This window comes from Aquarana catesbeiana, linkage group LG05 (assembly GCF_042186555.1).
Source record: "Aquarana catesbeiana isolate 2022-GZ linkage group LG05, ASM4218655v1, whole genome shotgun sequence".
Classification (NCBI taxonomy): domain Eukaryota; kingdom Metazoa; phylum Chordata; class Amphibia; order Anura; family Ranidae; genus Aquarana; species Aquarana catesbeiana.
The window spans coordinates 401565386-401709564 of NC_133328.1; positions in this window are offsets into that span (position 1 = coordinate 401565386).

Genomic DNA, 144179 nt, shown 5'->3' on the forward strand with positions numbered 1-144179 from the left:
CCCCCCCCACCAGCGACAGGCCGAAACTTGGTCAGACCCATGGGACTCCCCAGCAACTGGAATACAATCAAACAGGGAGGAGGGAATCACATACCCCAACGCCACTCCACCTGGCAGATCATCACCCAACCAGCGTTATGGTACCACAGGGGATCCACCTTTACATCCTCAGTGGCAAGCATATCTACAAGCCATACCCACAAAGGAAGATTTCAGACAACTCATTGAAGATGTGAAATCCACCTGCCGCACAGAAATCCAAGTACTCCAAACGGGGCTCAAACACCTGGCAGACAGGATGGAAATGGCTGAAGAAGAGATACAAGAAACCAAACTGGCGGTCCATAGGACACAACTCCAGGGAGCTGACCACAGAGAAATGTTGAGAGATATGCAAAGACACGTGGAAGACCTGGACAATCGAGGACGCCGCAACAACATAAGAGTGAGAGGCATCCCGGAGGCGGAGGGACCCGAGGACCTCCAAACAATCCTACAATCTGTCTTTAATAATTTAATTGGGGAGCCACCTAACAAACACATTGAAATGGACAGAGCTCACAGAGCGCTTCGCCCTAAAGGCGCCACCGCTAAACCGAGAGATATCATTTGTAGAGTCAGCTCCTACCCCATCAAGGAAGAAATCATGAAGCGGGCCCGCTTGGCTCGTAAAGTGACTTTTGATGATGTCCAGATACAACTGTACCCAGACCTCTCCTGGATCACCCTGCAAAAACGCAGACTTCTCCAGCCGCTACTACAGTTACTGCAGAAAGAGAACATCACCTATCGCTGGGGTTTCCCCTTCAGCCTCACGGCAAAACACCAGGGCAAATCCGCGGTAATGAGGTATCCAGAAGATCTGCGCACCTTTTGTAACATTCTTGAAATCCCGGCACCAAAGCTACCGGACTGGGACATTGTAGCAACCCCACCACCACCGCCTACAGTCTGGCAGAAAGTGCCTCCCTCCAACCGGTCCCGGGACTCTGACCCGCAACGCAAGCCCACCAAGCAAAAGAACCGCTGAGATGCAACCACTGTGACTCTTTATATCTGCAGGACCTAAGCTTTTAGGCTCAATATATACCCCCAGTTAGACTGCAGTTTACTTTAGTTTGTTTTAAGCAATTTCAGCTTAGGACCCCCAAGATTGACCTCCCATGCTGAAATTCACTTCATCACCTAGGGCTTAACTCAGATGAGCTCCGGAGAGATGGGTATAAACCCAGTTCACTACCACCCCCCCCCCCCCTGATAGATAGATAGATATCAGTGCAGGGTCATAGACTATGTGCTGTAGAATAATTGTTTTTGGCTGGCTACGGGCTCCCGGGTGCCCCTTCCCACTCATCCTTCTTGGGGTGGAGGGGCTCAGGGGAATCCGTCCAGACCTGGGCCCGTTGGCCTCTATAGGTTTATTAGGAATGTATGTTCTCCATGTTCCTTACTCACTAACAGTGTTTTTCTCTCTCTCTAACTATCCTCCTTCCTTTTCTTCCCAGCCATCATCAAGCCTACCCAGCAACCACCGTACAGAGTCTTGGTCTCCTCCCGGAGAGTGCCTGCCCAAGCCCCAGTCCGGACTGCAGATGCATCAACATCAGGTGAGCACCTACTCACACAACCCCACACACTACCATGGCTAAGATACTCTCATTAAATGTACATGGATTAAACTCCAATAAAAAAAGGCATCTGGCGCTGAGGGAATTCAGGCAGTCAGGGGCTGATATTATTATGGTCCAGGAGACCCACTATGATAGGGGGGCTCCTTCGCGTTCGCCTCCAGGCACTACTCTCAGATCTATATGGCTTCGGGCACCCATAAAAAGGCAGGAGTGGCCATACTTATTAAGAGGGGGGCCCCCTTCACCTGCGTGACCCAGCATTGCGACCCACATGGCCACTTCATAATTTTACAGGGACAATGGCAGTCACAGGACATTACCTTATGCACCTTGTATGCCCCGAATGTCAAACAGCACAGTTTTCTGTCCAAGGTGTATACCCGCCTCTTTAAAACAACACCTAAGGTTCTGATAATAGGAGGCGACTTCAACCTTACCCACTCATCTTACACAGATCGCCAGACGGTGGGCCCCCAAACAACCTTGCCCAGAGTACTCAGAGACTCGAGACTATTCAGGCAAATCTCCAGACGATATGCGCTCTTTGATGCGTGGAGGGCTCTCCGTCCAGGCGATCGACAATACACATTCTATTCAGCCCCTCATCGCACCCACTCCAGGATAGACTACTTTTTTGTTAATAATCACACTCTGCAGCTCACCCACACGGCTCAAATTCTCCCGATCTCATGGTCTGACCATGCCCCTATCTTGCTCACCATAGACCTTGGCACTGCCTTCCGTAGGCCTTATAATTGGAAGCTTAACACCTTCCTCCTCCAACACCAGCCCTCCCTGACGGAATTAAATTCCACTCTACAACTATATTTCAAAGAGAATAATAACCAGGAGGTCTCCGCTACCACGCTCTGGGAAGCCCATAAGGCAGTTCTCCGAGGTAAATGTATAACGCTCTCCACAGCGCTTAAAAAAGACGCCCTAACTGCAAAAGTGAAAGCGGAAAAAGAACTTAGAGTATTAGAACACAAGCTCCAAACTAACCCCACAATACCTTTACTTAAAAAAATAACTAACCTTCGTATGACTCTTAAGGACCTAGCCTTAGGTCAGGTAGAGAAAGCCTTGACCAGACTAAAACAATTATTTTATGACAAGGGTAATAAGGCCCACTCTCTCCTAGCCAACAAACTCCGTGAACGTACCCACATGCTATCCCCGAATCAGATTAAAAACAGGGGAGGTCAGATGTTATCCCACCCAGTGGACATCGCCCGAACTTTTGCAGAATTCTACAAAGACCTATACAACAGTCCCGACATACCCAGTAACCCTCCCTCTCCAGACCTGACTCAAAAGATGCGACAATATTTGGAGCAAAGTGGAATTCCACATCTCCAATCATCTGACCTGCTATCGCTTAATGCACGGATAACAGAAGAGGAAATAGAACTGACTGTCAAAAACCTACCATCCCATAAAGCCCCTGGCCCAGATGGCTTTCCTTATGAATATTATAAGGCATTTCTCCCTCAGCTGCTTCCCTATATGTGCAAGCTGTTTAATACCTTCCTCCATGAAACCCCCATCCCAGTAGACATGCAGCGATCCTTCATCACCTTAATTCCCAAACCAGACAAAGACCCGTCCCTCTGCGCCAATTACAGACCCATTGCACTCCTGAACTCAGACCTGAAAATTTTCACCAAACTTTTATCCAACCGCCTAAATATGATCCTTCCGTCTCTGATCCACAGGGATCAGGTGGGGTTCGTCCCACTGCGGCAAGCAAGTGATAACACCAGAAGGGTGATCGACCTGGTGGACGTGGCGGACAGGGAGGGCTCCGCCACTATACTACTGAGCCTTGACGCCGAAAAGGCTTTTGACCGTTTGGGGTGGCCCTTCCTGTTCGCCACACTGACCCACATGGGCTTCTATGGACCCTTTATGCGAGCGATCAGGCACCTTTACTCCAACCCAACCTCACAGGTCAGAACCCCCTTTGCACTCTCCACACCCTTCTCGGTGGCGAACGGCACCAGACAGGGGTGTCCGCTGTCGCCCCTATTATTTGCACTGTGCGTGGAACCTTTGGCCGCCTCTATCCGGAACAATCCGGACATACGGGGGATAATGGTCAGGGATAGGGAATTTAAAATCTCTCTATTTGCCGATGACATTATCCTTACACTAACCCATCCTCATCTCACCCTCCCGGTTCTACATAGGGAATTAGACAATTTTAGAGCTCTCTCAGGCTATAAAATCAATGCATTAAAATCGGAGGCCCTACCTTTACATATCCCTGAAGCTGAACTTGCACTCTTAAAAGCCAACTTCCATTACAACTGGAAAACGACAGCTCTAAAGTACCTAGGGACATACATCACCCCCAAATATGCCACCCTATACCAAGAAAACTTTCCTCCCCTCTTCCATTCTGTCAGAACATTACTGACACAGTGGAAAAAGCATCATATCTCCCTTTTGGGCCGTATAGCCTCTATTAAGATGACCATCCTCCCGAAGCTCCTATATCTTTTCCAAACCCTTCCTATCACAATACCACTTAAACACTTGAAAAAGCTCCAGTCGGAGCTACTCCAATTTGTCTGGAACTATAAAAGGCATAGAATACCGAAGACGGTAATGCTGGCGTCGCGCAGGGAGGGAGGACTAGCTTTCCCCGACATTACTAAATACTACCAGGCTGCGCAATTAAGAGCGATAGCCTCATGGTTCACTCAAAAATCATTTAATAAATGGACCGAAATCGAAAAGCTTTGGCTAGCTCCAATACACCCGAACAACCTTCTGTGGAGTGTGGAGGCGGAGGTGCCCCCCGGGCGGATGCTGGGCCCCATGTCATTGTTACGACGAACTTGGCGTGCACTGGCCCGACCTCACAAATTGTCCTCAGAGAGATCACCACTGACCTCTTTTATCTGCAATCCCAAAGTGCCAGATAGCCTCACACACCAGATGTCTCACCCTTGGTCCTCTAGAAATTTATTTCATTTTGGAAGTATAGTGGAACCTAGAACTCGTAAATTATTATCTTTTTCAGAATTACAAGCAAAATACGACCTACCAAAACAGGCATTCTACGGATATCTACAAATTAGGCACTACGCACTGACTATAACCCCGAACCTGCAGTTCTCCCCACCATCCCCCTTTGAATCTATAATACTAGAGGGGAATGCACAGAAAGGGGTCATTTCGGGAATTTATAAGATCTTAAATGCCATCTCCCTAGAGGAGCAGGGAAAACACTCATACATGCTTAAATGGGAGAAAATCCTTGAAGAAGAACTACCTCTAGCACAATGGCAGGCGATCTGGAATCAAACAGCAAAGAGTTCAATGTGCACCCTTTATAAGGAAAATGCATACAAAATTTTGTTTTTCTGGTATATGACTCCAGATGTACTCCATGCAATTTTCCCTGCTACCTCAGACCGGTGTTGGCGCTGTCAGGGAGCAAGGGGCACCCTCATACATATCTACTGGGAGTGCCCACTGATTGTCCCCTTTTGGGATAAAGTCCAGCATCTATTGTCCCACCTTTTGGAACTGCAGGTCCAAGCTTCTCCAAAGTTCTTTTTACTAGGACTATCACCACTCAGGCTCCGCACACCATATAAGAAACTAGTAAGGCATATACTCACAGCGGCCAGATGTCTAGTAGCTCTAAACTGGAAACGCTGTTCCCCACCCTCTCCTGAAGATCTTTACTCCAGAATTAAAGACGTTGAACTGATGGAGAGAATGACGGCTAGAATGCAGGACAGACTGGAGGCACACAATGGGGTGTGGGAGCTGTGGCACCTCCGGGAGGACCCACCATGACCAGGTACCAACCCTACTTAGATGGCTTACTTTATACTTTCCACCCTCTCTCCTTCTTTCCCTCTTCCTTCCCTTCTACTCGTTCCTCTACAACATAGTTATTACAGATTTGAATTCTCATAGGCATTGCCTTACTTTAATGTAATTGAATTAACATTCTCTACTCACAAAAGGAATGGCTAGCAGTTAAACAATGAGATATCTTTGAAACTTAATATGATCTCAAAACCCCTATATCATAAGTATATGTTTGATTGTGGATAAGATATGTTGAATAATATTTACAATTTTCCATGCTCCTTTATTCTGTATTGCAACCAAGAATGAAACAATAATAAAAACTGTTATTTGGAAAAAAAATTAGATCTGCAAAACACTCAACATGCCTCTTATCAAATTCCTTAGGGTGTCTATTTTCCAAAAAGGGGTCATTTGGAGGGGTTTTGTGCTATCTTGGCATTTCAGGGCTTTCAAAACTGTGATAGGTAGGGAGGAAGTGAAATTAGCAATTTACACCCTTAGAAAGCCTGAAGGTGGTGATTGGTTTTCGGGGTATTGTTTTTTTGGCCAGACTGCTAAAAAGTCTCACACATGTGTTATCCCCATATTTAGGAGAAGCAGCAGAATGTATTTTGGGGTGTAATTCCATGTATACCCATGGCATGTGTGAGCAATATATCATTTAAGTGACAACTTTGTGTAAAACAAATAAATAAAAAAAAAATGTCATTTTCCAGAAACTTGTGGCAAAAAATAAAATATTCTATGAACTCAACATGCCTCTCAGCAAATACCTTTGGGTGTCCACTTTCCAAAAAGGGGTCATTTGGGGGGTGTTTGAACTGCACTGGCATTTTATGCCCAATATTAGAAGCTTATACCACACATCATCCACTATTTTGAGGTCTAATTCCACATATACCCATGGCATGTGTGAGCAATATATCATTTAGGTGACAACTTTTGTGTAAAAAAATAAAAATAAATAAAAGATTTTTTTGTATCTTTCCAGAAACATGTGGCAAAAAATAAGAATATTCCATGGACTCAACATGCCTCTCAGCAAATAGTTTGGGGTATCAATCTTCCAATGGGGACACTAGAACTACTGACCCTAGTGACAGCCAGGAATTTTCTCACTTTGGAGGTATTTCCTGTTGTGACGGGACAGAGGGTGAAGGGAAAGTGTCACCTATCGGTGCCGCCTACCAGTGCCCATCAGTGCTGCCTATCAGTGCCCATCAGTGCCGCCTATCAGTGCCATCTATCAGTGCCGCCTATCAGTGCAGCCTCATCAGTGCCCACCCATGCCTCCTCATCAGTCCCCACCAGTGTGTCCTCATCAGTGCCCATCAGTGCAGCTTATCAGTGCCCATCAATGCCCATCAGTGCAGCCTATCAGTGCCCATCAGTGCAGCCTCATCAGCGCACATCAGTGAAGGAAAAAATTACCTGTTTGCAAAATTTTATAATAAACTATGAAAAAGTTTTTTTTTTTTTAAATTTTTGTTTATTTAGTAAATAAAAACCCCAGTGGTGGTTAAATACCAACAAAAGAAAGCTCTATTTGTGTGAAAAAAATGATAAAATGTTTTGGGAACAGTGTTGCATCACTGAGCAATTGTCATTCAAAGTGTGACCGTGCTGAAATCTAGGCAAGTAGGCAAGTAGTTAAATATCAAATGATCACCTGATTGGCAGGAACACCTGTAGGACTAGTAGGGTCTCTATGACTTACCTCATTTGCCAACAGGTCTAAGATTATTTTAATAGTATAAATCGGGTTACGTTGCCCTTTGGTGTCATATGCCAAAGGCCATATTTGTTATAGCAGCATAAATGACCAGCCTTGTCAGATATATAGTATTAGACCAATGCAAATATATATTTTCAACGTTTTTCTTTTTTGCTAGTTTTGCTTTTGTTTTTTTTCTTTAGTCATCCAAATGCAAGCCTATTACAATAAATTACAATCCTAATGGTATTGAATGAAATTAGCAAAGCAGTGAAAAATAGTCATTAGTCTCAGAAAGCACCAAAATGCATGATTTGCAGTTGAATATGAAAATAGTTTATGTTTGCTTGTATTATATTAACATAACAAGGGCCTAATTTATAAAAGGATTGTCAAGGTTAAATAACATTGTTGCTCACTTAAGCAATCTCTTGTGTTCATATGTAAATTGTATAACAAGGTCAGCGGTTAAGTGTCTTAATTATCCTCAATAAGTTTCATTTGAATATGAATCACTCACTAGGTTTATGTGTTGGAATTTCTGCGAGGAAACCACATCCTATAATTTCCCCCTAAAAAGTTTCTGAAAATATGATATAATAAGGAAGACATATTTCCTATTAAATGGGTTTCTTGTGAGTTTGACTTTGAATGAAACTTTTATTCTTGAGATGACTGTGATTGTTCATTCTGATACCAAAATTGTTATTGTCTTTCTTTTCCATTATTTCAAACTGGCATGGCCTAAATTACCTTACATTAAATCTACTGTTCAGACTGGCAAAATTGCTTGAGGTTAAATTGGTTAATAAATACACATGGATGCTTTCTCTACAGAACAGTCATTTCCGAAGTTGCCTGAAAGGAAAAAGAACCTTTGAGTTGGATATAACCCCACTGGTATGGGTCGTACCCATCACATCACCCTAGGAATGCAAAGTTCACCATTCACGTTCTGCTTGCTTCGTCATTTATTCCATGTTCCCAGTAAAACATTAAAGGAATTAATTGCTCATAATGATCTCACCATCTGTTAACAGAGGTTCATACCTACATGCTGGTGGCATGTGGTGGTCCTATTCAGCTATCAATAGGCAAAGCTGAAGGAACGCTTTCCCACATTGCCTTCCAATGCAGCCTGAAAAAGGGGAGGAGAGCTGGGTACTGGCCATCTGCTCCTTGTCTTTCTCTGTGAGACCTTCATGCAGTCCTGTTCAGCTCTGATCTGACTCCAATCTGATTGGAATGTGGCTGATCTGAGAGCCTCTCAAAGCTGTGAAAGTGAGTCAAAAGGAGATCCCTATTGTCCCTGTGGCTGAAAGAGAATGATCACTTTAAAATTCATAACTCCCAGGTGCCTGCTCTGCATTCATGGGAAGAAACTCTCTGAATCTCTCTTCATTAGAAAGAAGAACTTTGCCTAGAAAGGAGAGAAAAGGAAGTAGTTTGTGGGAATGTGCAAGGGTTTTTCAGGCTAAACAAATGAAAAATGTGGAATGTTCCCTGGCATTATAGGACAGTCATTAGAGCAGTGTGCAGCATTATTCTCCTCCTTCATCTGTATTCAGACTTGTGAAGTTTCTTTTCTTTTCTAAACTTTGCTCTACTTAACGACTTCACTGCACAGTGAAAGTATTTCCCTCCAATGTGGGATAAATGCCAGTGTATATACTTACTTAGATACTTAGTTAGCACTTAGAATTCAGCACACATACTGGCATACCACTGAAAAGGTAGCTGGATAGTTTAGTTAGACTACATATAAAATCATTAAAATAAATATATACACACAAAGATAGATAGATAGATAGATAGATAGATAGATAGATAGATAGATAGATAGATAGATAGATAGATAGATAGATAGATAGATAGATAGATAGATAGATAGACAGCTAGAATTATTTTCCAAAAAGACAAAGAAATGACATATATTGCACCTTAGGAGTCGTTAGAAGGGGTGGCTGCATTTGTTTTATTTTTGAAGGCATTTTTTTCCTTTTTTTCACTTGGTAATCATGCTACATTTCTTAACACACTCTTGATTTTAGGGTGATAACACTTACCACATTATATGTATACAGTAGTAGTCTTGTCAGCCTAGAAAAGTGTGATGCTTTTAATTTTTGCCAAAAAAATGTGATCTGTGATATTATGTTTAAAGTGTCACTGTGCTGTAGCAGCTCCTTCTTCAGATCCTTTGTGAGAAGGATAATTTGACAAAACCTTCTCCTGGGTACTCTGCAGTAACAGTAAGGGCTAGTTTACACTTGCTTAAAAACATGGCTTCAGGCAAGCTTTGTTAAAGCTCTCTGAACGTCAGTCAAAGCTCCTGTCACTAAATAAAATGGTTAGCTTACAGTCCTATTTACACCTGCTTTTGCTTGGTGTCTCGATTAGGCTTCAATGAGGCTTCGGTGGGGCTTCGATGAGGCTTTGGTGGAGCTTCGGTGAGGCTTCGTGGGGCTTCGATGAGGTTTCGGTGGGGCTTCAGTGGGACTTCAAGTGAGCTTTGCCATAGACTTCTATGGAGGCTTTGAAGACACTTTGAAGCACCAATGAAGCTACATGGGGTATAATTTTTGAAGCAAAGCTGAAGAAAAGCAAAGCAAAAGCAGGTGTAAACAGGACTATAAGCTAACCATTTTATTTATTGACAAGGGCTTTGACTAGCATTCAGATAGCTTTAACAAAGCCTGTCCGAAGCCATGTTTTGAAGCAAGTGTAAACTAGCCGTTAATGTGTGTTGAAGCCGAAGCAAGTGTAAATGAGCCCTAAGAGATTGTAATATACGGTTATAGTGCTTTGAATCTCCTAAAGAAGCCTACTTGGCGAAACATGTCGAGGGAAGAGCAAATGTGAACTGCATATTAAACCTCGCTTGGACATTCCTTGTTGGTTTTATCAACTCAACAGTATTTGTATGCTGTTTTTGTTTATGTCTATGTATAATAAAGAAGTTATTTTTACTATGCATGTGTTTTGGCACCTTTAAAGTCCCATTTTCCACAAATCAAAAATACTTACTTTGTAGAAGTGAAGAAAACAAAGTTTTGGCTTATCCTAAATAAACAAATAGTAACTGCTACCCCTCTCTATTCTAATTATACCCCTTGTACATTCCCTAATCAGTGATCCGGGGACCACTGTCTCTTTTCAGGTGGCAGGGCAAGGTAGCACTGTGCATGCATGGCTTATCCCCCTTGAGTTTTAGTTGAAAAGTCTTCTCCATGCAAGCCACAAAGGGAAAATGAGTATATGCATTGGTGCTAAGAATTCATATTCAAACCTTTAGACAAACAGTTCTTCATTAGGTACTCTAGAGAACACTATGAACAGTACCGTGATGCTTTGCCAGTTGAAAATAGAATCAGATTGTCACCACTCGAATGCACTCCTGGGGGGATAGATAGCATTGCAGAGGGGTGGACAAAACACAAAAATTAGCACCACATCCCTGAGACAGAGAAATATTGAAGTGTTTGTGGGATTTTTAAGGTGCATAAACTAGTAAGAGGTCCAAAGAGATACATTTAAAAGAAAACATTTTATTTTAACATCGGTTAAAAAATGTTTAAAAGCAATTTTACAGCAAGTACATGTAGTACAGTCCTTATGGATACAGCGAGATTAGTGTAGTTCCCAACATGTTTTGCCCTAAACCTGGGCTTCCACAGGGGATGCTGTCCACTTGGAAACAAAAGCCTTCTAATAGAAAATATTTAAAGAGATATATACACTAATATCAATATAAGGTATTTTAAGAAAACAAAAAAACAACAAAATCAATGAAGTATACAGGTAATTAGATAAATAAACATACATGTGCATATTCAGCTCTGAGATGTCCCTACTCACCCCAGGATCTAGTGATAGATTTATCAAACTGCAATCAATGGAGATTCAGGGATTCTACAAATGCCACAGCAAGCCAAGGACTACAGGTGACTAGGGATGGGCTGTCTGTTCGAGTCGAATATGAGTTCGACTCGAACATTGGCTGTTCGCCCGTTCGCCGAATAGTGAACAATTTGGGGTGTTTGCGGTAAATTTGAAAACCGCGGAACACCCTTTAAAAGTCTATGGGAGAAATCAAAAGTGCTAATTTTAAAGGCTAATATGCAAAATATTGTCAAAAAAAGTGTTTGGGGACCTGGGTCCTGCCCCAGGTGACTTGTATCAATGCAAAAAAAAGTTTTAAAAACTACCGCTTTTTTGGGAGCAGTGATTTTAATAATGCTTAAAGTGAAACAATAAAAGTGAAATATTTCTTTAAATTTCGTACCTGGGGGTGTCTATAGTATGCCTGTAAAGTAGCGCATGTTTCCTGTGTTTATAACAGTCTGAGAGCAAAATGACATTTCTAAAGGAAAAAAAAGTCATTTAAAAGTGCTAGTGTTGGCTATTAATGAATTGTCAGTCCTGACAATACACATAAAAGTCATTGAAAGTCATTGAAAAATAAAAAATAAAAATGCGTGGGGGTCCCCCAAAATTCCATTACGAGGCCCTTCAGGTCTGGTATGGATATTAAGGGGAGCTCTGCACCAAAATTAAAAAAAAAAACGGCGTGGGGTTCCCCCCAAAAATCCATACCAGACCTGAAGGGTCTGGTATGGATTTTAAGGGGAACTCCGTGGCAAAAGTAAAAAGAAGAAATGGCGTGGGGTTCCCCCAAAAATCCACACCAGACCCTTATCCGAGCACGCAACCTGGCAGGCCACAGGAAAAGAGGGGGGACAAGAAAGCCCCCCCTCCTGAACCGTACCAAGGCCACATGCCCTCAACATTGGGAGGGTGCTTTGGGGTAGCCCCCCAAAGCACCTTGTCCCTATGTTGATGGGGAGAAGGGCCTCATCCCCACAACCCTTGCCCGGTGGTTGTGGGGGTATGTGGGCGGGGGGCTTACTCCCAGATCCCGGTCCCCCCTGTGTGAAATGGTAATGGGGTACATTGCACTCCTACCATTTCACCCAAAAAAGTGACAAAAAAGGTAACCCCGCCCCCTCTGACGCAAGGGGAAATGTCCCCCAAAGCACCCTCCCAATGTTTAGGACATGTGGCCTGGTACAGTTCAGGAGTGGGGTGCTCTCTCGTCCCCCCCTCTTTTCCTGTGGCCTGCCAGGTTGCGTGCTCGGATAAGGGTCTGGTGTGGATTTTTGGGGGAATCCCACGCCATTTTTAAAAAAAATTTTGGCGCAGAGTTGCCCTTAAAATCCATACCAGACCTGAAGGGCCTGGTAATGGAATTTTGGGGGACCCCCACGCATTTTTTTTTTATATTTTTCAATGACTTTCAATGACTATTATGTGTATTGTCAAGACCGACAATTCATTAATAGCTGGCACTAGTGCTAGCACTTTTAAATTACTTTTTTTTCCTTTAGAAATGTCATTTTGCTCTCGGACTGTTATAAATACGGGAAACATGCGCTACTTTACAGGCATACTATAGACACCCCCCAGGTACGAAATTTAAAGGAATATTTCACTTTTATTGTTTCACTTTAAGCTTTATTAAAATCACTGTTCCCGAAAAAACGGCCATTTTTAAAACTTTTTTTTGCATTGATACATGTCCCCTGGGGCAGGACCCAGGTCCCCAAATACTTTTTATGACAATAACTTGCATATTAGCCTTTAAAATTAGAACTTTTGATTTTTCACGTTCGAGTCCCATAGATTCGCGTGTTCAAACAATTTTTTTGCCTGTTCGCATGTTCTGGATGCGAACCGAACAGGGGGGTTTTCGGCCCATTCCTACAGGTGACCATAGGAGGCATTTAAGGACCAACTAAATGGATAGTAAAAAATATTGGAAACCAAAATATATAGTAGATAAAGAAGAAATAGGACAAACATCTCCAAAAAAACATACAACATATGGTTTGCAGGAACGCGAAAAACAACCAGGGACACAGAATTTTTTTACAGAGCAGGATACTCATATATGGATCTAAGCAGTCAGATATAACAAAACTTAATTTGTATATGCTGGTAAAATAAACCAATATCCAAACATTTAAAACAGATGCTTCATACTGAAACAAGTTAGTCCCCATGTTGCTTATTAGGCAGCAGGGGATAGCAGTGAAAAAATGCTGCTGTATCATTAATGTGCAATATATAAAGAATCTCTATTTAAGAAGCTATCACCTGAAGTTCTGTAGTGTGTGAACATGTCCCTGTGGATCAGGCAGTTGTAATAGCTGAAACGAGCAGCCTTAAATACCCCCTCATCTGACCAGCAATCAGCGCAGCCTGATGCGGACGAAAGAAGAAGGAACTGCATCGCGCATGCGCCACTTGCGCCATTTCCCTTGTCCTCCAGAATGCCTCTGGGTCCCAATGCTCAAGTTTCAGGAGGGCAAGATGGACTCCCTTTAGTGACTGGAGGGGAAACGCTCACCCCAGACACAACAGCGGCTGAGCTTTTGGGGAACAGGGCTAAGGAGAGAACAGGCACAGTGGCACGATAGAAGTGGGCGCTCTCTTGGGGGAGGAAATTTCCCAGATGAGACACCCTGGGTGTCCGTATGGCCACCCAAAGGGTCCAAAGCAAGTGGGGGTGATTGCAGAACCCCTATATATGTACAGTCAACCAATGTAAAAAAACAAACCAATCAAAATATATTTCTCAAAATGACAGGGGAAACAACGAAACAGAAAGGGGGCGAGAGGGGAATTAAGGAGATGAGCATGCACATATATTTACATATTTTTACTGCAAGACAAAACATAATGAAAATATGAATATCAATATATTAGGTGCTTTATACCCAAAATCATGAAAGATCAATTATGACAATTTAAAACAAATATGATATTTATAACTTATATAACAAGTATTATGGTCAAAGGAAAATACATCAAATGTGTATCAAGATGGAGGTTTGTGGGGGCTAATAAATAAAATAGGGTGAATTGAAAGGGGGGATGACGGGGGGGGGGATTCTACAAGTTTTAAATTCATTCTCAGCCCCACAAAATATAAATTTATCTTCACTTTGTTTCTAAGCTGCTATATTCAGTTGCCTAGAGCAAATAAAAAATACTAGGCAGTTCTGGGTCACATGGTGTGGATAAAAAATCCGTTTTTCTCTGTGCCTGTGTGGTTTTCCTTTCACACTCCAAAGACATGGTGGTAGGTTAATGTCTAAATTGCCCCTAGTATGTGTATGTATGAATGTGAGTTAGGGACCTTAGATTGTAAGCTCCTAAAGGGGAGGGACTGATGTGAATGTACAATGTAAATGTAAAGTGCTGCATAAATTGTCAGTGCTATTTAAGTACCTGTAATCAATCATAATAACAAATACCCTTCCCTATGCTCTGACTGGAATGACTTGGAGCTTACACAAGACATTTTCTCTTTCTCTTTCTCTTCAACTGTCAAACTAGGTTGTGGGGGAGAAATGAAAAGCTATGTAAAAGCAGGGCTGGCATTTAAGTGAACCTGTTGTTTTGCCCTGCATAGACAGAACAAAAAGGTCAGTTTATGGGATTTATAAGATATCCACAACTATCTGTTAGATAAATGGAGATTTTATTTGTAATGTACTTTGATAACATATATGAAAATGTATGTTTTAATAGAAAGTCCTATTACAGTTGTATTTATCAGCTGTAAATCTTCAGCACATAATAATAGAAGATCCTCTTCAGTTCTCGTAAACCAGAAATACTTCTCCAATTTTAAATGCGTTCATTACACTTGAAAGCCTTGTCTTTTTAGACAGCCCCCCTTTCAAAAGATTGTGTACCACATTGTTGATGCAATACAAAGATATATGAACGCTAGCCTATTATCAATGTCTTGTCTAACCATCTGAACTCCTAGAATGAGTTACTTCATCTCACAAGGGGCCTCCAAAACAACAGTTTACTCAAACAGCTCATGGGGGGAACAGTTAACCTTCACATGACCTTGACGTTCTACTCATTCTACTTGACCTTTTTTGCAGCCTCTGACATTCTGGACAACCCTCTTCCTCTTTATACAAGAAAAGACTAGCACTCCATTCTCCTCTTGTGATAACTGTTAATGTTCCCCATGATTTTGTTTCAGAACATCTTCCTTTTTCTCCATACAGCTACTATCAGGAGCTAAGTGTTACTTTTAAGGGCTACCTCAGTGGTCTTTCTAGTCTTAGTAACAACAGAAGGCAAAGTATTATATCTTAATGCCAAATCCTTAACAATATATGAATAAAGCCGGCTTTAGAAAATGAACCTGTTAATCTTCAAGCAGGTTATAGCAAATACATAAATAGTTAATCAGTTAAAAAAATATTTCTTGTTGAAAAATATTTATGTTGTTCATTGACTCACAACTCCTAATTTTTTGGTCTAGAGCATAGCAAAGGAAACCCCCTGGGCAGTTGGTGTCAATTTCACTACACATGGGGAAAACAATTTATTTCTTATTCCCACAAGTACAATTGGATAATTTCTCTGAATGAAAACATTCCCATATTATCCTCTAGTGATTATACCTGTGGATATCATTAGTTGTAAGCAACTCATCATCTTCTAGCAATTTAGCCATTATTAGCTCATGTGGTTAGGTATTTCATAGGTTATCCACAAATACTAAAATGACCAGTTTTACAATAGATGTTACTTTTTCAATACTCAGCCAATTTCCCTTGTCCTTTCTACCGTATTTTGTATATAAAGTTCCTGTACCAAACCTTTAAAGCCCAGCTATGGGCAACTACATGGCATGGCCCCACTGCAAGGGTTAATTACTAATTTTGTGTTACTGTTACATTTAAATAGATAATTATATTATTTTAGATAAAAAAGAAGGTTTTTAAAACAAGAACAGATATGTTTACAATGTTATACATTATCACAATCTCTTTCATGTGTATATTTAAAGCATTTAAAATTACTTTAGTTTCCTTTTTAAAAAGCAATCCTATGTATGAAGATTTTCAGATGAAAACAACTTATTCATCATTTTTTAGTCTGATATTACATAATAACTTATTCAACTAAGTTAAAATAGATACACGTAAACATAGAAAGGGAAATAAAAAGATTATCTGCTGAATATGGTAAATTAAGACTCACAAAATTTGTGCAAGGTGCTAACTACTTTGGGGGAGGGGGCGAAAAAATACAGGTGCTGGGGAGATTGCCCTAAAATAAAATGCTACTGGAGTATGGTCTATCATTGTATCTATTCTGTGCTAGGTAAAGGTACATATAGGACATAGGTACAAATGACAATAGATATGAATCACTTCTCAATCTAAGATTGTAGTAACAATCAATTTAATATTTGCCTTTACAGCAGCTATAAAGACATTAGCAAAAGCATAGTTATTGGTAAAACCTACAGCAGCTCATGTTAAACAAAAAAATGAAATAGTGTCAAATAATAAAAGATTATTAAACATTCTCCCTAATACAAATAGTACAGATGTGGTCATTGTGGCACGCAAATGATATGCCAACCAACTGTGATGAGGCCAAGCCCATTCTTCCCCTTACCCATGCACTTATCCTACCGCATTCCTCTTTTATACTTTCCTGTTCCTTCTCTGTACTTATCTCTTGCACTTTTTGTTTTACTTTCCTTTACCTCTATACTGTGATATACTACTTTATGAATACATTCTAAACAATTTGACTGTTCAATGTAACATATGACATATGTAACATAAAGTTTTCAAAACACTTTATTGTACTTTATATTCGTAACAAAAATATTGAAAATTAAATGTTTCCTCTCAAAAAGAAAATGACTCATGACCCCACAGCCAGAATAGTCTGCTGGCTAGGAATATTTTGCAAGATTACTTTTATTAATATTATAATGGTTTTTAAAGAACAAAGTTGACATTTTATCAACATCATTGAGTTTGTAGAAAATGAATGCTCAGAAACTGTTAGCTGCACTATGGAATTTCCTCAACAATGACCATCTGTGCTATTGTATTATATGTAAAGGAAGTGAAGAAGAGCAAATAGAGTTGGAAGTAAGTAAAGCATCAAATCCTGGGAAAATGTAACAGGTGTTACATGCAGCGAGTGCAGCTTAAAGACCTTTGCTCAGTCTAACAGAACTCGGATCATAAATGGTTAAACTGGGGGCCAGGGCCCTTTTTACACAATTACATTTTGGTACAAAATGTGTTTAGTAGCATAACCACCAATACGAATCTATGCTTCAATTGTGTATGTTACAGTAAACAGAAAATAAATGTTTGCACTGGTTAAACTGTAAATGTTACATAAAAATGTATGATAGGAAAGGAAACCTACCATGTTTTAATTTTGCAGCCACAGAACCAAAGGTGGACATAAAAGTAAGATAATTTTAGTAATGATCACATTTATGGGTGTCGTACCATTTCATTAGAGCAAACAACCTCATGGCTGACGAAACTCAGGGAAACTAGGCTTTACTAACTAACTATTTTTTATTTCCCTTTAATAAGGCCAGTGTCTAAGTTACAGTATCTGCATATTAACCTTTTCAAAAATTAGAAATCAATCTTGAGTCTAACTTAAAAAAAAAAAAAATCCTGCTCTCCTTGAGCCAACACCACACTTAAAAAAATGGAAGTATACCTTTTTTTTTCTAAGATTGCTCTTGCCAGTCCAATGACATCACAAGTCTTTCCTTTCCTAGTGTGCAGGTGGGAGTAGGTGGTCCTTACTGCAGCACAGAGCATTGCCTAAACAATGAAATGCAAGTGATATTCTGTGCACATTACTAGGAGCTTAGCCTGCATGATAAGATTGTAAGCATGTAAGTGTGGGGGGCACATCAAACTTGGGCTTTAATATCCTTCCTAGTTTTCAGTGGCATAACACTATTCATAGCAGCTCACAGGGCTAATGGGGGGTCTGGTATAGGATGAAAGCCCCATTAGGAAAAATGTTATAAATAATAAGAAAAGAGCTTTAAAAAAATAAAAATGAAGGAACACTATAAATCGTTTAAACGTTATAAAGAATAAAAGAGAATATGTAAAAAGAAATTCAAAATTCAAAATGAACGACAGATTGCAAAAGATAGTAGGACAAAGCCCCAAAAATTCTTCAACTATACTAATAGTAAAAAGGTCAGGTCTGAGAATGTAGGCCCTTTACAAAATAATCTGGAGTGGGTGACCAGGAGGACAAAGAGAAGGCACATTTATTAATACCTTCTTCAGCTCTGTGTATACAAAGGAGCATGGGGGAGCTCATGTCCATAATGAAGATGGTATTGATACAGCCCGAAATGATCCACAATGGCTCAAAATTGATATGGTCTAGAAATATTTAGACCGAATAAAGGTGAATAAAGCACCTAGACCAGATGATATCCACCCACAGATCCTAAAAGAATTGAACTCTGTCATTTCAAAAACAATTGTTTCTACTTTTTTAGGGACTCTTTAATGACTGGAATAGTACCACTGGATTGGCATAAGGTCAATGTGGTGCCTATATTTAAAAATGGAACTAAGTCTTTACCAAGTAACTATAGACCTGTTAGTTTAAGTTAGTTAAATTTGTTTTCTATAGTTGGGAAGATACTAGAGAGTTTAATAAAAGACCACATAGATGAGATTTTGCTGGAAAAATATTTTATGCAACAGACAGCATGGATTCAAGAAAGACAGAAGTTGTCAGACAAATCTGATTTCTTTTTATGAGGAGGTAAGTAAAACCTTAGACAAAAGAGTGTCTGTGGACGTAGTATACTTGGATTTTGCAAAAGCGTTTGATGCAGTTCCCCACATACGGCTAATGTGTAAGGTCAAGTCCGCATGCTTGGAAAAATCAGTTTATAAATGGATAGAAACTTGGCTAAAAGACCAAATTCAGAGAGCAGTGGTTATTGATTCATACTTTGAATCTGGTCTAGGGTTGTTAGTGGTGTACCCCAAGGTTCAGTGTTGGGACCCATATATTTTAATATATTTATAAATGATATAAGGTCTGGGATTAAAGTACCATTTCAGTCTTTGCAGATGACACCAAGCTATGCAGTGGAATAACATCCTTACAGGACGTCTCCAACTTACAAGCCAATCTCAATGCACTGTTTAATTGGGCAACTAAGTGGCAAATAAGATTTAATGTTGATAAATGTAAAGTTATGCACTTGGGGGCCAAGAATGTGCATGCATCATACATACTAAGGGGAGTACAACTGGGAGAATTAATGGTGGAGAAGGATCTGGGTGTTCTGGTAGATCATAAGTTTAATAATAGCATGTCATGCCAAGCTGCGGTTTCCAAAGTGACCAAAATTTCTTCCTGTAATAAGAGAGGTATAGACTCCGGAGAGGGAGATATTATTGAATACCTGTACAAATCATTAGAAAGGCATCATCTGGAATGTGCAGTTCAGTTTTGGGCACTAGTTCACAAAAAGAATATCGGGGAAATGGGAACTGGAGGAAGCGCAGAGAAGGGCAACCAAACTGATAAGAGGCATGAAGGAGCTAAGCTATGAGTAAGGATTAGAGGAACTGAATTTATTCTCTTTTGAGAAGAGGAGATTAAGGGGGATATGATCACCATGTATAAATAAGCGGTCTATATAGTGAACTTGGTGTTGAGTTGTTCACTTTAAGGTCATCACGGAGGACAAGGGTGCACTCTTTATGATTAGAGTAAAAGAGATTTAATCTCCAAATACGAAAAGGCTTCCTCACAGTTATGCCCTGTACACACGGTCGGATTTTCCGATGGAAAATGTACAATCGGAGCGTGTTGTCGGAAATTCCGACCGTGTGTGGGCTCCATCGGACATTTTCCATCGGATTTTCCGACACACAAAGTTTGAGAGCAGGCTATTAAATTTTCTGACAACAAAATCCGATTGCGTCAATTCCGACCGTGTGTGGACAATTCCGACACAGAAAGTGCCACGCATGCTCAGAAGAAATTCCGAGACGGAACAGCTCGGTCTGATAAAATTAGCGTTCGGAATGGATATAGCACTTTTGTCAGGCTGCAGTGTTTAAAATTGTTTAATGCAGCGCACTCTGTTCTTCTTTATAATGCTAGAAGAATGAAGTAGTTTTGCTGCTGATATTCACACAGATTTCTCACAAACTTCTTTCTTTATTATTTATCATGATTTCATCAATATATTTTGCTTTGTTATGTCTGTCAAAAAAGATATTTTTTTTGGGGGGGGGGGGGTTGTATTTTTTTCAAGCCTGATCGTGTTTTTTTTTTTTTTTACATCCTGAATATTTTTGGGTGTGTTTTGTGTGTCAAGTTACCACAACACCATTATTATCTTGTATTATTTAATCTCAAGGAGGTTGTTTGGTGTTGGTGTCTCTTGTTAATTTCACATTGTAGTTTTGAAATGTACCTGCCTCCTCATAAACAAACTGTCCTTTTTGAATGAAAACACACATAGGTGAGTATAATTGAAACCAAAATTCCTTTATTAAGGGATCAGAACCAAACAAAGAGGGAGGCAACGCTGGATAAACATCATAAATTGGCGAAGCCTTTGGCCCCCAGGGCAGACATCAATTCTTTGACAGCAAAATTGGTGGCCTGAGGAGTCCATATATAAGGGAGTGTAGTCTGGTCCAGAAGTCCCAGAGATCATGAAAGCAGCAGATGACATGTATTGTCCCCAGGCTGTGGTCATACAAGAGCCTGCATCTTTTGCCAGACCAGACTGAACCCAGGCCATCACTCTCTGGTCTTCCTTCCACGCTTCCTTCCCGCCTGTGGCTCTGGTGTTGGAGGCGTAGGACCTGGAGGAGGAGGAGGACCTGGAGGAGGAGGACCATGGGTGAGCTGACAAATGTGGGTTTCACATGTGAGTTGGCCCCTCAACCCCTTATTTAGAGCTTCCAAAATTAAAAACTCACATAAGAGTCGTTGGCCCTCCTCCATCTGCATAATTTTGCAGGCAGTTAGCTCTGCAAAATCATCTTCCACACTGTGGGGTGTTCTGAGGGCCTCAGTAGCCTTCCAAAATAGGCCTATTGCAGCCTCCTCCAGGTTACTCCTCTTCCTGCCACTTTTTCTTTGAAGGCGGAGGGTAGGGACCTGGGTATCAGGCAGCCTGCTTGGCCCGGCCACCTCCTGGCTGAGGCTTCCCTGTGTATGAAAAAGGGACATGGTTTTAGTTTTTGGTTCATCAATCACAATCAGAAATTAGTACTCCAAACTAACATCTATTTAACATCATTGATTGGACAACCATAAATATTTTGAAGAATGATATACCTGGCTCAAGCTGGGCTCCTCCACATGTTGCTGCCTGGAAGGCCCAGGTTGGACATCAGAAGCCTCAGGTGAGGGGGAAGGAAGCGTGGAAGGAAGAGTGGAGAGTGCTGGCCTGGGTTCAGTCTGACCTGCCAGAAAATGCAGCCTGTCATAGTACCACAGCATGGGGACATAAATGTCATCTGCAGCTCCTGATCTCTGGGAATCCTGGACCTTCTTGTGCTCCCTTAGATAAGTGCTCCTCATGCCACCAATTAGGATCTTCAAATAGGTGATGTCTGCTGTGGGGATCACCGGCTTCAGCAAATTATCCAGCGCTGCCTTCCTCTTTGTTTGGTTCTTATATTCGGGGTGGTTTATCTGCCACAGACAGGGCAGCTCCCTGAACATATCAATGAAGATTGGCATACAGTCCTGATCATTGACTAGATCCATTTTCACTGCAAGACACAACACCAGACAAACCCTAATGTTAGCCTAAAGTCTTATAAACTTGTCTAAATACAGGCCTCAATCTAGAAGCAGTATAGGCCCAAATTTAAATCTTACCTTCGTTATCATGATCGGCGCCTCCGATACTCCTTCCTCCGCTCACAGATCGTACATACTACGCACGCGTGTTACGCTTTATATACTCTGTGCATGCGTGAAACTCCGCCCGCCCCTGACGTTCTTTCTAGTCTATTCCCCGCCCCTTCTTGTGCGGTGCAGTGGGGGAAGAGCACATGGCGGAGACAGAGCAGGTGTCTGATAATTACACCAACGAGGAGGAGGAGGAGAAAAGCCCGGAGCCTGAAACGTCCCGATCCCAGAAGAAACGATTTAAGGCCTCAAATATGTCCTTTGGGGAGATGTTGGAGATGGTGGACATCCTGAAGAGGGCCGACTATGACGGGAAGTATGGACCTTACCCCAACCCCAATGTCAGAAAGGCCAAGATAATGGCGAAAGTGGTCAAAAGTCTGCAGAAGTATTTCGGGGTACGACGATCCAAGGATCAACTCAGGAAGCGGTGGTCAACCTCAAATTAAGGGAGCATGAGCAGTACAGAAGGATCCAGAGAGTGCTGCAAAAAGTAAGTAGTTGTCCTGTGTTGCTATTCTTTATTTTTCTAACGTTCGTGCTGCTCCATGTGCTTTTCTTTACTGTTGTACAGTTTAAAATGGCAACTTTTATGTTCATGGCCACATTATTCGTTCGTATGAAACATTGTTCGTTCGGCATAGAAAACACCATGTTTTGGACATATGCATTTGAATACATTTTTGCTAGCCTACTTCTCGTCAAATAATTTTGGTGTCTAGATGGGTTGGTAACTAGAATGAAATACAAATTAGATTCTGTGTAAGGAGAGGACACTCAGCAGCTGTTTACACATCTGGACACTGGAGCACTAGTGTGGGACACGAGAACACCCTTTTTATTAGGGGGCCCACACAGGTGCTCCAGTGTATACTATAGGGATGTCTCCATCTGTGAAGCTTGTACAAAAAAGGTAAGTATTCAAACTTGACAAAGTGACCCAAATATTTCTTCATCTTGGAACTCTGCCATAACAGACAATTGTACCCCACTTCCAAGCAATGTTTCATGTTCCTATTTCTGTCATCAAATATCTGTGTGCTAAGTATACCTATATTTTTTTTTTATATAGGGGAGAAAAGACTCGGAGGACACCCCTCATCCGAGGAGACCACAGACCCCCCACCTCATGAAGAAGTGGAAACCCAACAAAGTCAACATGAGGACAAGGGAGACGTGGTAGAAATAGTCACCACAACAGGTGAGTGTCTGCGACCACAGGCTCAGGTAAGAGATGGATGCCGGCATATTTATAATACATGGTTTGTTTTTGTTTCTATATTTTTAGGTGATCGTGATTATTGGGATGCAGGACATTTCACCAGTGAGAGTGCCCAGATCCTGATCGGGGAGATCATGGGGTGTAATAGGGACTTGGAAAACATCCAGGAAAACATCAATGATGTTAAAAACAAAATGAAGAACATCATTGATGTTTTAGGGAGAGTTTAAAACACCTCCAAATCCCTTCCTTTTTTTTGTTTTTTGAATAGAAATTTTTTTCGGCTTTTTGGACATATTCGAGAAAAGCCAAATTTTGAAGATGCACACAGTGTGTCAACATGTGCTATCTGCGATCACGGGAGATCAATGTATGCGTTTTGTGGGTGCAAGCCCTTCCTCAATAATAAAGTAGCTGTGAGGAAGGGGTTGCACCCCCAAAACACGTCCCTTGATCCCCTGTGATGGCAGATAGCACATATTGACATTCGGCAATTTGTGTGCATCTTCAAAATTTGGCTTTTCCAGGGGTAACTTCACCCCATCTGAACGCAATATCAAACACAGTTTATAAATACTCATGTCTGATATTGCCTTCAATTTCTACAAAAGTTGAACTTTGTAAGTTCCATATTTGTGTCTTTCTTGTTTGTTTGAAACATGCCTGTTTTACCTTAAATGGACATTTCTACTTTTATTAATGTGACCCAAAAATTGTTATACAACAAACATGTTGGTTTGTTTTAAAAACCATTTATAAATTCACATGTGATTGTGCTGATATTAAAAAGATTGATACTCAAGAATGTGTGGATGATTGTTTCAATGCTCCTAAAATTTAGTTGTGGTAAAATTGGTGTTTTCAGTGACAATGGGGGTTATTTCCTAAGGGCAAATCCGCTTTGCACTACAAGTGCACTTTCAGTGCAGTCTCAAGTGCACTTGTAGAGAAAAGTGTATTTTCCTTTAGTAAATAACACCCAACAGTGCTTTTTAAGGTTACACAATCATGCCATTTTCAGGACTCCCCACATTTCTGTCAGGGTCAGCTACAAGAAACACAAGCAGTACATGTCACCAAAGATTTTAATAGTTAAAATTTTTTGTTTATTTGAAAAATGTATCAGACATTGTCTGGCATATTGATGCCCCCCACCCGCAAAGTAATCAAGGTATCTAAGACGGACCTCGCGGGCACTCAGGGGGGCAAGCCAGGACGGCCAGCCTCAAGCGCCGTCAGGGTTGGTTCATTTACTTGAATTTCGGCCTCAGGCCCAACTGAGGCAGCATAGTTGGCAGAATTTCGCCTTAAAAAGTTGTGGAGAACACAGCACGCCAGGATGATATGATTCAGTTTATACTCCGCCATGTGTATGGGTGTAAGAAATAGGCGGAAATGGCTGGCCATGATTCCAAACGTGTTCTCCACCACTCTTCTGGCTTTGGCCAGCCGGTAATTAAAAACCCTCTGGTCCGGGGTGAGGGTCCTCATAGGGAATGGCCACATAAGATGGTCCCCCAGCGCAAACGCTTCATCCGCAACGAAGACGAATGGGAGTCCTTCCACATTGTCTTCTGGAGGTGGCAAGTCCAAGCTGCCATTCTGGAGAAACCTGCAGAACTCCGTCTGGGCGATGACTTCACCATCGGACATCCGGCCATTCTTCCCCACGTCCACATACAGGAAATTATAAGTAGCCGACACCACCGCCAACATCACAATACTATTGAACCCCTTGTTGTAATAGTATGACCCTGAGTTGGGTGGTGGGACGATGCTGGGCAAAGTGGGAGGCCACAGTCTCCCATTCCTGTGGCGTGGAAGGAAACTATGGAGTCAAGCAAGAGAAAGAAATTAATCATTTTGCACAGAAACATTGCAAGCAGATTAGACACAAACATTCTTGGCCAACATCAGTATAGACAAAGGTATGAGGTCCACCTATCAGATTCCCCCCCCCATGGGCCATTTGTAAAATTTTATGGGGGGGAGATGTTTTGGACAGGTAACCATCTCCACTTCTTTGAGAGATGAATGCCTAAATAATGTGTATTACTTTGGCCAGCCCCTCCTTACTATACACTATTGGGGGGAGGCAGGGTTCCAAATGATTTTGGGACACCAAAAAAAAGCCTCTGGCACTCTGCCTGAATTTCAAACACACATCACAATTTTCAAAATTTTAGAGGGTTTTTAGGGTAAAGCACTACTATGGAGCTGACAAAATACATTGTTAAGTGACTACACGAGGTGGATATAGGGCCAGGAGAGCATGCTGGGGAGGTAAGTGAAGGCAAATATGTATGAAGGACAAAAAATAAAACTTAAAATTCCAGCATGCATGAGGACAAAGGGTACATTCATAGCATATTACAATCATGGTAATTAGGAAATGAGGAAAGAAATACAATATATTAACAAACATTAAATACAATAAAATTAGAGATTAAAGGATACAAATCTTACCTTAATATACTCCTTCTGCAGGACCTGGATGATGGCAGAACAGGTCTCCGGCATAATGATCCCTAGAGCCTGGGGGGAGATGCCTGTCGAGAACTTCAAGTCCTGCAGGCTTCTCCCTGTCGCCAAGTACCGCAGGGTGGCGACGAGCCTCTGCTCCGGAGTGATGGCTTACCTCATGCAGGTATCCTGCCTGCTCATATAAGGGGTCAGCAAAGCCAACAAACGGTGAAATACGGGGTCCATCATCTGGAGAAAGTTCCTGAAATCATCAGGATTATTCCCACAGATCTCACGGAGCAAAGGCATATGACAGAACTGGTCATGCTGGAGCAACCAATTCTTGGTCTATGAACTAAGGAGAAGTGATTGTATTGGCTAAGGAGGAGGAGGGAGGAGATGCAAGGCTGGAGGAGACACACTGGAAGAGGAGAAGCGGAGGAAGCCCAAGCGACCGACCCACCATCTGCCACTGTGACTCCAGGGATGGCTCACCCACAGCGGCTCAGCCATCCAGCATCCAGCACTTCCCGCCTCGGACAGGAGGAGGGGAGATCGGAGTCATCCCGGGCAGGACATCTGGTTTATCACCCAAATTAGTGAGCACCAGCCACCACTGGTTATAACCCCTATCAGTTTTATTTCTTTTTTTGCCATCTGTAAGAAATTTCTCTTCTCATAGCCAAAACAGGAAGTGAGAGAAAATCACTCCAATGTGAGGGAATCCCTGGGTGTCAACCGGGTTACTAGAACTAGCATCCCTGTTGGAAGATTTCCACTTTATTACTGTTCTGGTGCCAACCCAAGGAGAGTTAAGCTCCCTAACAGGGTCACAGACACCAATAAAAACTGTCAGGTGTCCTAATACCACTCCACTCTGTCAAAAAAAGAAGTTTTACCCTTTCACATAGTAGGTCATACCAAGAGATAACAGCAAGACAAGCAAGTGCTCCAGGTTACAAAGAAAATAACTGACACATTGCAGAGGTTATACCAAGAGAGCAACCGGCCAGGTAAGAAGTTTAGTGCAAAATAAAAAAAAGCTTACACCTTTCAAGCACAGTTCACAAAGTGAGTCATACTTAGAGAGAGCAGCAAAAAGGGATTCCAGAACTGAAAGAAAACAACACCTCATCAACTGAGTTTATTAAGTGGATAATACCAAAAGATAGTACCAAGTCAGATCTCAAATGTACAAAGAAAATTAAGTATACATTTCCTGAGAATTTCACATACAGAGTAGCTAGTCAGGATTTCAGAGCACAAAGAAAAAAAAATGAAACTTTTCCAGAGAACTTCACAGTTTATACCAAGTTTATACCAGTTTATACCAAGTTTATAGTTTATACCAAGAAAGAATATCAAGTCAGGACCAAACAAAGAAAAGAAGTGTCAGCTTTCCAAAGTGAGTCAACCAAAGAATGCTGAATTGTTTTGCAAATGCCAGCAGTATAACTTCTGTTAGGGATAGAAGGAAGGTTTAGAAGCATCCTTCATCCTTTCCCACTGTTTTTTTATTATCATCATCCTTGCCCCATTGATGTGATTTCCAGATCCTAAAAGGCACCGCTCCATTACCAAATTCTTCATCACCTTAAAAACCATCAGGCACTGAGTGAGATAACTGATCAGAAGCAGAGCTTGTAGATTTTGGTGTTCCTTTCTCACTCTCCTATTGCCTAATCATACTAGTTAGTCCAAGAGTGATGCCTCCTAATGGGGCCTACAAAGGCAAGTAAGACAACTAGTATACATTTTCAGTCACCAAGTAATGCTTCATGTACAGTTGGCTGTGATGTACAGGGGCCGCGGTAAAACGCAAACTGTGGCAAAACTTTGTCACCATTTTACTGCATTTTGCAGTTTCACAGGGCCAGCAGTCAAAGTGTTCCTATCCTCAACACGATTCTTCCACATTCAGGAGAGGGAGGTTGAGTGAGGTTTAACCTCTCCTAACCACAGCAGCTCCTAAACAATGCTAAAAGCCTATGTGTACATGGACACATAGGCTTTTATGGAGTTGAGTTTAGGAGCTTTGGCAAAAAAACACCAAAAGCTCCTAAACTCAAGTTTAGAAGGTGTAGTTTACATGAAGCCTAAGGGTACATAGGCCTGCTAGTAGCTGCAGTGACACCTTCAATTTTTTAAATAGAAAGTGAGGAGAGATCAGTAAACCAAAAGAATCCCTCTCCCACCCTACATTGTAAGCCTGAAATTAATTCCTCACTGAATAGTCTAACCTCACCCACCCTACTGTACTTCTCCTCACAGTATGTAACATTGCAGTCTGTTCAAGCATGCTAAGTTTTCAAAAGTGTCCAACCACTTCAACCATCTTAAATGGCTGTTGCAAATGGAGAGAAAATTGTTTACTGGGTCAGGGGAGATGCAGAGCATGATGTCCTGGCAATATCACAACAAACACACATGTCAGTAAACTGGCATGGATCACAATGGAGGAGACCACTTTTTATAAAGCCAGCAAACAAAGCAAAAGCCACAAACTCTGACTTACACCGATAAAATCACTAAACCTTGCCAATTATAAAAATGTTTTATAATTGCAAGAGCCAGAGATATAATATAAAACTGAGAAAATTTCCATCTGCGTAGAACACATCAAAGTAAATTAAAAAGCCGTTAGAATATATATGATCATAAGTACAGTGTGTAGCTTCAATTGTAAATGTTGTTCCTAACATATCCCATGGTAGTACATCTCATGAAAGATCTTGACCACCAGCAGGATGTGTGAACATTCTTTTCACCTCTTATCTTCCTTCTTAAGCATTGAATTTTCAGACATTTAAAATTTTCCTCAGTGTTGTTTAGATTTCTTTCACATGTTCTGTCAAAACCTGTTCTTTATTCTAGTTTTCCTTTATAAATCCTCTTTCCTCCTTTCTGCATACAGTGTCCATGCCATTCTATTATTTTGTATGTATAGTACAATAACTGATTCTGCAGATACTTTGCTATTTCATATTTTGTTTTTCTCCATAGCGTATTCTCACATGTTCCATAGATTTTTGCCAATTCCTATATGAGAAGTATTTTCTCATCCTCTTATGCTTAACACCATGTTTCAGATCCTTATGTTACAGCTGGTCTAATTATAGCTTTATAAAGTTTATAAAGTTTATTTTTCACAGTTTTGGACAGTATGTTCAATTTTAATACTTATTTCTCTGTAAAGTAGAGTAACATCTAATTCCTGATTTAGTTTTACATTTTATTTCACTATCTTTGTTTTCTTTGGCAAAAATAGAATGTATATTTCAATTAATTAGCTTTCTGAAATCCTGTTTACTATTTGAATTGTCTATATTTTGCTTTCCTTCAAAGCGAATTTAAATAATCATATACTTAGTTCTCTCATCATTGATTTTAAGCTACACTGTTAGCTCACCCATGCATGTCAAGCGACAGTGTTTCTACAAAGAGCTACATACCATGCCTTTATACTCTCCTTACCAGCACTCTTCCATTGCTCTTTCCTTTTGCACAGCCACCCACAGTCATGCATAAAACCTGGAACCTACAGGTACAGAGGAGAATGTGACCTCCTCCCCTGTGACATTGCTCAGGTCTAGCATCCCTTAGCTAAGCTCAAGCACTGTCACATGATTGGAGAACTGATGTCATTGCTCTCCAGGCTAGCAGTCATTCGAGTGTTGGCTGCAGATGAGAAAAGTGCAGCGTGGGCTCGCTGATGAATTTAACATAGGGGGAAAGGTGCCAGTGTCTCTTTAGACCCTATCCTTTTTACTTCTATTCTAATTCAATGAAATGACATCTTAAGAAGTACTTTATTTTGCTACAAGCTCTTTATCAGCTATATGTGCTAGACATTGTGAGGCAATATTATTAATTGTACAACCATTGTAATTCTAAGATTTTCGCTCCAGAGAGTTAATTCATGATATGACAAGCCCCTATCTATGGCCACTATTCACAGTAACTCCCCTTGATTCTTGTCATTTTACTTTATTTCCTATATCTATGCCATCTTCACTTATTAAGGAAGGGATTCAAAATGCCCATAGTGCTTTATATAATGCTTTGCTTCTTTTCTTTTCTTTGCACACTAAAATATTTCGTTTCGGAATTTTGTTTTCATCCGAAAAATAAATTTATTTAGTTACTCCCGAAATTCTTTTTTATTTATTTCGTTTTTCGTTAAAAATTACATTTGTCCGAAAATCCAAATTAATTAAGGTCAAATCTGTCATTGAAGGCTTATGGTGTCTGTCGAATATTCAAAGAAGATTCGACGGAGCAGCTAAACTGTACAACGCCACAATCGTACATTTCCGGTCGAATTTTCCACCTACAAGCTAGCTGTAGTAGAATTCTAATGTTGTATGACTAGTAATAATTATATTTATTAATTATTTTACTAGTCAACAAACATTAGAATTTTTCTATAGCCTATGGGTGGATGCATTTGACTGGAAATGTACGATTGCACCGTCGTACAGTTTAGCTGCTCAGTCAAATCTTCTTAGAACTTTCGACAGACACCATAAGCCAAAGATTCGACGTTTGTATGTTTTTCGTTGCTTTGTCGAATCTTCGTCGTTCATGTTGAATGGTCTACTCTACCCCAACAGTCAGCCAACTTTCACATTTGTTTCTCAATCTCCAAGTGCAATGGCGGGAGCGGCATCCGACGTTGTGTCAGATATTGATATGGCATTATAATATAGAATCTATAATAATAAATCCCCCCCCCCACAACACAGGCAGCCTCTGAGGCTATCACAACACTAGCAACACTAGTACATAGTAGGTGAGGTTGAAAAAAGACACAAGTCCATCAAGTCCAACCTATGTGTGTGATTATGTGTCAGTATTACATTACATATCCCTGTATATTGCGGTCATTCAGGTGATTATCTAATAGTTTCTTGAAGCTATCAATGCTCCCCGCTGAGACCACCGCCTGTGGAAGGGAATTCCACATCCTTGCCGCTCTTACAGTAAAGAACCCTCTACGTAGTTTAAGGTTAAACCTCTTTTCCTCTAATTGCAATGAGTGGCCACGAGTCTTATTAAACTCTCTTCTGCGAAAAAGTTTTATCCCTATTGTGGGGTCAGCAGTACAGTATTTGTAAATTGAAATCATATCCCCTCTCAAGCGTCTCTTCTCCAGAGAGAATAAGTTCAGTGCTCGCAACCTTTCCTCATAACTAAGATCCTCCAGACCCTTTATTAGCTTTGTTGCCCTTCTTTGTACTCGCTCCATTTCCAGTACGTCCCTCCTGAGGACTGGTGCCCAGAACTGGACAGCATACTCCAGGTGCGGGCGGACCAGAGTCTTGTAGAGCGGGAGAATTATCGTTTTATCTCTGCAGTTGATCCCCCTTTTAATGCATGCCAATATTCTGTTTGCTTTATTAGCAGCAGCTTGGCATTGCATGCCGTTGCTGAGCCTATCATCCACTAGGACCCCCAAGTCCTTTTCCATCCTAGATTCCCCCAGAGGTTCTCCCCTCAGTGTATAGATTGCATTCATATTTTTGACACCCAAATGCATTATTTTACATTTTTCTACATTGAACCTCATTTGCCATGTATTCGCCCACCCCATTAATTTGTTCAGGTCTTTTTGCAAGATTTCCACATCCTGCGGAGAAGTTATTGCCCTGCTTAGCTTAGTATCGTCTGCAAATACAGAGATGGAACTGTTTATCCCATCCTCCAGGTCATTTATGAACAAATTAAATAGGATTGGTCCCAGCACAGAACCCTGGGGGACCCCACTACCCACCCCTGACCATTCTGAGTACTCCCCATTTATCACCACCCTCTGAACACGCCCTTGTAGCCAGTTTTCAATCCATGTACTCACCCTATGGTCCATGCCAACGCACCTTATTTTGTACAGTAAACGTTTATGGGGAACTGTGTCAAATGCTTTTGCAAAATCCAGATACACCACGTCTACGGGCCTTCCTTTATCTAGATGGCAACTCACCTCCTCATAGAAGGTTAATAGATTGGTTTGGCAAGAACGATTCTTCATGAATCCATGCTGATTACTGCTAATGATATCATTCTTATTACTAAAATCTTGTATATAGTCCCTTATCATCCCCTCCAAGAGTTTACATACTATTGATGTTAGGCTAACTGGTCTGTAATTCCCAGGGATGTTTTTTGGGCCCTTTTTAAATATTGGTGCTACATTGGCTTTTCTCCAATCACCTGGCACCATTCCAGTCAATAGACTGTCTGTAAAAATTAGGAACAACGGTCTGGCAATCACCTGACTGAGTTCCCTAAGTACCCTCGGATGCAAGCCATCTGGTCCCGGTGATTTATTAATGTTAAGTTTCTCAAGTCTAATTTTAATTCCGTCCTCTGTTAACCATGTAGGTGCTTCCTGTGTTGTGTCATGAGGATAAACACTGCAGTTTTGGTTACTGAAGCCCCCGATTCACTCGTGAATACTGAGGAGAAGAATAAATTCAATACCTCTGCCATCTCCCCATCCTTTGTAACCAGATGTCCTTCCTCATTCTTTATGGGGCCAATATGGTCTGTCCTCCCTTTTTTACTGTTTACATACTTAAAGAATTTCTTGGGATTTTTTTTGCTCTCCTCCGCTATGTGTCTTTCATGTTCTATCTTAGCCATCCTAATTGCACCCTTACATTTCTTATTGCATTCTTTATAAATTCTGAATGCTGTGGATGATCCCTCAACCTTGTATTTTTTGAAGGCCTTCTCCTTTGCTTTTATATGCATTTTTACATTGGAGTTAAGCCATCCAGGATGTTTGTTCGCTCTTTTAAATTTATTACCCAATGGGATACATTGGCTAATGCCCTTATTTAATATGCTCTTAAAGCAAACCCATCTCTCCTCTGTATTCTTTGTTCCTAATATTTTATCCCAATTTATGCCTTTTAGCAAGGTTTGTAGTTTAGGGAAGTTGGCTCTTTTGAAATTCAGTGTCTTTGTGTTCCCTTCATGTCTCCTATTTGTGTGATTTATACTGAAACTAATTGACCTGTGATCGCTGTTACCTAAATTGCCCCGTATTTCCACATCTGTTATCAGGTCTGTATTGTTGGTAATCAGTAGATCTAGTAATGTTTTATTTCTAGTTGGTGCGTCTACCATCTGACCCATAAAATTGTCCTGCAAGACATTAAGGAACTGGCGAGCCTTAAATGAATGTGCGGTTCCCTCCGCCCAGTCTATGTCTGGATAATTAAAATCCCCCATTATGATAACACTTCCCATCCTTGCTGCTAATCCAATTTGTGATAGGAGATCCGTCTCCACTTCCTCCCTCAGGTTAGGGGGCCTATAGCATACTCCCAGTATTATTTTCCCCTTAGCTTCATCCCTTTGGAGCTCTACCCATAAAGATTCCACCTCCTCCCTAGCCCCCTCAGTGATGTCATCTCTCACATTCACTTGTACATTATTCTTGATATATAGGCATACCCCTCCCCCTTTTTTACCCTCTCTATCCTTGCGGTATAGGGTATACCCTTGAATGTTTGCCAGCCAATCATGAGAGCTGTTGAACCAGGTCTCTGAAATTCCCACAAAATCCAAATCCTCCTTGTACAACAGTATCTCTAGTTCACCCATCTTGTCCGCCAGGCTCCTGGCATTGGTGAACATGCCACATAGTTTAGACCGGTCGCATATTGTCCTCGTATTGGGTGTTTCAAGATTGCAACTTGGACTTGCTACTATACTCACCTTGTGTTTTTGTGCTTTGGTTAACCTACCACTAATGCCCCCAATACTACCCTCTGGAATATCTTCCGCGCTGGCTATCACTGTCTCTGGACCCTCCCTCCCATCGCCTAGTTTAAAAACCCCTCTAACTTTTTGGCCATCTTCATTCCCAGCAGATCTGCACCCTCCTCATTTAGGTGCAGTCCGTCCCTTCTATAGTACCGGTTACCGACTGAGAAGTCGGCCCAGTCCTCCAGGAACCCAAACCCCTCCTTACTACACCAGCTCTTCAGCCACTTGTTTACTTCCCTAATCTCCCTCTGCCTCTCTGGTGTGGCTCGATGTACCGGTAGTATTCCTGAGAACACTACCTTGGAGGTCCTTTTCCTCAATTTAGCTCCTAAGTCCCTAAAATCGTTCTTTAGGACACTCCATCTGCCTCTGACTTTGTCATTGGTGCCAACGTGCACCATGACAGCCGGGTCTTCCCCAGCCCCTGCCAGTAATCTGTCCACAAGATCCGTGATGTGCCGAACCCGAGCGCCCGGTAGACAACATACTGTTCGGCGCTTCAGGTCTTGGTTACAGATTGCCCTCTCTGTCCTTCTAAGAATTGAGTCCCCTACCACCAGAATCTGTCTTTCCTTTCCCTTTGCTGCCCCCCCACTCTCACTGGAGGAGTTCTTCCCCTGGCAGCTAGGAGAGTCCCTCAACTCCAGCAGTGCTGGTCCCTGACTGGTTACACCAATGTCACTCAATGGAGCGTACTTATTGGGATGCTCCAGTCCTGGATCGGCCTCCCTGGCACTTCCCCCTCTACCCCTCCTGACTGTCACCCATCTACTCTTTGCTAGTGCCTGCACCTCTTTGTCTCCACCCGCCTCTGTGCTGGCCCCTGCCGACACCTGCCGTGTACGTTCCTGGCTCACCTTAAGTATGGAGGGACTTCTCAGTGCTGACAGTTGCTTCCCCAGATTCAGAACCTGGGCTTCCAGGGAAACAATGTGCTTACATTTTGCACAGCAGTATTCGCCCTCGATCGGATGATCAAGGAACGCATACATGCGGCAAGATGTACAAAGAGTCGCCTCTCCACACCCGCCGGGCATCGTACCTATTAAATTTAGTGAGGATTTGGGGATTTTACCCTGTCCAAATTACCTAACAACTAGCTTCCTGGCACTAATACTCAAGACAATACACAGGTACACAATACACAAGTACTAACGATCCACACACACTACTCAGACAACACTCAGATACTCACACTACACAGGTACTATGACCCCTGTTATAACCTCCTGTTTTAAACTCTTGTTTATAACTCCCACTTAAAAAAGCTCCACTTACACCAAGCTCCACAGCTTCAAACAGAGCACGCTCAACTGAGTCCTACAACAAGTTAAATAGTCACCTGGGAGCAATTAACCACACCCTTAATTGATAGACTGATGAAACAAAAAAAAAAAAAAAAAAAAAAAAAAAAAAAGAAAAGCTATTTAAAAAGTGACAGCAAAAGGCAAGATAAAAACTAAAAGGAAAAGTCCCCAAAATGCAACCCAGCAAACACCAACAGACAGCAGCAATACACACACCAACAGACAGCAGCAATACACACACCAACAGACAGCAGCAATACACACACCAACAGACAGCAGCAATACACACACCAACAGACAGCAGCAATACACACACCAGCAATACACACACCAGCAGACAGCAGCAATACACACACCAACAGACAGCAAGACTTGTATACTCTAACTCTTGTTTATAACTCCCACTTAAAAAAGCTCCACTTACACCAAGCTCCACAGCTTCAAACAGAGCACCAAGTATCACTATCAAGTTTACAACACTAACACAATAGCAGCAGATTAATATGAAAAAGTTAAGTTGAACTGTAGCTTACTTCACTATTATTCTGCTGCTGTGCTTATGCTTAATTGATAAATAATTCAGGTTCTCTGACAAACAGACCAGCTAAGATTGACTGTCTTCTGAAATGATTCAGTGTGTGTGTCTCTCTCTGCTAGCAAATCATAAGTGAAAGTAAGTTGGCTGTACGTGTGTACTTAGTTCTAGCTATTTTACTGCCCCTCTTTGGTTACAATCGGCCAATAACATTCATCATCATCATTATTTTTATTTTACTTCCCCCACCCAATTCCAGCAGCGATCTTTTCTCTCTATGTCGAATCTTTTCTCTCTATGTAGAATAATCTTGGACTAATAGAGTTAAGGTTAGGCACATTCAACCACAGGTTCGATAGACATAGATTGTTATTGTCAGTGTCATGTCGAATCTCCTATCTATATCGAACTGTTGTCGCAACAAAAACGAAAATAAAGCATTTGTTTATGTCGGATCTTTCGGTTTTTGTATTCTGCGCTTTCGTTATCGTTTGTTAAAACGATAACAAAAATACCTGAAATTCGGACGAAAATGCATTCGGACGAAAACGAATGCACATGTCTATTCTTTTCTACAACTATAGAAACCCATGCAACTGCTATAATGCCCAGGAGCTGGAGGGGCCCCATTCACATCTGAAAATATGAATAAATAAATACTTTAGAACTCTTAGCTATTTTCATCAGTTTACCCTCTCCACCCATCTTGACCAGCTTAGCTTGAGTTCACCAGAGAAGGAGGCTGCTCTTCTTTGGTACCCAGAACATGCACAGCATACCAGTGGCTTGTGGGAAAACCTGCCAGCCCCCAAGAACTCAAACATGTCTTATTCAGAATGCCTAGCAGCTACAGTATGTTATATGTACAGTGACCACCCTTATTAAGGAGTACAATGGGAGTTAAGCAGGGGTGCATTATATGTTGCCTGCCTCTGTTAAGGGTGTGCGACACAGGCCACCTGCCACCGGAGTAAGGGTAACTCAACAAAATTTTACTATGGTGCCCTGTGATTCCTAAGTCTGTTTGTTATCAGTAAAAAGATGGTGTATGTATTCACCTTATTTTTGCAGCATCGGGCCCACAATTTCTTTTTATATGTGATAGCATTATTGCCATTGTTCAATCTTCTGGCATTTGTTAATCTATCTATGGTTCAGATATTAGCTTCTACTACTTATTTTATTTACTATTGCTTTATCAGTCAATTAGTCTATGCGCACTCTTTTTTTTTTCTCTCACATGTTTTAGGCATTGCATTGAACATTTTTTCTCCCTGCTTTCTACATTTCTCCCTTTTCTATCTTCCTTCCTTTAGACACGCTCAAAAACAAAGCTTTTATTTGCAGATTCTATTACGGTTTACTTTTTGTCATAGCTTTTTTGATATTTTCACCTGCATCCAGCTGATTAATATTACATATTTCTTAAATAAATGTAAAAAATGGAAGCACTACTATGTTGTGCCACTGTCACGTATCTGGTTGAGGCCGTGTTGATGAGGGCTGCCCTTACACCTCTTGTTCTGTTTCCCTTGGGAATGATGACAGAGTATAATAGGACACAGAGTGGCACGGGTGCCTGTAGGTGATCTGGTAGCAGAGCTGAGCAGGCAAGCTGGCATCAGGCAGAGCCAGGAACCAGGAGTGGAGTCAGAGCCAGGCCAGTATCAAGCGAGTAGAGAAGGTACCAGTACTGTAGGCAGGAAGCAAGATTGGGTCACAAGTCAGAGTCAGTAAGGAACAAGCAGGGTCAACAAGCCAGGTCAGGATACGGATGAATACAGAATCAGATCACAAGCAGTTGCACACATGCATATGTACATGTGCATGCACACATGCTTGTGTAAATACATGCAGACTCCTAAGTCTATGGACTGTTCTGCATGCATACGCATTCCTTAAAGCACAGACATTCTTTTGAGCATGGGCTTGAGCACAGTTTTCCTTACAGTCACAAACCAAGTATTACATACCAAATATATTTGCATTACCACTTCACTGCTTCAGTGTCCTGCTTCTCCTTTCATTGTCTAGATGCAGTTTTGGGATAAGGACTTGTAAGTATTAATAAACTATTGCAAAAATCAATTTGGTCTTCTGATCCGTCAAACAGGGCTGTGTATGTGGCAGAACTCATGACTGGATGGGCAGCATACAAGTCCTTTGGCAGGTAAAATAGCACTTATATACAGTATGTATTTCATCTGTGTGGTTTGCAGTTTGCCAGGAGTTCATATTTAAGCATTGGCTTGCTCTTTGGTTGATATATATAATCTATCCAATTATTTTGTTTAAGTCCCATAACAATCAAACAATCATTTTTTGTTATAGAGCTAAGTTACAGAGCTGCCCAATGCCTAGTCCCCAACTTGGAGGACCAGGGTACTTCTTTCTTATCTGTGCCACTGAAACCTTCACATCTGGGGGGGTCTCTCTATAGATAACTATGCTTTCACCATTATTGCTCTCAAGGTCATTTGACCATGCCCATCATTATTCAACATAAATACATAGAAATATTTAGTACTTGCACATAATTATAGCTGGGGAAAAAAACAATCTTAGGACAAAAATCAAAGGGATGACGTTGTTAAATTTTTGTTAAATCTAAAGTAAATGCAATGAGTGTTTATAAGAAAAAGCATCCATTACTACTGTCAGTTACAAAAAAAGCTGCATTTATTTAAACATTTAGGTAATCTGAGCGCAGTAAAATTAATTACATTTGCCTAAATTCTTTTGCATAATAATTTATATGAGCTATTTAGGCTTATGATGTGTTATTGATAATAATCAATGTGAAAAGCAAAGAAATACATTTACGTAAGAGGCATCTAGTAATTAACCTTTCAAAAAAAAAACATCAAGAGATCCACACACTAACAATAATTCCCAAATAGACTACTGGGAATATTGTAAAATAATATAAATGGACTCAAATATGCAACATAGCAGTATAGGTATAGTTCTAAAATGCAAGAGAGAATTTTAGAACGTACTTTGTGTTTGTAAAAAGTGATCTACAGGTCACCAAAGATCATAAATAGTGAAGTATTTTTTAAAGCAAAACTAAACCCTTCTATCATTTGCAGCCAAGGAAGCTGTCATTTTGGCTTCTTTTTGATCTTCAGCTCCCATGATGTTGCACATGTGATCCGTTATGACACCAATCATTCGATGGCTTGACAGGTTGGTTGAGGGCATAACTAATGTGAGTTACATTCCCGACACATACCGGGAATATAACCGTTTTTTTAAACTGTTAAATTGATGGAATTCCAAAACACTTTTTTGATTGGTCAAGGCCGAATAGCAGTAAACTGAAGTCGTATCAAATTGTTACAGATCTCAGAGAAGTAGTGCTGAAGTACTGCTGAAGTAGTATTAAATCATGATTGAAGTCTGACTTTAAATCGCACCCGGTGTGACCGCAGGCTAAAGGCCTGGTTTGTGTGCAGGCATCAGGAGGCAGTGTGATGCGTGTTTTATTATATCACACAGGTCCCTTTTTTGTTGTGCGCTCACGTGCAATGACATGCTGGGCCATCCAGAGAGGTGCGATATTATGCAAACATGTTACATAATATTGCACAAGTCTGGAACGCAGTGAAACACTGTGTTCTGCTGTGAACATGACACACAAAAAGATTGTGTTTTCTGTGTCAGTGCAGTTACCTGCATTAATCCATGAGGAAAAAACTACACATAGTTTAAACAGGTCCTAAAATATGAAACAAAAGTGATAAGGTTTTGGAAAAACAGAAGTACATAGTGGTACACTTGAACTAGTGAACATACAAAAAGTAGGATAAAATTTGTAAAATAAGTAATTATGTACCCCAGCGTTATTTCATCTTATGAGGAAAACATTTTTTTCAGATTCTCATTTTGCAGAATTATAAATGTACTGAATCTCACAAAATTTGTAAAAATCCACTAAAAGTACTAGAGTCCAAAAATGCACTGGGTATATGCATGGATGTTTTCAAATAGTTTAGACTTTGATACTGCTAAAAGAGCTATCAGACATACAGTCTATATATAAATATATACATATATACAGTATATCGCAAAAGTGAGTACACCCCTCACATTTTTGTGACAACACTGAAGAAATGACACTTTGCTACAATGTAAAGTAGTGAGTGTACAGCTTGTATAACAGTGTCAATTTGTTGTCCCCTCAAAATAACTCAACACACAGCCATTAATGTCTAAACCGCTGGCAACAAAAGTGAGTACACCCCTAATTGAAAATGTCCAAATTGGGCCCAAAGTGTCAATATTTTGTGTGGCCACCATTATTTTCCAGCGCTGCCTTAACTCTCTTGGGCATGGAGTTCACCAGAGCTTCACAGATTGCCACTGGAGTCCTCTTCCACTCCTCCACGACAGCATCACAGAGCAGGTGGATGTTAGAGACCTTGCACTCCTCCGCCTTCCATATGAGGATGCCCCACAGATGCTCAATAGGGTTTGGGTCTAGAGACATGCTTGACCAGTCCATCATGTTTACCCTCAACTTCTTTAGCAAGGCAGTGGTGGTCTTGGAGGTGTGTTTGGGGTCATTATCATGTTGGAATACTGCCCTGCAGCCCAGTCTCTGAAGGGAGGGGATCATGCTCTGTTTCAGTATGTCACAGTACATGTTGGCATTCAATGAACTGTAGCTCCTCAGTGCCGGCAGCACTCATGCAGCCCCAGACCATGACACTCCCACCACCATGCTTGACTGTAGGCAAGACACACTTGTCTTTGTACTCCTCACCTGGTTGCTGCCACACACGCTTGACACCATCTGAACCAAATAAGTTTATCTTGGTCTTATCAGACCACAGGACATGGTTCCAGTAATCCATGTCCTTAGTCTGCAGCAATCTGTTTGCGAGCTTTCTTGTGCATCATCTTTAGAAGCGGCTTACATCTGAGATGACAGACATGCAGACCAATTTCATGCAGTGTGCGGCGTATGGTCTGAGCACTGACAAGCTGACCCCTCACTTCTTCAACCTCTGCAGCAATGCTGGTAGCACTCATATGTCTATTTCCCAAAGACAACCTCTGCATATGACGCTGAGCACATGCACTCAACTCCTTTGGTTGACCATGGCAAGGCCTGTTCTGAGTGGAACCTGTCCTGTTAAACCGCTGTATGGTCTTGGCCACCATGCTGCAGCTCAGTTTCAGGGTCTTGGCAATCTTCTTATAGCCTGGGCCATCTTTGTGTAACACCAAATTTAACACACCTGCTCCCCATTCACACCTGAGACCTTGTAACACCAACGAGCCACATGTAATCGGGGAGAGAAATTGGCTAATTGGGACCAATTTGGACATTTTTACTTAGGGGTGTACTCACCTTTGTTGCCAGCGGTTTACACATTAATGGCTGTGTGCTGAGTTATTTTGAGGGGACAGCAAATTTACACTGTTATACAAGCTGTACACTTACTACTTTACATTGTAGCAAAGTGTAATTTCTTCAGTGTAGTTACATGAAAAGATAATAGATAATAATATATTTATATATATATATATATATATATATATATATATATATATATATATATATATATATATATATATATTATATATATATATATATATATATATATATATATATATATATATATATATATATATATATATATATATATATATATATATATATATATATATATATATATATATATATATATTATTATTATATATATATATATATATATATATATATATATATATATATATATATATATATATATATATAATATATTTTAAAAGATAATAAAATATTTACAAAAATGTGAGGGGTGTATTCACTTTTGTGAGATACTGTATACGGTGAGCAAAGTTATAAACGCAACACTTTTGTGTTTGCCCCTATTTATCATGAGCTGATCGCAAAGATCTATGACTTTTTCTATGTACACAAAAGGCCCATTTCTCTCAAATATTGTTCACATATCTGTCTAAATCTGTGTTAGTGAGTACTTCTCCTTTGCCGAGATAATCCATCCACCTCACAGTTGTGGCATATCAAGATGCTGATTAGACAGCATGATTGTTGCACAGGTGTGCCTTAGGTTGGCCACAATAAAAGGCCACTCTAAAATGTGCAGTTTTATCACACAGCACAATGCTACAGATGTCGCAAGTTTTGAGGGAGCGTGCAATTGGCATGCTGACTGCAGGAATGTCCACCAGAGCTGTTGCCCCTGAATTGAATGTTAATTTCTCTACCATAAGCCATCTCCAAAGGCATTTCAGAGAATTTGGCAGTACATCCAACCAGCCTCACAATCGCAGACCACATGTAACCACACCAGCCCAGGACCTCCACATCCAGCATCTTCATCTCCAAGATTGTCTGAGACCAACGACCTGGACAACTGCTGCAACAATCGGTTTGCATAACCAAAGAATTTCTGCACAAACTGTTAGAAACCGTCTCAGGGAAGCTCATCTGCATACTCATCGTCCTCATCGGGGTCTCGTCCTGACTGCTGTTCGTCATCGTAACTGACTTGAGTGGGCAAATGCTCACATTCTATGGCATCTGGCACTTTGGAGAGGTGTTCTCTTCACGGATAAATCCTAGTTTTCACTGTACAGGGCAGATGGCAGACAGTGTGTATGGCATCACGTGGGTTGAGCAGTTTGCTGATGTCAACGTTGTGGATCGAGTGGCCCATGGTGGCGGTGGGGTTATGGTATGGGCAGACGTATGCTATGGACAATGAACACAGGTGTATTTTATTAATGACATTTTGAATGCACAGAGATACTGCGATGAGATCCTGAGGCCCATTGTTGTGCCATTCATCCAGGACCATCACCTCATGTTGCACCATGATAATGCACGGCCCCATGTTGCAAGGATCTGTACACAATTCCTGAAAGCTAAAAACATCCCAGTTCTTGCATGGTCAGCATACTCACCGGACATGTCACCCATTGAGCATGTTTGGGATGCTCTGGATCAGCCTATACAACAGTGTGTTCCAGTTCCTGCCAATATCCAGCTACTTCACACAGCCATTGAAGAGGAATGGACCAACATTCCACAGGCCACAATCAACAACCTGATCAACTCTATGCAAGGAGATGTGCTGCACTGCGTGAGGCAAATGGTGGTCACACCAGATACTGGTTTTCGGACCCCCCCAATACAGTAAAACTGCACATTTTAGAGTGACCTTTTATTATGGCCAGCCTAAGGCACACCTGTGCAATAATCATGCTGTCTTATCAGCATCTGGATACGCCACACCTGTGAGGTGGATGGATTATCTCAGCAAAAGGGAAGTGCTCACTAACACAGAATTATGCCCCGTACACACGGTCGGATTTTCCAATGGAAAATGTACGATCGGAGCGTGTTGTCAGAAATTCCGACCGTGTGTGGGCTCCATCGGACATTTTCCATCGGATTTTCTAACACACAAAGTTTGAGAGCAGGCTATAAAATTTTCCGACAACAAAATCCGATCGCGTCAATTCCGACCGTGTGTGGCCTGTTCCGACGCACAAAGTGCCACGCATGCTCAGAAGAAATTCCGATACGGAACAGCTCGGTCTAGTAAAATTAGCGTTCGCAATGGATACAGCACTTTCGTCACACTGCAATGTTAAAAATGGCTTAATACAGCGCACTCTCTTCTTCTTTATAATGTGACAAGAATTAAGTAGTTTTGCTGCTCATATTCACACACACTTCTCACAAACTTATTTTTTATTTTCTTCTTGGGATTCTCTGAATATATTGTTATTTGTCACATCTGACACAAATTTGTTTTTTTTTATTTTTTTTATTTAAAGCCATTTTTCTTTTAGATTTTATGTTTGTATTTTTTCAAAGGCTGATCTTTGTTTAATGTTATTTTTAGTCCAGACTATTTTTGTGTGTGTTTTTTGTGTCAAGTTACCACAACACCATTGATATCTTTTATTATTTAATCTCAAGGAGATTGTTTGTTGTTGGTGTCCCTTGTTAATTTCACATTGTATTTTTGAAATGTACCTGAATCCTCACAAACTGTCCTTTTTGAAGGAAAACACACATAGGAGAGTATAATTCAAACCAAAATTCTTTTATTAAGGGCTCAGAACCAAACAAAGAGGGAGGCAACGCTGGATAAACAGGAGAAATTAGCGAAGCCTGGGACCCCCAGGGCAGACATCAATTCTTGAACATCAAAATTGGTGGCCTGAGGAGTCCATATGTAAGGGAGGGCAGTCTGGTCCAGAAGTCCCAGAGATCCGGATAGCAGCAGATGACATCTGTGTCCCCAGGCTGTGGTACCACAAGAGGCTGCATCTTTTGGCCGACCAGACTGGATCCAGGGTCCTCACTTTCTGGTCTTCCTTCCACGCTTCCTTCCTGGCTGTGGCTCTGCTGTTGGAGATGTGGCAGGAGGAGGAGTAGGACCTGGAGGAGGAGGAGGACTAGGAGGACCTGGAGGAGAAGAAGGAGGAGGACCTGCAGGAGGAGGAGGAGGACCATGTGTGAGTTCACAAAGATCAGATGTAATTTGGGCCCTCATCCCCATATTAAGAGCCTCCAATATTAACGACTCACACATGAGTTGTTGTCCCTCCTCCATCCTCTGCATTTTAGAGGCAATGATGGCAGCAAAGTCATCCTCCACGGTGTGTGGTGCTCCCAGGGCCTCTGTAGCCCTCCAAAAGAGGCCTATGGCAGCACTCCTCCTCCTGCCACTTTCCCTTTCCAGGTGTAGGGGAGGGACCTGCAGATCAGGCAGCCGGCTCGGCCCGGCCACCTCCTGGCTGAGACTTCCCTGTGTATGAAAAAGGGACATGGTTTTAGTTTTTGCATCATCAATCATAATCATAAATTAGTACTCCAAACTAACATCTAGTTAACATCATTGATTGGACAACCAGCAATATTTAGAGGAATGCTATACCTGGCTCAATCTGGGCTCCTCCACATGTTGCTGCCTAGAAGGCCCAGGTTGGGCGTCAGAAGCCTCAGCTGGGGGGGAAGGAAGCGTGGAAGGAAGACTGGAGAGTGATGAGCTGGGTTCAGTCTGGCCTGCCAGAAAATGCAGCCTGTCATAGTACCACATCCTGGGGACATAGATGTCATCTGCTGCTCTGGATCTCTGCGAATCCTGGACTTTCTGGTGCTCCCTTACATATGTGCTCCTCAGGCCACCAATTAGGATCTTCAAATATGTGATGTCTGCCGTGGGGATCACCTGCGTCACAATTTCCAACAATTGATCCAGCGCTGCCTTCCTCTTTGTTTGGTTCCTGTAATGTGGGTGGTTGATCTCCCACAACAGGGTAGCTCCCTGAACATGTCAATGAATATTGCCATGAAGTCATTATCTTGTAAGATATCCATTTTCACTGCAAGACACAACACAAGACAAACCCTAATGTCAGGCCAAACTCTACTAATCTTGTTATAATATAGGCCTCAATGTAGAAGCAGTATAGGCACAAGTATGTCTCTTTCCTTCGTTCTTACGATCGGCGCCTCCAATGCTCCTTCCTCCGCTCACAGATCGTACGTAATACGCATGTGTGGTACGCTTTATACACACTGCGTATGCGTGTAACTCCGCCCGCCCCTGACATTCTTTCTAGTCTATTCCCCGCCCCTTTTCGTTCTGCGCAGTGGGGGAAGAGCACATGGCATATACACAGCAGGTGCGTGCTAATTACAGGAACGAGGAGGAGGAAAGCCTGGATCCGGACACGTCCCGATCCAGAAGGAGAAGATTTAAGGCCACAAATATGTCCTTTGGGGAGATGTTGGAGATGGTGGACATCCTGAAGAAAGTATGGACCTTACCACAACCCCAATATCAGAAAGGCCAAGATCATTGCGAAAGTGGTCAAAAGTCTGCACCGGAATTTCGGGGTACGACGATCGAAAGATCAGCTCAGGAAGCGGTGGTCGGACCTGAAATTAAGAGAGCCTGAGCAGTACAGAAAGATCCGGAGAGTGCTGCAAAATAGTAAGTAGTTGTGCTGTGTTCCTATTCTTTTTGTCTTTATTACGTTCGTGCTACTCCATATGCTTTTCTTAATTGTTGTACAGTTTAAAATGGCAATTTTAATGTTCATGGGACCATTATTCGTTCGTATCAAACATTTTTATTTCGGACTCTAAAACACCATTGTTTAGGCCATATGCATTTTCCTACATTTTTTAGGGCCTACTTGTATGAAAAATATTTGGTTGTGTAGCTGGCTTTGTTACTAGAATGAAATGCAAACTAGATTCTGTGTAAGGAGAGGACACTCAGCAGCTGTTTTCACATCTGGACACTGGAGCACTAGTGTGGGACACAAGAACACAATTTTTATTAGGGGGGGCACACAGGTGCTCCAGTGTATACTATAGGGGGGTCTCCATCTGTAAAGCTTGTACAAAACAGGTAAAGTATTGCAGGTTGACAAAGGACAATAAAAAAGCTACATCTTGGAACTCTGCTAAAATTGACAATTGTACCCCACTTCCAAGCAATGTTTCCTATTTATAGTTCTGCCATCAAATATCTGTGTGCTAATTAGACCATTTTTGTTTTACATAGGGGAGAAAAGACTCGGAGGACACCCCTCATCCGAGGAGACCAGAGACCCCCCACCTCTGGAAGAAGTGGAAATACCCCAAACACAAGCTGAGCAGGAGGAGGAAGAAGATGTGGTGGAAATTGGCACCACAACAGGTGAGTGTCTGCGACCACAGACTCAGAGAGTGATGGATGCTGGCAGATTTTTGATACCTGTTTTTGTTTGGTTACTCTCTTTTTAGGTGATCGTGATGTTATGGATCGAGATCCTTTCACATCAGAAAGTGCCCAGATCCTGATCGGGGAGGATCATGGGGTGTAATTTTGAATTGGAAAACCTCAAGAAAAAAATCAGTGATGTTATTCAAAAAAATAATAACATCATTGATATTTTGGGGCGAATTTAAAACCCCACAAAATCACTTTCTTTTTTTGTGTGCTACAATCTTTAAAATTTTTGAGCGATGTTTCGAAAATCCAAATTTGGAGGATGCACACAGTGTGCCAACATGCGCTATCTGCCATCACGGGAGATCAATGGACACGTTTTGGGGGTGCAACCCCTTCCTCAATAATAAAGTAGCGGTGAGGAAGGGGTTGCTCCCACAAAACACGTCCCTTGATCCCCCGTGATGGCAGCTAGCACATGTTGACGTTCGTAAATTGGTGTGCATCTTCCAAATTTGGCTTTTCAAGGGGTGACTTCACCCCATCTGAACGCAATATCAAACACAGTTACTAAATACTCATGTCTGATATTGCCTTTAAGTTTTACCATATGTGAACTTTGTAAGTTCAAGATTTTTGTCTTTCTTGTTGGTTTTACACAGGCCTGTTTTATCGTAAATGGACATTTCTATTTTTGATAATGCCACCCCAAAAATTGTTATACAACAAACATGTTGGTTTGTTTTAAAAAACCTTTTCTAAATGCACATGTGATTGTGCAGGTATTAAAAAATTTGTTCATCAAGAATGTGTGGATTATTGTCTCAACGCTACAACACTTTTGTGGTGATGTAATTGCTGTTTTCTGAGAAAATGGTGGTTATTTCCTAAGGGCAAATCCTCTTTGCACTACAAGTGCAGTTTCAGTGCAGTTTCAAGTGCACTTGTAGTATAAAAAGTGTCTACGCCTTTAGTAAATAACACCCAACAGTGCTTTGTATATGGTTACATAATCACGCCATTTTCAGGACTCCCCACATTGCTGTCAGGGTCAGCTAAAACAAACACAAGCAGTAAATGTCACCAAAGATTAGCTTTTTTTTTATTTGATAAATGCTTCACAAATTGTCTGGCATATTGATGGCCCCCCCTACCCGCAAAGAACTCAAGGTATCTTAACCGGACATCACAGGCACTCAGGGAGGGCAAGCCAGGACGGCCACTTTCAAGCGGCGTCAGGGTTGGATCATGTAGAATTCCGGCCTCAGGCCCAACTGAGCCAGCATAGTTGGCAGAATGTTTGCGTAAAAAGTTATGGAGAACACAGCACGCCAGGATTAGATGCTTACGTTTATACTCCGCCATATGGATGGGTGTCAGAAATGACTGGCCATGATTCCAAATGTGTTCTCCACCACTCTTCTGGCTCTGGCCAGCTGGTAATTAAAAACCCTCTGTTCCGGGGTGAGGGTCCTCATCGGGAATGGCCGCATAAGATGGTCCCCCAGCGCAAGTGCTTCATCCGCAATGAAGACGAATGGGAGTCCTTCCACATTGTCCTCTGGAGGTGGCAAGTCCCTCCAGAGGACAATGCTGTCCAAGCTGCCATTCTGGAGACGCCTGTAGAACTCCGTCTGGGCGATGACTCCACCATCGGACATCCGGCCATTCTTCCCCACGTCCACATACAAGAAGTCATAATTAGCCGACACCACCGCCAACATCACAATACTATTGAACCCCTTATAGTTGAAATAGTACGATCCCGAGTTGGGTGGTGGGACGATGTGGACGTGTTTCCCATCAATTGCCCCTCCGCAGTTATGTAAGTCCCACCGCTGGGCAAAGTGGGAGGCCACAGTCTGCCATTCCTGTGGCGTGGAAGGAAACTGTTGAGGAAAACAAAAAAATTACTATTTTTGCACATAAACATGGCAAGCAGATTAGGCACAAACATTCTTGGCCAACCTCCAGATAGCATTTATTAAGGGGAAATTAACACCAAAGTATAAGTAGAAGGTACACCTATCATATTCAACCTCCCCCCCTCTCATGGGTCATTTCTAACATTATAGGGGGGGTGGAATCGTGGACAGGTAACCCTCTTCACTTAATTGAGAGATGAATGCCTAGGGTATGACTTGGAACAGCCCCTCCTTAGTTACACTATTGGCAGCCCACTGGACAGGTAAGAAGTGTCATAATACAAAGATATAAATACACACTGTACACATTTGAGGACATTTGGACATTCTGATATTACCTATCAAGATAATAATAGAATACAAAAACTTTAAACAGTAGCATTGGAAAGTATACAGGCAGGCCCTTGCACTACATGCTTTGGGGAATTCATCCATAAATCTGACCAGTAAAGAGATGGGTATAGTGTGTATGGGTTTGGCAAAGTCAGCAGATAGATGATTGAGGATAGATAGAGAATTGGGATCAGCTGACTTAGCAGTTGGGGGGAGGGAGGGTTTAGAAAAATGATTTGGGGACACTACTAAAAAAAGCCTCTGGCACTCTGCCTGAATTTAAAGCACAGATCACATTTCTAAACATTTTAGGGGGTGTTTGGGGTAAAGCACTACTATGGAGCTGGTAAAATACATTGTTAAGTGACTCCATTAAGTGAATATAGGGGCAGGAGAGCATGTTGGGGAGGTAAGTGAAGGCAAATATGTATGAAGGACTAAAAAAATAATTACATAAAAATCCAGCATGAATGAGGACAAAGGGGACATTCACAGCATATTACAATCATGGTAATTACGGAATGAGGAAAGAAATACAATATATTATCAAACATTAAATACAATAAAATGTGATATTAAAGGATAAAAATCTTACCTTCATATACTCCTTCTGCAGGACCTGGATGATGGCAGAACAGGTCTCTGGGATGATGATCCCCAGAGCCTGGGGGGAGATGCCTGTCGAGAACTTGAGGTCCTGCAGGCTTCTCCCTGTCGCCAAGTACCGCAGGGTAGCGACCAGCCTCTGCTCCAGAGTGATGGCTTGCCTCATGCAGGTATCCTGTCTGCTGATATAGCGGGTCAGCGAAGCCAGCAGACGGTGAAATACGGGGTCCGTCATCCTGAGAAAGTTCCTGAAATCATCAGGATTATTCTCACGGATCTCACGGAGCAAAGGCATATGAGAGAACTGGTCACGCTGAAGCAACCAATTCTTGGCCCATGAACTTCTCCCCACCCTGTTCATGGACTAGACTTGTGTCAAGGTCAGGACCCCAACACCAAGCCCCCACACAGCACGAACTCTACGAGGAGTAGGTATACAAAACATGGCTAGAAAACGGTCGGCTGCTCAGAACGAAGTAACAGAATGCACTGAAGAACAGCAAGGCCTGTGAAGAGCGACCTGAAAAACAGTAACGAACGAACAAGAACACAATGACTAATTAAAGTCACGCGGAACTTGTTTGCACGCACTGAAGAGCAGATACAAACCCACAAGCACAAGCTGAACAGCAGAAAACGATCTGAAAGCCACGAATCTGAAAAAGCGCGAATCGTCTCTCACCAAACTTTTACTAACATGAGATTAGCAAAAGGAGCCCAAAGGGTGCCGCACTTGGTTCTGAACTGGCCTTTTCTAGTCTCGTCGTACGTGGTTGACGTCACCGCGTTGTTGGCGATCGGAAATTCCGACAACTTTGTGCGACCGTGTGTACGCAAAACAAGTTTGAGCCAACATCCGTCGGAAAAAATCCTTGGATTTTGTTGTCAGAATGTCCGAACAAAGTCCGACTGTGTGTACGGGGCATTAGACAGATTTGTGAACAATATTTGGGAGAAATAGGCCTTTTGTGTACATAGAAAAAGTCATAGATCTTTGCGTTCAACTCATGATAAATAGGGGCAAACGCAAGTGTTACGTTTATAATTTTGCTCAGTGTGTTGTGTATATACATATATATATATATGCTGTGAAAAAGTATTTGCCCCCTTTCTGATTTTTTTTTTTTTTGCATATTTGTCACACTTAAGTGACTCAGATCATCAAGCAAATTTTAGCATTACACAAAAAGTAAATGCAAAATGCAGTTTTTTTGAATGAAGGTTTCTTTTATGAAGGCAAAAAAGCTGTCCAAACCTGCCTGACTTTATGTTAAAAAGTAATTGCCCCCTAAACCTAATAACTGGTTGTGCCACCCTTGGCGGCAACAACTGCAATCAAGCATTCTTCACATTGCTGTGGAGCAATTTTGGCCCACTCTTCTTTGCAGAATTGTTTTAATTCAGCCACATTGAAGGGTTTTCCAGCATGAACGGCATGTGTAAGGTCCTGATACAGCATCCCAATTGGATTTAAGTCCGGGCTTTGACTAGGCCACTCCAAAACCTAAATTTTGCTTTGTTTGAACCATTTGGAGGTGGACTTGCTGTTGTGTTTCGTATCATTGTCCTGCTGCATAACCCAAGTGCACTTGAGCTTGAGGTCACGAACTGATGGCCGGACAATCTTCTTTAGGATTTTCTAGTAGAGCTCAGAATTCATGGTTCCATCAATTATGGTAAGTCGTCCAGGTTCTGAAGCTGCAAAGCAGCCCCATACCATCACGCTACCACCACCATGTCTGACTGTTGGTATGATGTTCTTGTTATGAAATGCTGTATTCGTTTTATGACAGATGTAACGGGACGCACACCTTCCAAAAAGTTAATTTTTTTTCTTATCAGTCCACAGAATATTTGCCTAAAAGTCTTGGGGATAATCAAGATGTTTTTTGGTAAATGTGAGATGAGCCTTGTGTTCTTTTTGGTCAGTAGTGGCTTTGGCCTTGTAACTCTTCCATGGATGCCATTTTTGCCCAGTCTCTTTCTTATTGTTGTATAATGAACACTGATCTTACCTGGGGCAAGTGAGGCCTGCAGTTCTTTAGATGTTGTTCTGGATTCTTTTATGACCTCCTGGATGAGTCGTCTTGGAGTAATTTTTGTAGGCCAGACACTTCTGGGAAGGTTCAACACTGTTCCAAGTTGTCTCTATTTGTGGATAATGGCTCTCCCTATGGTTCACTAGAGTTCCAAAGCCTTAGAAATGGCTTTGAAACCCTTCCTAGTCCGATACATGTACATTACTTTGTTTCTAATCTGTTCTTGAATTTTTTTAAGTTGTGGCATAAATTGTGGCATGATGTGTGGCTTTTTGTGATCTGTTAGCGTGCTTCACTTTGTCAGACAGCTTCTATTTATGTGATTTCTTGATTCAACAGATCTGGCCGTAATCAGGCCTGGGTGTGGTAAGTGAAATTTAACTCAAGTTAATCACAGTTCATTCATAATTCAGCATGGGAGGGGGCAATTACTTTTTCACATAGGGTCAGGCAGGTTTGAACAGCTTTTTTCCCTTAATAAATGAAATAATAATTTAAAAACTGCATCTTGGATTTACTCGAGTTACCTTTGTGTAATATTAAAATTTCTTTTATGATCTGAATTATTTAAGTGTGAGAAATATGCAAAAAAAATCAGAAATCAGGAAGGGGGCAAGTACGTTTTTTTCACAGCATTGATTGTATATATATATATATATATATATATATATATATATGTGTGTTATTATTATTTTATTTTTATTTTTTTTTCTATTTGCAGCTCTTTACATTTGTACATTCCCATCAGTCCCTGTTTCCCAACTAGTTTGCAATCTAAAGTATATGAAACTACAGAAAATGTGAGGAATTGACTGATTATTTGAAGGAAATCTAGTGTTAAAGTTGGTATCACACTCTTTTTCGAAGTGCTATTTTGTTCCAGATATGCTTTGTTGCTTTTTATGCCCAGGGATATACATATCCCTTTTTGGCATTCATTGTTTAGAAACCAAGGCTCTGTGCCAAAATTGTTATTCCACAAAATTGCCCTTTATGTAAATTGCTAATTAATATGTTGTCTCTTATTAGTGATCACTAGCATAATTAACACAGTAACTGATAATAACATTTCCATAATAACATGTGATTCATGTGTGAGTAATGCAGCAGTTCCCAAAGAAGATTAACTGTATGCTAGCCATTTATAAATTCATTGTAACATAGTGATCATTTAGGTCTTTTGGAATTCATGCTTCTGAATGCATTTTCTCTTAAAGTGATTGTAAAGCTTGGTAAAGCTTTGTTTTTTTTTTTAAATAACAAACATGTCATACTTACCTCCAATGTTCAGTTCATTTTGCACAGAGTGGCCTCAATCCTCGACTTCTGGGGTCCCCCGGAAGCGCTGATAGCTCCTCCCCACATCGTATAACCCCCTAGGAGAAGCATTCTCCTGGGGGGGTTACCTTGTGGGCGTGCTCCCGAGTCCAGCAATTACGTCCATAGATGCAGAATGCCGGACTCGGCCCTGCCCACCGGGTGCCTGCGTCATTGGATTTGATTGACAGCAGCAGGAGCCAATGACTGCGCTGCTATCAATCTATCCAATCAAGAGCCAAGACAACGGGCAGAGGGGAAGCGTGCATCTCCAGCATGGGAATTACGGGACTCAAGTGAGTAAAACAGGGGGAGGGGCGGTCAGTGACAGAAGTTTTTTCACGAAAAAACACAAGGGTTTACAACCACTTTAAGATCAGGGTGAGTTATGTTAAACAGCTAAAGAATCCCCTTTACCTTAAATGTGCCAAAAACAAGCAAAAGTAGACTTTCCCTTTTAAATAAGATGCCAATTTACATTTTGCTGTTCTAAATAACATCAAATTAGTTATTACATTTAGTTATTGCACATTTGAAAGATACATTTGCACTGTCAATGTAAAATTATTTATTTCTATAAAATTGCAACAGGACTAAATTGCAACAGCACAGAACATACTTAGCAATAACCATAGTAACTTACAATATGTCGCCAGCTGTTATCTTTGAAAGGGGTACCTAACAGATCTACCCTATAATTATTATAGGAACGCACCATTTGTCCACTAAACTCAGGTGGTCACATTTGCCTCAAACGAACTGTAAATTTTTAAAACCTCAGAATCTTCAGTCAGAATTCATTGGGATCTTGTAAAATTAAAAAAAGAGATTATTTAGAGGTTTGACTATAGAAACATAAAATATATTGCAAATGTTTGAGTAACTTGACATTTATATTTTTTATAGACATTGCTTCAATTATTTTAGGAAATTACACAAATTTAAAACACTAACCTTAATATATTTTGACATGTTATTTAATAAACCCATTTCAACTAAATATCATTTTAGAGCTAACTATAACCTTACCTTATAAAAGGAGCACAGAATAATCACACTGAACACAGATAGGCTTCAGTGTAAAGGGACTTTCAGATGCACATCTAAATCTACCCTAAATGTTCACTCAGTTTGGGGAATAATGCAAAACTATTCTCACTTTGAACACAATGTCACATTTAAGGATTTTTTTCACAATGAGATTTCATAGGATAGCATCATTGAAGAGATTACAACTATTTGCTAAGTTGGCTGAACAGTACGTTTTCAAACTGAACATTATATTCTATTAATAAAGTTGCACAGTGTATTCTAGCTAGCACATGGTTCCTTGGGTTGTTATACTAAAGGATTTAGAACTGCTCACTTAGCAAAGTGAATGTTCACTTTCAAAGTGGAAAAGCATGCGTAGCCTGCACAGAGCTGCACAGATAAGTTGGAAAACTGATTACAATCCAGGTCTTCTCATCCAACATTGGCACCTGACCTTCCAGATGCTCTTTTGGGTTAATGCATAAAAGTTCTTACAGAAACAAAAAAATCTTATGCAAAGCCTTTCCAGAAGTGTGGGGGTTGTTTTAGCGCAGGGGGGTTGTTGGGTAGCAACTCCATAATTTAAAATGAGGTCCTTCACGCTACTAATTAAGTGAATATATGATATAAAGTAATGTGAAGTCAGTGAAATCGCTGCAAGATCTAAAGTGTACACTTAAACACAAAAAAGGGTAAAAAAAAAGGGTTTACTTTTTTACCAATGATTTTGATTATTTCACCTCAATATTAATGTGTTAGATGTCTGCGCAGATCATTTTATTATCAGCAACTCCATAATAATGCCACGGTATTGGTATGGGATGTCCAACAAGCTCATATTGGTGTGATAATCAAACAGTTTATCACATATTGTATATTCACTTTGACCATCTAATTATGTGCAGGCATAATCCTGTTTTTCCTTTGAATTTTTCAATATTCAAAGTAAACAAAGCTTTCCTTATTTACTAAGCTAAGTGAGCATTGGCTTTGCTCAGTAAATTTCGTAAATAAACACAATTTTCCATAATACTTACAAAAATTATTTTTAGGTGCCCCTGTTTTCTATCTGACCTCCATGATTCAAAGATTAGGCACTGGGGTTGTTTTAAAATTGTAATGATCACACTTGTACACCACAAATGACATTTTGAAAAAAAGTACTGCTAATGATATTTGAAGTTTGGGAACATTGCTCAACTAGATCAAATACAGAAATTCTCTTCATTGCACAATGAAGAGATCAGAATACCAGATTCTCCACACACCAGACCAAATTATATTCATATGTTCAATTATAAAAATAATTAAAAGTTTAGATAACTAACAGGGAAAAATTCATATACTTTGTGATAAGCATTTGGATTCCTTGGTGCTTTATCTTCTTCTGCTCCAGGCAGTTTTTATAAGCTTGGTTAAATTCCAATATTTCTTTCGGTTATCAAGAGTTGATCAAAAAATGTTTTAGCTGATACATTTGTCCAGTTACATTTAAAACTACAATTTGTCATTATGAGGTTGAGTTACTAAAGGAATAGAGACTGTTAGCAAAGTGAATCTTTCATGCAGTTTTGTAAATAAGGTGAATGTGTGTTAATTTTGAATACCCAATCATGTGCGAGGGAATAAAAAAAAAAATTGTGTGCACATGATTGGGTGATAAAACTAAAGCTTTACTCTATTCACAAACTAAGTGAACATTTAAGTTGTAAGGTGATCATTTACTAGGTAAACAGTCATTATTCCATGAATAAATTAAGTGATTTCAGTTAAAATAGGTTTACTGAAAAATTACCTATGTCAATCTCGACAAAATTTTGGAGAAGCGAAAACTTTTAGTTTTATTCACTAAAAAAATCAGGGACATCATTCATCATGAATCAAATCAGGCCACATGCCCTCAACATTGGGGCACCCCCCCTCCTCATAGCATGGCATCTCCCCATGTTGATGTGGACAAACGCCTCATCCCCACATTCCTGGCCCGGTGGATGTGAGCATCTTCAGAGGGGAATTATTGGAATTTGGAAGCCCTTTTTAACATGAGTGTCCCCCAGATATCCTACCCTCCCTCTATGTGAATGATTGAGGGATACATAGTATCCCCCACACACATCATGACAAAGTCCCTTAAAAAAAAAAAATGTATCCTAATGTAAATCAGTCAATCACAACATCCAGTGAAGTAGATTTAGTGTCATTCACAATGAACAATACCCCAGAACACAAACCTGTGCTACCACAATCCTCTCCTGTCACACTCCTGCTGCAAAGGACAGGTCTCCTACCAGCTGCTGACTGTCAACAATCCAGTTCGGTCATTGACCACTAGTGATGGGCCGAACACTCCCCAATTTGGTTCTCACCAGAGCTCCCGAACATTGAAAATGTTCTGACCCAAACAGCGAACCCTATTAAAATCCATCGGACCCGAAAAATCAAAAGTCCTCGTTTTGAAGGCATATATACAAGTTATAAAAAAAATGGGACCCACCTCCCCTAGTTGTGGACAAAATGGTGCTAGCCCAATAGCATATATAAAAAAAGACAAAATACTCCCAGGGGCCTTTGCGAAGCTTACAAGTAATAAATGTACTTGTTTTGTATAAAAATATTTTTTTTTTGGAATTGATATAAAAAATCATCATCAAATAAAAACAGCAATGTCAAAAGAAGGTAAGGGGGGAAGGGGAATACATGAAAAAAGAGGGACAACAACAAGAACTCTGGTGTACACAAAATCCCACCTGTCCCACAGGGTGATCTATAGTTTCGGGAAGGGGAGGACTAATGTAAAATCTCAGTCGGGTCATTGACGCCTACTTACAACCTCATGTTACATCTCTTTCATTATACGTAAAGCACACAATCCATTTCTTACAGATAATCAATTAACTCACAATTTCAGATGACTGCCTTTTGGCCTCAGTGGATGTAGAAGCTCTATACAGCTCCATCTCCCACTCACAAGGAGTGGCAGACTTATGGCGAGTACTCTCTCAAAGACATTTGGATGATAGGCCTCTTAATGAGTTTTTTATACGGATTGGAGTTTATCTTACAACACAATTTTTTTCAATTTAACTGCTCCTACTACCTCCAGGTGCAGGGTGTAGTGATGGGGACTTGTTGTGCCCCATCCTACACCAATCTGTACCTGGGGGAGTGGGAGCAGGCTCTCCTCTCAGAAGAGGGGTTCACACAATATACATGGCACAGATACATTGATTACGTGTTTCTGGTCTGGGAGGGGCCCAAGGAAAGCCTTTTGGACGTCATGGATAGCATCAATGATATCTTTAATCTAAGATTTACAATGATGTGCGATCCTAAACGGATCGCATTCATGGATGTGATGACTGAGAAAAACCCACAGGGCAAATTAGAAAACACTCTCTACCGCAAGGAGACTGCGGGCAACACAGTATTGCATGCCTCCAGCTTCCACCCTATATCTTTGAAAAATGTGATACCCTTCAGTCAGTATCTAAGGCTGAGACCCAATTGTTCTAATGATATCTTATTTCAAGAAGAGGCTAGAAAATTACAGTTAAGACTACTAAATAGAGGATACAGCAAAACATGCTAATGTAAAGCATTCAATAAGGCACAACAAAAATCACAAAAACAAATTAAGTGCAATGACGCGAAAAGAGAACCATGAACCCTCTAGGATTTTTTTGAGATGTTCTAATCCACACTCCCAAATTAAGAAAATTTTATGTAAACACTGGTCGATACTTACAGATGACACTACCGTTACACAATTTGTCAGCCCTACTCCTTCAATCACCTTTAAGAGAGCTAGCTCCATTAAGAATAAAGTTGTCCAGAGTGAGTACGCGGATACATCTAAATGCACACACTGCTCAGTTAAGAGTACATTTGCGTGCGGCCACTGTTCCTGTTGCCCCTTGATTAATAATGATAAAAGATTTGTTCTACCAAAGGGAGAAAAATTTAGTCCAAAACATTTTGTTAATGGCCAAACAAAAGGGATTGTATATTTGCTATCGTGCGATTGCAGTTCATTTTATGTGGGCAATACTAAACAGGAACTATGGCGAAGAATTCAAAAACACATGTACAGCATGCAAATCGGTAACTTTTATCTTCCTGTAGGAAGACACGTAGTGGATGAACATGGATATAGAGTTCCCAAAGTTAATGTCACAGCCCTTGATCGGGTACATATTCCCATTCGGGGAGGTGACTGGAACTAAACGTTATTACAACTTGAACAGAAATTGATTTTTCGTCTGCAAGCGACTTTCCCTCTTGGCTTAAATTAATCTCCTATTGTCCCTTCCTGAAAGGTTTTTCCTCAGGGAAAACGCATTAATACTCTAAATTCGATGTAACAACTACCAAAAGAAAATTGAGGATATATACCTATGCTTCTGTGTAAACAAACAATATATTTGGAAACAGTAAATTAGTGCTAATTAAGAAACTACATATGCATCCATCTGAAACCATATTGGTATGCATACTTTTTCAAAACTAAATGACAAACATAATTTACTTCATAGAATACACTGAAAAGCTGTTTCCCAATACAAAGACTTTCATGTGTAGATTTAGATTTATATATACACACACGTTTTATTTTATTCCTGCATGCAATAACCCTTTTCCCTTTTTCTCCCTTTTTCCCCCTCTTTTTTGTCCCCACACAGGCTTCTCGGGTGGTTTCCTGTTTTGGTGATGTGGTTGGGTTTTTTTACTCTTCTGTCTCTTGGCGCGGAAGGGGGAGGGAGGACCAGAGGCGGCTCTAGACTTTGTGAGGCCTTAGGCAAAACTTAGACATGAGGCCCCACTCACTCCCATAATGGGAAAAAAAAATTCAAGGGATGAAAATGAACTGTATTAGGAGGGTACAGTATAGGGGAGTGGACAGTACAGGGAGTAGGTAAGTGGGCATAATAAAGATATATTTTCCTCAAGCAGAGCTGCACAGGGAAGCTGCTCTCACAGATCCTACCTAAAAGAAAAAAAAAGAGAAAGAAAGAGAAAGAGAAAAAAAGATGGAAGGAACGAAAGAAAGATACTGAAAGAAAGATGCAAGGAATGAAAGAAAGAGAAAGAAAGATGGATGAAAGGAAAGAGAAAGAGAAAGAAGGAAAGAAAGAAAGAAGGAAAGAAAGAAAGAAAGAAAGAAAGAAAGAAAGAAAGAAAGAAAGAAAGAAAGAAAGAAAGAAAGAAAGAAAGAAAGAAAGAAAGAAAGAAAGAAAGAAAGAAAGAAAGAAAGAAAGAAAGAAAGAAAGATGGGAGGAATGAAAGAAAGAGAAAGAAAGATGGAAGGAATGAAAGAAAGAGAAAAAAGATGGATGGAAGGAAAGAGAAAGAAAGATGGATGGAAGGAAAGAGAAAGAGAAAGAAAGAAAGAAAGAAAGAAAGAAAGAAAGAAAGAAAGAAAGAAAGAAAGAAAGAAAGAAAGAAAGAAAGAAAGAAAGAAAGAAAGAAAGAAAGAAAGAAAGAAAGAAAGAAAGAAAGAAAGAAAGATGGAAGGAAGGAAGGAAGGATGGAAGGAAGGAAAGAAAGAGAAAGAAAGATGGAAGGAATGAAAGAAAGAGAAAGAAAGATGGATGGAAGGAAAGAGAAAGAGAAAGAAAGAAAGAGAGAAAGAAAGAGAGAAAGAAAGATGGATGGAAGGAAAGAGAAAGAGAAAGAAAGAAAGAGAGAAAGAAAGAGAGAATGAAAGAAAGAAAGAAAGAAAGAAAGAAAGAAAGAAAGAAAGAAAGAAAGAAAGAAAGAAAGAAAGAAAGAAAGAAAGAAAGAAAGAAAGAAAGAAAGAAAGAAAGAAAGAAAGAAAGATGGAAGGAAGGAAAGAAAGATGGAAGGAAGGAAAGAAAGATAGATAGATATAAGGAAAGAAAGATGGAAGGAAAGAAAAAAAGAAAGATAGATAGATAGATAGATAGATAGATAGATAGATAGATAGATAGATATAAGGAAAGAAAGATGGAAGGAAGGAAAGAAAGATAGATAGATATAAGGAAAGAAAGATGGAAGGAAAGAAAAAAAGAAAGATAGATAGATAGATAGATAGATAGATAGATAGATAGATAGATAGATAAAAAGGGGGATGGGTGGAGAAGGAAGGAAGGAAGGAAGGAAGGAAGGAAGGAAGGAAGGAAGGAAGGAAGGAAGGAAGGAAGGAAGGAAGGAAGGAAGGAAGGAGAAAAAAAAGAGAAAGAAAGAGATAAAAAAAGATGGAAGGAACGAAAGAAAGAAAGAGAAAGAAAGAAAGAAGGAAGGAAAGATGGAAGGAAAGAAAGAAAGATGGAAGGAAAGAAAGAAAGATGGAAGGAAAGAAAGATGGAAGGAAAGAAAGAAAGATGGAAGGAAAGAAAGATGGAAGAAAAGAAAGATGGAAGGAAAGAAAGAAAGATGGAAGGAAAGAAAGATAAATAGATAGATAGATGGAAAGAAGGAGAGATAGAGAGATAGAGAGATAGATAGATAGATAGATAGATAGATAGATAGATAGATAGATAGATAGATAGATAGATAGATAGATAGATAGATAGATAGATAGATAGATAGATAGAAGGAAAGAAAGATAGATGGAAGGAAAGATAGAAGGAGAAGGGGGTGGAGACGGAAGGGAAGGAAGAGCATCCCCTACATCAGTGTACTCACTGGGAGGCAGGAGGGACTGGATGGATGGATGGATGGATGGATGGATCAGACTCCCCTTTTCTCTTTGCTGGGCTCCAGCTTGAATCTTCCCGCCCACACATCCCCTTCTCTGAGGCAGAGCAGAGAACACTGCCGAGGAGAGTGGGCGGGGCAGACACAGGAGGAGAGGGTGGGAGGAGGAGGAGCAGAAGCTTTCTCTCTTCTTCTGTCTGGCTGTGCGGGCAGCAGGGGGAGGGGGGGATCTGTCAGAGCTCTACTGAGCAGCTCTCCCTCCCTGTCTGTGATCCGGAGCTCCGATCACACGTCTCACTCGCAGCCCGTATCTCTCCCTGTAGCAGAGCGAGGGGCTACGGGACTGTGTGATGGAGGAGAGCTCTGCTGCTGGAAGGGGCGGCTCTCTAATTAGGTAAACTAGCCAGCTGTGCGAGGCCCCTATGACTGCGAGGCCTGAGGCCACCGCCTATTTCGCCTAATTAGAGAGCCGCCTCTGGGAAGGACTCTAGGGTCTGTCCCTCTCATCTCATCTCTGGCATCTGCTAGGGATTCCTTTCCGCGTCAGCGGCATTCTGTGGCTGACTCCAGGTGGCGTTGTCTGTCTTGCGCATGCGCACGCCCGCTGTGAGGTGGTGGGGCACGTGATGTCACGGTGTTGGATGCGTTTCCATGGAGTCGGCAGGCCATGGCTGGGACTCTCCCAGAATGCAGAGGAAGCCACACAGCCGGCCTGTGATCACTTCAGGCCTGGGGGGCGTGGGATGGGAAGAAGAGACACTGGTGCGCTGATCAATACCTAGATTATACACACAGGTGACCACACAGGTGGTCAGGGTAATCAGCAGAGCCCTACATAAATGACACATTCAGTACACACTTTATTCCTATGCAGATAACACACTGGATAGTTGCAGGACAGGATCATGCGGTGAAAAATAGCTTCCAGTAAGTAGATATTGTCACCTCTTTTACACACATTGCAATACGGCTTGTTGACCTTTGGGCTTGTTGTCCCAGCTCTCTTGATCAATTCATTTATTTACATATATATATATATATATATATATATATATATATGTTTTTTCCAACGCAGCATGTGGATGCTATAACGGTGAGGCACTGGTAACACCACTAATCTTGTGATAAACAAACAACATGCAGGTTGTTTTGATATACTGGATAGAACGATACATCTTATCTGAGACCCACATATGGTAACAACAAGGTATTATACCTATGGAATACAGCTCTCTTTATACTATATATATATATAATATATATATATATATATATATATATATATATATATATATATATATATATATATATATATATGCTATGAACCCCTATGAGTGAGAAGATAGATACATGTATAGACTTGTTGGAAATCCAAATCCTCCAGGTGATGTATTAAATCTAGGAGTTACTCCCCTAGCAAAATCTACATTATTTGAACCAATATAATGGATAATTTAAAACTAGTCGAATAGCTGTAGGTAAATTTATTACATTGTATGTGCACCTCTGACTCTCTCCACCCCCACACGCCTAATGATGTGTGACCTCTTGTAGATAGAACTGGACTCCTTGCCCACCCCTTTAAATGCTGACCACTGTGAGAATATCCTGGTGTGATGTTTTCTATTTCTCCTCTGGCCACTCAAACACTTTTTTTATCAACGGTAGGACCTTTTGATATTCTGGTTTCCTGTATATACAGTGAAAGCAAAATGTAGCGCATAAATTGTGCAAAAAGTCTTCAATCAAGAAAACGGCTAAAAAATAAATATCCATGAATGGTGAACACAGCAATGATAAAACTTATAAGTCTCTCAATGAAGGTGAGTAAAGTCCAGTGAGTGAATGGAAAACAAATATGCATGGAATGTCCAACTGGAAATGGTATGTGAATGTGAGACGGCAAATGCTCAAACACAGGTAAATCGTCAGATCATGCCAAAGCTTTATCCCACAACCGCATGTGACTTGGTAAAGATGGTGTGTAAGAAACTCTTACCAGATACATTGGACTCCCTTGTCAGCGACAGGGAATCACTCGAGCGGGTTGCCTCTCAGGGCCTGGAAGCGGACATCACAGCTCTGCGAACCTTCTGGGTCAAACTCTGAATGGATCTCCCGGGGCCGCCAGGTGGGTCTTCCCAAAGGATGGCCAAGGTGCGAATCAGAGGGAGCAGTGCGTCACGTAAAAAACTGAAGTGGAGGCTGGTTTAATCTCTCAGTTGATATGTGAAGAAAAAATAAACAGGCTCCACATAGTGTAGATGAGCAAAGTCGGATTTTTATTGCTAAAAAAGCCAGGTAACAATAAAATGTGATCACAGGGTATAAAAACAAAAATGGGCAACAAGGAGGATGCTGAAAGGACGCTTTTTTAGCAATAAAAATCCGACTTTGCTCATCTACACTATGTGGAGCCTGTTTATTTTTTCTTCACATCTTCCCTCTGATTCGCACCTTGGCCATCCTTTGGGAGGACCCACCTGGTGGCCCCGGGAGATCCATTCAGAGTTTGACACAGAAGGTTCGCAGAGCTGTGATGTCCGCTTCCAGGCCCTGAGAGGCAACCCGCTCGAGTGATTCCCTGTCACTGACAAGGGAGTCCAATGTATCTGGTAAGAGTTTCTTACACACCATCTTTACCAAGTCACATGCGGTTGTGGGATACAGCTTTGGGATGATCTGACGATTTACCTGTGTTTGAGCATTTGCCGTCTCACATTCACATACCATTTCCAGTGGGACATTCCATGCATATTTGTTTTCCATTCACTCACTGGACTTTACGCACCTTCATTGAGAGACTTATAAGTTTTATCATTGCTGTGTTCACCATTCATGGATATTTATTTTTTAGCCGTTTTCTTGATTGAAGACTTTTTGCACAATTTATGCGCTACATTTTGCTTTCACATGATTTTTTGGTTGTTGTCACCTTGTATGTAGCTGCTCCGCACCATATATTTGTTTAATTTAGCGCAGTGTATACTTTTATTATCTTTGCTCCTGTATATACAGGCTTGTTTTCGCCAAACGATTATGATGATGATGATATTATTAATATTATGTACTGATATGTTAGATGTCTATATCCCCTGAATACAGTATTAAGATTGAAACGCATTGGGGTTATCCTTAACAGCAGCATTCATAGACATATTGTTTGTTTATTGTTCAATGTCATATTGGACATCTATCATGCAAAATTTTGTGTACACCAGAGCTCTTGTTGTTGTCCCTCTTTTTACATGTATTCCCCTTCCCCTTTCACTTGTTTTGACATTGCTGTTTTTATTTGATGATGATTTTTTATATCAATTCAAAATAAAAAAATATTTTTTATACAAAACAATTACATTTATTACTTGTAAGCTGCACATAGGCCCCTGGGAGTATTTTGTCTTTTTTTCATATATACAAGTTATTGGCCATAAAAAGGTTATGGGGGCTCGGGTACTGACCTGGGGGACATGTATCAATGCAAAAATATTTTTTTCAAATATTTTTTTTTAAAGGAGCAGTGATTTTAATGTTACTTCAAGTGAAACAATAAAAATGAAAAAATAGTGCCTGGGGGGTCCCCTTTGTCTGCCTGCAAATTGGTGCATCTGTACCGTGTATAGAACATGCTGCAGCAAAACTGACATATATAAAGAACATATAAATGACACTTAAATTGATTTTCCCAGCTGCAAGCCATTATAATACACAAATGTTAAAAATAAACAGCGTGGGGGTCCCCTCCAATCCATACCAGGCCCTTTGGGTCTGGTATGTTTTTTAAGGGGAACCCCACACCATAACTAAAAAAAAATGGCATAGGGCCCCCCCCCCAAAATCCATACCAGACCCTTATCTGAGCATACAGCAATACCAGTCTATATGACCTCAACATGGGGGATGCTTTTGGCCCACGCCATTTTTTTTTCAAATTTTTCTATTGCTAGGAATGTTTTTGGTGAACATCCCGCCAGCGCCCTGAAAATTCAGGTGTTCAGCAAACACCCGAACGAGAGCTGTTCAGAGCCGAACCAATGCTTGGCCTGAACAGTTCACCCATCTCTATTGACCACATACTGTATGATCATGATTATGTGTGGTCAAAGATGCAAAGATGTCACCTGGGATCCCCTGGCCATGTTTTTACAAACAGAAGCCGGTGAGGACAGAATTGTCAATATTTGTATTTTATGTCAGTTTGTACATCCTACAGCTTCTCCATTTGCCTTGCAGGTTTAAGGCATCCCAAGGTATGTTATATAACTATCAGGGACCATGAATCAGACCAAGACAGAAGTATAGTTAAATCACACTTGTTTAATAATAATAATAATAATAATAATGTAAACAGAGTAAGCGTAGTCAAAACAAGCCAGAGTTCAGTAACCGGATCGGGTAGTCAGCCAAGCAAATGTCAGAGAGCCAGAGATAAACGTAGTAGTACAGCAAGCAGGATCAGGAGCCAGAAGGAACGTCAGCCAAGCAAGTCTTCAACAGGAACGCAGGAGAAAGTCTCTGTGAAAGTCTCTGTGATGTTGGCAAAGGCAGAGATCAAGTGAGCTGGACGACTTTAAGTAGGCAGGACTGACGAGCAGAATCAACAACAGCTGGGTAACTGTGGAGAGAGATGGGAGCTGGCAATTAGCCGACAGCTGAGCGGCCAGCTCAGAGAAGGAAGGGCTGAGCCCAGCCCTGACAATAACCCCCTTGTGCCAGCTATTGGTGGCTCTTTAAACAGGCTTTAATGCAGGCAGATTGATGGCTTCCCAATCAGTTGACCACTGTAATTGACTCTTACAGCAGTCACACAATCATGAGACTGTCTCTTTAGACTAAGTGCTGTCAATGACAGTTTTGTCATTGTGCTAGAAGCACACTCTCAGCACACAACCTCAGACCACTGTGGACATATAAGTGCAGCGACTGGGCAATAAAGCATTCTACCTGCCACCACACATTTGCATTATGTGGATGTGAAGAGGTAAAAGAATTGTGTATTTGCAATGTTGTCCTTTAAGCAACATTAAACGACCTGCTCCCTGCTGAATGGTACGCTTCAAAGAGAAGTATGTGGTTTGGTGTTTTTTCAGATTCATACTTACCTGGGTGGATGCAGAATTGGTCAGAAACTGCTGCATCTGTACACCACCAGCTCTGACACGGAGACCAGAGTGATATAAGGCCGCAGATCACTCTGTTCTCACAGCTACCCGAGCAGAGAACTGGTGACTGTCAGTCACAGCTCTCTGAACTGCCCCCTCCTCGCTCATTGGAGTGCTGGGCTGTGGAGGGGGCAGGAGCAGCTGACTCAGGCTCTCAGCAGCTCGCTGAGAGGCTGAGCTGGGTGTCGGTCCAGGCATGTGGGCAGATCCCGACTCTCTGTGTGATACACAGGAGAAGTACAGCCAAACGAGCTTTGGCTGTACTTCTCCTTTAATTGCACTGGTACATGTCCCCAAAGTAGTGCCACTTCTTCAGGACAATGATGTCTCTGCGACAATGAGAATTATATCCATAGTTTCTTAAGTAAGGGTGTAGGCTTGTAGGCTAATTTGAAGATTGGAGTCTGAAAATACATTTAAAGTGGATGTAAACCCGAAACAACATTTTTTAAATTAAGGCTTGTACCTTTTAGAGTATAGGATTTCATGTCATCTGTGCCCTGTCTTGCCATGAAGAGTTAATCCAGCTCTGAACAATCCTCTTATTTTTTTTAGTAGGATAAAAACAGACACACAGAGAAATAGGTGTTCGTTCTTCCCCCTTGCTGTGAGTGACAGGTGATTTCCTTATCTCATGAACAAGAGTGAGAGAGACATTATGTACTTCACATCTTCTCCAGCTCTCCCAGGATTGTCTGCTCCCCACCTCAGCATGATTGGGCATGTTGATGTCACGTGGTACCTTTCCTGGGTTTTGACTGGATGTTAGTGATCATGGGGCATAATCCACAAGACCAACAGAAGTTCAGTGTAAGAAAATACACAGGAGAAAATATATGTTGCTAAGGGAAGTGTAGAGGTGGGCGGGGAGTCTACTGACGTCACAACTCCACCCACCGAGGTCTGGACAACAATTATCATAGCAATTATGAGGATGGGTTTACATTCATTTTAAACAATCATAAAATTAACACATAAGCTGTCCAATATATACATTTAAACAAGAAGCACAAGCACCACAAGAGTAAAAAATACTGCCATATACGTCTCTACTGTTACGTATGTGTTTTATGTCACCCAAAGGGATGCTGCAACTCATGCACTTGCTACAGACGGACTGAAAAGAGCATACAGGCAGCAGTAAGCAGCATCACTGGAACCCCCATGTCACCCAAACAAAAGGTCAGTGTAAGTGGGATGAAAAATGGCATACACATTATCCATCATCCTCCACTCTAATGTCCATGTGACAGGGGACTCCCGTAATCCGCTGCTCTGCACCTCCCTTATTTAGCCCGAAACTGGTCTCTCCCTGGAATGACATCACTTCCAGTTCCAAGACTGAACAGCTTCCCGCAAAATCCAGTGCTCACTTCTGCCTATTGCTCGCTATATGTTGTTATAACAGCATTTCAAACAACCTGCACTCCAAATTGGAGCATGCCCAGATCAAGTACCACAAGGGCATACCCCCACTGGACATGCCTGTGTCAACAGGTTATTCTGGCTGCATAGCAAGAAGTCTGCCAAGAGTCCAGCCCAAACACCATCCCTCCCTACAAGGGGGACAAGAAGCACAACAAGAATATTTACATATTTTCAGCATATAACTTTATATAATTATTGTACATCTGATGACCCATATCTAAATTTTGTACAGCTGTTTTATGATTGGCCTGGGGATATGTTGGACCTTATATATTGTTCTTTAAATGGATGGTCTAAAACTAATTTGCTTGTTTGGACCTGGGGGAATATTACCCTTTTGGTTTAATGATCCATTGGGTTTTCCTTTTTTCTCATTAGGAATGCAGGAAAACAATGTCTCCACATCTACAGAGAATAGCAAGGATTCTAAAGGGACACTGAGAGTTTCAAGGATGTTAAGTAGCTATATTGTATTTCGAAACAAAATTGGTAGGGAGCGCTTATGTGAAAAATATACTAATAAAGAATATATATTCTTATTAAAAAATATATAATAGAAAGCACTAGCCTACCTAATTAAAAGGAGACAAAGCCTATGGCTAATAAAATTGACTATAGGAAATACAATATATCCTATGTGATGGTAACATCAATGAAGTGCGGTTGAACACTTCGGGACTGAGCTGATAGAAAAGAAATTCTTAAGGTCAGTGAGTACAGTAGCAATCCGCTAGAACGTGATAACAGTGATTAAACCTATATCTTAGCGCGATAATCCTTGATTGAATAAAAAGCCACAAATGTCACATAACCAAGTGAATATAAAGTCCAAATTGTGATGAATATTGTATTTCAAATACAAAAGGAATTTTCCCCCAGAATTCAGGTGAATTCTACCAAGGGCTATAAATGATAAACCCACCTTATTGTATATACGATGGAGGGCAAAATATCTTCCGATTGGTGCATCAAGAATACCTATATACGTGGCATATACTGTATATGGCCATGTATTTGCATCCAGAAGTTCTGTTTTGTTTTCCCTCTGTAGTAGGCTCTATAATGGCACCTTAATGATGTGGTATATATTTTTTAGCTATGCTAGATCCACAATACCAAAAAACTCACCCTAATATGTGCATAACTTAGTGTATATAGTTTACTACCATTCTTTATTCTTTAAAATGCTCTCACACATATTCACACAGTGATCTTTATCCTGAATAACTATTTCCCTCTTTATCTGATGGCTTGATGATTATTTGATAACTGTGGCTTAAACTATGTGGGACCTGACATCGCACCTCACTCAGGTTAACACCATATTGACCCTTAACTATTCTCTTGATATCTGGAGAGACTTCACTTACAATCAAGTCATTATGTGCATTCAAATTCAATAGAGGATCTTATCTGATTTACTATAGTATTATTTAGGGTGGATTTCTAATCCATCTTCTTCCTGTGCTGTATTGATCTAATGACCCAGTACTTTTTAAGTCATTGAATTAGGGCAATTATGCATGCGTGTTGCAGCTCCGTGCCTTAAAGAAGCCAGAGATAGCTAGGCAACTAGCATTTTCAGAAGGGGTCAACAATGGCAACCTTTGTATTTCTCCCATTACAGACTTCCTTTAAAAAATCTTTTTGCTAAAATTTGCTAAATCTTGTAATACAAACTTGCAAGAGATGGCGAAAGAAAACGGCACCTATCTTTTAGATGCAAATTAGTCTCTGGTGCTTACAGGGAACATGCTTACAGAAGGGGAACGTTTGTGGCTTTTTAGTGTGTTCAGTGGTGGCTGGTGGTATATTTTTTTGGGGGGGCGGTAAACAATCCACCCAACGCCCCCCCCGGGTTGGTCAGGTCGGGTTGGGTCACAGGCACCCCCCCGGACAGTCACCAGCCCTGCACTTACCCCATTTAGGTCACAGTGGGTGGCATCTCCTCATCCTGGTGCTTCACGGCGGCTTCCCCTGTGTCTTCTCCCTTCTCCTCTCAGTCAATCGGGTGACGGGTCTTAGGACCCACTTCCTGATTGGCCAGGAGGAGAATCAAGAGGACAATAGCTAATATTAATTCGCTATTGTCACATGAGTGGGTGGGCTCAGGGAGTAGTGCTCTGCGCCCCCAACCCACCCTTTTTTGAAGCCTATTAGAACGTCTGGCTCTAATCACGTGCTTCTAAAAAGAAAAAAAAAACCCATTGGATTAGAGGGGCAGTGCTCCTGCACCCCGTATGGACGGGCCGCCAGTGATACCACTGGTTTCTTAACCACTTCCATACCGGCCTATTCTGGCACTTCTCTCCTACATGTAAAAATCATAATTTTTTTGCTAGAAAATTACTTGGAACCCCCAAATATTATTTATGTTTTTTAGCAGACACCCTAGGGAATAAAATGGCGGTCATTGCAACTTTTTATCTCGCACGGTATTTGCGCAATCATTTTTCAAACGCCTTTTTAAAAAAAATAAATAAATGGTTTCATGAAGTAAAAAATAACACAACAGTAAAGTTAGCCCAATTTTTTTGTATAATGTGAAAGATGATGTTACGCTGAGTAAATAGATACCTAACATGTCACACTTTAAAATTGTGCACACTCATGGAATGGCGCCAAACTTCGGTACTTAAAAATCTCCATAGGTGACGCTTTGAAAATTTTTACAGGTTACCAGTTTAGAATTACAGAGGTTGTCTAGGGCTAGACTTGTTGCACACGCTCTAACACACGCGGCGATACCTCACATGTGTGGTTTGAACGGCGTTTACGTATATGGGCGGGACTTGCGTGTGCGTTCGCTTCTGTGCGCAAGCTACCGGGGACAGGGGCGTTTTAAATTTTTTTTTTTTTACTTAATTTATTTATTTTTACACTTTTTTTTACATTTTTATTTTTTTGATCACTTTTATTCCTATTACAAGGAATGTAAACATCCCTTGTAATAGGAATCTATTGTGACAGGTCCTCTTTATGGAGAGATGCGGGGTCAATAAGACCCCACATCTCTCTTTCAGGCTGGAAAGCATGAGATCGAGAAGAAAAATTCACTGATCTCATGCTGACAGCTGCAATCGTGGCTTTGTTTACATCTGGGAACCTGGGTATGACGTCATAACGTCGCGCCTGGGCCTCCGACGGTCATAAAGATGACTGGTGACCATGTGGTCACTTGAAATCTCTATCGTCATCATCTGACACCGGCCGATTCTTTCTCCGGGCCCCCAATGGCATGGGAGAGCCCAAGAAGCACCGGATGGTGGTGGGAGGGGGGGCGTCCCTCGCGTCACCTATAAGAATGATCAAGCGGTGGAACTGCCACTATGATCATTCTTATCGTGCACAGAATCGCCGGCAGGAAAGAATGATATCTGAATGATGCCTGTAGCTACAGGCATCATTCAGATATCCCCTCACAAAGTCAAGGATGTCATTTTACTATGGCCCTGTAGGGAAGTGGTTAAGCTCTAAAAGAAAAAATGGTGCCACTCTCCTTGCTAGTGCCCTGGTGTGACAGGGGTGTTTGAACTCCTCTGATTACAAGAATGGCTAGCTATTTTGCCCTAGGAAAACAAAACATCTCATTGCTTCCCCGTTTAAAGATTATCATGCTAGCTCTCAAAATACTGAACATTGCACCACTTTAACTGGAAACATATTTCAATGCTTTCTGATCAACAGTGCAAACAATGTTAATCAAGCTTAATATAACAACAAAACCAGAAACTCTCCAGAGAAAGTATGCAAACAATATTAACTAGATATTGCTGCCTCTGGGCAATGATAGTCTATGAAATCTGCTGAGAGACTAATAATGGAAACGAAAATGTAAGCACAGTTACAGTACATTGCTTCACATCCGTGTGCTTAATAAAAGCACAGAAAGATTTTAGGTATAAATAACATTTTTGTAGTTTTAAAGTAAAACCTTATTGCTTTGATTGAGAGAAATCTAAAGTATTGCATGACCTATATGTGTTTTTTAAAATCTCTTTAAGATCAAATGGCTTCCCACTTTTAATTCTGGCAGTGTACCAGTGCACTGTTTTTATTCTAATCAAATGTGCCATATACAGACAAATTTCTTATTGTAACGTTTTCAGTTGTAAATGTCTAATTTTTTTATGTGCACATTGTAAAGAACAAAGCTAAATGGCCAGCTAATTTTCAGTTATACCTACCTTTAGTTTCTGTATTGTAGGCAAAGGGGAAATTCTAGGCAGTCAAAATCATTTCTATACCTTTCGGCATAGAACTTTTGGCATCTTAAATAAACAAATTTTACCATAAGCACCCTTAGCCCCCCAACTATCATCTACTGTGTCCTTAACACATTTTCTACCCTAACACTTCATCTGTCCCTTCCGCTAACCTAACCATTTACTCTGTCCACCAAAACTTGGGGCAGGACCCTTAACCCAGCCCTAAGAATTAGCATGCAAAAAAATATATAAACCTATGTAAATTAACCATCAACAGATAATTAAAATGTATCCCACACAACCGATAACTGATCAGTGTACTGGCCCCTTGCCGGTATCATGTGACTACTGTGACCTATCACAGCAGATCACATGACAATTGTAAACAATGGATGGGTTCCTTTCATGCCATTCATTGTATAAAATTGTGTTGCTAGCTGTGATTGGTCACAGGGATCATATGGTACTGGGCCAATCATCGCCCATCTGTACCAAAACAAAACAAATGGAATGCATCAATTTCATTCGACAAAATGCTTGCTTATAGCAAGGAAATTCATTGTTATAAACAATCATAATGTGTGAAAAAAAATATTTACCCCCAGAGTAGTACAATGATACTATGGTAACATTATATTGCTCTGGTCACAGTGTGTTAAAAATAAATAATTCATTATTTTTTCATACTGTCACCAGTCAGTATATCTGATCACCGCCACCCACACCAGTTATATGATGAGGGTGTACTGCACTGGTGACAGTATGTGGAAAAAAAATTGTGTTTTTTTTTTTTGTTTAATTTCTTTATTTTCAAAAAAATTATGACAAAAAAATTACAACTTCAAAAAACTTGCCATGCCATTACTAAATACCCTAAACTGTCTACTTTCCAAAAAGGGGTCATTTGGGGGATATTTGTACTGTCCTGACATTTTTGGGGCTCAAGAATTTAGATAGGCAGTCAGTACATCAAGATTGATCGATATCAGATATATACCATAGTTTGTGGACTTTCCTACAGACTGAATAATATACACGGATTTGGGTTATTTTCACCAAAAGAAATGTAGCAGAATACATTTTGGCCTAAATATATAAAGAAAAATGATTTATTTGCAAAATTGTATAACAGAATGAAGAAAAATGCATTTTTTTTCTAAATTTTTGCCATTTTTTTCATTTATTTAACAAAAAACAGTGGTGATTAAATACCAACAAAAGAAAGCTCTATTTGTGTGAAAAAAAAAAGATAAAAATTAAATTTGAGTACAGTGTTGCATGAGCACGCAATGGTCATTCAAAGTGAGGCAGCGCTGAAAGCTGAAAATTGGCCTGGGCAGGAAAGGGGAGAAAGTGCCTGATATTGAAGTGGTTAAGCAAGCCTTGCTTTCTTAGTGCAAGATCTGGTTTAAGGAGGTAACATACCAAAGTTAAATAATGTGAAGAAAATAAAAGAGTAGAGGGGAGACAGAAACAACTACAAGAACTACAGGTATGCTACTAAAGATATAGGATGTGAGTGAAACACAGTGACAAGGGGAAGTAGAGTAGGCCAACAAAACGGTATAAGCAAGCTAGCACCTTCAATAAAAAAGAACATTGTTACCTGAATAGGAAAACTGTGATCAAATATGTTACTAAGGAGATTGGGCTGTAACCACTGTGCATCTTGATATATAGACATGAAGGATCTCAGCATGAAGCAGAAAGTCTTAATCAGATTTTCCCTATTAATGCAAGATTAGAGTGAGGCATTAATCAAAATATCATTCTCTGTTAGCTACCGACCAAAACAATAACGCTGTTGTTTTCACCTCGTAAGTTAAATGTAAAGGCACACTCAAAATGTAACAATAGACATCTAATGCACTTTCTATATGTTTTCAGATTATAGATATTTAAACATTATTATCCAAATCTTATTATAAATATCGTCCAATAGTAAATGCCAGTATGAATATATATTTAATCAGTAGCATGCAAAGACCAATGCATATAGTCCTTAATAAGATTCTCAGATAGCCGCACTCCAATAACAGACAATGCACAGGGAATGTGTGGCTGATATCACCTCTCAGCAGTTGTTGAGAAGGGAGAAATGTGGTGGCAAATTAAGTGTTTGCTCATTTTAGTGACAAATTTTCACATCTATTTCAACGAAAAAGCACTTAAAAATGTGAAAACTACATTAAAATGACTCTATGTCTGAACTCTAGGCAAACAGCTAAACTTTTCTACTTGTCAAAGGATCTGTATTTTTTAGCTTGGTCCTGGCTTTTCAGTAAAAGTGATCCTGGCGGCTATAGAGCCATCTGATCACTTTTACAGTACTGAGGAGGTCCTTCCCTCACAATTTGCTGCCACCACTCAATATGGTTTCTGGACTCTCCCACTGCTCCAGGGAGCTTAGGACCACAATCATTTGTGAAAGGATGGAGAGCGGAAGTAGATCAGGAAACATCTGTTCCCCAGTCTGCTTTTTGAACATGGAATTCCGAAGCTCTCAGCTCTCAGCTCTGAGCGGTTCTGGGTTCAGAGTTTTCACAATCCTGACTGTAAGGCTGAATAAACAGCTGATCAAGACCAGCCAAATAGAACCCTGATATTGCCATAAAGGTAACCTGTCACCATGCTATCATATAGGAGGCTTATTAACCACTTTTTAATAGCAATAATGGTAATGAAAAATAAGTGTTAAAAAGGTTAAATTATAACAAAATAAACAAAAATACATTTTAAAATCAACCCCATCGCCTTGCAAACAGTGCTAAAATGAGCATGTAGGGCAGGCATTCATGTGTATGTAAACAACAGTTGCACCAGGTTAGGTATTTCTGTCAATGTCAATGTGGGATAAGTAAGGCTAGGACCAAAATTCAAGCTCCAAACTGCTAAACTGTAAAGGCTTTAAAAGTGTCACCTATGGACAATTTGGGGTGCTGTAGTGTTTTACAATTTCATGGGAGTGTGCAATTGTAAGGCCTAACATGTTTAGTATGTTTGCAATTCCATGTTTAATGTTTTACCAAAAATTGGGTAATGCATTGGGGTTGATTTAATAAAACTGGAGAGTACAAAATCTGGAGCAGCTGTGTATGGTAGCCAATCAGCTTCTAATTTCAACTTGTTCAATTAAGCTTTGACAAAAAAAACTGGAAGCTGATTGGTTTTTATGCAGAACTGCACCAAATTGTGCACTCTCCAGTTTTAGTAAATCAACCCCAGTGTGTTTTTGAGCACTAAAATCATTTTTAGAGTATTTTTTTCTGAAAATTTAGATATAATAAACATATGTGCAAATATTGTGTGACATGAAAAAATGAAAACTGCCACCATTTTATTCTACGGGGCCTCTGCTTTCAAACAAGAAACTGTTGTTTCTGGGTTTTCAGTATTTTTAGCAAAAATGCAACTTTTAACATGTGTGAAAAAAAGAATTGCCCTAAACATAAAGTGGTTAATGTGTGTCTTTTTTATATCCCTGGAGTTCAGCTTTAAAGTAAACACTGCACAAAACACATGCTTCTACTTTCTTTAAATGGTTAGTCCACCCAAAACGAATGTTAATTCTTTAAAATAGATGCTGGTATGTTAAATCATGCAAATAATTCAGCAGGGATGGGATTCTATTGTGGGGGAAGATAAGCTGAAAAGTCTAACTGGGGAATGTCCTCACTGGGGTCTTAAACAAACATTGGGAAGCACTGGTTGACGGTCAACCCAATTGGGAAATTCCAAAACATTGAATTTGATACTGCAAGGATTTTCCACTTCACCAACGCTACATGTTTCCTCATTCCCCTCTGCTTGCTTTTCATTTCTATTTCTACAGGTGCTTATTTAAAGTGTTTGTTACCCCAACATTTCATATTCCTGATATAAGCCCGCTGTACCATGTACTTGTATGAAAAAAGTATCCTGTTCTCTTTGTACTTCTTCCTTTGTGTGAAATCCCTGGTGTTCCTGCCAGTCCCTTTGCTTTGCTATAAAAAAACTGACCACGCTAAGCAGAAGAGTACACTGTGATCAGTTCTCTAATGCCCCATACACACGGTCGGATTTTCTGAAGGAAAATGTTAGATGGGAGCTTGTTGTCGGAAATTCTGACCGTATGTAGGCTCCATCGGACATTTTCCATCGGAATTTTCCGACACACAAAATTTGAGATCTAGATCTCAAATTTTCCGACAACAAAATCAGTTGGCGTAAATTCCGATCGTGTGTACACAATTCCAACGCACAAAGTTCTGCGTATGCTCGGAATCAAGCAGAAGAGCCGCACTGGCTATTGAACTTCATTTTTCTGGGCTTGTCGTACATGTTGTACGTCACCGCGTTCTTGGCTATCGGAATTTCCGACAAGATTTGTGTGACCGTGTGTATGCAAGACAAGTTTGAGCCAACATCGGTCGGAAAAAATCCATGGATTTTGTTGTTGGAATGTCCGATCGTGTGTACAGGACATAACTGTGCTGGGAACTCTGCCTGCTGTCCTCCAATAATCAGACTTGTCCTGACACACCTTCCCTGCACAGCCTTTCACTGGGCAGCCTAGTGTACTGTTGCTTCTCCTCCCCCAGCTCTTATGCAGCTGAGAACAATGGGTCATTTATAAAAAATGGAAAAAAAGGTATTGATAATGTTTCATTAATAACTGTACACAAATGTTTTGCCTTTTAAACGGAATGGATTGTTTCATAAGGTGATCATTTACAATCACTTTAACCATTTGATCTCCGGAAGATTTACCCCCCTTCCTGACCAGGCCATTTTTTTGCGATATGCCACTGCGTTACTTTAACTGACAATTTCGCGGTTGTGTGACACTGTACCCAAATAAAAATGTTGTCCTTTTTTTTCCACGAATAGAGCTTTCTTTTGGTGGCATTTGATCACCTCTGCATTTTTTTTTTTGCGCTATAAACAATTTTTTATTTTCTGCTCTAAAACTTAATCAATATAAAAAAAATGTAAAAAATCTAATTTCTTCATCAATTTAAGCCAATATGTATTCTGGTACATATTTTTGTTAAAAAAATCCCAACACGCGTATATTGATTGGTTTGCGCAAAAGTTATAGCATTTAAAAACTATGGGATATTTTTATTTATTTTTTACTAGTAATGGCGGCGATCAGCAACTTATAGCGGGACTTGGATATTGCAGTGGACAAATTGGACCCCTAACTGACATTTTTACAGTGATATTATTACAGTGATCAGTGCTAAAAATATGCACTGTTACTGTACTAATGACACTTTCAGGGAAGGGGTTAACATCAGGGCCAATCAAAGGGTTAACTGTGTGCCTAGTGAATGTTTCACTGTAGTGGGGGAGGTGCTTTTACTAGTGCAAGGCATGGATCAGTGTTTCTGCTTTACAGGAACACAGGATCCATGCCTTCTGTGCTGACAGAACTGCAGAACTGCCATTCTGCCTGTGTACTGAATGATCAGTAGGTGCTGGCGGACACCTGGTCCCTGAGACCCGCTGTGTAAAATCACAGCAAGAAGAGCTGCTGGCAGCAAACACTCATGGCCGATACCAGGAAGGGCAGGATCCTGTATATATACGGGATCCTGCGCAGTACGGCTGCCCTGTAGCAGTAAATCTGCTATGGGGCGGTCAGGAAGTGGCTAAAATCCAACTAAATTTTCACTGTAAGTAAAAAATCCTGTCCCCTGCCAGCAAGATGCAGGGAAGGGCCTTCAACTGGGTATAGAAATTGCAATCTGTTTGTACAATCACCTTTAGATCAACATACTATAGAGTAGAAGGATAATTGGATACAAATTGATTGGATAGCTTACTGTAGGTAGGTCTTTCATATTACATAGTTTTTAGTAACTCTGAATGAGTGAGATTAACTTTCTGTGCTAAAGCAGTGGTCTCTCTGCAAAGGTCTAACACACCTCTCGCTGAGTCAGACAAATAGTTTTGCAATTACCAAAACTAATGATGATTGGAAAGCTAAAGGTCTGACTCAGCAGGAAGCATATCAGACCTCTGCAGAGTGATCACTACTAATGCCGCGTACACACGGTCGGACTTTTCGTCTACAAAAGTCCAACGGACGCCGACGGACTAAAGCTGGCTGGTAATCCGATCGTGTGTGGGCTTCTCCGGACTTTCAGCAGACTTTTTCAGCCTCAAATCCGACGGACTTTAGATTTGAAACATGCTTCAAATCTTTACGTCGTAACTACGACGGACCCCGAAATCCGCTCGTCTGTGTGCTAGTCCGACGGACAAAAACCCATGCTAGGGCAGCTATTGGCTACTGGCTATGAACTTCCTTATTTTAGTCCGGTGTACGTCATCACGTACGAATCCGTCGGACTTTTGTGTGGTCGTGTGTAGGCAAGTCCGTTCGTTAGAAAGTCTGCTGCAAGTCCGCCGAAAGTCTGCCGGAAGTCCGCCGGAAGTCTGTCGGACAGGCTGTCGGACTTTTGTAGACGAAAAGTCCGACCGTGTGTACGCGGCATTACACACAGAGAGCAACCATCTTTATCTGCAGCATGATGGCAGGGGTCATGCTTTCTACTAAGGACATGGATGTTTTTTAAGAAAAACAAGCTAAGACTTTGGGCAAATTTTGTTTTGATGCAACTGAAATATATATATAGCTCATTTAAGGTTCATCTCCAGTGGGTTTTTTTTACCTTGTGAAGCAAGAAGCTGTATACTCACTTAAGTCCACTGTCGAAGTCCCTCACCATTGCAGTAAGTGATAAATTGCATTGCAGACATGCTCGCCCCAGCCAGTCCCTTGCGGTCTGCTTGCACTAACATCACTGTTGATATTTTTCCTCTGGATCCTGAGAGCACCCTGCCTTTTTTTTTTTAATGACAGGGGGTGAAGGGTGGGGATTTGGGGAGGATAGGGGGAATTTGAAGATCAGCTTTAAAGCAAAATTTGTTGGGCTATAAAAAAAAAGCTTTAAGAAGAAACAAATAATTTACAGCATATGATTCTACTTTTGCAATAAGATGTTATTCTTTTTTTTTTTAATTGATATGTGTACTGTATTAAAAAAAAACTCTTAAAAAGAGAATAGATTTATCAAACTGCTACAAAATGTAATCTGCCTTAAGATACAGTCATGTATTATTTTACAGCACTTTTACTTAATTATTATTAATCATTTTGTTTTTCTAGAATTAAAAGGACTCATGTAATGTCACTGCTATCAATCACCTCGATGCATACTGCGATATGTAATTTACTTAAAAACCAGTGAATTTTCCTGTGCATATTCCTCATGATGGTTCTAATGAATTAGATAGGTCACTGCTTTTTTATATGGCTTCTATGCCCATGAATTTATGCTAGACAAAAAAGGTTACATGTACTTACTGTGACTTTGAAAGACCATGCATAAATTAGCAGCACATAATTTTATTTTTAATGATTCCAGGGCGACTTTAAGTTAGCTGCATATTTGGGCTGTGGCACCTCACACTAGTAGAATTCCAGCTCTTCAGTTATTTTCCATAAGAGCACAGTGTGATATCAGACAGTTTCCATGACTGCACAGTATGATATAATGCATTAAAATGTTGAAAAAAAAAGACTTTGCTGGTACGTATGTCAATCATTCATGATTGAAAGAAACATGTGTAGTCTTTCTTTCAGGTATTAAGTCTGCCTTAATGTTGCACAGTACTAAGACATATGTATTTTCAATACACAGATTTAATATAGAATCCAAAGCACTGCATATTCGTGATTCCACAGTGTTTTAGAGAGCCATTAAGGTGTGCTATTTGCTAATGAGTTAATTTACGTTAAACTCAGTAAGGCATTGCAAGATGCCCAATAAATTTACAGAAGCAAAGAATTTTAAATGAACTATGGTCTTTGCAAAGAAAAAGGTTAAAAAAAAAAAAAAAGTCTTCACACCTGCCAATAAAAATAGAAGTAACAGTAAATCAAAAGCAGTTGATCAAGCTAGACAGGTTTTATTTCAGACACTTTGGGCTGGATTTACTAACTCTGATGCACTCAGAATCTGGTGCAGGTGTGCATGGTGGCCAATCAGCTTCTAACTTCAGCTTGTTCAATTAAGCAATAAAACCATGAAGCTGATTGGTTTCTATGCAGAGTTGCACCAGATTTTGCACTCTACAATTTTAGTAAATACCCCCCTTTGATGACAAAATGCTATACAAAATGATGTGGGTGGGTAAGAAAAGCAGTGGGTTAGTAAACAGAAAAAAAGTCTTCTAATATTTTGCAATTGTTTTACATTTTTTCAGTAAAAAAAACTCTAGATACTGTAACATTTTATCAATTTGTAAAAGTAATGACAGTGAAAGAATAATCTAAAAGTGGTATTTGCAATAGGATAAGGTCAGCCATGAACAGTAGAGGGCTGCTAGATGATGCCTAATCAGGCTCCTTGATCCAGCAACCACTTCATAAATAATCTTAGCCAATGGAAATGAGTATTACACGTTGTATTAAAAGATTATTTCTGTAAACTTACAGTAAATCATATGTCATATATCATATACATTCATTTCATAAATACCCTAATAATGCATAGAAAAACAGAATATAACTACAGATAAAGCCTCTGTAAATCTATAAATCAATAAACTATATGGAATGCAGAGAAATTCTTATTAGAAATACTATTAGATAAAATTACATTTTATTTTCCTATAGGTGGGACACTGTAATATAACTGGCTGAACATATCTATAGGGAAAGTATAAATTAAGGGTGAGGATAAAAAGCAGTACCTTGCTGACAAAAAGTTATACAGTACATTGGGCTGAATAAAAATAAGAATCTATATGGAAAGGTAATTTAGGAAAGATATTGAGTGCTATTATTTAGGGGAAAAAAACAGTAATAGACGTAAAATTAGAATTTGCAAGGAGAAAAAAAACCTGCACCTATATTTTGCATAAAGTGTGTTTACTCGGTAAGCCAGGTCAGTTAGCAAACTCAGTCTAAACTGAGCAGGACCCTAAATATGAAAAAAGGCACCAGCAGGAACCCTGAGAAAGGTGGGGTAAGGGAAAAAAATATGAAAATTTGGTGACTGTAGGGTAAAGTATGTATGGCTAGTAGAGGAGGAAACTAGAAATGATAGTGCATAGATGGGAGAAAATGAGAGAAATGTTTGAAAAATAAAGTAACAGCTGCTGCAGGTGTCTAGAAAAAAACATGTTTGCTACATGGGGAGATAAATCAAAAGAAAATGAAGTAACAAAAGGTGTGTATAATCAGAGAAGATGGCTGATACAGAAAATAAACAATAACAAAGAATACAATAAAGTAATAAAGAATAAATGAGTATTCACAGAAAAGATGATAAGAGGTAAAACATGAGCTAAACATGAAAATATGTATAAATATATGATGTGTGTTTGAAATTTGGATTTCTATTAGATAAGACAGATAATAACAGTGTTTTCTGCGTAATAAAAAATAGAACATGTTGGTTAAATGTAATGGATAAATCTAAGTCCTGCAAAATATTTTTTCAGAATACATAATACAATTTGGCACTGGTCACTTGATGTTGCTAGGCATCAAAAGGTTTCAAGTGCTTTATTTCTGGGGTCAAATAAAGGCATAAAAGCCATAAGTTCACACATATTCTGATCCACTCATGCCAGAAGTACAGACAAATTTCCTACTGAAAGGAGTTCACTATAACACTAGATCTTGGTCTGTAGCTCATTTCCAGCTGTGTCTATTTGCCCCATAATGGCTCTATATAATTATGCTCTTAAGAGTATGCTATTTTAGCAAGGGGTTGGCAATCTGCAAGATGAAGTAGGGACTGGGCAAAGAGGGATCACTTTGATGCAACTAACTACCTTTAACATGTGTTGTAATATAAATAAATAATCCCTTACAGTTTTTTTATGCTAGAGTTAACAGGTTATTACATCTCTTTAGTATCACATATGTTGTATATATGAAAGCCATTTAAGACCTGAACACAGACATATCTCCATTTCTGCTGCATAGTGCAGGGCGGTAATTAAAAGGGCACCGATGCCTGAAGTTGCAAAATTATTTTTTGATGGAGCAATAAATTGTGCTCACTGTGCTGCAAACTGCTAATTTGTTTGTTTTTTGGTATTTTTTGGGCCACACCTGGTTATGTGCATGGATAACTGTTTGTACCTCCTCATGTGTGTGAGCAATTGAGTTGGGATTTAGTTTTGTAGGATTGGAAGTGTATTTTAGTTTTCTTGGGGTTTTTTTTGCCACACATAATTGCATATCTATTTGGTACAGCCTAGTGCACTAAATCACCACCTGCTTAAACGCACCAAAGCAAAACATTGTCACCTCCCCCTTTGCCATAGCTGATAATTAAGCTAGTCATTCCCCTGTAATAATAACATCAGGCAGACCTATAGGGCGAGGAAGGCTCTGCATCTGCAATGGAAAAAAATATATTATCTTGCCTATATTTCCAGAAGTTGGCAAGATCCCCTCTCGTTACCAGCATCTCCTTAGATCACTGAAAGGAGGAGCAGCGGTGGTGGTGGCTGTCTCAGTGACACCTTTACATTGTTCCAAGTACCATAATGGGAAGTCTGACAGGCACTGTTTTGAAAAATAAATAAATCTGCCTGTACTCTGCCACTGTGGTCATGGATTAGCAATGAATACAAAACTCCTGCAGCCATTACTACCATGTAAATGTTTTCCTGTAATCTAGGTAATAAAAATGTACCTTATACCATTACCAGATCCAGCAACCTTTGCTGGTCTGCCACCATTACCAGCTTCTGCAACTTCTCCTGCCCTGCCACCATTACCAGCTCCTGTGGTCTCTCCTCCCCTGGTCCCTCCTCCTCCTGTGGTCCTCCTGCCCTATTTTGGTGCACGGGCACAGCTGGGTCTCTGCTGCAAAATTTATAATGTTTGCTACAGGGTAAATTGCTGTGTCTCCTAGTTTGTGGCCTATTCCAGTGCTCCAGGAACTCAAACATATTTGAGCTGCTGTATCTCTGAAATAACACATTCTAATTTATATTTTAAGATAAAAACTGTCTAATCTCTTCCCCTTACCTAATTAAGATGCTTACATACTCTCGTGTGACTGTACAATATTTGTAGTCTTTGAAATAATGCATTTTACTTTTATTTACAATAAAAGCTGCCTGGTATCTCCCTCATAAACTGTGGCCAACTAAAGCTGCTTATATATTGTGCATTGAATCTGTACAATCATATTGTGCATCAAATCTGTACAATATATCTGGCCGTTGTCTCTGGGATACAATACTCCAATTGTATTCGTAAACTATCAGAAAAATGGGTTGATTGGCGCTACCTGGAAAACCTGATTGCTATGCATATACAGGAAAAAACCTTAGAGATGGTTTTATATTGTTACAGTCTTACACACCAATGTACATATTACCTCAATCAGTATATAAAGGGAGGAATATCCCAGTAGCTGGTAGCTAGTGGGAATGGGTAGGAGGCATTCTAAAATCCCTACACAGTAGGTTTTGTTGTTATATACAGTATATGAGGATAAATTTGTAAGCAGAGTGATGTACAGGTAAATACCTGAATTAGTGCACCATTACCAGATAAATTGCACTGTATGTGTATTAATATGCACTATAATAACTGTATATAGTACTGGTAAGCAATCAGCCAGTTAGGTACATTTTAAACTATATCATCCATTTAGATGCAACTCAAGTAATACAATAGAGCTGAAACATAACATATGCTGCAGTAAACGTATCACAGTGATGTATATTGTGCATCAACCACAAAAATACATGCATCAGGCTTGGAGTGTGAACCAAATAGGTGCATTACAGTTCATATAGTGAGACCTGGACCCAGCATATGCTACAGCAATTGAATGACAGTGGAGTGCGATAGTCCCATAAGTTTGTCACTGTATCAGGTCAGGAACTCCCAGGGGTGACTTTAGTGCATAAAATGTTGCCAGGTGACTTTTGTGCTCCCCCTTCTAATTTCCTACTCCTGGTACCCCTGCAGGGGTAATGGGCCTGTAATGCTTTAAGTAGAACTCACTGCTCCCTTTTGCTTTCGATGGGTGCCTCAGATAAATCCTGGTTGGTGGAGGTGCTGCAATGCCCTCATGCATCAAAAAATATAAAAAAGGGCTTCCATAGTGTGATAACGTAAAAAAACTTTTATTTTAAAAAACATATAGTAAAAACAAAAATGTCCCACAGAAGTGTGTATTCCCACCCAGTTATGCACTGAGGTAGGGTAACAGCAGTTCCCGGCAGAAAAACAGATTAAAAATCACTGTACCCAGCGCGTGTATCGAGATAGGGGATGTGACAGCTGTGTGCTGCACCCACTCGTATGCCCGGAAGTGAATTTCTCTGGTAATGGTGCACTAATTCAGGTATTTACCTGTACATCACTCTGCTTACATTTTATAAAATTTACGCCTCCTACCCATTCCCACTAGCTACCAGCTACTGGGATATTCCTCCCTTTATATACTGATTGAGGTAATATGTACATTGGTGTGTAAGACTGTAACAATATAAAACCATCTCTAAGGTTTTTTCCTGTATATGGTTAGCAATCAGGTTTTTCAGGTAGCGCCAATCAACCCATTTTCTGATAGTTTACGTATGATTAGCAGGGTACCCCATGCGAGTGCTCTGCGTAAGGAAGGCAGCAACCTGTTTTCTTGCCACATAGGCCTATCCTAAAGCGTAGTTTCTTTACGTGACACTGACTGTAATTGTATTATCCACAATAAAACCTGCCTCATCTCTCCTTCTGAAATTGCAGCCTAATAAATTTGCTTCTATACTGTGAAGCAAGTCTATACAATATTTCTGGTTATTGTCTCTGAAATAATACAATCTCCCTGGACTCTGCTTCTTAAACTACAGACTACTAAAGCTGATGGCATATTAAATATTAAGCTTGTACAATATTTCTGGCTATTGTCTCTTTAATAATACACTCTAATTTTTATTTTACTACAATCCTGCCTCACTCTCCTTCTTGAATTGCTGCTTCAAAAAAATAAGCTGCTTACATTCTCTGCATCGACACAATATCATTGATTATTTTCAGTGAAATAATATATTCTCATGTTTGTTTCTTAATTAAAAGATGCCTTCTTTCTCCTTCATAAATTATGAAAAGATATACAGAACTACCTGCGTCACAGATGTGACTGAAAATAGAAATAAAATAAACAGTTTCCTTACAACAATGCTGATCTAAACTGGTGCCAATATGTGTATTGTACCAGTGTTTGTATTCAAAATTGACCAGCGCTATGGATGTACTAAAAAACAAATAAATAATACTATACCACTGTGTATTGTGTGTTATTTTGTCCATAATACTCTTATAACAAACATATATGCACACTCCCCTCTTAAAGCTAACGACTCACCTCTTCACCACAGCTCAGTACATCACTTTGGGAGGTGACAAACAAAAGATTATTGCTCACCACACTTTATTATTAGTAAGATTTCCCAATTTAAAAAACACGAAAAACCAGCAACTAAAAGACAGTAAGGCAGACTGCTGCCCTACTTCCGGGTCCAGCATGTACTCCAAACACAGAAAATGACCTCACAGGATGTGATGTCAGCATCTAGTCCTGCCTCAAAGCATTTTACCCAATCAGGGCATACCCAGGAAGCTTTTTGTGGCTTCCCAGTGAGCTGTGGTGAGGAGGCACCTGAAGCGGCGTGCTATGCTGGCAGAGCTGTGGAACAGTGCTGCCAACCTACAAGATTGAAATTTCCTGACACAACACCCAAAATTTACTGGCACAGTCAAGTTACTTTACTGTCATATCCAAAAGTTACAAAATGACAGTTTTAAGTGAAAATGTCAGTATTTAGGCAACAAACAAGTACAATATGCAATTAGCAAAGTGATTTAAGGTAGATATTAAGGCAAAAACATATTTCTTATTTTATTTTTGATATATTAAGTAACTCAGGGACAGGAATCGAGAGGGCAACAAATTAGAATTGGCAGCACACACACATGAAATTGACTCTCAAAATGACACTGACAGCAGTGTTCAGCAGCACAGATGATGATGGCACTTCACCAACATGACACGCAGTGGCATCGCTAGGGGGATGGGGGGTGCAGGCCGCACCCAGGTGACACCCACCAGAAGGGTGACGCCTGGCACTGTATTGAGAGAGACGCCGGGGCTCTCTCCTCTTCCTCCTTCCCCTGCACACTCCGGTATCTCTGCAGTGGCTCCTTAGCTCCCCCCGATGTTCAGGGAGGGAGGAGGAGAAAGAATGGTGAGGCAGAAGCAGACAGCTCTGCAGTCCCATAGTCCAGTGCCCGGCACCCACATGTCCTCCGGGAACCGGCACTGCAATCGCCTATTATTATGACAGGTAGGTGGGGAGAGGTGCTGGCTGCCTATCACAATTTCACTCCTCAGAGCCGACAGAGCCTAGATGGAGGAACATTTGTGTTGACAGAGCCACGCTGATCTGAGGTCTGTAAATATAGGGAGGGGATATATACAGGGTTATATTAGGGGGATTGCGCAGGGGGGTTAAATTAGGGGGTTATATTGAGGGGGTTACACGGGGGTTACTTTGGTGGGTTTGCACAGGGGGAGTTACATTTGGGGGATTACACCGGGGGGAGGGTTACATTAGAGAGGTTGCATTAGGGGATTGCATGGGGAGGTTACATTAGGGGGATTACACGGGGGGTTACACTAGGGGGGATTACATGGGGGGGGTTACATTAGGGGGATTACACCGGGGGGAGGGTTACATTAAGGGGATTACACAGGGGGGAGAGCTGTGCTGATGCGCAAGCCTGCTCAGTACCCTGGATTGCTCAGTGGGGGGTGACACCAAATTTTACCGCACCAGGTGACACCAACCCTAGTGACGCTACTGATGACACGTCCCCTCCTGAGTCACAGTGATCCTCTTTCTGCATGCCAGGTGGTCCCTTTAGTCCACTCCTGGCCTGCCTTCCTTCCCGTTCTACAGACCTGCACATGAGGCTCCGGCTGCTCCGTTCCCTTGCACTACGACTTCATGTGACACACTGCTGGCACAGTCCGAACACACTGTAGCAGGCACTTGGATGGTCTCGGCCAAGCGTCACAGCCATATTTTTTACTGGCAACATTTTTCTTTTATTGGCATTTACTGGCAGAAGAAAAGTGCCCATTTTTTACTGGCTGTCAGTAAAAATACTGGCGGTTGGCAACACTGCTGTGGAATATGACAAAAAGCCTATGGTCCGTGTAATTGAGCAATTTGACCTGAATTAGATAGAAGGTCACAATATCTCTGGTGAGTTGTTAACTTTAACTGATTCCCAACCGGCTCAAGCAGATATACTGCGGCAGAAAGGCTCTCCTGGGCGAAACCCCGTACGGGTACGTCCTTCCCCTTTTCGGCCACCAGAGGGCGCTCTGCACAACGGGGCACCCGATGTGCGTGGCCGGCGGCTGCAATCGCCGCCGGCCAAGCACGATGGCGTGAACAAGTGCCAGCACAGGGATTTGCGCCAGCACAAATCCCTGTGCTGTCAGAGGAGAGGAGACATGTCGTTTGTTCCTAGTAAGTAGGAACAGCAATATGTCTCCTCTCTTACTCAGTTCTATCCCCATACAGTTAGAACACACTGAAGGAACACACACTTAACCCCTTGATCGCCCCCTAGTGTTAACCCCTTCCTTGCCTGTGACATTTACACAGTAATCAGTGCATTTTTATAGCACTGATCACTGTATAATTGTCAGTGGTCCCAAAAATGTGTCAAAAGTCTCTGATCTGTCCGTTGCAATGTCGCAACACTGCTAAAAAATGCAGATCACTGCCATTACTAGTAAAAAAAAATATAACAATAATAAAAATGCCATAAAAATGCTATAAATCTTTGCCATAGTTTGTAGACGTTATAACTTTTGCGCAAACCAATCAATATACGCTTATTGCGATTTTTTTTTACCAAAAGTATGTAGAAGAATACATATAGGCCTAAACTGATGAAGAAATGTATTTTTAAAAGAAAATTTGGGGGATATTTATTATATCAAAAAGTAAAAAATATTGTTTTTTTTCAAAATTGTCGCTCTTTTTTTGTTTATAGTGCAAAAAATAAAAACCACAGAGGTGATCAAATACCACCAAAAGAAAGCTCTATTTGTGGGAATTTTGTTTGGGTACAGCATTGCATGACCGGACAATTGTCAGTTAAAGCAACCCAATGCCAAATTTTAAAAAGTGCTCTGGTCAGGAAGGGGGTAAAATCTTTCAGGGCTGAAGTGGTTAAGGGGGGAAAGTGGCACATCACACGTTTAGAGCACTTTTGTTTGATCAAGCAAGCACGTGCACAGTGAAGAGTCCACCATTGTGTTTTCAACAATATTTTCTTTTTCATGTATATGGACTGAATATATGGTATAAGAATATTACAGGCAAAATAACTCTTAAATTGCGGCCTAACAAATCTGCTTTATACTGTAATTTGACTGCACAATATTTCTGGATTAAGGGGAAAGGGAGGAGTCAGCTTGGCTGGTATGAAGAGCACTGTTGATCCCAGAGAGGTTATCACTGAAACTTACTTTCCTTGGTTCTCAAAAAAAAATGGCTGTTATGCACGCCTGAGGGGGGAGAGGGAGTAAAAGGGCACATAAGCAGTACTCTACAAAAAAGTAATGGCTTTTTAGACATTGGCAGTTTTTAACATAGATAATAATATTCCCTCTGGGCAGTTTAAAAGGCTGAGAAGAAATTGTACCTCAGATTGAGCGCCACACTGGAACTCCTGCCACACCAGTTCCAGTGTCACAATAAGGCCTCGTTCACAGGGGTCTTATCCATATGTACCCTGTATGAGGTCCATGTTTACCCACATGGGGATGCACAGGTTTTTCATGCATTGCCATGCAGGCAGCAACATTGATGTTTATTGGGATGCAGCAGCTGCAGGACATAACTGCTGCTCCCAATTTGACATCCATGCAGGTGTGTGTCCCCAAACACACATTGTCTGTATTCAGGGCCATGCACCAGTACCCACATGGATGTCAAATTAAAAGCAGTGACTGTGTCCATGTAGCCACTGTGCCCCAATAGACATAAATGGAACTGCCTGCACGGGGATGCGTGGAAAACATGTGCATCCTTGTGTGGGTAAACATGACCCCCACACGGGTATGCATTACTACACCCTATGTGACTAAGGCCTAATAGTACAGTCAGTCACAGTGTCCCCAATCACTGCCATACCAGTCCCAATGTCACCATAAGGCTGCATTCACATGGGGCATATCAATGCATACCCTGCACAGGTTTTCATGCATTCCTGAGCAGCAGCTCTGTCTATGTAGCCACTGAGTCCCAACAGACATGAATGGGACTGCCTGCACGAGGATACACAGAACAACTGTGCACCCCAATAAGGGTAAGCATAGCCCTCACGTGGGGTATGCCTTGATGCGCCCCGTGTGAACAAAGCCTTATGCTGACACTTGGGCCAGTGTGGCAGTGATCTAGGACACTGTGACTAGCTATACTATTAGACCTTGTTCACATGGGGTATATGAATGTATATCCCTGTGCAAGCAGTCCCATTTGTTTGGGCATTTTTACTGTTCTGGTGCTCCAGGGCATCCAAAATTGTGATATCTAGTCAGGAAACTAGATGCCTAATGTATACCCTCAGAATGTCTGAAGGTGCTCCATGAATTTTGGGCCCCTCTAGGCACCTAGGCTGTAATAGGTCTCGCATACTGTATGTGTTATCCCCATACTAAGGAAGAGTAGCCGTATGTGTTTTGGGGTGTAATTGTAAGTAGGCTTATGCTATGCGTGAGAAATAATTTGACAATAATAAAATAAAAAATGACAACTTTGCGAAAAATAATTATTTACTTTCAGAATTTTCCAAAGAATTGTGGCAAAAATTACAATTTCAAAAAATGCACTATGCCTCTAAATACTTTAACTGCTAATTGCGCGGTCATGCAATGCTGTACCCAAACGAAATTTGCGTCCTTTTCTTCCCACAAATAGAGCTTTCTTTTGATGGTATTTGATCACCTCTGCGGTTTTTATTTTTTGCGCTATAAACGGAAAAAAAACGAAAATTTTGAAAAAAAATGATATTTTCTACTTTTTGTTATAAAAAAAATCCAATAAACTAAATTTTAGTCATACATTTAGGCCAAAATGTATTCGGCCACATGTCTTTGGTAAAAAAAATGTCAATAAGCGTATATTTATTGGTTTGCGCAAAAGTTATAGCGTCTACAAACTAGGGTACATTTTCTGTAATTTACACAGCTTTTAGTTTATGACTGCCAATGTAATTTATTGAGGTGCTAAAATGGCAGGGCAGTACAAACCCCCCCCAAATGACCCCATTTTGGAAAGTAGACACCCCAAGGAAATTGCTGAGAGGCATGTTGAACCCATTGAATATTTATTTTTTTTGTCCCAAGTGATTGAATAATGACAAAAAAAAAAAAAAAATTTACAAAAAGTTGTCACTAAATGATATATTGCTCACACAGGCCATGGGCCTATGTGGAATTGCACCCCAAAACACATTCAGCTGCTTCTCCTGAGTATGGGGATACCACATGTGTGGGACTTTTTGGGAGCCTAGCCGCGTACGGGGCCCCGAAAACCAAGCACCGCCTTCAGGATTTCTAAGGGTGTAAATTTTTGATTTCACTCTTCACTGCCTATCACAGTTTCGGAGGCCATGGAATGCCCAGGTGGCACAAAACCCCCCCAAATGACCCCATTTTGGAAAGTAGATACCCCAAGCTATTTGCTGAGAGGCATATTGAGTCCATGGAATATTTTATATTTTGACACAAGTTGCGGGAAAGTGACACTTTTTTTTTTTTTTGCACAAAGTTGTCACTAAATGATATATTGCTCACACAGGCCATGGGCATATGTGGAATTGCACCCCAAAATACATTTAGCTGCTTCTCCTGAGTATGGGGATACCACATGTGTGGGACTTTTTGGGAGCCTAGCTGCGTATGGGGCCCCGAAATCCAATCACCGCCTTCAGGATTTCTAAGGGTGAAAATTTTTGATTTCACTCTTCACTGCCTATCACAGTTTCGGAGGCCATGGAATGCCCAGGTGGCACAAAACCCCCCCAAATGACCCCATTTTGGAAAGTAGACACCCCAAGCTATTTGCTGAGAGGCATGGTGAGTATTTTGCAGCTCTCATTTGTTTTTGAAAATGAAGAAAGACAAGAAAAAACTTTTTTTTTTTTCTTTTTTCAATTTTCAAAACTTTGTGACAAAAAGTGAGGTCTGCAAAATACTCACTATACTTCTCAGCAAATACCTTGGGGTGTCTACATTCCAAAATGGGGTCATTTGGGGGGGTTTGTGCCACCTGGGCTTTCCATGGCCTCCGAAACTGTGATAGGCAGTGAAGAGTGAAGTCAAAAATTCACGCCCTTAGTAAGCCTGAAGGCGGTGCTTGGTTTTCGGGGTCCCGTACGCGGCTAGGCTCCCAAAAACTCTCACACATGTGGTATCCCCGTACTCAGGAGAAGCAGCAGAATGTATTTTGGTGTGTAATCTCACATATTCCCATGGCATGTTTTAGCAATATATCATTTAGTGACAACTTTGTGCAAAAAAAAAAAAAAAAAATTTGTCTCTTTCCCGCAACTTGTGTCGCAAGATAGAATATTCCATGGACTCGACATGCATCTCAGCAAATAGCTTGGGGTGTCTACTTTCCAAAATGGGGTCATTTGGGGGGGTTTTGAACTGTCCTGGCATTTTATGCACAACATTTAGAAGCTTATGTCACACATCACTCACTCTTCTAACCACTTGAAGACAAAGCCCTTTCTGACACTTATTGTTTACATGAAAAAGTTTTTTTTTTTGCAAAAAAATTACTTTGAACCCCCAAACATTATATATTTTTTTAAAGCAAATGCCCTACAGATTAAAATGGTGGGTGTTTCATTTTTTTTTTCACACAGTATTTGCGCAGCGATTTTTCAAACGCATTTTTTGGGGAAAAAACACACTTTTTAAAATTTTAATGCACTAAAACACACTATATTGCCCAAATGTTTGATGAAATAAAAAAGATGATCTTAGGCCGAGTACATGGATACCAAACATGACATGCTTTAAAATTGCGCACAAACGTGCAGTGGCAACAAAATAAATACATTTTTAAAAGCCTTTAAAAGCCTTTACAGGTTACCACTTTAGATTTACAGAGGAGGTCTACTGCAAAAATTACTGCCCTCGATCTGACCTTCGCGGTGATACCTCACATGCATGGTGCAATTGCTGTTTACGTTCGACGACAGACCGTCGCTTGCGTTCGCCTTAGCGTGAGAGCAGGGGGCGACAGGGGTGCTTTTTTTTTTTTTTTTTTTTTTTTTCTTTATTATTTTTTTGCTTTTTTATCTTATTTTTAAACTGTTCCTTTCATTTTTTTTTTTTTAATAATTTTTATTGTTATCTCGGGGAATGTAAATATCCCCTATGATAGCAATAGGTAGTGACAGGTACTCTTTTTTGAAAAAATTGGGGTCTATTAGACCCTAGATCTCTCCTCTGCCCTCAAAGCATCTGACGACACCAAGATCGGTGTGATAAAATGCTTCCCCAATTTCCCAATGGCGCTATTTACATCCGGCGAAATCTAAGTCATAAAATGCTCGTAGCTTCCGGTTTCTTAGGCCATAGAGATGTTTGGAGCCACTCTGGTCTCTGATCAGCTCTATGGTCAGCTGGCTGAATCACCGGCTGCATTCTCAGGTTCCCTGTTGAGACAGGAGAGCTAGAGAAAAACACGGAAGACGGTGGGGGGGGGCATTCCCTCCCACGGCTTGTAAAAGCAGTCTAGAGGCTAATTAGCCGCTAGGATTGCTTTTACATGAAAGCCGACCGCTGGCTGAAAAGAATGATACCAAGATGATACCTAAACCTGCAGGCATCATTCTGGTATAACCACTCAAAGTCGTGAATGGCGTACCTGAAGATAAAAAAATGGTTAACAATAAAGCACAGTAAACGGTAAAGTATAAAAAATTGCATACCTGAAAAGCAAACATGATAAAACATAATAACAATAAAACATTGCAGAATAGAATACAGTAAAAAAGAGCAGAACAATAGAGAGAATAGAGAGAGAGAGAACAATGAAACGACAACTATTTTTTTTTATTTTATATATTTTTTTTTTTTTACACTTTTTTTGTAACTAACTTTTATAACGGTAACCGGTTCCAGGTTCGGGTCTCTCAAAATGTGATGGCATCTTGGGAGACCCTGCGAAAGTGTGCCTAGTCTGTGCAATGCCTTACCCTACGCTAATACTCAACTAGTGAATGGTAGCGTTCAAAACATTCACCAATGCAAAGAACAGGATTGTCAGGACAGGAGGGACAATAATAGCGGGTGTCACGCCTATATCCGTGCTTGCTGCAGACACAACATCTTTTTTGGGGGGGTTCGTTGGGTAGGGGTACTCGGGAGGACATAAAAATGCCTCTTATGCAGCCGACTGCATTTGGTTGGGGATGTGAATGGGGGAAGTACGGGCGCTGCAGAAGCGGTGGGTTCCAATTAGGATTGGCGAATGCAGCAGGAAGGGCACTATGGGCACGACGGGCCTGTGTTTGTCTTTTTGGTGGCAGCGGGACACTACTTGTGCTTGCCACCTCACCAGCTTGAACTGCACTTATGGGACTCGCCACGTCACCAAGTGTTACTGCAGTGCTGGTTTGACTACGACCGGGGTGTACTAGGCCGCTGGCGCTTGCCAGTTCAATAAAAAGCTACCAAAAAAACTGTTAGCGATCGCAGGGATCAGGCCTGACTCTGCGAACGCTGCAGTTATGTGTTAGTGTTTTGTAAGTGTCAGTGATCGATCGATACTGCACTTGGGTGGGCTGGGCTGGGCCGGGCGGAGGGGCAAAACGCAGGTGCTAGCAGGTATCTGGGCTGATCCCGCTAACACTGCGTTTTTGGGAACCCTAAACTGCTGGGGACGCCAGTATAGATCTGATCAGATATTGATCCGTTCAGATACTATACCACTAAGGGAGACGTATGCTGCGTGCGTGGGTGTTAGCGGTACTGGCGCTAACCTGACGCTGCTTGGGGCTGGTGCTTGCCAGTTCACCAAAATACTACCAAAAAAACTGTTAGCGATCGAAGGGATCAGGCCTGACTCTGCGAACGCTGCAGTTATGCATTTAGTGTTTTGTAAGTGTCAGTGATCGATCGATACTGCACTTGGGTGGGCTGGGCTGGGCCAGGCGGAGGGGCAAAACGCAGGTGCTAGCAGGTATCTGGGCTGATCCCGCTAACACTGCGTTTTTGGGAACCCTAAACTGCTGGGGACGCTAGTATAGATCTGATCGGATCAGATATTGATTCGATCAGATACTATACCACTAAGGGAGGTGTACGGTGCGTGCGTGGGTGTTAGCGCTACTGGCGCTAACCTGACGCTGCCTGGGGCTGGTGCTTGCTTGCCAGTTCACCAAAATGCTACCAAAAAAACTGTTAGCGATCGCAGGGATCAGGCCTGACTCTGCGAACGCTGCAGTTATGCGTTTAGTGTTTTGTAAGTGACAGTGATCGATCGATACTGCACTTGGGTGGGCTGGGCGGAGGGGCAAAATGCAGGTGCTAGCAGGTATCTGGGCTGATCCCGCTAACACTGTGTTTTTGGGAACCCTAAACTGCTGGGGACGCTAGTATAGATCTGATCGGATCAGATATTGATTCGATCAGATACTATACCACTAAGGGAGGTGTACGGTGCGTGCGTGGGTGTTAGCGCTACTGGCGCTAACCTGACGCTGCCTGGGGCTGGTGCTTGCTTGCCAGTTCACCAAAATGCTACCAAAAAAACTGTTAGCGATCGCAGGGATCAGGCCTGACTCTGCGAATGCTGCAGTTATGCGTTTAGTGTTTTGTAAGTGACAGTGATCGATCGATACTGCACTTGGGTGGGCTGGGCGGAGGGGCAAAACGCAGGTGCTAGCAGGTATCTGGGCTGATCCCGCTAACACTGCGTTTTTGGGAACCCTAAACTGCTGGGGACGCTAGTATAGATCTGATCGGATCAGATATTGATCCGTTCAGATACTATACCACTAAGGGAGGCGTATGCTGCGTGCGTGGGTGTTAGCGGTACTGGCGCTAATCTGATGCTGCCTGGGGTGACGCATATCACCGCCGGGCGATCAGGGGGCTAAACCTTTATTCGGTAATAAACGGCGGGTGCCCTGACACTATAAAAAATAAACGAACTAACCAGCGTCACCCGTAACACTTATACGGTGATCAGTGGTGAAAGGGTTAACTAGGGGGCAATCAAGGGGTTAAAACATTTATTCGGTAGTATATGGGGGTCCCTGTCACTATAAAACGCTGACGGCGAACCTAAATATTTACCTCCCTAACTAGCGTCACCAGCGACACTAATACAGCGATCAGAAAAATGATCGCATAGCGACACTGGTGACGGGGGGTGATCAAGGGGTTAAAACTTTATTAGGGGGTGTTAGGGGGGTACCCTAGACCTAAAGGGGGCTAACAGTAACTGACCTAACACTGTAACTGTCACAAACTGACACCAATACAGTAATCAGAAAAAAAAAAAAACCTGCTTGGTGTCAGTTTGTGATAGGGGGGGGTGATTGGGGGGTGATCGGGGGGGGGGGGATCGGGGTGTTTTGTGTGCCTGGCATGTTCTACTGTGTGTGTAGTGTGTTTTCACTCACAGTGATGTCTTCTCTCCTCGGCGCTGGAACGGAAACTACCGAGCCGAGGAGAGATGACATAATTTCCTTTGCTGCTGTTTAGCATACAGCAGCAAAGGAATGTTCCCACTGGCTGGCGGCGATCGTGAGGGGGGGCACGAACGGATGGCCTCCCCCTCACCTCCGATCGCCAGGGAACAAAAGACGACCGCCTCGGGCACCGGGGGGGGTCCGATCGGACCCCCCACCCGCGGAAGGCAAATCACGTACATGTACGTGATTTTGCCTGTCCGTGCCACCTTGCCGACGTACATCGGCGTGAGGCGGTCGTCAAGTGGTTAAGAAAAACGTTTTTTTTTTCAAAATGTACAGTATTTTTTCCTTTATATAGCAAAAAATAAAAAACCCAGTGGTGATTAAATAGCACCAAAAGAAAGCTTTTTTTGTCTCAAAAATTATATAAAGTTAATTTGGGTACAGTGTTGTATGACTGAGTAATTGTCATTCAAAGTGTGAGAGTGCTGAAATCTGAAAAATGTCCTAGGCAGGAAGTCTGGTCTTTAAGTGGTTAAAGGCCCCATTGTCTTCTCAGCTTTCCTAGATAAAAATAATTAAAATATGTAAATAAACTAGTTAACCAATAATGTGAAGCAAAATTCAGCTGATTTGGTACTCATAACACTAACACACAGGCTGTTTGTTCTCTTACTTGATCTAAACTTTTTGACTAAACTATCCAACTTTGCAAAAGATGGAACACATGGAGCAATTCAGCTTATTTCGAGTAGATCAGGTTTCTTTAGGTTTCTTCATCAAAATTACTCCAGATAAAAAGGGTTGGATCTGATGTTACTGTTGAACATCAGCAGTTGCATATTTTTGTCATTCTGGTATTTGAAATTGTATAAAAGATTTACAATTTTTACATTCCAAATGAATGTACTATGCACGGCTTGTATTAACTATGATTTTCCAACAGACGTCTATTATATGCACGGGGTAGATATTTTCACTAAAGCATGAGTTTAGCATCTGAGTAAAGATGTGCTGAGACCAGTCAGTGTCTTGCTACATTTCACAGTACTGTGCTAATAGTATTTGTGACACAGGTGCACAGAATACCAGACTTTATTAGGAAACATTGCCACAGAACACATATATTAGAGAGCTAACATGACACTTAATCATGTAAATTCTGTCAATTCTTGAACAGTACAAACCATAAGTTACCTTTATTCTGCAATTTATATTAAAATTGATTTAGGCTCGGTTCACACTAGGGGCGGCACGACTTGCAGGTCGCCACACCTAGGCGACCTGCACACGACATCACGGCGACTTGCAAAACGACTTCTGTATAGAAGTCTATGCAAGTCGCCTCAAGTCACCCCAAAAGAAGTACAGGAACCTTTTTCTAAGTCGGAGCGACTTTTAGAACGGTTCCATTGTACAGAATGGGAGGCGACTTGTCTAGGTCGCCTGACAAGTCGCCCCTGTGTGAACCGGCATTTAGTGTTTTTTGTTTTGTTTCTTGTTTTTTTTCTACAAAACAAGGGTGCTTTATTTCAGTCAACAGCAATTACAGAATAAAACGTAGCACAATGACATGATTCAGTGCATTGCAAATCAGGAGGATATTTGCACTAAAGATAAGATTGTTCAGTCAGACAATGCTATTTTTAGCACCGCTTTACCATCGTTTTAGCGGCACTAAGCAGCAGTGGAGGAGCGGTGAGTTCACCGCTCCTTCACCGCTCCAAAGAAGCTGCTGGCAGGACTTTTTGTGACGCCCTGCCAGTGCACCACTCTAGTATGAAAGCCCTCTGGCTTTCACACTGGAGTGAAAGGAGACGCTTTTTTTAGGCGCTATACAGGCGCTATTTTTAGCACTGTAGCGCCTGAAAAATGCTGGCAGTGTGAAAGGGGTCTTATTGTATTTCCAGGGGCAACCCTGATTAATATACAGTGTCTTGAAAAAGTATTCATACCCCTTGAAATTAATTTCCACATTTTGTCATGTTATAACCAAAAACGTAAATGTATTTTATTGGGATTCTATGTGATAGACCAACACCAAATGAGTGGAAGGAAATGGTAAATGATAAATGGTTTTCAACATTTTTTACAAATAAATATCTGAAAAGTGTGACGTGCATTTGTATTTAGCCCCCTTCACTCTGACACCCTTAACTAAAATCTAATGGAACCAATTTCCTTCAGAAGTCACCTAATTAGTAAATAGAGTCCACCTTTGTGTAATTTATCTCAATATAAATACAGCTCGTCTGTGAAGTCCTCAGAGGTTTGCTAGAGAGCCTTAGTGAACAAACAGCATCACAAAGGCCAAGCAACACACCAGACAGGTCAGGGATAAAGATGTGGAGAAGTTTAAAGCAGGGTTAGGCTATAAAAATATCCCAAGCTTTGAACATCTCACAGAGCACTGTTCAATCCATCATCCGAAAGTGCAAAGAGTATGGCAAAACTGCAAACCTACCAAGACATTGCCATCCACCTAAACTGACAGGCCAGACAAGGAGAGCATTTATTTAGAGAAGCAGCCAAGAGGCCCATGGTAACTCTGGAGGAGCTGCAGAGATCCACAGCTCAGGTGGGAGAATCTGTCCACAGGACAACTATTACTATTATTGCACTACACAAATCTGGTCTTTATGGAAGAGTGGCGAGAAGAAAGCCATTGTTGAAAGAAAGCCATAAGAAGCTTCATTTGCAGGTAATGAGAAGCCATGTGGGAGACACAGCAAAGATGTGGAAGAAGGTGCTCTGGTCAGATGAGACCAAAATTGAACTTTCTGACCTAAAAGGAAAACGCTATATGTGGCGGAAACTAACCCTGCACATCACCCTGAACACACCATCCCACCATGAAAAATGGTGGTGGCAGCATCATGTTGTGGGGATGCTTTTCTTCAGCAGGGGCAGGGAAGCTTGTCAGAGTTGATGGGAAGATGGATGAAGCCAAATACAGGAAAATCTTAGAAGAAAACGTGTTAGAGTCTGCAAAAGACTTGAGACTGAGACGGAGGTTCCAGCAGGACAACAATCCTAAACATACAGCCAGAGCTACAATGTAATGGTTTAGATCAAAGTATATTCATGTGTTATGCCCTCTAAACACAGTCGGACTTTCCGATGGAATATGTGCGATTGGAACTTGTTGTCGGAAATTCCGACCATGTGTGGGCTCCATCGGACTTTTTCCATCGGAATTTCCGACACACAAAGTTTGGGAGCAGGCGATAAAATTTTCCGACAACAAAATCCAAAATAAATTCCGACCGTGTGTGGACAATTCCGACGCACAAAGTGGCACGCATGCTCAGAATAAATTAAGAGTCGAAAGCTATTGCCTGCTGCCCCGTTTATAGTCCCGACATATGTGTTTTACGTCACCACGTTCAGAACGATCGGATTTTCTGGCAACTTCATGCGACCGTGTGTATGCAAAACAAGTTTGAGCCAACATCCGTCGGAAAAAATTCACGGATTTTGTTGTCGGAATGTCTGATCAAAATCCAATCGTGTGTACAGGGCATTATAATGGCCCAGTCAAAGTCCAGACCTAAATCCAGTGGAGAATCTGTGGCAAGACTTGAAAATTGCTGTTCACAGATGCTCTCCATTCAATCTGACAGAGCTTGAGCTATTTTGCAGAGAAGAATGGGCAAAAATGTTACTCTCTAGATGTGCAAAGCATACCCAAAAAGACTTGCAGCTGTAATTGCAGTGAAAGTTGGCTTTACAAAGTATTGACACAGGGGGCTGAATACAAATGCATGCCACACTTTTCAGATATTTATTTGTAAAAAATGTTGAAAACCATTTATCATTTTGCTTCCACTTCACAATTATGTGTCACATTGTGTTGCTCTGTCACATAAAATTCCAATAAAATACATTTACGTTTTTGGTTGTAATATGACAAAAATGTGGAAAATTTCAAGGGGTATGAATACTTTATTCAAGGCACTGTATGTTAACTTTTACTTAGGTAGGGCTGCATCCACCATAGCCTCCAAGGTAGAGCAGAAGATGTCCACTTCATCAAAATTTCTTCTTTAGCATAATAGAGGAGATAGGAGATCAACAATTTAGTATGATAAAAATGTTGGTCATCCTCATGCATACTCAATAGTGCTAAGGACAGAGCGGGTGAAAAGGTCAGTTGTAGCCTAAGATTAATCTCCTCAAAGAACTCAGCCTAATATCTCGTAATATGAGGACATTCCCAGAACATATGTAAATAAGACCCTGTGTGGAGTCTGCATCATGGACAAACGAGATGTTGCTCTTGGAACATTCTATATATAAGACATACCTATATATATTTTATAAAGATTTTATAGAACGAATATTCATACATTTTATAAAGTACAATAGGTCTCTTAAACCTCCAGGTACCTAAATTCACCCGGGAAGGGACACCCCATCCTTATAGCCCAATCATCAATAGGAAAAAGGATTGATTTGGACCAGTTAATCTGGATACCCAAGAGCGATCCAAAGGTGTCAAAGATTCACAGTGCTGCCATGAGTGACGGGCCCACATCATTAAGATACAGTAGGAGCGCCATCCGCATATAAGGATAACTTCTCTTCCAAATCCCTTCACCCACAAATCCCAGACCTCTGAGGACTCCCTGACCAAAATAGCAAAGGGCTCCAGTGCCAGGGCAAACAGAGTGGGAGACAGTGGGCATCCCTTCCGTGTACCTCGATGGAGGGAAAATGCATCAGAGAGCCAATCATTAGTATGGACCCATGGCCTGGGAGCCCTGTAGAGCAGTTGGAAGCCAATGAAGAAATTTGAGACCAAACCTAGATTTATTTCTTGGTGTTTTGGCTTACACAAACCTCAAGGCTTTGGCATATCTCTTATTTATCTAGCTGAAAGGTAAGAGAACTTTCAAATACTAAACTTCAGCACATTTAAAGGAACACTCGCACTACAACGCTTACACTGAAAGATACAATTGTATAAAAATAGCCACCAATGCCTGGGGGCCCTTTATAAGTAAAAAGTGTTCCTTATGAGAACATGAATGAAATAAAGGTAAAATTAGGTTCTATATAAATACCATCAGTACCCAGGGATCTAGAAATCACATGGTACTCTAAGGCTACATTCACACTTGAGATTCGGCGTCTTGATTTTCCCACATTTGTTTTATGTGCTTGCACACATATTTTTTGTGCATTTTTAGATTTGCACATTTTTGTTTTAGCCAAAGGAAAGCTAGATACCAGGAGGAGATGGTTGTTGGGTGCAAAATAATGAGAACAACAGAATTATGCATTTTTCAAGTGGTTTTCAGACCCTCCTATTGAAAACACCTGTGTGAATGTCTCCATTGAAAACAATGCAGCTATGTTCAGATCTGTAAACAAAAAAGGCTTGTAGATGTGTTTCTTTATGGCCATGTGAATGTAGCTCTAATCCACTTCTGGTTGAAAAAAAATCTAGTAATTTATATACATTGCAAAATGTGAGCAAACGCTTTTGCACAGTCCTACCTGCTGTGTTTTGTACTAAATCTTGTATAGCGCTGGTAGATTTGCGATCTACCATATGCTAGGTAAATTTAGTAACTTGTTCGTTAGGAAGGTTAAGTTTGCCTCTGTTCCAGCTTGGCTGATCTTGTTTGTGTTTCCATACTGACCGGTGGGTGTCGCTGTTATCACTAGTCAGTGTTGGAAAGGTGACGTGTTGAAGCGTATGGCTGCTCTTCTGTCCCAGAGACAACTCGGTGGAGGTGGTCCTCCGAGTTGCATTCTGTTCAAGGGTATTTATGGGACAGATGCCATATTGTGGGGTTCGTTTTACAGCCACCTGCTGGCCCTCCTGGCCGACAGGTATGCATTAGAGAGCAATCTCATGGTCCTCCGTTCCGGAGGCCCACGTCGCTGCGGCGCAGGGGTGGGCCCAGAAGCTTGTCTGGGGCCTTCCACAGCAGCCAAGGAATGGTCCTGAGCTGTCTATCCAGAGTGAAGAAGCTGGACAACCGAGGAGATCCCAGGGGAGGACCCGTCATGGAAGGATCACGCAGCGTGCTGGTCTGGAGAGGGGCCTGGTGACTCGGTTGGAGGACGTATCCTAAAGTAACTATACAGCATAGTGTTGCCGGGTTGGCTTAAAGGTTCAAGCACGGTGACTGACGTTCATCGCATAAAGACCAATACATCCTGTGGCAGAGGATAGTACGGGTCTGTGGCAGAGACTTTTGTTCGTGCTACGTACTGGCTGCTAGGCAAGTGAGAGAGGCCTATCCAGGCGAGCAAAGAGTGTGTCCCACGAGGGGTGCGCGCTCTATTGTAATATCCAAATTCTACCAGGACATTTGTCAAGAATCTTACAAGAAGATATTTGAGTTTCTTCTGCAGTTTCCCTTCTGCCTCTTTCCTGCTACTTCCTTAGTAAATTGTTTAATAAAGCATTGAAAACGTACTCAAGTGTTGGTGCGTGTGTCGTCCAGAGGTAAACTCAACGGAACCCTAGACCCAGTGCCGGTAAAACAGAGGGAAGGAGAGTGAAGGTAACAAGCCCGCTTAAACCAGCAGCTCCATCGAGAGTTAGTGCTACATGTGGGGGCGTCGTCCAGGATTTGTTGACCGTCAATTCTCACAACCAAGAGAAGTGTTTTACCGGGTGTTTACAGAGAGAGCTGGACTTTGAAAAATCTTCAGGAAGAGAAAAGGTTAAACTGCGGGACTTTATTTCTAAATGCGTAGACAGCGGGCGCCAGTGAAGGCCCGGGAGTTAAGTGACCAGAAGACCAAGTGGGAGGAGTCTACCCTACTTGTTACCGCGTGGGACGCGTGTATGTGTTTGGCGCCGGAAGAGAAGAGAGGCCTCGTGATCGTGCGGAAAAGATCAGAGTGTGGCCATGTCTTTTCCAGCGATGCAGCCAATTATGGGACTGAGAATGTTCCCTGCAAGCACCGTGATGAATACTGTGCTCTCTGGAACTCTGCTCACAGATACTGGAGTTCGTTTGAAGCCGCAGGGGAGGATTGTCGTGTATACCTCAGGAGATATTGAGGGACTGGGCATGATCTGCCACCAATGTGAAGGACTGGCTGTACATCTCCGTCCGTTTGGCCGATGTCCGCAATGTGGAGAGTACTTGTTTGTGGTGGAGCAACCTACCATATCGCCCCGTGCTTATTGGATGGATTGGGCAACAGGTATCGCCACAGTACAAGCTGCTACCGCTGCAGAGAGAGAATGACAGGCTGTCATTTTGCCTGTTGTTGCTGACAATGTTCCGGAAAGAGACACTGCTGCTGTTGTCTCCTCAGGGGACATTACTTTGATTTCTGCGTCCACTACACTTACTCCTGTTGTACCTGCTCAAAGGAAGGTGGGATATGCGAAGGCCTCCCGCAGCTGTGGTCGAGGCCTACCTCAGAGGCTATCTGAACCGGAGCTACCAGAGTCCACGTCAGGAACGGGTAAGCCACTGATGGGGAATGTATCTGGGACTGTAAATAAATATCTACCAGCAGAAGAGTTGGGAGATTTGGAAATAGAATCCATGTCGGATCTTTCCGGGGATGATGACCTATTTGAGACTATGTCACAAGAGCTGTTATGGTCACAAGGTGAAAATGTTGCTTCTGCTATGACTCTCCCTGAATGGACAGCCCTGAGTTCTGGGAAGACGTCACCCTGTGTTGAGCCACACAGTACTGTTACTGGGACTTTGCCAAAAGTTGCTAGTTCACTACAGACACCGGCTGGGTCTATGGTGAGCAAGTCATTGGATTCCTGTGTGCCGCCTGGTATGGGGAGGGACAGATCTTTGCCCAAACTTGCACGTCTGCAAAGAATGTTGAACAAGCGTGTCGCTGCCGAGTATGGTTTGAAGTTCCCCTATGTGCCCCAGGATATAATGCAAGTGATTGAAACTAATCTGGAACTTTGGTACAGTGAAGCTGTTTGGGACTATTTGTCTGTGCCTAAGCCTTTCAGAAAGACTGGATGTTCCGTTAAGATGGATGAACGTTTTAGTGGATGTTTCATGCACTGGAATTTCGGTCGGCACATCTATGCTGACAATGTGGTCATTTGCAGGCCCGGAAAAGATGATGTTGTCTATTTCATCACCACCGTGGATAAAACGGGAAAACCACTGACATTGCCAGATCCCCATTTTTTTTGGTAACTTTGGACAAAAGAACTTAGGGTTAGTTAGTTAGTGCCAGTGTAAAGACATCTGTGTGGTCAAGATCTACATATTCTGTTCAGTGTTTGAAATCCAAGGACTTCTTTTTGCTAGCCAGATTTTTCTTTATTTGAAGAGATCATATTACAGGGATGGACTCCTTAAAGATTTTTTTCTTTTTCCTTGATGTTAGATGATGGGAAGAGAGGCTCATTTTCTCTAGAAATGAGGCTTTGCTCCTGATATTGTACAGTATATATGTGTGTGTTTAATAAGTTTTCCTTTTCAGGAATTATTGGATCTCCTAACAAGCTGGGAGGCTTTTCAGCTAGATAGATAGTAGGGTTGTGTGCAATCATAGGATGGTTTTGTTTGTGGATGTGAACATAATGTTTTGTAGATGTAAGTCTTATAATATCTTTCCACTGTCTTTTCCTCTCTCTTTGTCTATCCAAGTTATAAGAAACTCAAATACTTACTCCCAGACTTGGGAGTTACTGTTACTGTTTTTGGATAGACGTTGGGGACAACGTCTACTGTAGTGGGGGAAGTATGTAGCGCTGGTAGATTTGCGATCTACCATATGCTAGGTAAATTTAGTAACTTGTTCATTAGGTAGGTTAAGTTTGCCTGTGTTCCAGCTTGGCTGACGTTGTGTGTGTTTCCATACTGACCGGTGGGTGTCACTGTTATCACTAGTCAGTGTTGGAAAGGTGACGTGTTGAAGCGTGTTGAAGCGACGTGTAGCGCTCTTCTGTCCCAGAGACAACTCGGTGGAGGGTATTTATGGGACAGCCGCCATATTGTGGGGTTCGTTTTACAGCCACCTGCTGGCCCTCCTGGCCGACAGGTATGCGTTAGAGAGCAATCTCGTGGTCCTCCGTTCCGGAGGCCCACATCGCTGCGGCGCATGGGTGGGCCCAGAAGCTTGTCTGGGGCCTTCCACAGCAGCCGAGGAATGGTCCTGAGCTGTCTATCCAGAGTGAAGAAGCTGGACAACCGAGGAGATCCCAGGGGAGGACCCGCCATGAAAGGATCACGCAGCATTCTGGTCTGGAGAGGGGTCTGGTGACTCGGTTGGAGGACGTATCCTAAAGTAACTATACAGCATAGTGTTGCCGGGTTGGCTTAAAAGTTCAAGCACTGTGACTGACGTTCATCGCATAAAGACCAATACATCCTGTGGCAGAGGATAGTACAGGTTTATCCCAAACAAGTCTGTGGCAGAGACTTTTGTTCATGCTATGTACTGGCTGCTAGGCAAGTGAGAGAGGCCTTTCCAGGCGAGCAAAGAGTGTGTCCCACGAGGGGAGCGCACTCTATTGTAATATCCAAATTCTACCAGGACATTTGTCAAGAATCTTACAAGAAGATATTTGAGCTTCTTCTGCAGTTTCCCTTCTGCCTCTTTCCTGCTACTTCCTTAGTAAATTGTTTAATAAAGCATTGAAAACGTACTCAAGTGTTGGTGCGTGTATCGTCCAGAGGTAAACTCAACGGAACCCTAGACCCGGTGCCGGTAAAACAGAGGGAAGGAGAGTGAAGGTAACAAGCCTGCTTAAACCAGCAGCTCCATCGAGAGTTGGTGCTACACTTGCATATCAGTTCTATTCGAAAATAAAATAAAAAACATATAAATTGCCTGCTGCTAAATGGCATTTCCCAGTCATTTCATTGGATTTCATTTGTTTATTAAATAAACAGCTGAGGAGTCCCTTCATTCAAAGCAGACCCTTATCAAGGGTCTGTTATAAATTGTAAGGGGAACCTGTGTAAAAAAAATACAAAAAGGGCACCCACACACTTTGGTATGGAATTTAAATGGGTCCCCAAAGCAAAAACCATTAAAAAAAATGTCAGTCCCTTATTAATGCATGTAGCCTGGCCCTTCCTAAACCATACCAAGTCACATTCTTTCAACATAGGGAGGCTACCTGTGCCCCTGGTTACTAATTTAAAAAAAAAAATCAAATAGTAAATAAATACTGATACCTTAAAAAAAGCCCTTTATTGGAAAATGCACAAAAAAACAAACACTAATGACAAAAGTCCTTAATAAAAATAAAAAGTCTCACTGTTTATCACATCTATTTGCATTTTTTCTGTGTTGTATTGAACTGCATCAAGTTTCTATTGTTTTGATGTATGCTAACATCTAGTGGGCCCCTACAACTTGTTCATTTATAAATTTTGGGATTTGGCATCTCTTCTTTCTTTCTTTCTTTCTTTCTTTCTTTCTTTCTTTCTTTCTTTCTTTCTTTCTTTCTTTCTTTCTTTCTTTCTTTCTTTCTTTCTTTCTTTCTTTCTTTCTTTCTTTCTTTCTTTCTTTCTCTTTCTTTCTTTCTTTCTTTCTTTCTTTCTTTCTTTCTTCCATTGCAAAGACAGGGCTTAGAAAAGTCATTGTCTTCTTACACTTCAAAAGACCAGAAAAACATCCTGTTTTTTGTGTGTAGTTCCACCTAAAAATCCATACCAGACCTGAAAGGCCTGGTATATATTTTGAAAGAGATGCAATTTTGTTTTTTGTGGGGTAGTATTTTTTATTTTTTCAAATCTGTGCACTCCAACCATGCAGCTATCAGTGTTCCAGTGACCAATGATATTACTGGGCTGGCTTCCAAAGCATTCACGTTTGCCAGAAGGTAGGCAGTCGCTTGCATCTGCACAACCAACAAGACTTTTGCAGCCCGCACAGTGGGTTGTGGTCATCTAGTGGAGGCAGTAAACCGCCACTAAATGAAATGCTTCTGGCTGCAGCTGAAGGTTTACTTGGGTTTGTGCAAAAAAACACCCTATTGAATTTGTCCAATCACTGAATTGCGAACACCAAAAGTTTGCACAGATCCTTTGCAGCTGCAAACATGAACCTCATCATCATCATCAACATTTTGGCAGAAACTACAGCTATTCTGTATTATGTTTGAATTCATTGTTTTTGCAGATGATTTACTCTCTCAAATACCCCTGAAGTGATGGATACTGCGAAACATGTTGAGAAGAACTGGCTAAAAAAACATATCCAAGATTGTATATTTAGATCTGTGGTGCTTAACAGCACTTTTTCATGGCAATAGCAGCCCAGGTTTGAGAGAGTATTGTATGTGATGCCTTGAACATGATATTTATATATATATTTATATACAGTATGTCACAAAAGTGAGTACACACCTCACATTTTTGTAAATATTTTATTATACCTTTTAATGTGACAACGCTGAAGAAATGACACTTTGCTACAATGTAAAGTAGTGAATATACAGCTTGCATAACAGTGGAAATTTACTGTCCCCTCAAAATAACTCAACACACAGCCATTAATGTCTAAACCGCTGACAACAAAAGTGACTACACCGCTAAGTGAAAATGTCCAAAGTAGGCCCAAAGTGTCAATATTTTGTGTGGCCACCATTATTTTCCAACACTGCCTTAACTTTCTTGGGCATGGCATTCACCAGAGCTTCACAGGTTGCCACTGGAGTACTCTTCCACTCCTCCATGACAACATCACGGAGCTGGTGAATGTTAGAGACCTTGCGCTCCTCCACCTTCCGTTTGAGAATGCCCCAGAGATGCTCAGTAGAGTTTAGGTCTGGAGACACGCTTGGCCAGTCCATCATCTTTACCCTCTGCTTCATTAGCAAGGCAGTGGTCGTCTTGGAGGTTTGCCCTGCGGCCCAGTCTCCAAAGGGAGGGGATTATGCTCTGCTTCAGTATGTCACAGGACATGTTGGCATTCAAGGTTCCCTCAATGAGCTGTAACTCCCCAGTGCCGGCAGCACTCATGCAGCTCCAGACCATGACATTCCCACCACCATGCTTGACTGTAGACAAGACACACTTGTCTTTGTACTCCTCACCTGGTTGCACACACGTTTGACACCATCTGAACCAAATAAATTTATCTTGGTCTCCTCAGACCACAGGGTCATGGTTCCACTAATCCATGCCCTTAGTCTGCTTGTCTTCAGCATACTGTTTGCAGGCTTTCTTGTGCAGCATCTTAAAAAGAGGCTTTCTTCTGGGATGACAGCCATGCAGACCAACTGGATGTAGTGTACGACGTATGTTCTGAGTACGGACAGGCTGACCCCCCACCCCTTCAACCTCTGCAGCAATGCTGGCAGCACTCATACGTCTATTTCCCAAAGACAATGTCTGGATATGACGCTCAACTTCTTTGGTCGACCATGGCAAGGCCTGTTCTGAGTGGAACCTGTTCTGTTCAACTGCTGTATTGTCTTGGCCACAGTGCTGCAGTTCAGTTTCAGGGTCTTGGCAATCTTCTTATAGCCTTGGCCATCTTTATGTAGAGCAACAATTCTTTTTTTTAGATCCTCAGAGAGTTCTTTGCCATGAGGTGCCATGTTGAACTTCCAGTGACCAGTACGAGAGTGCTAGAGCGATAACACCAAATTTAACACACCTGCTCCCAATTCACACCTGAGACCTTGTAACACTAAGGAGTCACATGACACTGGGGAGGGAAAATTGCTAATTGGCCCCAATTTGGACATTTTCACTTAGGGGTGTACTCACTTTTGCTGCCAGTGGTTTAGACATTAATGGCTGTGAGTTATTTTGAGGGGACAGCAGATTTACACTGTTATACAAGTTGTACACTCACTACTTTACATTGTAGCAAAGTGTCATTTCTTCAGTGTTGTCACATGAAAAGATATAATAAAATATTTACAAAAATTATACATATATATATATATATATATATATATATATAGTAATAAAATACATTGTTTTTAAATTGAATGATTGTAAGTCTATGGTAGTACCACAAAAGTAAATTTTGCCTCAAGTACATTTTCCTACATGTTCTAGGAAATTATCGAACCCAATAGAAGCCTGAGCAAAGTAAATTACAGCATGTCTAAGTTCAATTTCAAAGAACTCCTACAATCTAGCATAACAGAAGTTGATGATCAAAAAGATGCCCAGTAAGAGGGATGAGCCGAACACCCCCCGGTTCGGTTTGCAGCAGAACATATGAACAGACAAAAAATTTGTTTGAACACGCGAACACCGTTAAAGTCTATGGGACACGAACATGAATAATCAAAAGTGCTCATTTTAAAGGCTTATATGCAAGTTATTGTCATAAAAAGTGTTTGGGGACCTGGGTCCTGCCCCAGGGGACATGTATCAATACAAAAAAAAGTTTTAAAAACGACCGTTTTTATAGGAGCAGTGATTTTAATAATGCTTAAAGTGAAATGATAAAAGTGAAATATTCCTTTAAATTTCGTACCTGGTGTCTATAGTATGCCTGTAAAGTAGTGCATGTTTCCCATGATTAGTACAGTCCCTGCACAAAATGACATTTCTAAAGGAAAAAAAGTCATTTAAAACTACTCGTGGCTATAATGAATTGTCGGTCCCGGCAATACAGATAAAATAAGTCATTGAAAAATACAGCATGGGATCCCCCCAGTCCATTACCAGTCCCTTTGGGCCTGGTATGAATATTAAAGGGAACCCCGAACTCAAATTAAAAAAAAAATTGAGCGGGGGTCTCCCCAAATTCCATACCAGGCCCTTCAGGTCTGGTATGGATATTAAGGGGAACCCCGTGCCAAAATTTAAAAAAAATGGCTTGGGGGTCCCTCTCAAAATCCATAAAAGGGAAACCCCGTGCCAAAATTTTAAAAAAATGGTGTGGGGGTCCCTCCAAAAATCCATACCAGACCCTTATCCAAGCACGCAACCTGGCAGGCTGCAGGAAAAGAGGGGGGGGATGAGCGAGTGCCCCCCTCCTGAACCGTACCAGGCCACATGCCCTCAACATGGGCCTCATCCCCACAACCCTTGCCCGGTGGTTGTGGGGGTCTGCGGGTGGGGGGCTTATCAGAATCTGGAAGCCCCCTTAACAAGGGGACCCCCAGATCCCGGCCTCCCCTGTGTGAAATGGTAACGGGGTACAAATGTACCCCTACCATTTCACAAAAAAAGTGTCAAAATGGTAAAAATGACAAGACGGTTTGGGACAAGACCTTTATTAAAAAATAAAAATTTAAAAATGTCCCACAAAGTCCATTTTTCTTCTTCTCTTGCTCTTCTGATGGACCGAAAAAGAGAAAAAAAAGCAGCGACCGACCCGCCTCCATGAGAGGCTCCCGCCATATGACGCGTCTTTGCTTTGACAGTTCTTTTATAACTGAGGGCGGGGCCACACCGTGATGTTCCTGGGTGATCCTGCCCCCTCTGATGCACGGGGATTTCCCTATGGATTTCCTGGGGCGTCAGAGAAGGGCGGGGCCATCCGGTTACGTAATATATATATATATATATATATATATATATATATATATTATAATATATATTTATAATATAATAAATGATTTGGGGTTTAATACTGCATTAAGATTTGGTGCACTTATTTGTAGCCCACAATATTTGAAGAATACATAATAAAATCTAATGATCAACTGTATCAACTGCTATGCTGAGTTCTAAGAGAACTTGAAATAATAATCATCCATAATCTTCAATAATGCTTAAAGGACTAGTTCAGTTACGATCTAAAAATCCCCTTGCCCCTGTCCCTACCTCCCTTATTACAGTAAGCTGAACTATCCCCCCTGCAGGTGCTTACTTATCACCTCCACTGGTTTTGGTCTCCTGAGTTGTCTACATCTTGGTAACTTCATTTAATAGGATGTTGCTTCTGCATTAGGTGTAAGCCCCATTAAAGTCTATAGGTCATTAGTGTGCAGGTGTGGGCAGACTGCCACTAGTTTTTTATATGCCGAAAAGCAGATAATGTGGGAGACAACCTTTCTAGTAATGATACATTAACATTTACATTTATATCAATAGCTAAAAAGCAACAGTTGAAGTCAATTGTAAAAAAAGGTAGTCATTTTCCATGAAGAGTTTTTAAATAACACTTACTTTATCATGAAAAATTGTGTAAAATCTTTTTTAATTGTGGAACAGGTAATTACTGTAGATAAACGATAATATTCTGTCTATAGTTTTAAAAATAACATTTTTGATATAGGAATCAGCTTGAATGATTACTACATAATAAAGAAAACCATCGACCAGATCTAGCATATTAAAGAGGAGTTCCACCCAGGGGGCCGGTTAAAAAAAAAAAATTAAAAGTCAGCAGCTACAAATACTGCAGCTGCTGACTTTTAATTGGACACTTAGTAGGTTTTTTGTTTTATTGGAGTTGAACACTTATTTTAGCAAGAGGTGTATGGTCCCTGTATTGGTTAGTTCCACAGTAGGGACCAAGAGGAGGATGTTGAAACAGCATGTTTACTCGTCAAAAGTCACACAAAGCATTTATGCTGAAAAGATATTAATAATTATTCTCTGAATAATCAGGTGTTGTTTTAAAGTGTTGCCAGTCATGCCATGTGAGTGTGAATTTAGAGATTTTTTCTTGTGAGATGCTGATGAGTTGTTATATTTTTTCCATGTTATTAAGTCTATGAAACCATTCCTTTTTTGTTGGAATGGTTGCAGAACGCCAGTGGGATGAAATACAGTGTCTAGCAGCGTTTATCATAAACATCGCTAGTGATTTGAGGTAGCGTTTTTTTGTAAGGGGAGTATATTGAAGCAGATATTGAGCGGGAGAGAGTTTGATTGTTTCTGAGGTAACCTTTAGGAAAGATTTGTGTACAGATTTCGTAAATGTTTGAATTTTAGGGCAAGACCACCAAATATGGTGCCGTGAACCTTCATCAGCGTCACAACGCCAACAACTATTGGGGGTAGAATAGGAGAATTTATTGAGAAGAGCAGGGGTTCTGTACCATCTTGTGAAAGTTTTAAATCCACATTCTTGCGTTACAACGTTTAAGGATCCCTTTTGTCTGTGGGTGCAAATGGTATCGCAATCATGGTCAGAGAATTTCATGTCTAGGTCACATTCCCAAGCTATACATGAACCGCTGAAGAAATTTGAGTATTCTCCGAAGAGGGAGGAGTATAGTACCGAAATTAGGTGTCTTTGGGGAGGTTTTTTGACACAAAGAGCTTCCAGGGTTGAAGGATGTCTGTTCCAGTGTTTGGCTTTTCCTCGTCTGGTCAGGAAGTGTTTTATCTGCGTGTATGTCCATGAAGGGACAAAGTGAGGAGCTAATTTGGTGTTGAGAGCGTCTAGTGACATGAGAGAACCTCTATGAAAGAAGTGGGATGTCAGTGTAAGGCCAGATTTTTAATAAGAAATTGTCATTCATGCCTGAGGGGAACTCTGGGTTGGCCCGTAGTGGGGTTAGTGGGCCAAACCATGGGGTTGGATTTGAGGTTTTGGCTGAAAGTCGGTACACTTCCAATGTGGGACCAATCAGAGGGTGAAGTTTGGTTAGGGGAGAGATATGTTGTGGGTGTACCCATGGTAAAGATCTCAGACATTGCAGAGAAACTCTATGTTTTAGTGTAAGCCTGTCTTTAACTTTGTGGTGTAGGTTCCAGTCCACTATTCAGGCTAAATGGGTAGCCCAGTAATAGCGACGTAGGTCAGGGAGGGCGACCCCCCCCCCTTTGTTTTTGGTAACGGTGAGGCGCATAAATTTAATTCTGGGAGGTTTGTTTCTCCAAATAAAGGATGAGCAAGCTTGCCGGAAGGAGGAAAAAAAGGAGGTGGGTATTCATATGGGAATGGTTTGCAAGATGTAGAGGAAGCGAGGGAATATAGTCATTTTGAGTAAAGAGGCTCTGCCAGACCACAAGACTTTAAGGGAGTTCCAACTTTTAGGTCCTCTCTTGTTTCCTTTAATATTGGAATGAAATTGAGTTGGAAAAGGACTGATAAGGAGGTAGGGATTTTAATTCCTAGATAGGTTATTGACTCCTTGGCCCAGGTGAAGGGTAAATTTTTTTTGACATAATGATACCATCTCAGGAGGCACTGTTATATTCAGTGCGTTAGATTTTGAGCGGTTGATTTTTAGGTTAGACAGCATTTGAAAATGTTCTAGGTCCTTTAGAAGGTTTGGTAGAAATATATGGGGTTTCATTCACTCTGACACATTCATTATGTGTTGTGTTTTGTTTTTCCTTCCAAATTGACTCATGTCCTATTAATATGTGTGAAGGTTATATGTCTACATGTTGTCTTCTTAGATTTTAAGTACTTACAAACCCACCAAGTTTTCCTCCAACTTTTTTTGTTTGTCAGAGTATAGATATGTGGGTGTGTCTGTACATTTTTCACTGTACTTACTGTGGATGGACTCATTACCTCTGCTGGAATTCTGTTCCATGCATCTAATACTAGTTTAGTCCATTAGGAACCTCTCAGAGAGGTAGAGTGAGGTAATATTAATGGTTTTTGAGTTTTGTATTTAAGGGTAAATACACAAACAAAGACGGATAATCCAGAGAGTGGACCCTACCTTGGCAAAGTTCTTTAAAACACAGAGGACCTTAAAGCATAGTTTTTATGTTTGTTTTAAGGAGAAGCCTTGAATGGAATTAATTGCAGTCAGGCTTAATTAAATTTATATATATATATATATATATATATATATATATATATATATATATATATATATATATATATATTTTTTTTTTTTTTTTTGTCTGTTTCATTAAACAGAGTTTCTATCCTCTCTCTAATACAACTTTTTGTTGCCTGCTTGACTTGCAAATTGGTCTGCAATGGAAGATCATTTAATATGTTAATCACAATAGAGAAAGGGCATTGCCTTTTGTATAACTGCAATGTTTGGAAGCAGTTTCAATTGTGTTTTTTTTTTTTAACTAAATACAGATTCAATGCTCTTTGACAATTTAAAGAGACAGGGGTATCACAAATCTCATGTTGAGGCAGCATTCAATATGTACCTTTTTTATATTTTGGTTTCATTTTTTTTTTCTCTTTTTCTTTTAATATCAACTATTTTTCTTTCTTTCCTATATCACCTTTATTTTTTGGTGGTTCTGGAGTTTGGTTTTGTTATGGTGAAATAAAGGGGAAAAAAAGAGGGGAGTATGGGGAACATTATATGGAGAATATTTAAAACAGTTAAAAATGTTGATATAGAATATTAAAACTTTCCTATAGCATTTTGGGGTTGGGCCAAGTTCCAACAGTTCTCTTTTTCTCTTTCGACATCGGATAATTGTTTTATATAAATTTATGGCATTGTAGCTATTACTAACTATGACCATAGTAACAATAACACCAGGGTTTAGCAACAGTCATGTGACTATTTTCTTTGTATATGTGACACACAGTTCTCTCTACAATCCTAATATGTAGAAAAATGTTTTGGTTGGTCAATTTTTTTTGTGCCATAACTAAGTTCAAAGAGCATTCCTTGAATATCATATATATGTACTGGGACTTGTGAGACTCATAGTGATTGGCAAATAACAGGGAGTATAGTACAATTGTACTTAAGAGTAATTTAGTTTGATTGTTCCTGAAGCCACAAGCAACTGGTAACATCACACTTATCCATATTCTGAAATCAAGTTATTTTTGTCTGCTTAGTTGACACTGCCTAATCTGCACTGAGACCTCTTAAGGTTATGACCTCTTCCATAGCCTGCTAAAGGCAGAACTCGTACAGTAGCTACACACGGTGGCCACGGACGGCGTTATATGCAGAAATGTTTGGCACCAGCTAAGGTTTTAGCCCATCAGGGTTGGTATAACTGAACACAGTTTCAGTAAAAGGAGTTAGTGGTGAGTTGCGATGGCAACAAGATCCCCCTGGACACTTGAAGGGTCATATACACACACACACAGTGGTGTTCAGCAGAAGGTGAAGCAGAGTTACTTGCAGGCATATGACAATGGAGGAGGAAAGATGGGTGATGAAAATCAGACAACCTGTCTGAAGGGCGTAACCATTCAAATTGTTACACATGTCACTGTGAAAGAGTCTCATTATTATGTCGCAGTATATCTATGGCAATTCTAATCAAAGGTCCTTACTACTTACTAGAATTACAAGATAAGCATTCATTTGAATGCATATGTCTTAGAAGTACTCGTGTTTTTCTTTACCTACCTTTGTCCACATTAATAAAGTATAATCTCAGAAAGCCAGGAAAGCTGGTTCAAAGGCTGTTGCTGTATCCAATTGGAATCACCATGGAAGGTTGTCCCAGAAGCAAGGGTAACATGACCAGATTGGCATTATGGGCTTTCGTACTATTATTATTCGACTGTTGAGAACAAAGATTTTTTTTCTTCTTGTTTTTTTGTGTGTTTTGTCTCTTATTATTTTTATTATGGACTTATTACATCCAGAACAAGTGATGACTACCGATGCTGGGATCCAGAAATGTGGACTGCAGAGATGGAGAGTTTAAATGTTTTTTTTTACCTCAAAGAGTTTTTTTTTTTGTTTTAGAAGGCATAGCCAAAAGTTCCAAATATTAAAGGAGATTACAGATAAACCATTTTTTTAAGTGTGACCGAGTCTCATATTCTCAACTGGCCACAAGGGCCCATCTGTTGCCTTATGAGTTTATGTGAAATCTCCATTAATAGCTGTAAAATATTGTAATTATGAATATATTTTATTTAGCTTGTATCTATTTAGAGCATAACATATTATCTTCACAGAAGTCTCTGTTAGACCAGACAATTCGGTGCCTAAGCTTGTGTATCTAAACAATGGGACCCAAACCTCGTTGTTCTACACATATTCACTTTAAAGGATCCCATGTTTGGATATGCAATGAAGGGAGGCCAACCCGCAATCAATACTTAACTTCCCGGGAAAAGGTCAAGTTAATCTCCTGCTCAGAATAGTCACAAGGATTTGTATTAAAGGGGGCTGACTTATGCAAAGTATAGGGATTGGAGATGTAGCCAGTCCTTAACCAGGAATAGGGAAGCCCACCAATCAGAGCCACGCCATGCCAACCAATGAGGCATCAGCCTGTAATGATATACACAGACTAGATGGGAGGGAAACAGACACTGGTAGAGCGGTTACCCAAATGGAACCTTTGTGGGTCATAGCCTGGTAATTATGGGAAATGTCTGCCTTGTACTTGTAACTAAGTATGTATGTCTTAAGTCTTTTATGTCCTACTGTTTATAGATTAATGTTTTAAGGAATATACTCTGTATTCCTTCATGTAATCCATGATTTTTACCCTTTCCCTGTACAAATAGATAGATTGTGTGTATTAGTCTAAGCCTACTTTACTATATACCAATACATTTTTGTTATTGTGTTAAAGCTTTCACTCATGGTCAAAGAAATCTCATTTAACCCAGATCATATCTGGGAAATATTAAATCTCAAATATAGTAAATGGGTAACGCCTTGTTTTGCATTAGAGGTGAGCCAGTGATGGAGATTTAAGGCTTTGATCGTGTTATCCCTACCTTCTCTGCCGGGTAAAACACCTACTTGGTATAAGGTAACTAGAGAGGGGAGCAGTGGTAGTAGGCGGTTGGCTAGAATCTTAGCTAATATTTTTATGTCTACGTTAATAAGGAATTACATTTATTGTTCAAGCAAGCTAAATACATTTTCCTAGCATGCTTCACCTGATCATAAGATACTTTCCAAATACTATATTAAATGTCTCTATGGACAATGAACTGTGTAGATCTCCATTTACTTTCAGCACTTTTGAATATTTTTTTCATTGTAATATTGTATTTATATTTATGAGCCTCAGCTCTGCTTCAGATTAGCTTAGCATTACCCTATCAATGAATCACAAAAAAGATTTAACGTGGTAATGTAACATGTAACACCTAAGCCTGGCCATGGATAGCTCAAATTTTGGTCAGTCCTTGCTGCCAACATTACAATATCATATTCTCCAGCATAATCCATTCTGTATATACTTTGCTTAACATTTCTCAATAAACTCTTGCAAAAAGTCTGTTCAACTGTTAGGTGATTTAAATTAGAAACGTAGGAAGACACTTAGGCACACAGTGAAGAATTCTGTACCATATGAAATGGGTTGTGTCAGATGGCCAATGGTATTCCAATCAAGAGGCTTCCAGTTTATAGCCTAGACCCCTAAATCATCTCTCAAACACCATTTCTTGAAAACACCATCTTCATAAATGGCAAATATATCATGCAACACAGCATGATGATTGTAGGGTTGTTTCTGGTTAGGTGTATTGTACAACACAGATGGGGACTGGGGAGAAACAGGAGGAAGTCATACTATGATTTGATAAAAGAAAGCTAAAAATATTGTTGCTTTTCATTACAGTTTATAATACTACTGGCTAAAGTTATACAGCAATGAAATAAGCTGCAGTTTAAATTTGCTATTAGCATACATGATCCAACAATATTAGGATAAAGGTCATCAACCTTACAAAGATGCTTGCAGTGCCAAAATGAATTTACATTATCTATAAAACTAATTTTATGAGCAGGGAAAATGGAAGCAATCCAGGTATATAGTTGAAGCAGTCTGTCAAACTGATATAATACCTGGCCAGTACGCCAGACATATACAAATGAATTTGTACAGAATGAAAGAAAAAGGAAAAAATTATAGACTGCTGTTTATAGTTGCAGTAAAATGTGCATTAATTTTATTAGCACTGGAATATTTTTGCAAAATTGATATTCCTCAAAAGTAACTTCAAAACAGAAACATTTTAAATATCTTATTTCTTCTGTTTCAAATAATTGAGTTCCCAGTTAGAAATATCTTGCGATTTTTTTTTAGGATTATACCAATGTTGACGATTTTCATTACTATTTAACTGTGCAGCTGTTTAACCAGTGGAAGAAAATTGCATAACATGGCCTTGAGACAAATTAGGACACGTAGTTTGTGAGGCAAGGCTGCAAAATGTTTTTCAAGGATAAAATAGGCAAGGTGTGAACAAACAGTAGATTAACATAAAAAAAAAAAAATTGGGGTCAAGCTAGTGAGCAATTGATGGCTCAGCTTGTTGCAGATCAGATTCCAACAGTATCTGTCTATTTCCAAGCTCAAGTTGTTACTGTTGAGGCCTAATTAAAGCTTGTCCCTATCTTTATGCCTTGTTCTTAAACATTTTTACAAAGGAAAAGTAAATTGTGAGTTAACCACTTAAGAGGATGGGAACACTTAAGCTGGCCATAGACAAACCAAAGTCCAGCTGGTTGAGCAGGAACAGACCGAATTTCGATCCATCTATGGGCTGTCTGGCTGTACTGTAGTCTATCTATTGATCAACTTCAATACAAGCAGCCTGTCCAATTTTTTTTTGTCCAATCACTGCCGTCAGCTATAGATGCTGGCAGTGATCATTGTATTCTGATGGCTGGGAAACCCGCTGTGAGAATACATTGGTACAGCGTGAGGTATTCCCCCCATTAACACTGAATGTGTTGATGGAGGAATCAAGCTATTTTCTTTTCTTTAACCTGTAAAAGCAAAGAAAATTGCATGATGTATGGTCTGCCTTAGTCCTTTGAGGAGGTGTAGAAGTCCTCCTTTTCTAATTTGGCAATTGTTTTAATTCATTTGAAACAACCAGATCATCCAGAAGAGTTAAAAGTACCCTCTAATATTATGCTTTGGTAAACCTGTTGCAGTACATTATTATCATTATTATTATTATACAGCATTTCTATAGCACCAACAGTTTACGCAGCACTTTAAAACATAAGGGCAGACAATACAATTACAATACAATTTAATACAGTAGGAATCAAAGGGCCTGCTCGTAAGAGCTTAAAATCTAAAAAGGAGGATCAAGGGATACAAAAGGTAATAGCAGTCCATGGTATCTAGAATACCTATTTTACCATGATATAAAAAAAAAAAAAACAGCTGACAACCATCTGCTGAATACAGCAGGATGAGAAAACTAAATATTTTAGTAGCAACACAAGAGGATATAAAGCTAGCAGGGATGGAGTACAGTCGTTTGACAATTGCACAAAGCAGGCTAGGAAGAGACAAGTATGTTGCAGACTGAGGACACTAGAACGCTTGGCAGGTTAAGGGGCTGCATCAACAAGCTTTGGGGTGCTGTTTATGGCATTAGTTTGACTTAAGTTTGAGATACTTCTGAGATCATTCATAATTTATTGACAGGCATATTTGACCTACAGTTGACCATCCTCTGACATACATTTGACATGCTTCAAGTGAGATTTGCACTCCTATAGACTAGTATGAGAATGCAAAGCCCATCTGAAATGAACAGAAGCCCACCAACACGGGGCCTAATATTCACCATCCCTCAAAAGGCTGGCAAATATCGAATACACAGGCTATCCATGCCAAGAAATATAAATGTGGAAAACTCAAGATGGGATTTACTAGTCCTGCTTTGCACAGATTTAAAATTAACCTGTAACCAGGCTACAGATAGTCAACTATTAACATATCTTTAACAAACAATAAATGAGTTTTAAAACAAGCTTTCATCGTCCTCTGTTGCTGTTGGTACTGTGGAGCAAGTCGTTCTCAAAGTTCACAAGAGAAGCACAGTAATCCTTCAAATATGTTCATTAATCAGCCATATATATTCCTTACATATCTCCTCTACAAATGTACCTGATGTTTATTTACAGAGTTTAAAAGGCTGGCTGAGCTGCTGTTAGTGAAAGTGCTTCTAGTGCAAACTGGAGTATATTCATTAGTGTCCTGTTTATACCATTAATAACAGAGAGAAGATCCACAACAAAATCAGAGAACCTTTTATCAAACTCTCTATTGCATAAAGATGAAATAACAATTTGCCCTACACTGTCATTTGCTGGGCAAATTGTATCTCCCTTGAAATCTAGAGAAGAAAATCTGGTAAGAAGGAAATTAGGGTTCAGAAGATCCTGTCTCCTACTAAAAAGCCTGGACTTCACCAGGGCAGAGCTGACCTTCACAGCTGGTTCGCACTGATGAAATTTCTGATGCATTCCAGAATCACACAGAAATGAAATAACATGAGTTTATGTTGAGCCCGTTCACATATATGCAGTGCAGCTGCTATGGGATTTTGAAAAGGGTCCTGTGCGAGTTTGGTGCAATGCAGTGTGATTTTGTGGTCCAAAGACTTCAATAGACAGGCATCAAAGTCACATCTGTGCTCTTTTTTGAAATAGCACAACAATGGACAGAGTAGTCTTGGATTGAAATAGATGGACTTTAAGTAAAAGATAAATAGATTAGAGCCTGACTCCAGCTAAAATGTTTTAATCAATTGCAGAAAGTTTTTCTTTTTTTTTAAAGGTTTTAAGACTATGCATAAATTCTGACAATTATTAGCCCCCTTAGTAGTGTAATGGGGCTTGCCCCAGCTGTAACTTCCACTTTTGCTGGACAGCTTGGTCTGTTACACAATGTGGGAAAATAACAGATTTACTGGCAGTATCAACAGGCAGTACAACTATATTACGAGGGGATTCAGAAAAACAAAATTGCTTTGTTAATGCTACTGACAGACTGCATCATATATGTCATCTTTTATTTTACCTGGGGTTACACACAGTGTTATTGTTATAGCTACATCTTGTTATCCTTACAGTAAGTCCCCTACTTATTATGAACAAGTTCCTTTCCGGGAGCTTGTTCTTGTGGTTAAGTCCAACAAAGATCAGTGCTTGCAGACAAAGGCTGCGAGCACTGATCAGTGTGTTCTGGTGGGGGGAGTCCCCTTGTCGGAACACAATAGCAAAGCTGAGGAGATCACTGCACCAATATTGCTTGTGCTGGTATGGCGATCTGTCAGGTTTGTTTTTTATTCAGCCAAAAAATGAAAATGCAAAAAAAAAACTGTGGATCTTTGAAAGTTTGCAACTGAAAGGTTCGTACATACGAAGGGACTAATACCAATCTCCTACTGTAACGTGCTACTTGCCCAACAGTCATAAGTGATGACAGTTAAAGTGTATGTCTGAGCAAACTTAAATAATATGTAGTACATTCCTGCAATACATACATGTTTCACTACATTTGATTTTCCTAAAATGCTGCAAATAAAGATAAATACCTGTTGATCTACAACAAATCCTGTGTGTTCATAACTTACTGTTTGAGAAGACAGCACAATGCCACATTAAAATCCTGAACAGAGTTGTCAGCCCTGCCCAGTTCTCTTTTGATGGACTGCAGGACATATACTCTTACCTAATCACTATAGTATATGAGGGTGGTGTTCTTTAGTTTAAAGAACCCCTTGTTGGCAAATTATAATATGTAATAAAAAATACTTCTGATACTTCATCTTCCAAAGGGCCAAATCCTCACAAAAGCTTTCCTCTCAGCCATGAAATCTAAAACTTGAAGACCAGAACTGGCATTGATTTTTTTTTTTTTAATTTGAGAAACAAAAACAAAAATGTTAAGTGAATCTGAAAAATAATGCATATTCTGCCCATACAAATACAACCCATCATGCTTTGAAAAAAAAATTGGTGTTAAATTATGGACAATTGTTATATCCCTTTTTAAACTATACCAAAGTGTTTTTTTTTTAAATAAATCAAAGTCAAATTTCCTAGACCTCACTGAGGCAGGAACATTGTTTGTAGTGAAATTACATCAACACAAACCTAAGTAATTCTATCCAGTTAAAATGAGCAATTTCTTTTTTTATGTGGTGTTTCAGAGGAAGGCAAAGCATATAATACATCTAAGAAATTAAATACTTGTTTCCACAGGGGGGCTGGATTCTTCTTTCTTTTATTTGTTGTAATCAAGGACACCAACTATGTAATTTTCACTGCGGGACTAAAATTGAATAGATAGCTGTATAGAGGAAAACAAACAGAATGCCAGAACTGAAGATAGGCTTTCATGAATCCTGCTCATCCAACTACTCTGCCTCTAAATAATTGAGATCTGCTGCATTTTAGCTATTCAGGAGCTTAACTTCAATGCCTTGATTGCATTGTTGCAATATTTCCATGCTGAATCTAAGCATCATATTTTAAGTTTTGTATACTATATGTACTGTGTATTTACAGTCTCCATGATATCATTTGCTGGCTTTTCATAAGAGAATTTATTTTTGCCTCATATAACAAATATACATTTTATAGTGTAGGTACACAAGAAACCCACAGTAGATATGACTGTGATGGTGCATCAAAGTGAAAAGTTCACTTATGAGTTTGCATTGAAAAATTGTAGAAGGTGTGATGTGGAACACCAGTTTTCCCACAATTTTTTTATCGCTGTCCTTGTTTTAATATTTGATAGCTTTGTCGGGTATTTCAGTTTTTCTTGCACTGCTATAGATACAGTATTTGTTAAAATAATAGTTTGCCCACAATAATGTCATCATGTAAGGAAATTTGTTTTCAAAGTCAAGTAACTGAATCTTCAGCTAGCCATACATGGATGATTTTGATCATTTGCATATCATCCAAGCCTTGATCCAATCATGATTTTGTGCATGTTGTTAAAACTTTATAGACTTTAACTACAACAATAAATTGTCTATTTAGTTCCAACGTAGAATTATAAGAAACTTACTGAACTGTCCATGCAGTATGTAGCCAAATTCACCAAACCACTGGATGTGCTCTGTGTGCTGGTTTCCTTTAAAGCTGAACTCAGTTCAACACAGGCCTATAGTATATTAGCCATCAATCAATATAGAATGTTTTGTAGTTTAAATCAGCCCTCAAAAATTTCACTCACCTGCTCGCATTTGGTGAGTGGAAAAAACTTGGGGGCGAGTGTGGGGTTCTCTCGGAGGGGGGGCAGGCGCCGCCGGTAGGTAGGGTTGAACGGGAGCCATTCTCCCAGCGATTGGCCAGGAACCTGGGGAAGAGAGAGTAGAAGAAGAGGAGAACCGGCCGGGATCTTCTGCTGCGACATAGCTTTGATTTGCCCTGCGGCCACTGTCATATGAAGTCCCGCCTCCTGGACTGGCTCCTATGATAGACAGCACAGTGGTCCTATGCCGGACGTGTGGCGTTTATCATAGGCGCTGGCCCAGGAGAGGGACCCAGCACAACAGCGGCCGCCAGGCAATTCAAATCAAAGCTGTGTCACAGTGGGAGATCCCCGCTCTGTGTGACCTGGCCGGCTCTCCTCTTCCTCTCCTCTCTCAGATCCACTGGTGAGGCTGCATTGACGGGCTCTGATCAGACTGCATTGATGGGCACTGAGCAGGCTGCATTGATGGGCACTGGTGAGGCTGCATTGATGGGCACTGGTGAGGCTGCATTGATGGGCACAGGTGAGCTGCATTGATGGGCACTTGTGAGTCTGTATTGATGGGCACTGGTGAGGCTGGATTGATGGGCACTGATGAGGCTGCATTGATGGGCACTGATGAGGCTGCATTGATGAGCACTGATGAGGCTGCACCGATGGGGCAGCAATGATGAGCACTGATAAGCTGCACTGATGGGCACTGATGAGGCTGCACTGATGGGCATTGATAAAGTTGTTAATATTTATTTCTGTAACTTAATTCTGCATAAAACATTTAACAGTGTAATCTCTTTAGATAATTTATGAGGGCGAGTTTAGGGGCGGAATTAGGGGCAGGGCAGGGTAGGGGTTAGGTGGGGTAACTGCTGGCGAGTAGCTTTTATGGCCTGGCTAGTAGCTTAGGACTTGAAATTTTGAGCCCTGGTTTAAGTGATACCTTTTATTGACTAATTCAAGTTATTAAAAATGAAAGTTTTCAGACTTTTGAATCCCTTCTTAGGCCTTATACAATTGTAGGGCTAATTCAAGGGCTCATAGAAGGATATCACAGAGCTCCAGGTCAGCAGCACTGGGGGGGGGGGGGGGGGTGAGGAGGGGGCCCTGTGTAAGTTCACCTTACAGATGTTTCTGTAAAGGTGAACTTACCCTTTAAAGCAGAAATTTACCCATAAAAACTTCATACAAAATAATGTTCTTGGGTAAGGAGCATAGAAGTTGATTTACTGAAACTGGAGATGCAAAATCTGGTGCAGGTCTGCATAGAAACCAGCTTCCAGTTTTTTTCCTCAAAGCTTGATTAAAGAAGCCACAGAAAATCAACTCCACAGTGTATTATTGGATTTTAAACTGTAGAGACACTTTTTTTTTGCTATACCTGCAAAAGGGGCCAGCCTAAAGTGATCTAGCAGGATATATTTTTCTGACTAAATTTTCACTTTAAGTTAGCAAGTAAAAGGTATCACATAAACTACAAACCTCATGCACAACTCAAGTAATTAATGAAAGTTATGGTGTTACTAAACCCACAACAGTAAAATCAGTCTGTATATGCAGTAAAGAATGCTTGTTAAATTGTAGGAAAGATGATCCTCACACCGGTTGTTGCTCTTAAGAAATCTTTATTATATGGAATATATGGAAAGCCACGATGTACAAACGCAGATAAAATCAGTTGACGCGTTTCAGCCTATAAGGCCTTAGTCATAACCACATTACAGACATAAAACTTTGAAATAAATAGTAGCTCTAATGATTACAGGCTCCACCCCTTAATTGTCTAAATTGACCGCAGGCAATTATCAAAAAGGAAAATCAGCTGCAATATATGCTAGGTTATATATATATATATATATATATATATATATATATATATATATATATATAGCTTGTTATACTCACTGTGGAACCTAAGGGGTTAAACCTTAGCATTGTGTAAAAAAGGCAGTTTGAGCCTGTATGCACAGATCCTCCTCTTCTTCCACTGATTCCAGAACAGGTCTGGATAAGACAGAGTTACTGGAGTCAGGCTGCGGATGCTCAGTTATTTTTCTTGGGAGAGTGCATGTGATCAGCAATCAGTGGGTCAGGGGTCCTGGATCCTGATAGGACAGCTCAGTGCAGTATGAAAACTCCACCTACAAGTTTTACCTGGAACTGAAAGAAGTCACAAGATTGCTATATACTGCTGATGAGAAAATGTATTTAGCAGTTTATTTTTACTTACCATATTTTTGGCTCCATAAGACACACTTTTCTGTGCGTCTTATGGAACGAATACTGACCAGGCCTCCCCACCCCGTCGCTGCCGCCACCATATTACAATACCGGGCCGGCCATCTCCCGTGAGCGCTGGGCTATCTCCCGGCTGGGCCTGTCAATCAGCCACAGACAGAAAACAGAGCATCCCGAGCGGCCCCTCGGGCTACATTGGCTTCTATTTGAGTGACAGGCAAATGTGATGACGTCCTCGATAGGGAATGCCGGTCTGTGCAAGATGCAGGAGGACCCGCCTCCTAGATAGACGGAACACTGATCCAATGATACATTGAATCAGTGTGACATGTATCATAGGAGGCGGGACTTTGTTACAGTGGGCACCAGGATATTTGAATCCTTGACATGACAGAACTCTGTGTGGTAAGGCTGCATTTTTTCTTGTTTTCCTCCTCTAAAACCTAGGTGCGTCTTATGGAGCAAAAAATATGGTAAATGATTGCATTTCCATGTTCTATGTGGGAGAAAAGGAATAGTGAATGCAGGGTCCTGGGTTTAGTAATACTTTATTTTCCAAGTTTTATGCATAAGGGGCGATAAGCAGTTGCTGTTTTCTACTTTGTGCTATCTTTCTTAGGATATTTTGGTTTCCTTACCACCTCCAATGATCATCTGGCTGTTCAGTTCCAGACGCTACAAAATTTGTTTTCATATTTCTGTCCACAGTGAAGTCACCTGCATGTCTGCAATTGTGGAGCAGGTGGTTGAGCACTTGAATTATGGATTATTACTATGCACATGTGCTGTATTTGCAAAGATTACGATCTGTAATCATGCAATTCATGGAGCACAGAAGTGCAAAAAATGAATTAGTAATCTGTGATCTGCATATGAACTGAAAGAAGATTAAGGTAAGATAGCATCTATATAGGTACAGAGAACTCTCAAACGCTTCTGAGTCTACACTGATTAGCCATCATAGTGCAGCAGCTGCTCCATAGGACCCCAAGCAGAGATAGGAAAGTCAATACACTGTTTGAGATTCAATTTAAATTGGATTATCAATTGTTCAGCTGTATGTGGCATTTTATATGAAAAGTGCTACATCATTTTCATACTGGAGTGATTCTATTGGGTTCCTCCCATGAAGTTCAGTAATGTCTTGTGTACAGAGGGCCTAGTTTTTCTGCATTTGATTTGTATTTGAAACTCACATCCAATGCAGGTCAGAAGATTCCCTTTGTTGTCAATAGAACTGTGTAGATGACAGGTCAGACGTTTGCATTTAACCTGATTTGCTCTGCATTTCTTTAGAGAAAGCAGATCCTATTGTAGTGGATTTCAGGCAAAACAGGTCAAACATAGTTACATTGAGGATTTGAACCAAGGTATTTGAGCAGAACCGTATTCAAATAAAAAAGTCTGTGTTTGGAATGAATGACTATCGACATGAGCACTTAACAAGGTAAATCTATGTTCACTTTAATTAAATAATTGTGTGCTAGTAAAAATCCTGATTTTTAGATTTGCCTTGCAAATAATTGGATATTCAAAAGAAACACAAGTTCATGTGATTTACAAACATTGAAGAGTGAGAATACACTTTTCAAAGTGAATATTTAATTTGCTAAGAGAACAGCCTCTACTATTTAAAAAAAATAACATAAACCCCAAATTGCACATCCTCCTAGACCACATCATTTGGATTGCTGCCCATTGCTCTGGCCAGGGGCTATAGCACTAATAACATTTCTTTTTTAACCCTTTACTGACATAGAGCCACTAACAGCAGCATTTCAAATTGCCTGTTAATTGGCAGTGATAGCTATCACCTCTTCTGATTATTATTATTTGCTCTGGGTAATTTGCTTAAAATTACACACAAAAAAAACAGTTTTTGTTTTTTTTTTCTATAGACATTAGAGGTCAGCCCCCTGATCTGGTTGTTTTAGCCAGATAAAGAAATGAACTAATGCCTATTAGGGTAACTACAGCAGCCCTGAACATTCCTACACGTGTCAGCATCTTGCAAGTGCTGTCAGGGTGGTGGGAACTTGGAGTGTACTTCTAATCAACATGACCACTTCACCCAACTTTTTCATTAGGCATCATGCAGGAGCAATGTGGGATATGGAGAGGCATGCCTAATCATTGATGTTGATTTACTAAAGCGATTGAGAATCTACACAGATAAAATCATGTGACTAGTCACTTCAATTATCCAGTGCAGATAAAATATGTAAACAATAATTAGATTTTAACATGATTGTGTAATTGCAGTGAATAATCACACAAATTTATTGTCCTTACTTATCAACTCCTTTAGTGAATCAGCCCAATCAGGTGAAAGTACAGAAACATAGGCTGAAAGTTGACTTTAGGAAAAGTTGAAAATGCATTGAGCACATTCAGATAAAATATGCATAGAATACAGGCAGCTGATTGAAAAATTAACATAGCAGTAAACACATACTGGACACTATCAACCTACACCAATAACAAGGATTTGTTGCATTTGTTAGATGAACACTATGAACCCTTGCACCTTTTGACCAGTCAGGAAGCTGCATGAATTTTTTTGTTTTTGTTTTTTGTGCACTGTTTCCCAAAAGTGTAAGCAAAACGCAAGTACCAGTAAAAACATAAAAAGTCAGTAAAAGTTAGACTATTCATGCTTTTGGTGATTGCACTTTCGGCTAAAGTATTTCCTGCACAAATTAAAGCCTTGTATATGAGGTGTTTCCAGAATGTAATGAGAATGAAGTTCCTACACTCGAAAAGGGCTCTGTGAAGAGAGAAGCTGGCCACTTGGGGTGGGGTGCCATATATAAATTAGAACACTGATCAGTTGCATTCCAGCCTTGTCAGAGTCAAGACATTCTTTTTTGTGACACCTTGTTCAAGTGCTTCTTATTAAAAAAAATGCAAGTGAGTATGGAACAGCAGTAGGCGATAACATTTTGTGTGAATTTAGGTAAAAATACATCAGAAACTTTGGAAATGGTGAGGAAAGCTTATGGAGAAGCTGCGCTATCATCTGCACAAGTGTACTGATGGAACAACGCCTTCAAGAAAGAATGAGAAGGTGTTGAAGATGAACAGCGATCAAGATGCCCCACTTTGTCGAAAACGGAACAGACTGTAGTGAGGTCTATTCTAAACTGCGACTGACGGCTCACTATCAGAATGATTGCAGAGGAAACGGGAATTACCCAAAGTGAATTGTTCATAAAATTGTGACTCAGGATTTGAACATGAGAAAAGTATGTGCAAAACTTGTTCCAAAGAACTTGTCACCTGATCAGAAGGAACACTGTCAACTCGTTTGGCAAGACCTGTTCGCCTGTTTGGAATGAGAGCCTGATTTTTGGAGTTAAGTGTGAGTATGATCCCAAGACGAAGAAACAAAGTTCAGATGGCGCACACCCACGTCACCTCGCCCCAAGAAAGATGGAATTAGCAAATCAAAAGTCAAATCAATGGTAATTGTTTTTTTTATTCATGTGGAATCGTCCATAAGGAATTTGTACCTCCTGGTCAAACTGTGAATCAAAAACTTTACCTGGAAGTTCTTGGCCGCTTAAGACAAAGAATTTTTCCTGTGCGTCCTGAGATTGGTTTAGCTTGGATCCTTCATCATGACAACGCACAGTGCTTTGACTGCCAGAAAGTTTTTGACTGAAATACACATCACTGTGCTTCCCCATCCACCCTACAGCCCCGACTTGGCTCCTTACTTTTGCATATTCCCAAAGATGAAAAAATCAATGGAAGCTTAATGTACACCCACAAGGTGCATACTTTGAAGGAGACAATGTTCAATTGTAAAATTTTTCAATAAAATAATTTTTAAAATATCATTCTTATTACTTTCTGGACACACCTTGTATGTTTACTGCAAGTATTTGAGTTACACAGTATACAGTAGGTATTTCCTGTAGTGTGTCATTGACATTTCTTTAATATCTGTAAAATATACAGAAATTTTGTTATTCCTTTAACCTACTTTTGAAGCGTAAAAATGTTTTTTTTTTTGTAAATTTCCATACCTGTAAAAGTACTATTTAAGCTAAATAAAGCCTTGTGATTATGAAAAGAAAACTGGATAAACGACCGCCTTCTGTCGGACCAGATGACATACACACAGGCCGAATGTCGGTCGGTTTTTATTGAACCGGCCGATGTCACCCAACATTTGGCCCGTGTATACTAGGTTTAAGTCTGTCTTCAGACTACAAGGTTTTTTGAACAATGCTAGAGTGTGCCTGTCCCAAGTCTGTCCTTGTTTACACACAAAGCAAGAAGTCCAGCCTCTACACATTTAACCCTTTGATAGAAAAGACAGTGTTCAAGTCTAATTAGAATTGATAATGAAGATCAGACTGTATTGTACAGATAGGGTTAATTATGGTAAACACAGCTGCCCAGAGCTCTCATAAACAAAGAAAACTACCTACAAATTTTCATTGCTAGAGCGTCCTTAATAGAGCATCCAAAAAAGTAAGATGGAATTTCGGTACTTGCATACAATGGTAGGTGAACTGTAGCGGAACATTAGGTAGGGAAACAGCGCTAGGAATATAGGAGCGGGCACTATATGGTACATATATATGGGTGATACAGTGGCTTTGCTAGTTGTCTTGATGTGAACTGTTCACAAACTCACTTTAAAACAACAAATTTGTAGTAAAGCCATTCAAGCTCTAACTGGTGATTTCACATTGATGTATAAACTGATCATCAAACAGGTTATTTTTAGGAAAAAGACCTTGGAAAACTTTAGTGCATCACACTTATTTTGGGTGTGCATTGAGGTGCCTACAAATTAGATTGTAGCTGACCATGCTGCATATTTGTGCATATTGGGAAGGTGGCAGGTCCTTCAATTTTCATCAGGAACTGGACAAAATTCATTCTGTGTATGGCCAGTTAAAGAGTTCTTTATAGAGGCAAATCAGTAAGACTGGCCATGTACATTATACAATTTTCTTGTACAACAATTCCTTTAGATTTACCAAAACACTTTCAATTTCTATGCAGTCAGGCAGGACCTTGCACTACTTAGTTGAAGGTAAATCTAAAGGAAATTGTATACTGTATGGCCAGCTTAAGCTACTGATAATAAGTCAGATAATCAGTGGAAAGGAGATAAGACTTGTAGTGGTTGCAGGTTTGCTTATGTCAAGTAAAAATGATGTCCAATCTCTGACCACCAAATTGCAATTGTAGTTAACCACTTGCCGACCGTCGCATGCTGATGTACGTCCTACCTTTGCCGGCGGATATCATTGTTATGGCAGCAGATAGCTGCCATAACCCCGATATGCCCGTTTTCGTGCAGCAGTCAGCTACAAGATAAAAGTGGTCTCTGCGGCGGATTCGCTGCGAGATCACTTTTATCGGTGGCGGGAGAGGGAGCTTACCGGAGCCGTCGGTAGCGGCGGAGGTGATCGCGTCTGTCCTCTAGCTGTGCCTGGAGACGAGTTAGGGGAAGATGGCGCCCACTCGTCTCCATGACACCGCAGGGCGGAAGCGACGTCAAACGTCACTTCCGCCCATACGTTTTAAAGGCATATTTTTTTAATGTCATTTTTTTAAATGACTTTTTTTTTTTTATTGCATTTTAGTGTAAATATGAGATCTGAGGTCTTTTTGACCCCAGATCTCATATTTAAGAGGACCTGTCATGCTTTTTTCTATTACAAGGAATGTTTACATTCCTTGGAATAGGAATAAAAGTGACACAATTTTTTTTTGAACAGTGTAAAAATAAAATCATATAAAATAAATAAGAAAAAAAAAAATTTAAACACCCCGCCCCGACGAGCTCGCGCACAGAAGCGAACGCATACATGAGTAGCGCCCGCATATGAAAACGGTGGCCAAACCACACATGTGAGGTATTGCCATGATCGGTAGAGTGAGAGCAATAATTCTAGCCCTAGACCTCCTCTGTAACACAAAACATGCAACCTGTAGAATTTTTTAAACGTCGCCTATGGAGATTTTTGAGGGTAAAAGTTTGACGCCATTCCACGAGTGGGCACAATTTAGAAGCGTGACATGTTGGGTATCAATTTACTTGGCGTAACATTATCTTTCACAATATAAAAAAATTGGGCTAACTTCACTGTTGTCTTATTTTTTTATTCAAAAAAGTGATTTTTTTCCCAAAAAAGCGCGCTTGTAAGACCGCTGCACAAATACAGTGTGAAAAAAAGTATTGCAATGACCGCCATTTTATTCTCTTGTGAGTTAGAAAAAAAACAATATATATTGTTTGGGGGTTCTAAGTAATTTTTTAGCAAAAAAAACTGTTTTAAACATGTAAACACCTAAATTCCAAAACGAGGTTGGTCCTTAAGTGGTTAAGAAGTTTCATATTATTCTGAACACTAACATAGTTTCTAACTATACAAAAAAGCCAAGCATAATGTTTAAAGTAAGGATGAGCCAAACACCCCCGGTTCGGTTGGCAGCAGAACTTGCGAACAGACAAAATATTTGTGCGAACATGCGAACACCGTTAAAGTCTATGGGACACAAACATGAAAAATCAAAGGTGCTAAGTTTTAAGGCTTATATGCAAGTTATTGCCATAAAAAGTGTTTGGGGAACACGGATACTTCCCCAGGGGACATGTATTAATGCAAAAAAAAGTTTTTCCCATGTTTAGAAAAGTACCACAGCAAAATGACATTTCTAAAGGAAAAAAGGTCATTTAAAATTGCTAACGGCTGTAATGTATTGCCAGATCCCAGCAATATACATAAAAATATATCATAAAAAAAACTGCGTGGATCCCCCCCCCCCCCCAGTCCATACCAGGCCGTTCGGGTCTTGTATGGATATTTAGGTGAACTCCACGACAATTTTTTGGCCCCCCCCCAAAATCCCTACCAGACCCAAAGGGCCTAGTATGGACGGGGGAACCCATGCGTTTTTTTTCTTATTTCTGTCATAGAGCTCCCCTTAACCACTTCAATACACTATATTATATATTGTAAACTGCACTTTATACCCTGCACTGTACTATATATACTACACTGAGTGCACTATATACTCTGAACTGCAGTATATATACTATACAGACTGCACTATATACTCTGCTGAAAAATTCAGCCTTAGGCGTTGGTGGTGGCAGAACACGGTAACCCCTCACAGTTACCCTTGTTGGGCACAGGAACGGTCCCTGCCGTTAAATATTATTTATAAAATTGTAATTACATGCCCCTGTTAAACAGGGGCAGAAACATTGGGCCTTAGGTGTTGGTGGTGCCAGAACACTGTAACCCCTCACAGTTACTCTTCTTGGGTGCAGGAATGGTCCCTGCTGTTAAATACTATTTCAGAGGCTACTTGCCCTCTTTCAGTGGCCTGTGAGCGTCTGGCTCTCCTTGGAGGCCTTCCGGACATGATGGGTATTTTGTTTTTAACACCGCACTACACTGTATTATATACTGTGTACACCACCTGCACTGTATTAGAAACTGTACACCACCGAATGCACTGTATATATAGGCTACACTGAATGCAGAGTATATATATATATATATATATATATATATATATATATATATATATATATATAAAATACACTGTAGTCTGTATATATATATATATATATATATATATATATATATATATATATATATATATATATATACACAGCGGGGACGGAAAGTATTCAGACCCCCTTACATTTTTCACTCTTTGTTATATTGCAGCCATTTGCTAAAATCATTTAAGTTCATTTTTTTCCCTCATTAATGTACACACAGCACCCCATATTGACAGAAAAACATAGAATTGTTGATATTTTTGCAGATTTATCAAAAAAGAAAAACTGAAATATCACATGGTCCTAAGTATTCAGACCCTTTGCTCAGTATTTAGTAGAAGCACCCTTTTGATCTAGTACAGCCATGAGTCTTTTTGGGAAAGATGCAACAAGTTTTTCACACCTGGATTTGGGGATCCTCTGCCATTCCTCCTTGCAGATCCTCTCCAGTTCTGTCAGGTTGGATGGTGAACGTTGGTGGACAGCCATTTTTAGGTCTCTCCAGTGATGCTCAATTGGGTTTAAGTCAGGGCTCTGGCTGGGCCATTCAAGAACAGTCACAGAGTTGTTGTGAAGCCACACCTTCGTTATTTTAGCTGTGTGCTTAGGGTCATTATCTTGTTGGAAGGTAAATCTTCGGCCCAGTTTGAGGTCCTAAGCACTCTGGAGAAGGTTTTTGTCCAGGATATCCCTGTACTTGGCTGCATTCATCTTTCCCTCAACTGCAACCAGTCGTCCTGTCCCTGCAGCTGAAAAACACCCCCACAGCATGATGCTGCCACCACCATGCTTCACTGTTGGGACTGTATTGGACAGGTGATGAGCAGTGCCTGGTTTTCTCCACACATACCGCTTAGAATTAAGGCCAAAAAGTTCTATCTTGGTCTCATCAGACCAGAGAATCTTATTTCTCACCATCTTGGAGTTCTTCAGGTGTTTTTTTTAGCAAACTCCATGCGGGCTTTCATGTGTCTTGCACTGAGGAGAGGCTTCCGTCGGGCCACTCTGCCATAAAGCCCCGACTGGTGGAGGGCTGCAGTGAGTGTTGAATTTCTACAACTTTCTCCCATCTCCTGACTGCATCTCTGGAGCTCAGCCACAGTGATGTTTGGGTTCTTCTTTACCTCTCTCACCAAGGCTCTTCTCCCCCAATAGCTCAGTTTGGCTGGACGGCCAGCTCTAGGAAGGGTTCTGGTCATTCCAAACGTCTTCCATTTAAGGATTATGGAGGCCACTGTGCTCTTAGGAACCTTAAGTGCAGCAGATTTTTTTTGTAACCTTGGCCAGATCTGTGCCTTGCCACAATTCTGTCTCTGAGCTCTTCAGGTAGTTCCTTTGACCTCATGATTCTCATTTGCTCTGACATGCACTGTGAGCTGTAAGGTCTTATATAGACAGGTGTGTGGCTTTCCTAATCGAGTTCAATCAGCATAATCAAACACAGCTGGACTCAAATGAAGGTGTAGAACCATCTCAAGGATGATCAGAAGAAATGGACAGCACCTGAGTTAAATACATGAATGTCACAGCAAAGGGTCTGAATACTTAGGACCATGTGATATTTCAGTTTTTCTTTTTTAATAAATCTGCAAAAATGTCAACAATTCTGTGTTTTTCTGTCAATATGGGGTGCTGTGTGTACATTAATGAGGAAAAAAAGAACTTAAATGATTTTAGCAAATGGCTGCAATATAACAAAGAGTGAAAAATTTAAGGGGGTCTGAATACTTTCCGTCCCCACCGTATATATATCTATCAAATACACTTCCTGTACTGACTGAATATGGAGTTTACACTGTATATATAGGCTACGCTGAATGCAGAGTATATATATATATATATATATATATATATATATATATATATATATATATATATATATACACATACTAGTCTGACTGTCTATAAAGATATATATAGATATAGATATCTCTATCTATCTATCTATCTATCTATCTATCTATCTATCTATCTATCTATCTATATATCAAATACACTGCCACTAACTAACTAACCTGCCTGCCTAATCCTGCTCAAGCTCTCTATCTCCGTCCACTATAACACGCTATATGGGCGCTGTGTAAGCAGCCTTATATAGTGTGGGGCATGGACTTAGTCCCCCTGAGCCATAATTGGCCAAAGGCACCCTGCCTTTGGCCAATTATGGCTCTCACTGAGCAGCGTGCTGTGATTGGCCAAAGCATGCAGGTCAGGTGTATGCTTTGGCCAATCATCATACAGCAATGCACTGAGGTCTTGCAGTGCATTATGGGGCGCTCAAATTTGCTGCGAACGCCCCATAAAATTTGCTGTTTGGCGAATGGGCGAACACCCAATGTTCGAGTCGAACTTACGTTCGACTCGAAGCTCATCCCAGTTTGAAGTTGATCTTTAATCAAAAAAATTATGTTATATTTATATTTCATATTCCCTAATATGCTGTGAAATGTGTTGACTGCCTGTGAATTTTAAGGAATTGTATTTTAAATTACCAGTAGGTCCTCTTTTTTATAGCCCATGTGGGCATCAAGGAAATGTATGTGACCCCTGTGCGCCCTATGGGACAGTGGGGCTGATTTACCAAAACTAGAGAGTGCAAAATCAGATGCAATTGTGCATTGTAGCCAATCAGCTTCTAACTTCAGCTTGTACATTTCAACTTTTACAAAAAAACTGTGAGTTGATTGGTTTCTATGCAGAGCGGCACCAGATTTGGTATTCTCCAGTTTTAGAAAATCAATCCCAGTGTGTCCAACAACACTTCCATGTCGAATATCTTTAACAAGCATGCAGAGGGTGTTACTTAGTGGGTGGAGTATGCTTTCCTAAATCCCTTCCACAGACGAGCATAGGTATTACCAGCCTACAGCCAGAAAGCTTGGCAGGAGCCAATACCTAGCAGAAATGGAATCCAAAACAATATTCCAGCTGCATTACATGCCACTTTTTAGTTAGCAGCAGTTCAACTTTAAAAGAAGAAGGTAACTGCGCTGATTCAAACATTTACCAATGATATCTTACCACTACTGCAATGTACAAACCCTAACTACAACTTCACAGCATGTATGCGTTATACACCGGTTCTACTTTAACCACTTGCTGCCCGTCATGTAGCAAAATGACGGCTGCAAAGTGGTTTCAATATCCTGACTGGGCGTCATATGACATCCTCAGGATAGTAAGCCGTTGCACGCCCCTGGGGGCGCGCATCGCGGCGATCGTTGTAGCGGTGTGTCAATCTGACACACCACAACTCCAATCTAGGTAAAGAGTCTCTGATGGAGACTATTTACCACGTGATCAGCCGTGTCCAATCACGGCTGATCACGATGTAAATAGGAAGAGCCGGTGATTAGCTTTTCCTCACTCGTCCTGACAGGGGGGTCTGTGCTGATTGTTTATCAGCACAGACCCCCCTCGGATCCCACCCAGGACCACCATCATGCCACCCAGGACCACCAGGATGGCCATCCACACTGGACCACCAGATATGCCCCCCTAGACCCCCAGGGAAATACTAATTTGTGCCCAGGCAGCTGCCAATCAATGCCCAGGCAGCTGCCAATCAGTGCCCACTCACAATGCCTACCACTTCCAGTGCCACCAGGGATGCCTATCAGTGGCGTGTATCAGTGCCCATCAGTGCCATGTATCAATGCCCATCAGTGCCCAGCAGTGCCGCCTATCAGTGTCCATCAGTGCCGCTTATCAGTGCCCATCAGTGCCCAGCAGTGCCGCCTATCAGTGCCACCCATAAGAACCCATCTTTGCAGCCTTTCAGTGCCCATCAGTGTCGCCTATCAGTGCCCACCAGTGCCACCCAGTGCCACCCATGAGTGCCCATCAGTGCCGCCTATCAATGCCCATCAGTGCTGCATATCAGTGCCACCCATCAGTGCCGCCTACCAGTGCCCATCAGTGCCGCATATCAGTGCCCATCATCAGTGCCCGTCAGTGCCCTCTCATTGGTGCCACCTCATCGGTGCCACCTTATCAGTGCTTGTCAGTGCCGCCTTATCAGTGCCCATCAGTGAAAGAGAAGACATACTTATTTACAAAATTTTATAACAGAAACAAAAGCAAAACTTTTATTTTTTTTTTAATTTTCGGTCTTTTTTTATTTGTTTAGCAAAAAATAAAAACCGCAGAGGTAATCAAATACCACCAAAAGAAAGCTCTATTTGTGGGAACAAAATGATAAAAATTTAGTTTGGGTACAGTGATGGATGACCGTGCAATTGTCATTCAAACTGCGACAGCACTGAAAGCTGAAAATTGGTCAGGGCAGGAAGGTTTATAAGTGCCCTGTATTGAAGTGGTTAAAGTGCAAATATGTCAATAAAGTGTCAAATGAAATTGTGCTAATCATTAAACATCAATATTATTTCAATAAAGTGCAACGTGCCAATATTGTGCCAAATATCAACATAAATTCTTTTAAACTTATCTTTTCCTACATCTATGGTATAGGATGATTTAACTGGCAGATTCAATTATTATTCACACAGGGACAGGTACTGATAGGGTTAGGGATTTGATTCAGAGTTCTCACTTAATCTAAGACCTACGTGTAAATCTGTTATAAAATATAATGCCTGCTTTTCAGTCTCTTATGAAATGTAACCTTTGTCTGCTGATACACCATTCTCGATGAAACTGCTTTTATTATCTGATATCTATGTTGCACTTTGATACTTGTGTTTATATAACCCACCTTATAAAAGATCCAATAAACCAAGACAGTTCAGATCAATACGGGACATTCAGGGCTCGTAGATTGATATACAGATTCTCTGTTTCTGTGTCTATTTCTTTAAGAGCTAAGATTTGCCAAAGCAATATAAACTAAAAGCAACTTATTTAGAAGTTGCCCCTAACATTTTGGCGCCCGAAATAACAGGGACCCACCGATGATACTACAAGAGGTGGCTGAGCTACGCTGACGGAACGAAAGGACAGGCATTCCGGGAACCACAGATTGAAAACCTGCGCAGGTAAGAAAAAGCTTTATTTTTCTTATATTCTGTGCTCCCCTGATTTGTGCCTATCTATTCTGTCAGTTACGGTTCTCCTGGTTTTAAAACACCAGCCTCTGTAGTGGTGAGTCTAGAATTACTGCATATTGTGGTTTATATTGCTGGAATTATTTGTTGTTTGTTGTCTGTCTGTCTGTTGAGAAAGTGAATGAGCCTTGCCTAGGTTGGTATGAATTGAAAGAATATCATCCCAATGAGCAGCGGAATGCGCCCTTACCTCGCAAGAGGACTTTAGGGGTCTGATGCTTAAGTTTGATATTCAATTTAGTTCATAAACCATAGACGGGTTGCGAGTATAAGCCCTGCCTGCTCCAAAAAGCAGGGATAAGAGTGTATAAGAGGGACCCCAGATACGGGGGGGGAATAAGGTCTCCATAAAGCCCGGAGATTTAGTCAGATACCTGGTCACTTCAAGGAATGCTTGTATATGTTGTAGTCGTCAGTCTGGTCATAATATTTGTCAGTTGACTAGCATATAAAGTAATTCGGTTTCAAGAATCTCATTCAGGAGAGGTTTTTAGTATTCTGGCATTCTAGGAGGAAAAGGCAACGAGGAACTAGTGTAACTTGGTTAAGTGTTTTATATTGTACACTAAGTGTCCCACACGCTACCTAGGCAGGACTGTCAGAATGGGCCAGAGGAACACAAAACCCCGTCAGGGAGTAGTGGCACATTACACAGTGCCACAGATAATTAAAAACATCTGTGGGGAAGATGAAGCGCGGGACTTAAAGGATGTCCTTCGTAAATTTAAGGTGAAAGGAGCAGCGGGTTTAGACCCGGATGTATGAAGTAAAATAAAAAGGGACAGACAAGGAGAGGTGTTAGAGAAGCAATGGATGCGTCAGGTTCAATGCTTAATTAAGGTTTCAAATAGAGCAAAAGAAGAGGGGTGGAAATATAATCCAGATTGTGATGGTTGGGATATGAAAGATAGAAGAACAAAAAATGTTGAAACCTTAAATAATATTACTTCAACCATCCCACCCCCATACACTGATATAGAGAAAAATTCACATAAATCAGGGTTATATCCTGTACTTGAGGGTAGAGGATGGGTTTGCCAGATTTGTGGATCACAAAATCCCGAGTGGGCACAAGAATGTGTACATTGTGGAGCACAAAAACCTCACCCGCAACCTGTAGCCCCAGTACACATTAGTACACGAACTGTAACATTAAACAATCCTCACCACGGAGACCCAGCTCATCCAGGAGCACCACCCACGGTTACTCGTAACATGGCCATACATACCTGGAAACCATGGTCGGCAGACACACTCATGGCTCTAATTCAGAACGCCCCAGACCCAGTAGCCAAGCCTGCTGCTTTTAATAGATTTGTGACTCAGCTAATGAATACACATAGAGCAACTTGGCAGGACGGGGAAGATTTGTGCAGACATAAAATGACTTTAACTATGTTTAATCAGTTTATGACAGAGATAGGCCCGCATAGACCTGTGGAAGTAGCAGATGCAGACGGCAATCTGGCAGACGGACATGTCAGGCATATCGGCTCAAGGGAGCCTTTTCTTGCTAGATTAGAAGCTTTTTGTCAGGCAAAACAGCAAGAGAGGGGATCCACTGCACCCATGAAACAACTGCCAGTACAGACGGTATCAGACTTTTACTTATCAATGGAAAGTATGATGGCAGACGAGGGAATGGATTTAGTACTGCCACTTACGATCCGAACCTTCAACAGACAGTTTATGGAAGGATTAATTCCACAGATAAGTGAAAGACTGAAAGCCTGCACACCAGAGTGGAGGGCAATTAGAGATAGAGGGTCGTTGTTACAAAAGGCACAAGGTATAGAAGCAGACTTAGCAGAAAACAGAAGTCGAAAACATCCGGCAATCAATACGGTTGTAGATCCCCAAGAACCAAGCAGAGGTTCCTATCGCAAACCCCTTACTTGTTATTACTGTAACAAGACTGGCCACATCAGACGCCACTGCAGAAAGAGAATAAGAGATGAAGGAAAGGAGGGTGTTGATTACCCAGTTAATCAGAGGAGGAACTGGTCCAGGGACAACAATAATGGTGATGTTAGGCGGCAGGGAGATGGTCCACGAGCATGACTCGCTCCGGTTTTAGAAAGATCCAAAACTAAGATGCTTAAGACTACTATAACGGTTGGTAATAAGAAAATCTCTTGTCTAGTTGATACAGGCGCTTCACGCTCGTTACTTTCTGATTCTGAACTACTCCCTGAGCAAGAATCACCTGACACTTTATTAATAACTGGATAAGATGGCATTTTAGCAGACGCCCCGCTCACAAAACCCTTAAAAGTTAAAATAGGGAACCATATGTTCCTTTCACATTTTCTGGTATCTAGAGGAGCCCCCATTAATTTGCTAGGAGCTGACATTTTGCAGAAAATAGGAGCTAACATTACCTATCACCCCGATGGCACTGTCACCTTAGCTATAAGGGATGATCATGAACACATGGAGATGTGTAACCTGATACAATATCGGAAGGAGGAATCGGAACTGTCCGGTCCATCACCTCCAGATTTGGATCAGATCTTGTCATCCCTTCCGGAAGAACTATGGGAAAAGCATCCAGCTGATGTTGGACTTTTGCCCATACCTCCGGTTACCCTACAGCTGATTCCAGGAGCAGTGCTACCCCAACAAAAACAGTATCCACTCAGTGCACCCCAAGAGGCGGCCATTGAAATGCAGGTCCAATCCTTCTTAAAAAGTGGGGTTTTAAAAGAAGTAAAATCGCCGGCAAATACTCCTTTGTACCTGGTTAAAAAGAAAACGATAGCCGGTAGTCCGGTTAAGTATAGGATGGTCCAAGACCTCAGAGCAATCAACAAAATACTAGCCCCGATGACACCTTTGGTACCCAATCCACATACGTTACTGTCACAAATACCCTCAACTAGTATGTACTTTACGGTTATAGATTTAGCGAATGCTTTCTTCTCTGTCGCACTTGCTGAAGAATGCCAACTATGGTTCGCATTTTCAATAAAAAATCGACAACTAACCTGGACACGCCTACCGCAGGGTATGGCGCATTCACCTACCTTGTATTCGCAAGCACTGCAAACGGTATTAGGAGAATGGGTACCACCAGATTCCTGTGTATTGTTACAATATGTGGATGATTTATTGTTATGCTGCCCGGACAAGGAAACTTGTTTGGATACCACCCTTAATTTGTTGCGATTTCTAGCAGAAAAGGGTTGCAAGGTTAATAGGAACAAATTACAAATGTGTCAGGAAAAAGTTATCTTTCTGGGACATTGTATATCACAGGGTACAAGACATCTCACTGAGGAGAGGGTTCAAGTGATAAAGGGAATGTTACCCCCACGGAATTTCAAACAATTGCGTATGTTTTTAGGTATTGTGTCATATTGTAGACAATGGATACCACACGCTAGCACTTTGATGCAGCCATTATACGATTGTTTGAAAATTGTACCGTATATGCTTACAGAAGTAGCTTATGAGTTGTTTATCACTTTAGATTATACTAAGACATTTAATCTGTACGTTGCTGAGATCGCTGGACACGCCACAGGTGTTCTGACACAGGCACATGTAAAACAAAGACCAGTCGCTTACTTTTCAGCAGCACTAGATCCAGTGTCCAGAGGTTCACCGTCCTGTGTACGGGCAGTAGCTGCAGTGTCAATTATCATAGATAAGTCATCAGAGATTGTTCTAGACAATCCAGTTGTAGTGCATACCACACATGACATACATGCAATCTTGTCTCAGGTACAGCCCAAACACATTTCCATGGCTAGGCAATTAAGGTTACAGTGTACTTTACTCTTACCTCCAAATGTCACTTTTCAGCGCTGTACAACCTTAAATTTGGCCACCTTTTTGCCTCTTCAGTCACCAGATTTGGCAAGGGGGAATGATAGTGCTAATAGTACTAGTGAGAAAGGAAATGAGGAACCTGACACTCTTTTGTTTAAAGAAGTAGATGAACACGATTGTTTTCAGCTCATTGAACAGGAGACAATGGGATTCCCACATGTTACAGATACACCGATTTTAAACGCTGAGCACACTTTGTACATAGATGGCAGCAGGTTTGCTGATGACAAGGGTAAATATCACACAGGGTATGCTGTAGTGACTGATACACAGGTGATTGACGCACAGCCCTTACCAGCCCACATGTCAGCACAAGAAGCAGAATTAAAAGCTTTAGAACAAGCCCTAGAATACTTAAAAGGACGAGAAGGGAATATTTACACTGACTCTGCCTACGTTTATGGTGTAGCGCACGATTATGGCCACATATGGAAGGCTAGAGGTTATCTGACAGCAGCAGGTACACCTGTAAAACATGGAGAAGGGATTAAGAGAGTCCTGAACAATCTTCAAAAGGTTAAACGAGTGGCCATTATGAAGATAGCGGCACACACGAGCGCAAAAACAATTGAGGCAAAAGGAAATGCATTTGCAGATTTGACTGTAAAACAGGCAGCTCTAGGGGAAGGAAGCTCTGAGACCTTAGCAGCGGTAGAGGTGAGTATCCCAGAACCAACATGGCAGCAGCTGAGTAAATTACAGGAGCAAGCAGGGGAGAGCGAGAAAGATAAGTGGGTCAGAATGGGAGCAGCACCAGACCTTGACAATGTATGGAGGGAAGGAGGCAAAATATGCCTGCCTGCCTCTCTGTACCCAGCAATGGCAGCGGCAGTTCACCTACCCACACATGTTAGTTCCAATTCCATGTATAGGATTGTGAACCAAGGATGGCTCGCCCCTGGATTCAGTAGTACTGCGAGAAACTACTGTGCAGCCTGCCAAATCTGTCTCCTGAATAACTCAGGACAGAGAGTAAAAACCCCACGAAAACACCAGGTCCGGGCCCAATACCCCTTCCAGAGACTGCAAATTGACTACATACAAATGCCCAAGAGCGGCCCCTTTGAGTTTGTCCTCGTGTGTATCGATTTATTCTCAGGTTGGCCTGAAAGTTATCCAGTAAAATCAGCTACGGCAAAAGCCATAGCTAAGAAACTGATCACTGAGTTAATACCTAGGTTTGGTCTTCCTGAAACCATAGAATCAGATAGGGGAACACACTTTACAGGAGAAATCATGCAGAATGTAATGACCATGTTAGGGGTTCAACAAAGTTTTCACACCCCTTACCACCCACAGAGTTCGGGATCAGTGGAGAGAGTAAATGGGACAATAAAGTTAAAAATACAAAAAGCCATGCAAGAGTTAAACAAGCCATGGCCTGAATGTCTGCCTTTGGCTTTATTCTCTATAAGGTACACTCCAACAGGAAAAACAGGATTGTCCCATATGAAATACTTTTTGGGAATGCACCTAGATTAGGGTTATACTTTCCACAGAGTATGCAATTGCAATGTGACAGTTTAACTGCATATGTAATACAATTACAACAACGTCTAACTAAGATCCACAAAAGTGTGTATTCTTCTCTTCCAGACCCTAATTCAATAGCAGGTACACATACTCTGCTACCAGGGGATTATGTATATGTAAAGAAACACACCAGAAAAACATTGGAACCTAGATTTGAAGGTCCATATCAAGTACTCTTGACCACAGCCACTTCAGTAAAGCTGGAAGGAAAGCCAACCTGGATACACGCATCACACTGCAAGAAGCATCCTTAAGAAAACGCCATTATGAAATTTCTGCTTTTCTATTGTCTGTTTAAACTTGCCATTCTACAAGTGTATAGCTGGACTCCTGGTATTCGTGTGATTGAGATGGAGGATACGGCAGATATACGATTGGGTTATAGATGACACAAAGGTTGCTAATGTTTCAGGTTACAAAATAGACGAATACATTACAGTGGGTAATTTTCACGGTTAAAGGACACAAGAGACCGTTACACATAGACCAAAACATAGCATGGATAAGGGTAGAAGCACAGTCAGAGGTAAATATAACATTTCAATTAAACACTAGTATGGGATTTCTTTTAATTATACCAGAAACCATAGATGTCAAAAATTAAAACCCTCTCAGATATGGAGACAGGCCCAAAAACAAGTCTTGGGGCAAATGTATCAAATACTGGTAACAGTGTCGGAGGGAGGAAATATATCCGAGGGCATGTTCAGCCTAACGGATATTATTGCAGTTAATCAATCAAGTACCTTTCTCTGTGCCTCCTGGTGGAGAGAAAACAGAACGGACGGGTGGTATTGGAATGCACAATCCTATGGGTTTCACATACAGATGGAGGAATAAATAGTTCCCACATTTGAATCATCAATCACAACAAAAGACAAAAATCAAATTTAATGTAACTTTTCCTGAAATTCCAAAATGTAGGTACTGACAAGCATGGTATGACACTTTACTGGGACTGTCAGGTACACTGATGGGAGTTCTAAACTCGATAGAAATAGAAGAAATGAACAACAGATGGAAACATGCAGGAGGACATATAGCAGATAGTTTTACAATTACAAGTAAATGGCTACCCACAGCTTTTGAAACCCAACTTAAAGAAATACCCTTACTACAGTTTATGGGGGGATTAATAAATTATACAATAACAAGTGAACTCGGGCTGTGGAATCAGACTCAACAATTCATAAATTTTACCCAGTGTTCCTTTAATCTTTTATCCTACCATATACAAATAAATAGGGCCAGGATTGAACTACAGTTGGGAAATTATCATACCTGGATGAAATATTTTAAAGGTCTAACTGACGATGGTGTATGGTTCCAAGTAAAAGGGGATAAGGTAGAATGTGAGGATAAATGGTGTGTAGGAAGGTATTACAATGGTGTAACGACACCTATCTTTTTGAACCAGACGCCGATAAGGTATTCTCTTCAGTTTATGAGGTACATACTCTCACTGACACTACACCCTTTATAATTTCTTTAGACCCACTAAAACAGGTTTTGGAACAATCAGAGTTGTTAAGACGACACATAGAAACACTAGAACATACCCTACAGAATAACCTCGTATCTGCAATAATTGACAAAGGTAGACTAGTGCATCTTTCCTCACAGATACAACAGGATACTGCACCACATTGGTGGGATATATTTAGTGGAATGTCTTCTACAGCAACCAATACCTTTCACTGGTTGTTAAGTCCAATGGTAATTATTATTTTAATATTAATTTCACTTACAATCACAAATATATGTGTATACAGGAAGATAAATAGGAAAAATAGGAGAATAGACAGGGCATACTGATAAATGTATAATGACATCACCCTACTCCTACAAAACTCCTCTTCTTGAATTTAAGATGTTGGTAATACCTAGGGGGATGGGTTTTACCCCTCTGACAACTCGCGGTCAGGGAGAGGACTCTGGGGAAAAACTGACTAGAACTTATTCATGAGGACCCAGGGGGAAGGAGAGGATGACGTCAAAGGGGGAAATTGATAGGGTTAGGGATTTGATTCAGAGTTCTCACTTAATCTAAGACATACGTGTAAATCTGTTATAAAATATAATGCCTGCTTTTCAGTCTCTTATGAAATGTAACCTTTGTCTGCTGATACACCATTCTCGATGAAACTGCTTTTATTATCTGATATCTATGTTGCACTTTGATACTTGTGTTTATATAACCCACCTTATAAAAGATCCAATAAACCAAGACAGTTCAGATCAATACAGGACATTCAGGGCTCGTAGATTGATATACAGATTCTCTGTTTCTGTGTCTATTTCTTTAAGAGCTAAGGTTTGACAAAGCAATATAAACTTAAAGCAACTTATTTAGAAGTTGCCCCTAACAGTACACATAAATGTGCAAAAGTAAAAGATTGATTATCTGTACTCACTGTGGTAAATAATTAGAAATCATTAGGACCCTTTTGTTGTAAACAACGTTAAATTCACATTTTAGCACAAAAAAAGAAAGGCATTTTCAGACTGTAATATATTTCAATGTGATGAAGAACTTATAGGTTTGGTTAGAAATCAGTTTATTTTCTGGGAGGAGTTCTGCTTTTACCAAGGATATAGACAAATGCCTAAATGTACAACTAAGGTCGGAGTACCATTAGGATCAGTAGATGTTGTTTCCAGTTTGTTTTCTTTATACTGCAATATGTTTTAAAGTAGCTGTAACCCTAACTATATGATATTTAAGTTGCTAAATCAGTATATATAATAAACAACTGACATTTT